Here is a 144,179-nt window from a genome sequence, read left to right on the forward strand (position 1 = left end):
CCTCAGTCATTGGCGTACATATTAAAACCAAAACCAATTAAGAAGCACGATAGGACTTAAGCAACGTACAAAAATGGTGATGCATATGAAACTGAGCACATTTACAGACAGCAAACATGAACACCTCATGTGACATAGGTCATTGAATATAGTATACGCTTATGAACAAATGTGCAGAAATGGATTAAGCCAAATGAAAAAATTAAGTAATACTGTCGACAAAAATATTAGATACTTTAGTGTATTGGTAATAAAACACTAACTAAGTGTAACGAAAATAAGACCTTAGAAATTTAAAAAGATACAAGACGTAACTAAAATACAAATGTAAAAATGATTAAACAAAACACTAGACTGCAATAATTTGCAGACAAAATATATAGCATGTAATTACAATGAAATGAACACCCGTAGCTGCATACAGGCGTTGATATGAGTCCACAGGGACTCTTGAAAATGTGTGCCCCGACCGGGGCTCCAACACGGGATCTCCTTCTTACATGGCAGACGCCCTATCCATCTCAGCCACCCACAGAGGATAGTGCGACTGCAGGGTCTTATCTCTGGCACGCCTCCCGTGAGATCCACATTCGCAGCTTATTGTCCCGCACTATATTCAGAGTGACCCTGCCTATTACACTCAATACTTGGGGCTTTACTGCCGATTCCCGTAAGAGTTCGGGCACTGTTTGTGCATCCGCACAGAGGAAGATGGTCAAATGGCCGGTGAGTCTTTATATGTGACGATGGTATCTGTTCTTCCCGGGTTCGATTCCCGGCGGGGTCAGGGATTTTCTCTGCTCGTGATGACTGGGTGTTGTGTGATGTCCTTAGGTTAGTTAAGTTTAGGTAGTTCTAAGTTCTAGGGGACTGATGACCATAGATGTTAAGTCCCATAGTGCTCAGATCCATTTGGTATTGGCAGTAAAGCCGCGAGTATTACGTATAATGGGCAGGGGCAGTATGAATATAGTGGGGGACAGTAAGTTGCGAATATGGGTCTCACGGGAGACGTGCAGTCACACTTATCATCTGTGTCCTCGATGACTCAGATGAACAGAGCGTCTGCAATGTAAGCATGAGATCCCGGTCGGGGCACACATTTTCAACTGTCCCCGTTGACTTACATCAACGCCTGTATTCAGCTAGGTGTTTTCATTTCATTGTAATTTCATTCTAACGAGCTGCATGGTCACCTCTGGTATCTGTTCTTTCAGACATAAATACAGCATGTGACCAGTGTGAAAAGAATTGTGGAACAGCAAGGCAACAAATAAAAAGGACAAAACTTGTAAATCCTTGCAGTGAGATCCAAAATATAGCTCACGATTACTTTGAAGAACTTATCATGCTTCGTTGTGAAACATGTCATACTTCGCTGTGAAACATTGTGGAACAGTACGAAAACAATTAACATGAACAAAAACCTGTAAAGCCTTGCAGTGAGGCCCAATATTAATCTTTAAAAGCTACACATCTGTATTTGAAAAGAGATGAACTATTTTTTTTTTTAGGTTTTGGTCACAGTTTACGGTATCGTGTGAGCGCCTCAGGACATCTGACGGGAAACATGTGGCGATGTCAACTGGAACACTCAGGACATCTCATCTTCTTTCGCAGGTATGAGTGTGGCAGCTCGGGTGTGCGGACAGTTGTATGGTCTGATAATAGTACAATAAGGAGGAGAAACACCAGATCTGATATCAGGCGGTTGACTGTCAACCAAGCCGATGACTGTGCATTACTTTGCGTGATTAGTAGTTGGAGACATTGCTAGGAGACGACACCGTGGGGAGAATTACTGGTAGCTCTTGTGGCGGACCGGACATCAATGAGGAGTTCTCTTGCGCGAATAAAGAACCTATCTTTGTTACGTGCTTCGGCGTTGTGCATCATGAGTAGCATGGATTGTGTTTCTCAGTTTGTGAGAAAAGGGATTCTTTTATGGTGTTGCATGTAACTTCAGTTGATTTACTGAAGCTGACGTTTGACGCCTGTTGTGGAGACTTTAGGAGTACTGGACGACTGCTGTTTGAATGTCCTGCCGACTGTTTCACGATTCCTTGATACACATGTCCATTCACCCTTTTTGGCAGCATGCAACGGTATAGAGTGGATCGTTCTCATTGTGTTAAGATGAGATACTCCTTGTGTAGGAAAATACCACAGAGCCTGCTACCAGTGCCAGGCTTGGGAGAGTGCTGTCTCTTTGGAAGCCGGCGGTCCACGCTCTGGTAAGAAACGGCGATCCTCCACTTGCCAGGCTGGATGCCTCGCCTGGCATCGTGATACCAACATTGTTCGTGTGTTCCAGTGCCTGTGCTGCCTTCGTCTATCTGTACTATCTTACACAAACAAATTAATCATGATTCCATTGACCTCTTAAGAAATCATCATATCAATAAACTTTACAAACAAGAGAATTAATCAAAATGACCTTTTTAATTAATGTATCATACTACTTCTTTCATAAAAAATGCAAATGAATCAAAAAATTAATCTTTACAGTCTCTGCGACATATTGTCGACTTTTGGGGAAGAAAAAATTGATTCTACGAGGAAGATCAATTTGATAACATAACAAAATATGCCATCATTTAGGGAGCTGACATAAATTCTTTACTGGATACTGTGAGTTAAAATGAACTTGAGAGTATTTACAAATAAAAAATATGAGCAACAAAATCCTTACGCATAAACAAAACGCATACAAAGAAGTGAAAGGAACAAAAGGGAAAACATCTGATAAAGACTCCTGCGCACATCCATCCACATGGTTATCTGTGTGACGTAGTATTTGTGTAATTAGTCGCCTGCAGTACTAGTATCGCATTGTTCATGTCCTTCAATCTAAGCTAACTGCGCCATTCCTGAAAGAAGTATGTAAAGAATGTCTACTGCTTATCTTAAAGTAAAAAAGCTATTGACAACAGTGCTCGCGAGCGTTACCTCTAAAAATGTACAAAAATACTTTAAATATTACTTCCTTGATGTATCCCAAACACGTCGCCTTATGGATATCCCTCAATTAATTCGCTAAGCTGGCTTCCTAGTTCGATTATTTACTATTCCGTTATCTTACTATGTCGTTGTGAGCAACACCTATCATCAATAACATACATTCATGTTCTCCTCTGCATCTGGAACAAAAACTAAAACAAGCGCGAAAGCGCACTTGCTTCATGTCTACAAAACTAACAACATTGAAGTGATACATGTGTGACACCTATAAACGCCCCTAAAAATGATTCGCACTAATGTAAAAGGAGAGTTGATATCCATCTCTATTGTCTTGTAGTTACTCCTTGTCCTGTTGCTTTGCTGGAATCTTTCTTACTATCGCTTAGAATTATCTACAATAATGTGGGAGTGCATATCGTCCTGTAGTGAAATTCTAAAACATAACTTTGAAGAAAACATTTTAACAAAAACGCTTAGTTGTGCTGTCAGAAATATTGTCATCGAACTAATAGTATACCTTATTGCTAGGTATTATGCTTAATGTTTGTTGCAGATAGTAATAATGGACTCTCAGCTTTTCTTCCTTGCAGTAGGATCAGACAGGCGAAGAACTAACACCAAATCCCGTAATGGGTCCCTGACTTTCTTAACGATTGCTGGCGGTCCCAACGCAATGCGACATTAACACATTAACGGCACATAACTCTCCTCCTCGCCAGTATCTCAATGATCCAGGCGTACTCTAACGCGGATCAAAATCCACCCTAACATCACGCCGTGGTCGGTATCTTCTTCAACGCGGAAAGACTAATAAAATCTTCTCTATACTTCATCTACGACAGTGGGCAATCTACTACATTCTTCCGCTATTAAACGACTTCATCGATTCATGCTAATCCAGTTTGACAGATCCATGTTCTATTTCCTTTCTACTTTCACGTTATTGTATAGGATGAAAGGTGTGTCGTGCTGCGAGATTTGTAAAAAATGGTTTAAATGGCTCTGAGCACTATGGGACTTAACATCTGTGGTCATCAGTCCCCTAGAGCTTAGAACTACTTAAACCTAACTAACCTAAGGACATCACACACATCCATGCACGAGGCTGGATTCGAACCTGCGACCGTAGCTGTCACGTGGTTCCAGACTGAAGCGCCTAGACCCGCACGGTCACAGTGGCCGGCGCGACATTTGTAGCGTGGGTGTATGACATGCGCGTTTCACCCCAAAATACTTACACTCTCATTCTTTAATATACGGAAACGCGCTCACCTGTGTCCCGTCTGAAATGTCTTCAATCTCTGTAATCAAAAATCCCACCACAATCATTCGCTAACTTAGCATGCAGAACATTTTAATTTATCCCCCATCCCCCTCCTACCCACATTTTGCTTTATGAAGATAGCTACATAAGCAGGCTATGAGACTATTATGAGGCAAATACACCAATATTACTCATTATGGTCAACAGAATTCACATTTAAAACTGAACCGAAAGAAAGACACCGTAAAATAAAGTACACATGAAGCCCTCCAAAATACGGGATGTTCAAAAAGTCTCCGCAATGCCATATGATTGTTGGCCGTGCGTGCCGTATGCCGCAGTTAATATACCGAAATGAAACTTAGTGAAATACAAGTTATTAATTTATTTAATTTTCATTATTAATTAAAAATATTCACATTAAATGTTGCAAGTGTCCCCTCGTTGTTGAATACACAATTCAATTCGTCTAATCATGTTTCCAAACACAAGCTGTAAAATTTCTTCTACAAACGAAGCAGAGAAAGAGGATATTGCCGTTTTCAGTTCATCGATGGGTTTTGGAGTTTTTATAGACAGTGGCTTTCGCAGCACCCCAGAAGAAAAAGTCCGGTGTTGTTAGTTCAGGCAATCGTGGAGGACAAAGTCCCTGTGAAATTATGCGATCACTAAAAGCATTAGCAACTAGTGACATTGAAACGCAAGCTGTATGAACGGTTGCACCATCTTGTTGAAAATAACCAGTCAGTATTTCACTTAACACAAGTTCTCCTATGAATGGGAACAGAATATCACTGCAGTATCGTTGTGCGCTTATTGTTTCGTTGAAAAATATGGAACCCACAATCCGACGTCTAGAAACTGCTATCCAAACTCCTATTTTCACAGAATGAAGTGGTTCCTCATGAATACACAATGGGTTTGCAGTACTTCACATGCGAGAATTTTGCGAGTTCATGTACCCGGATAAATGAAACCACGCCTCATCAGTGAGAAAAGTTTCATTAAGAAAATCCCTTAAATTTTGTTGAATGAAATTTTTGGACTATTGACAATCATTCACTTGCCATGATCGGTAATTTTCAGTTCTTGCACGACTGTCACTTTGTATGGAAAAAGTTCTAATTTATTTCTTACAGCTGTGTGGGCCGTTCCGAGACTAACATCGATATCATGCGTAAGTTTTCTTACTGACTTGTTAGCACTCATGGACATTTTATTGGAAATATCGAGTAGTTTATCCTCAGACAAAACTCTAGGACGCCCACTTCTCGGTGCATCTGTCACTGAGCCCGTACTTCGAAATTTGTTAGTTAAATCTCGCACAGTATCGCGATGTGGGAGTGTTGTCCCCGGGAAAACTGAATTAAATGTTTTACGAACTGAAACTGTGTATTTACCGCCGGCTTTGAACACTTGTTCGGCTAAAAACACACGTTGTTCAGTGGTTAGTATTTTAACAGTGACAAAAACGAAACAAACGAACAAAGTAACTAGAATTAAACGTTCACGTCAACAAGAAACGACATACACCAACGATACTACTGACGCTGGCTGAGATAAACGGAACAGTGGAATGTTGGGAGAGTCCACTTGAACCCAGGCAGGCAAACAATCACACGGCACGTGCGGCTAACATACATCCGGGACTGCTGAGTGACTTTTTGAACACCCCGTATTTCCCTACAAAACATACTTACTTTCTAGGCAGGCACAATGCACCATCTCCCTATACTATAATCACCATCTACGTACACTAAACTAACTCCTCCACCACCTTGCTGTCGCCTCCGCCATGTTCCTACCAGGACTCGTTTATCGGATGTGTACCCGTAATTGATTCCCACCAGTGTTGGTGTGTACCGTTTTGCGGCTGATTGAGCCGCGAGTCGGGTGCTCTCAGTTCCACAGTCATGGCACCTTGCCACTCTCGACTGCGATCCTCTATCATCCTCCACATGATTGCTCCTGCGACACGCTCTCCTATCGGCAATGTTGTAACGCCTGTGAGCGTGTGGTCTCCCGCTCGCTTCACTATCGTCCGCTACCGTAACTTCCGTTTCAGCTGCAAGATAGTGCTGTCACGCATCTCTTGCGGATGCAGTTTACTGAGTTGTAAGAATAGGTAATCGTCGAAGACGTCTCTCTCCGGCGAACTCTTAGTCTCGTTGAATGCCAGGAGCAGTTCACGATACACACCACTCAGTTTTCGTTGTGACACGTACGTGTTACAGGTTGGTCATTGACTTTGGTCGCCTCCTATCGTAACTTTAGCTTCAAGTGCAGACGGGATGCAGCACTCGATTGCCTGGCAGCAACCTCCGTACCTAACTCGTGCAATTCTTTCATTCGGAGAGTGCTGAGTTCCTCGGAACTTATGTCCGCCTGCCATTTGCAGTCCCTGTTGATATTTCCTTGTGACTCCGTAAGTTTCTCTTTGGTCAGAAACCGGTAGAGGGGCGTCCTCTCTGATCCTGTCTCTACATCCTGTTCCACCTCCTCGACTCTGTGTTCCAATTGGCCTACAATGGTACGTACTGCCGCTTTTACCACTTCAATTCCTTGTACTGCTTCTCCGGTTCTGTCTTCCTGGTCATCCCGAACCGCTCTATTTCAGTAACTTCCCGTTCTACTTGCTGGAATTCTTGTTCCGATACTTTCGACGTTCTTTCTTCTTGCCCATCTGATTACGTTGAGACCTATTTATTGATTACATCCGGTTTTCCTGGGTTTCCTGACGTTCCTTTCTGTCTTTAGTATCCTGGTCTACCTTTTACTCTATCGCCTTCGTAGAAGCTTGCGATTTCGCCTCTGTCCTCATGCCAAATACCTCCCGTGATTTTTCGAGCTTGCTATTCGTTCCTTGTCTCGTTCCAACTGTAACAGATTCTTCTCTTCACCGTCGGCCATGATTTTCCGTAGCATGCTCATTATGTCCTCGCCTCCACATGCTGCTCCCATCACTGGTGAAATCATAACAGCTGGCTGAGTGAATTGTGTTTCCGTGCCCTTGGTGTTTTCTGCGCTGTTGCCTATCTCGTCACCATCAAAAATCAGTGCGCATGCCGGGTCCTTACTTGTACATAGTAGTGTATCTTCCACATTACTAGTATCTACCCCTCGAAATTACTCCCCGCTATCCGCATGATCCAACACCGTCACGGGTTCCATGTTGCCTATTTGTCACGTCTGACTTCCTGATCTCAGTTCCTAAGAGAATCGATGCACCTGCCTATTCCTATGATGTCCAATGCGCATAAATACTAAAGGAGGTGCCTTGCCCATTAAAAGGGATCGGGAATGGCAGGACCTCACCTTTCACCACATAACGTGGATTTTGCTCACAACTACACTATCAGTGTGACTTTCCCTTATCCAGAAGGGTAGATTGGGGATGAATTTCATACAGATAACCACGTACAAGAATCGTCGGTGCATCAAAAAGGGTTAGTGACTAGCGCAATGATCGTCTATATGACTGCCTAAAAGGCCACCACGATCAAACAAAAACTACTCACTGAATTTACAATTAATTTTACCTTCTCAAGAAGAGCATTTAGAACAGGGCCTCGCAATGCTAGTATTTCTTTGATATCTCCGTAAATGGGACCAATACTTTTCATTGAAAGCCGTATTAAAAGCACAACAATGTATTATAAATTGAAATTACACTTGTAGAATCGAAGTATCATTATTGAGTATACCTATTTTGTAACATATGGATGTTAGTACAAGATTGGGCGCGGGGGAGGGGGGGTGATATGGCCTAAATTCAGCAGTCAGTGGACAAGGAAAGGTGGGAGCTGACCAGTCTAATAATTAATAAAAGCCAGGAGACGGGATCCAATATATAATAGGTAAATATATTGAAAATGCAAGGTATGAACAACTTGTGGGTGCACGTTATTAAAGCGGCCTCCCGTTCGTAAACTAATGAAATTCATACAACTCAATCCGAAATACACAGACTTACGAATACGAATGACAAGAAACGAGAGCCATACTACTTCTTGTTCAATTTAGACACCGTGTGCAGTACTACTCGCCACGTGTTCACACTTGGGTGACAAAGCCGGCCGCTGTGGCCGAGCAGTTCTAGGCGCTTCAATCCGGAGCCGAGCTGCTGATAAGGTCGCAGGTTCAAATCCTGCCTCGGGAAGGTATGTATGTGATGTCCTTAGATTAGTTAAGTAGTTCTAAGTCTAGAGAAATGATGACCTCAGATGTTAAGTCCCATAGTGCTTAGAGCCATTTGATTTGGACGACAAAGAAGGGAAAACGTAACACACAAAATGCCGTTATGAAATGTTGGCTAATATCACGGAGTATTGGAAAAGGAAAGACATTCGCTGAAGGCGATGTGGTTACAAGGGGGGTTGAATTATACCGAACGTGGTGACTGAGAGTCCCACCTATATTTTGCGTACTGCAACGGGCCAGGCTCTGACGCCAAGTCCAAAAACAAAATTGCAAAATGAGGAAGGAATTAAAGCAATGAGGCGCAAACCGTCCCTAAACTGAAGATCACCTGACACTTTAATATGTATTCGCGACTCATTCCACGGATGAACCTAACTATTCTAATTTCTGTAGGATTAAAAGGTTGAGTTTCTGTTGAATTCCAGTTTGTAACCGTCTTCTTCTGAACCTTCCAACCGACTCTCCGTGACTGTTAACCGCTTACCACTTTTTCTCCAGCAGAGATGGACCTTATGGGGGTGGAAAATGGCGCACTTTTCGCTGGCCAATCAGGGGGCACGGATCTGCCACCAAACCAACTGCCGTTCAAGCAGACCTTCCTGAATTGGCGGAATGACACATGATGGGATAAAATTTAGTCATGAAGTCGTCAGGGAGGCGTCTTTACAGAGTCAAACGTGCAGGAGAAACTGAGCTTTAAGCTCAGGACTACGTTGGCTTTTGCAAGTCGTTCAAACTACCGGCCCATGCTTCCAACCTCAAAGGTAGGCGCGAGAAAAGAAAAGCCAGCATGGCTAGCTGATGGAGACAGCTGAATATGGAAATAAAATAAATGTACCTTGCGCCAATCCTCTCTCCAGTTTCATTATGCTGTCGATACTGAAAAATCAGCAGTATATCAGATATGCTGTTGCGGTAGTAATGATAATAATATGACTACAATATCGTAAGTAGTAAACAGATGAAAGCAGTGCAAGGTAGATGCACGTCTTTCAATACTCACACCATTTATTACTGACAAAATAGAAATAATGGCAGAAGCAAAATATGGACAGCGGCATGAGATGCTAGAAAAAAATTACACGATTATGCAAGGAGCAGCACCGTTAACTAATATAAAATATAATAACAAACACATTCATTAAGATTTATGTGCTCTTGTTCGTAACTCACTTGAGTATTAGATTCAAATATTTATTTAGCTGAGTATGAGGAAAAAGCTGTGACTGTGGATTAAAAGAAAACAAGTGCGCGTCGTCTACGTTGACGGGAAAGGAATGGCACGGAAACCAGGCGTGCTGTAAATGCACCTATTGGTTATCAGGTGCTTCGTGAGTATGCAGGTTAGACTGATTCTGAATCTGTCATACCAGATCATGTAAAAATAATAGATTACCTCCTTGAAGGTAATAGGCTACTTGAAAAATCAACTGTTGTGCACATCGGATAAACTCCTGACATTATCAGGGGCGTTGCCTGTTGCTTGTTGTTGGAGGACCTGGGCATTTCATTTCAATAATTTAATGTGATGGTTGCTGAGCGATAGAGTTTGATATGGAAAAACTATATTTATTAAAACAGTGTGGAAAAACTGCTCATGTCGCATAAACGTCGAGGCTATAAAATCGAGGTTATAAGACAATTTGAGAACTAATTTACATAATTTTAAATAGAACAAAGATAATAAAAACAAATTGTGTGGGTCGCCAGCAGCATACTGCTGGCCATTTACGGCTGACTTAGCGCCCAGACCCATGGAGGACACGAATTATGCTTTCAGCTCTGATTACAAAACTTCAAAATAACACAATAGAGGTACGAGCCTGAACGGAACACACAACAGATTAATGAATAAAAATGGAGATGAGGAAGAAAACATTATAAGCGGGTGAGCTCCACTGAAAAAAACCATACGTGAATGGAAGGAAGAAGTTACGAAGATTAACAAATAGAAACCACGAATGAAATCCTCTTCTCTCAGTTTACTGCGATTTCTGACGTCGAGAGTATGCATGGCCAATGCGATCTTATCTTGACTGCCACAAAGGTGGTTGCTGGCAATTCGGGGTACGCTGAACTGCACCCGCTGTTAACTGTTGCTGTGCTGAACCACTGTGATGTGGTTGTGAATCGCGGATCTCGTCATCCTTCCGATTACTTGCCGCGGAGCCCGTAGGTTCAGAGTGGAACTTCGAAGCCTTGTCAGAGGCACGAAGTCAAGAAAAACACACCCGAGCTCAGAGTCCACAGTGGCCCCACTAAGTAAAAGTCCGAATCCGAATAGGTATACTAATCCAAGAACGACTAAAGATGCCTCTTTCAGTTATTGGTAGCCTTCCTTTAGTCCTCGGAAAGAGAACATGCACAATACTCCTTAGCCAATCACAGAAGGGGCCACTGTGCTCTTCCAGTCAGAGATCTGTAAGTCCGTTCCTTAGATCGCACCATAAAGTTGAAGATTTAATGAGAACCAGGAAATGGTAAATGAGTATCACCTCAAATTTGAAATTTTCCCGGCGAATAAATTGTTCAAATAGAGAACCTACGAGAAGATCCGGAAGTAGTGGTGTTGAAAGCTGATAAAGGTAATTCTACCGCTTTGTTACCTCGTGGGTTGTATTTAGAGAAGATGTATAGTCTACTGAGTGATACCATGTACAGGAAGATTGATCACGACCCAACAGCACGTGTGCAACGGAAGACGTGTGCACTTTTAAACTCTTCGTCGTTAGCTCCAGAGACCATCAAGCGGTTAAGACCACATGGCAGCGTACCACCGAGACTGTATGGTCTCCCTAAAGTGCATAAAGAAGGTCTGCCTTTACGACCTATAGTGAGTAATATTGATGCACCCACGTATGATTTAGCCAAACATCTAGCTTCCTTGCTGAGACCATTTGTGCAAATGTTCACATCATATTTGGAACTCTGCTGATTTTATCGATAGACTGGGGTCTCTCCACTTAAGTAGTTCGGATTTTCTAGTGAGTTTTGATGTAGTTTCCATTTTCACAAAAGTACCTCTTGGGGATTCCTTGTTTCTAATTGGTCAACAGTTTGAATCGGACATCTCTGCTTTGTTTCGACATGCTCTTTCCTCAACTTATTTTATGTTTAACCAGGAATTTTTTTAACAGTCTGACGGTGTCGCCATGGGCAACCCTCTGTTCCCTCTGGTGGCTAACCTTTTCATGGAGGATTTTGAAGAGAGAGCACTTGAATCAGCGGTTTGTAAACCAACTGTTTTCTGGAGGTACGTCGATGATACTTTCATAGTTTGGCCCCACGGAGAAGAAAAGTTAATGGAGTTTTTTCATCATCTTAACTCCATCCATCAGAATATTCGATTTACCATGGAACTAGAGAATGATGGTGTCCTTCCATTCTTGGATGTTCTGGTTAAACGGAAGAGTGACGGCTCGTTAGGACAATCTGTTTACCGTAAGCCGACTCACACTGATTTGTACCTGCATTCCTCCAGTTGCCATCACCCATCCCAAACCATGAGTGTACTTAAAACCCTTGTGCACAGGGCACACACGGTGTCGGATGCAGAAAATTTGCCTAAGGAACTTGCACATTTAAGAACAGTGTTCAGAGACAATGGTTACTCGACCCGGCAAATTAACAGGGCCTTCGCAACTAGAGCCAGGAACCGGGAAGTGGATAAAGAAGAGAGTGCGCCAGCCAAGTCTCTAGCGTTTCTTCCCTTCGTTGGTAACATCTCTTTTAAAATAGCAAGGATTCTAAATACTTTTCATGTGAAAGTTGTTCTTCGTCCGCCTTCTAATATTTCAGATTTGCTGGGTTCGGTGAAGGATGATCTGTTGCTGCGGAAGGCGGGAATTTACAAAATACCGTGTCAATGTGGTATGGCCTATATAGGACAGACTACACGTACTGTGGAAGAGCGTTGTACAGAACTCAACGTTGCACCCGTATACTGCAACCCAGTAAATCTGAAATTGCGGAACATTGTATTTCTAACGGACATTCAATGGAGTACGACAAAACTTCGATTTTGGCTACAGAAACAACTTCTTGGGACTCCATTATTAAAGAATCCCTTGAAATACGCAGTGCTGGAAATTTATTGAACCGGGACAGTGGTTACCAACTGAATAATGCATGGAATCCCGTAATCACAGAAATTTTCTCGAGACGAAGACGCCAGAAGACATCGATACCTGCGGCGAGCGACAATACCGACGGCACCTGAGTTTCGCAGTTCCACCAGCGAGGGCGCTGTTGCTGGGCGGTGTGGTTCTTCTGTCTTCGCGACTGCAACGCATGCGCGGCAGTACTATCAGCGCACTATATAAGACGGAACGGAGAACGTCTTCGTCAGTCTTCGTTCGGCTCACCTGAAGATGGCTGGCAGTTGTCCAGCCGAAATATGGCGCGAAGAAGTTTACGATGACCGGCTGCAAGCCCGAAATCTATTTGAACAGTATCACCTCATTTCCACGGAGAGACTTCTATGTTGGAGATCCTGGATAACTTCATTATGCTCCAAACAGCGATCCCACGGGAAGGGGAATGTTTGTAAATTTACACACGCATGAGTGTCTATTTATTTTCCTTGAGGAAATATGTCTGTAGACCACACGGCAGAATAATAGCAAGTGGAATATTGAAGACTCCACCCAAAGGATACTAACAAGCAGAGTTCTCACCCCTTCCGCCAGTGGTTTCCTCTTCTGCTGTAGAGGACAAAAGTCTTCTATTCCGCCCCTCACGGTGGGGAGGCTTAGTCTTGAGAATAAACGCTGAAGGGCCCCCCTGCTTGTGCACTCTCCTGGGTCAGAGCTGCCTTGTGAGCGACCATCAGCTCTTCCAGAGCGTGTGAAATATCCTCCTGTTTTCGCCCGATGGAAAAGACCTCATGTATTTCAACGGAGAAAAACGTCAGAAGAGTGAAATTTTCTTTTACGCACAGGCAGGTGGGTAACTGCCCCTAACCACTCATGTAATCAGTGCGCAATATCTGTGAAATGTCGACGAGAAAAACTGAATGGGAACGTAAGTGAAACAAGGGAGTCTCGTATGCAAATTCTGTATGCCTACAGGAGACAAAGTGAGGAGAAAAGCATTTAACTGACCCCCGCCTCACACAGTGTCTGCCACTTTGAACTGGAATATGGATCTATCTAGTCACAGGACGAAGTTAGTTACTGCTACAGCTAGGTCTGTAATTCGCTTTGTCTCCGACATACCTCTGATCCTTTTACTGTGTTTCACTTCCGGATATTATGCGAACAACTTTTTCCTTGTCTTCAGTTCTGCAAAATGTAAACTTGCTTCGTGTAATAATTGTTCTAACGAAGCTATGTGTGAATCACATTTTTATGTGGTTGGCATCAAATAATTTTCTTGTACACTGTTGCGTTATGAAGACTCTCTGTACATTACTATGTTATTGGTAGCCTGCCAACAACTATATTTGTTGTGGCGTGAGTTTTATATTAATTGAAATGATTCAAATGGCTCTGAGCACTATGGGGCTTAACATCTGAGGTCATCAGTCCCCCAGAACTCACAACTACTTAAACCTAACTCACCTAAGGACGTCACACACATCCATGCCCGAGGCAGGATTCTAACCTGCGACCATAGCGGTCGCGCGATTCCAGACTGAAGCGCCTAGGACCGCTCGGCCACACCGCACGGCCTGATATTAACTAGGTTAATGATTCTGTTAATCAGAGTTGTATCTGGTTGTGATAATGCCTTTTTAGTGGTATTTTGGTGCTGTTTTCTGATTCTGTTGAGGTTTTTGCTTTGGTTCTTCAGTTTTTCTTGTATTACTTCTAGGACGGGTGCCTTTACTCCGTTAGTTGTATCCTCAAAGTGAACTGATATTTGGATTTTATTGGCCAATTCTGATGAGCTACGTAACGCTCAGTGTCAAGCAATCTTTCGTTTTTAGCATATATGTTCTGAATTCATCGTTTTAGCCATATTATCCTTTTACTTTTTTTGCAGCAGATGTAGTGCATTTTGACACAGATGATTATAGTCTGGTTCAAATGATTCAAATGGCTGTAATCACTACGCGACTTAACATCTGAGTTCATCAGTCCCCTACAACTTAGAGCTACTTAAACCTAACTAACCTAAGGAAATCACACACATCCATGCCTGACCCAAGATTCGAACCTGCGACCGTAGCAGCAGCGCAATTCCGAACTGAAGCGCCTAGAACCGCTCGGCCACACGGCCGGCATTTTAGTCTGGAATGACATAATGAGCTAGTCAGTTATTATTAAGCTGTATGTTAAGGGATACCAACCCACTCATGTAAAAACAAAAAGAAAACAAAAACGAAACGGTCATGATACTCAATGCCAGCCTCGGAAACAGGACAGAATTTACTGGAACAAACACTGGCAAAGCTACAAGGATTTCTCGTTTGGATCATTGAATATTAGAAGCCTGTATCGTCCTGGAACTACCCAAATACTAGCAAACGAAGTAAGAAAATACACAGTGCAACTGGTAACTGTCCAAGAAGTAAGATGGCAGGGAACAGGTGCACTGAAAATAGCAATGTATGGAGACTGCGGTCAGTGCCATGAAGTTGGAACCGGTTTCTACATTCATAAATCAATATATGACACAGTAAGGGAGATCAAACATGTTAATAACCGTATATCATACATAACTATTCAGACGCAGGGTTAGACAATACATTTCTAAATGCACATGCACCCACACTAGATAAGGATGACAACACGAAAGAAGAATTCTGCAGCCATCTGGAACAAACGTACAACTTATTAAGGAGGCACAATGTGAAAATAGTGTTAAGAGATTTTTATGCCAAAGTAGGAAAGAAGGATATCTACAAGCCAACCATTGCAAATTTTAGCTTACACGAGGAAATTTCAGAGAATGGGGTTTGACTTATAAACTTCGCAATGGCAAATGGCCTCACGATAAGCAGCACGAAATTTCAACATAAAAGCATTCATTTAGGAACATGGATATCATCGGATGGAAAGGTAGTCAACCAAATAGATAATGTAGCTATCCAGAACGATTCCAAAACAGCATTAAAGATGTCAGAACCTTTAGGGGAGCGGATTGTGACACAGACCATATGTTAATAATGTCAAAAATGAATGTGAAACTGGCCGGCCGCAGTGGCCGTGCGGTTCTGGGCGCTACAGTCTGGAGCCGAGCGACCGCTACGGTCGCAGGTTCGAATCCTGCCTCGGGCATGGATGTGTGTGATGTCCTTAGGTTGTTGTTGTTGTTGTGATCTTCAGTCCTGAGACTGGTTTGATGCAGCTCTCCATGCTACTCTATCTTGTGCAAGCTTCTTCATCCCCCAGTACCTACTGCAACCCACATCCTTCTGAATCTGCTTAGTGTAGTCATCTGTTGGTCTCCCTCTACAATTTTTACCCTCCACGCTGCCCTCTAATACTAAATTGGTGATCCCTTGGTGCCTCAGAACATGTCCTACCAACCGATCCCTTCTTGTTGTCAAGTTGTTCCACAAACTTCTCTTCTCTCCAAACCTATTCAATACTTCCTCATTAGTTATGTGATCTATCCATCTAATCTTCAGCATTCTTCTGTAGCACCACATTTCGAAAGCTTCTATTCTCTTCTTGTCCAAACTAGTTATCGGCTACACTCCATACAAATACTTTCAGAAATGACTTCCTGACGCTTAAATATATACTTAGGTTAGTCAGGTTTAATTAGTTCTAAGTTCTAGGGGACTGATGACCTCAGAAGTTAAGTCGTATTGTGCTCAGAGCCATTTTTGAAAGTGAAACTTGAAAGGAAAGTAAATAGAAATACAGTAGAAATTAAAAGATATAACATATGAAACCTGCCGAAAATAGATCATCATCATCATTTAAGACTGATTATGCCTTTCAGCGTTCAGTCTGGAGCATAGCCCCCTTAAAAAATTCCTCTATGATCCCCTATTCAGTGCTAACATTGGTGCCTCTTCTGGTGTTAAACCTATTACTTCAAAATCTTTCTTAACCGAAACCTGGTAAATTCTCCTTGGTCTGCCCCGACTCCACCTACCCTCTACCGCTGAACCCATGAATCTCTTGGGTAAACTTGCTTCTCCCATGCGTGTAACATGACCCGACCATCTAAGCCTGTTCGCCCTGACTGCTTCATCTATAGAGTTCATTCCCAGTTTTTCTTTGATTTCCTCATTGTGGACACCCTCCTGCCATTGTTCCCATCTACTAGTAGCTGCAATCATCCTAGCTACTTTCATATCCGTAACCTCAACCTTGTTGATAAGGTAACCTGAATCCACCCAGCTTTGGCTCCCATACAACAAAGTTGGTCGAAAGATTGAACGGTGCACAGATAACTTAGTCTTTGTACTGACTTCCTTTTTGCAGAAGAGAGTAGATCGTAGCTGAGCGCTCGCTCAATTAGCTTTGCTACATCTCGCTTCCAGTTCTTTCACTATGTTGCCATCCTGTGAGAATCTGCATCCTAAGTACTTGAAACTGTCCACCTGTTCTAACTTTGTTCCTCATATTTGACACTCAATCCGTTTATATTTCTTTCCCACTGACATTACTTTCGTTTTGGAGATGCTAATCTTCATACCATAGTCAAAAAAAGTGGTTCAAATGGCTCTGAGCACTATGGGACTTAACATCTGAGGTCATCAGTCCCCTAGAATTTAGAACTACACAAACCTAACTAACCTAAGGACATCACACACACCCATGCCCGAGGTAGGATTCGAACCTGCGACTGTAGCAGTCACGCGGTTCCGGACTGAACCGCCTAGAACCGCACGATCACCGCAGCCGGCATAGCATAGTCTTTACATTTCTGATCTAGCTCTGAAATATTACTTTGCAAACTTTCAATCGAATCTGCCATCACAACTAAGTCATCCGCATATGCAAGACTGCTTATTTTGTGTTCACATATCTTGATCTCACCCAGCCAGTCTATTGTTTTCAACACATGATCCATAAATAATATGAACAACAGTGGAGACAGGTTGCAGCCTTGTCTTACCACTGAAACTACTCTGAACCATGAACTCAATTTACCGTCAACTCTAACTGCTGCCTAACTATCCATGTAAAGACCTTTAATTGCTTGCAAAAGTTTACCTCCTATTCCATAATCTCGTAGAACAGACAATAACTTCCTCCTAGGAACCCGGTCTTATGCCTTTTCTAGATCTATAAAGCATAGATACAGTTCCCTGTTCCACTCATAACACTTCTCCATTATTTGCCGTAAGCTAAAGATCTGGTCTTGACAACCTCTATGAGGCCTAAACCCACACTGATTTTCATCCAATTGTTCCTCAACTAATACTCGCACTTTCCTTTCAACAACGCCTGAGAAGATTTTACCCACAACGCTGATTAAAGAGATACCTCTGTAGTTGTTACAGTCTTTTCTGTTTCCATGTTTAAAGATTGGTGCGATTACTGCTTTTGTCGAGTCTCATGAAAGTAGATATAAAAGAAAATTTTACAAAATAAATTAAAAGCAACCTAACAAATCTGACTAATGTACGAACACAGGATGTCGAAAACAGATGGAGACACCTGAAGGGCTGTATTCAAGAAGCAGCTTCCAAAATCATAGGTGAAATAAAACGACCTAATAAAATTTGGTTTAACACAAAGTGTCAAGAGAAAGTGCCAGAAAGAAGAAATGCGACGAATGCATGTATTAAAGAAAGAGACAATATGACACTGAAGGAAAGATACTATAAACTCTGCAAGGAACTCTAAGACAAGAAAAAAAGAATACTATAACAATATGATCAGAGAAGCAGGGGATGATTTCCAACATCACATAACAAGGCAGATGTATCAAAATATAAGAAAATCCTTTGGTAAATTCAATAAAAGGGAACAGTTTATAAAGGATCAGTATGGGAAAATATTGACCAACAAAAGGGACATACAAACAGATCGAAGACATACTTTTCACAACTTCTCAACTGCAATGACCAACTCTCTTACTTTAAATTCGAAGAACCCGATACAATTGATACAGCTGATACAGTTACTACCCCATCACTAAATGAAATACAGCAATCAATAAGGAAATTAAAAAATAGCAAGGCTTGTGTCGAGGACAAGATATACTCTGAGTTATTAAAGAATGGAGGCCCACAACTGGAATTAGAAATACAGGCGTTAATAGAAACAATTTGGGTGGCGGAAATCATTCCTGCAGATTGGAAAACTGCAATTGTGTGCCCCATATTTAAGACGAATGAACAACTAGTTTGTGGTAACTAAAGAGGAATTGCCTTATTGGATGCCACCTACAAAATCTTATCAAACTGCCTATTAAACAGGCTGATACCAATAACAGTAGAACTGATTGTGGGCTACCGATGGGGTTTCCGCAGAAACAGATCCACATTAGATCATTTATTCACCCTAAGACAAGTAACTGAGAAGGTGTGGGAATTCATTGTAGATGTCCACATATTATTCGTAGATTTTAAAAAGGCATATGATAGCATACACCGACAGACACTCCTAAATATAATGAAGGAATTTAAAAAAAAAAAACATCAAAAGTAATCAGATTAGTTAAGATGTGTATTGATTAAACTTTATGTCGCATAAAGACACCGGTAGGAGAAACTGAATATTTTAAGGTGTTCTCTGGACTGAGACAAAGGGATGCCATCTCACCTATTTTATTTAACCTGGTCCTCGATAAGATTGATAGAGAATTTTCTAAAACCAATCCACAAGGGATCCAGCTACAGGACGTGAACATTAGAAGACTTGCCTATGCAGATGATGTAGCACTAATATGTAGATCCAAAAGAGAATTAATCAGAATGATACACAATTACTACAAAATTCCTGAGCAAACAGGATTACATGTTAATAAAGAAAAGACAGAATACCTATCCGTAAGTACGAAAACTAGAAAAGATACACCTCTGACTGTACATGGACTCAATTTCAAGACTGGTGACCACATCAAGTACCTAGGCCGTATTTTTAATAATACCAACCGAACAGATATAGAAATAAATGCCCGTTTATCAACAGCAAACAAGACACATTTTAGTTTCATCAAAATTCTAAGAAAAATATCACTTACATCCGCTTATATCAAACGACCATTATACCTGTGACGTTATATGGATGTGAAACATTAATATTTAGAAAGAAAGATGAAGAAAAACCGTTAATATAGGAAAGAAAGGTACTAAGGAAAATTTTTGGACCTGTATACGACGAAAATGAGATGGAATGGAGAGTAAGAAGAAATGAAGAATTAAGAGGACTGTACAAACACTGTAACATCGTCGAAGTGCTCAAGAGGAGAAGGTTGAATTGGGCACGCCATATATAAGAATGACAGAGAATAGACTACTTAGAATGGCATTCGGCAGAACAATAGAAGGAACGAGAAGAAGATGGAGACCCAGAATCAGATGGCGGGATAACATTCGGGAGGACACAATGAGGATGACCAGCAGCAGCAACTGGACAAGCAGCGCTTTGGACAGGCAGAAGTGGAAGAGGCTCATAGAGCAGGCGTATGGTCGATAAGGCCCTTGCCACATGTAAATTAAAGTAAGTATGTTGATGAGGGTTTTCTGAAGTTTCTTATGGCTTCACTGTATTTATAACAGAGTTTCTGGGGAATGCCTGCCTAAACAACTAATTGCTCATGATTTGATTTTGAACCTCTGGTGCTAATAGGGTTTGCAGACAAAATTACTTGATTTCATTTCCGCCTGTAATGAAAGCAACTGTGGTATTTCTTATTCAGTTTTGTTAACAGTAGACGTTTGAAGTATAACTGTTCTAACTAAACTGTTTTGCTGCGCGCCGAGCGAGAAGTTCCGTTGCGTAAACGCACGGCGCTATCGGCTGACAGCGTGACGTCACGAGCTATGCCACGTCAGCAGGAAGTGGAGAGCTGTCGAGGCGCGGCTCATCGATATGCGAGTCGACGACGGCGGCGTCGCACCTGCGAGCCGGCTGCGACGGGCGGGTGGCTGCCTATCTACAAGTCTAACGCCGGCTCTAATCTCTGACCGCCTTGGAAACCCCCTACCAGGAAGGGCTGTTCTCGTCCTGGAGACCTACGGCGTGTAAGCGGCAGCCAAGGCGCCTCAAAGTCCGCCAACTTCCGCACCGGCTGCTTCCAATAACACGGCGGCACCCAAGTGATGCAGCCCGTACATATTGCTCTACGTTCCGAAAGAGGAGCTCTGTGTCTTATGAGATATTTGGACATGTCCCTCACATATCTATATATATTTTTTCCATTCTCATTTATTTACCGGTATTAAACGATCGATATCTAGCTCGAAATCGAGGGGCCGACACCCCAAATAGACATCAACCTAAAAAATAGAAAATAGAAAAAGATCTTTGTTTTAATCCTATCATTTGACTCCATCATAAGGCTAAAAGATGTAGCTCACTTCGATGCGCTTATTTGGCTAGAAAGATTACCGTCAAACCTCCTTGCCTAGGGACGCCAGATGAAAGTTGATGTCGTCGAGCCCTGAATGAAAATTGCGCAACGGATAACTGGAGAGGGGAGCTTGAGAGCGCTACCTAGAAAGCGTGCCCTTTCCGTACGATTCTAGGCAAGGGGCTGGAGGGCTCATACACTGGTGTGGATCCGTGCATTCTATATCTTTGATTTTAAATGAATTCCTTTAACTTGACTCCTATGTGATTTTTAGGGTTTGTTAAAGATTTATGAGAATTGATTACCTATTTATTTCAAACATTATCACTTAACTTTACAGCGATTGCACCAATTGTACCAGTTTACAGATATTAAAATTTACAACTTATAGCTCGGGTATATTATATACTAATCTCCACGCACATTTCTACGGGAAAGACAGAATTGCGTTCGCCAAATGTATACCACCAAAGTCTCACAATGTTTTACTTGAGACATCTACTATGTGAGGAGGATAATTGGCAAACTGGTGACCACACACATTAACACAGGGGGGTGAAATTTCCGGAATTAAACGAGAACTATCATTTCCTTCCACAATCCGAAGCTGGATACAAAAGAATTAGTGCAAATATTCAAATACCTCTCTTCTACGCGTGAACATCGAGGCAAAGGTACTGAGAGCCTGCTCACTTACCCGTCTTCTGTAACACTCCCAGAATATCGCGGGTACCCAGAGGTCTTCCTGGTCCCCGGTGGAGGGGATGGTCGAACCACTTGGCCGTGACTAATCTCTCCACCCCAAATCTTGTGATACTGGAACGTCTTTGACTTTTGGCTGCCTGTGCTGTCCCTCTGATCCCCTACCCAGCAGTGAGGTTGGCACTACTATACTACAGAACTACTTCCCGACTAAGATTTGGCCACGGTTTATGGAAAAGTGTGAGGAGGATTAGGAAAGTTCAAGTGCAGATTCACATTCACGTACAAGAAATCCATAGTAAACGACACATATGAATACGCAATATGAAGCCTGATACACTTGTTTCCACCCCTCCACATGGGATCTGTTGCAACCGCGGCCGGCCACGTCGTGCAATAAAATTGGCGGCGGAGGAACCTCTGTTTGTATTCCCCAGTGCGAGCGAGCAGCGAAACCTGCTGCTTATGGAGCGGAAACGTCTGTACCATTTCAGGCTGACTCCTTTAAAGAAGAGCTAATGTGAGTTTTATAACATTAAACTTTCAAACCTTCCACTTCTTTACGTCGTACTAATATTTTCAGTAACACACAGTCAATCGCGTGGCAATTTATTTGCCAAAACGCCAACACTTTTAATGGAATGGTTAGCGAAATTTTAGCAGTTTGAAATGAGATCGGTTTTGCACGAATACGATGTCTTTCACACATTTCATTTCAAAGCAGAAACCATGAATAGAAAAATATGTTTTCGCAAAATCGAGATCTCTTTAAGAATGTCTTGTCACTCACCATCGGAAACGGCAGGGGAAACAGATCATTTTGTGAATAATTATTTTTTTATAAGCGGCCTACTGAGTTAAAACAAGTAGTCTGCTAAGGTAGATACTTCAAGTAAACCCTGATTTATTGATGCTCTGCATTGTTTTGTATATATAACCAATTTTGTGGCGCAATCTGAATATGAAAATAAGAAAAAGAAATAATCACAGTAGATTACTTTTACAATAAACCGCACAACTCATAACTCGTATAGCTGAAGTTCAAACAGTGTGAAATTCAGTCGTAGAATCATATCAAACTACAGGGTGTAGAAGTGGTTACCTTATAGTCAAACACAATCCAAACTGGTGTTTCCCTTGGCTTTTAATCACAATACCTCAATTTTAAAATGGTTAATTACTGTAAATACCTTACCAAAGCAGTTAAATAACAAAGCACATCATCTGCAAGCACTACTAAGGACTGCTGACGGCATTAATACAATGCTTTGTGCTAGTTATTTCGTGCAGATATGAACATACATACGCTGCAGAAAATCTGGAACAGCAATACTGCATTTACGGAACCAGCGTCGAAACCTATTTCAACATGATAATTATGAATGCAAGAGCACGGATTCGTCGCTATTAATATGTAATAACGGTGTACAAAAAGAAGTATTCCGTTTCTTGCATCACGGGCAGTCACTGACTATACAAAAGGAACTGCTAACAACAGGTGTGCAGAAGACAGCATCACACAAAGAATACAAGAACGAAAAGTTCTATGCTTGGAAAGCTGAAATGAACAACAGCAAATTTGAATGGATGCTCTTTATTGACTTCAAATCAATGAAACAATGAACAAAAGGCATCTGGCATTCATAATACACGCGATACATAAGTAAACAACTAGCAATCATAGAAGTATAAGTTTTCTGTGCATAACGGGTAGCAATGCATAATCAAAGTGCTGGAGTGAATGACAACTGTAGGCTTCCGGCCTTCAGAACCCCCCCCCCCCCCCCCCCCCACACACACACACACCATACCTCCAATCTGAAAAGTGAAATTATAGGCATGTTTTCTTGTACACCTGAATACAATAATATTATACTAAAGGTGGAAAACAAGGGTTAACGACATCAGTAGTTGAAGAAAAAGATTGTATGCTGCTGCCATATGTCAATGACAGATTGTTACCGAACAATATTCACACAAAAGAGAATCGTCGATGACTGGCGGGTTGTTCGTTTTGATTGTTTAATGCCCACGAATGAGCGCAATTTCTCCACCCTTATGAAAATCAAGACATAACTAAGAAATACATCTAGCTAGGCACGTCTGAATTGTCTCGCCATGTTGACAATTCACGGAGAAGAACGGATTGACATCCAAACTGTGGTAAGTGATATGGCGAAACAGAGAGACCGCCGTCCTCCTTTTGTGCTTTAAATTTCTAGTAAACTGTTTAATCTTTTGTTGCATTTACGTATATTAAAGTATCACACAAAAGAAGATTATATGCGCCGCGACGTATATTAACATGTGCCTATACTATAAAACTACGCAAGTAATGTAATCGGTGCAGAAATACGTTTTAGCACTGCCTCGTGAAACGTCCTTGTCGTTTAAAACTGTGTGCCGGACCGAGTCCTGAAATCAGGCCTTTGCCTTACGTGCACAAGTACTGTACCGACTAAGCTGCACAAGGACGACTCAGGACCTGTCCTCTCAGCTTTAGCTGCGCCAGTACCCCGTCTCCTACTTTCCAAATTTCACAGAACCTCTCCTAGAACATAACTGACCCTAACAATGCACCAACAAGTGCTAAGTAACTCTCATACCTTCCTCTTTCAAGCTGCAATTCTCACCATTGCTGCACTCGGTAGTGAAATGTTGAGGACACCTTGACATGCTGCAAACCGTAACACAACAGCTGTTCATCGCTGGAATAGCTCTTCGCTATTTCTGTGGCCATCATCCTCTGTTCTGAGTCCTCAGGTCAAATCCAAGTGTTCTTGTGATACGTGGTTACAAACGCTAAAGACTTATCCTAGTCACCTCTTGACAAGCGCGTGGAACTATCCTGCAGAATTAATGTATGTTTCATGGGCCCATTATCTTCTAACATTTTTAATATTTGTGCTAAAGTTTGACTGAAACCAAAGCCAAAGCTTGGCGGTTTCTACTTGCAAATTCACACCTACTGTTAGATGTAGATCGGGGAACTTGGATTTGAATTGCACTTTTGTAGAAGACGAAAGATACAGTAATTTCATATGCGTAAGTGTGTGGACTTCCTTGATTTTTTAAGTTGAATCTTCCTGGCAGATTAAAGCTGTGTGCCCGACCGAGACTCGAACTCGGGACCTTTGCCTTTCGCGGGCAAGTGCTCTACCATCTGACCTACCGAAGCACGACTCACGCCCGCTACTCACAGCTTTACTTCTGCCAGTATCTCGTCTCCTACCTTCCAAACTTTACAGAAGCTCTTCTGCGAAACTTGCAGAACTAGCACTCCTGAAAGAAAGGATACTGCGGAGACATAGCTTAGCCACAGCCTGGGGATTGTTTCCAGAATGAGATTTTCACTCTGCAGCACTCCGCTCCGCCGGCACGGTAGCTCAGCGTGTTCGGTCAGAGGGTTAGCTGCCCTCTGTAATAAAAAAACTGAGTTAAACTATCAACAACGAACTTAAAACGGATCTCTTACGACGTCCGCCCCGAGCAGATGCCACGAACAAAAGCGAACTTGCCCGCGAAAGGTTCCCTTGTAAGTAATAGTCATTTCTGTGATTTTTATAGCCGTGGAGCAAAACATCTTAGTATGTCAAAGAAAATGTTTGTGACAATATACACTGACGTGTAAAAACCGCAAGACCCAGAAAAAGTTGTGCGTCATAAACGAAAGTAGCGCCCCAATGAGGATTTATATCACGTTTGTTTCAAATAAACGCCGCAAAGGTCGCGAGCGTAAGTTGCCTTTGAAATTTGACGGTCAGATTTGATGTTAGTCAAGAACATAATTAAGATGACAAAGAAACTGTTATCAACACCTCACTGAGTTTGAATAGGGTCACGTAATAGGGCTACAGGATTTGGCTGGAATCTAGTCACCGATCGTGATGGCTAGCGGTGGTAGTCACCAGAACGTATGGTCGCAGAGAGTTCGGGATCCTGACGGCCACGTGGCCCTATTGAACTAAAGACCATCGTGTTCGGTGTATGGCTCTGGCGCATCGTACTGCATCTGCAGCAGTAATTTGAGCAGCATTTGGCACCACAGTGACATGACGAACAGTTACAAATCAGTTACGTCAAAGAGTGCTCTGAGGCACACGCCCTCTAACGTGCATTCCACCGACCAAAAACCACCGCCACTTGCAACTTCAGTGGTGTCAAAATAGAACTTATTAGAGGGCGGGGTGGACTACTATAGTGTTTTCTGATTAAAGCTGGTTCTTCGTCGGTGCCACTGATGGATGTGTGTTGGTTGAGATCCTGCAAGTCTCATTGTGTGCTAGAGACACTGGACCTACTTTATAGGAAGCACACTGTGCTCATGTGGGAGCGACCTAGATGCTTGTAAAACAATAAACTGGTAACCAAGATCGCAGGAATTCTTTTTATTCCATGATTACCGGTTTCGGCAAAACTAAAGACGCCATCATCGGATCAAGGGAGGACAGATAAAACAATGAAAGTGGGCTTGGATTCCACTTACATAACATGCATACATATAAATTTAGTTGCATACAGGTTACAATCTCAATACAATCTCAAGGCAAACAATGGTGATGTTAATATTTGCCTATAACACGGAGGCCTTAAAAAATTTTCGTAAGTAGCACATATGCGTCCAAGAGAGACGACATTATAAATGTTAAGTGTCTCCATCACATACAAGCACAAGCTGGGTACTATCGCAACTCCGGCTCTGTTCTTACACTACAGGATGCATCGCGAGATTGCGCTAGCAAAAGAGGCCTCAATGAATGTCACAGCTCGCATCATAACAGGCTCTGCCTGTGTGGTAACACTACGTCATTAGGGCTTGTACATAATTCTAGAGATTACTGCATCATGTAAACATATACAAAACTTATGAAAGATGGATACCTACACAACTGCACATCTGCCTGGTCACATATACGACACATCGAAAAGCAAATGCAGATCCCATAAAATATCTATGTATGATCGTATCTTGTTACGTATACTACTAGACAGATGTACATTTTTGTAATTCCGCAATTCTCATGAAATTTGCATTTGCTTTTCGATATATCATATTTGTGACCGGGCAGGTGTGCAATTGTGTAGGTCTGCAGCTTTCAGAAATTTTGTATATGTCTACGTGCTACAGTAATCTCTAGAATTATGGACAAGCCCTAATGACGTAGTGTTACCACACAGGCAGAGCCTGTTATGATGCGAGCTGTGACATTCATTGACGCCTCTTTTGTTAGCGCCATCTCGCGACGCATCCTGTAATGTAAGAACAGAGCCGGAGTTGCGGTAGTACCTAGCTTGCGCTTGTATGTGATGGAGACATTTAACATTTATAATGTCATCTCTCTTGGACGCATAAGTGCTACTTACGACTATTTTGTAAGGCCTCCGTGTTATAGGCAAATATTAACATCACCATTGTTTGCCTTGAGATTGTATTGAGATTGTAACCTGTATGCAACTAAATTTATATGTATGCATGTTACAAAGTGGAATCCAAGCCCACTTTCATAGTTTTTCCTGTCCTGCCTTGATCCGATGATGGCGGCTTTAGTTTTGTCAAAACCGGTAATAATGGAATAAAAAGAATTTCTGCGATCTTGGTTACCAGTTTATTGTTTTACAGTGGACCACACCTGGAGGTACAGTCTGAAGTGCCATTTCATATGACAGCAAGAGGACTCTTGTAGTTAAGCCTCGTTCCCTGACTAAATCTGTACGTCAATGTGGTGATTCGACCTCTTGTGCTGCTCTTCGTGAACTGCATTCCAGAGGGGTGTTTTCAAGATGACACTCACCCACATCTTGCTGTTGTAACCCAACATCCTCTACAGACAGTAGACACTTTGGTTTGGCCTGCTATGTTGCCAGATCTGTCTCCAGTCGAACACATGTGGAACATAAGAGGACGACAAACCCAGCTTTATACGCTCGCAGCATTAATCATCCCTATATTGACCGACCAAGTGGAAAAGGTTAGGAATCCCATCCCACAAACTAATATCTGACACCTGTACAACACAATGCATGCACTTTTGAGTGTTTACTTTCAACATTCTGGCGGATACACCAGTTATTAATGTGCCACCACTTTCAATTTGCAGTTGCTTACGTCGGACGCGTATTAATGAGATATTACAATGTTATTAATACAAATTTATTCCCGAAATTACATTACTCTTCATTGATTATCTTTTGGTGCTGAAATTTTTTCCGTTATTGTATTTCTTGTGGCTGATGCTAACAATCCCTTCGTCTGTTGTGCGTAAGTCGCAGTCAAGTACAAATCTAAATGTGATAATAAAGGTTAAAACACGACAAATTCCAGTCATACTTCGCTAGACAAGATAAGATACCTCTGTACTGACGATCGTTATAGCAGCTTGAAGTTTGAGACTAGCTTCCATTATTGGACTCAATCAGTTTAATTTGTTTGTAACTTCCATTAATGAATTGAAACAATTCGATTTGTCAGTATCATTAAGTACTGCAAGGAAAGATTGCTAGCGGATAGTGATAATGGTTGCTGATCCAGGTACTAGATGTGCTGGAAATAGAGCTAAAATGGTATTCCAGAATGTACTGTTTCTATACGGCAATGATAACGACAAAATGAGTGAGTTCAGACAGTTATTACTCTTTTATACCTGTCCGATCTGAATGCGGCTGGTACACTGCAGCTCTATGAACTCCGCCATACCACGTACATTGCTTATGGAATGCATACATGCATGCCTCAGCTGTGTTTGTTAAGGGTGATTCTCTCTCTCTCACACACACACACGTTCGCTTATTCAAGCGAGACCTCCGCATATTAATTTTCCAGTTAAATCGGTCTGACCACACAGCTGTTCACCAAATTTGGACGGAACGCGTTGTAATTTCCCCATTCAGCCCACGGCGTCAATTACGTCCGTTATCATGCAAAGCTGCCGTTGTTGTCTGCAGCCATTTTCGATACAGGAAATCATTTAAAAAGCACATGTTAAGCACAAATTTTACAGACAATTTCAAGCGTTTTGTGTACATTGTCCATAACAGCAGTATGCATCCAACGCTTCGTGACATAGTAAGCTTGTTGAAACAAAGTAATGAGAACAACAAGTGAAGCTTAAAATTAAGACAGTCTTTATTTCCCAAAAATATACCTGTATACGGGACACTGGTTGTTACTAAAGGCGTGGGAAAAAGTATCGTCTATTACGGCAGAACTTCGTATATATCTTTTGATTTGACTGTCTAAAGAGAGTGTTTGTGCCACCAATAAATTCCGCACGTAGCAATCAGGGAAAAATCACTGTTGCGCGACTTACTTTACATATTGTTTCACCTTTCAAAACTCCAATAGAAGTTTCGGGAAGCATCCTTTAACATCCAAAAGTCAAGTCAGACACACTATTGTTACTTTGCGGTTACATTAAGTACGAGCTGACACCAGCCAAATGGTACCTTACAACCAAATAGTGTACACTCTGCGAACACGAGGGAAAATTTTCATGCAGGTGCAGCGAATCTCTTCGAACCTGCTGGTCCTCTTCGGAATACCTGTATGCTATTCCAGTGTGTATAGAAACCGCTCAATCCATTTTTGTCATCATTATCATCAGCCTTTTGACCTCAGACATGCGTGCTTTACTGTCTTAAGGTATATGCTTCCTTGTTGTTCCTTTTTGTTTCCAGTCATTATACACTGATCTTCAGTTAGGTCCTTGTCTCTGAATTTTCTTGTCTTTGAATCCAGGAAAGAACTTCCTTGGTTTACCTGCTAAGCGCTAGATTTATTCTCCTGCTCACGTCATATGTTGAGCACTTGCTTCGTGGAAAGTAAGACGTACGGACACGAAATGCTGCGTTTATCCTATGCAAGATATTTCAAGTTTGATTGTAATGTAATAAACCACATGAGTATAGCACAAAATTTTTCACATTACACATAAAAATCCTTGTTTTGCAGGTGGTCAGTTTGCAAACTCATAAAAAATTTTTAATTTAAAGTGTAGAAAAATTAAATAGCTTTCTAAACTTCTTGCTACATCCAGTGTTTAAGAGATTATTCTTTTTCTTTTAGTCATCGGTCTCCTGACTCGTTTGAAGCTACCCGCCACGAATTCCTCTCCTCTGCCAAACTTTTCATCTCAATGTGGCACTTACAACATACGTCCTCAAATATTTGTTGAATGAATTACCAACTCTATCTTCTTCTACATTTTCTACCATCTGTAGCTCCCTTTGAAATCAAGAATGGTCTTCTCTGATGTCGTAACATGTGTCCTATGTTCCTGTCCCTACTTCTTGTCAGAGTTTCCCATCTACTCTTTCCTATCCGATTCCGCGGCAACCCTCCTCATTCCTTACCTCATCAGGCCACCTAATTTTCAACATTCTTCTCTAACATCACATCTCAAATGCTTGTATCCTGTTCCGGATTCCCACACTCCATGTTTTACTGTCATACAATGCTGTGCTCCAAATGTAGATTCTCATAAATTACTTTCTGAAAGTAAGGCATGTGTTTGATACTAGTCGACTTCTCTCAGCCATGAAGGCCCTTTTTGCCATTGTTAGTCTGCTTTTCATGTCCTTCTTGCTACGTACATCATGGGTTATTTTGCTGCATAGCTGGCAGTATTCCCAAACTTAATCTACTTCATGATTACCAATTACAATGTTAAGTTTCTCGCTTTTGTCATTTATGCTAATTCTCATAACTTTTGTCTTACGTTTTTCTTTGATTTATTCTCAGTCTGCATTCTGCTCTCATTAGACTGTTTATTCCACTAAACAGAGCCTGTAATATTTCTTCTCTTACACCGGGGACGGAAATGATATGCATTCTCCTGGGGGAAGAATTATACACGTGGGTGAGAAGCTGGTGTTGTCAGTTTGAGCGCACATTTGCTTCTGGTGGAAGTTTGTTCGGTTGGCTCTTCTATGCTGACTGCGCTGCTAAATGTTATTGTCCATTTCTTTGAGTGGTAGCAGCTCCTTGCATCTGCTTGCAATTGACTGTGTGGGCGCGAAAAGAGCAAATTTCTCCAAACTCAGGTGGTGAGTCACGCAGAGCGAATGATTCTGAATCCGTGGTGAGAAGTCATTGCGTACAGTCTGATTTTTAGAGGGTGTTCGGAAGTTTTGTTGAGTTGTAGCTTGCCTTGATTCGACACGGAAGTCCTCCATCCTGCACTGGCTGGTGCAACAGGGTCCAGTAGCCAGCATCGGTGACTTGCGGAGGCATAGTACGCAGACTGTTTGTATACGCTATTCGGGGAGGAAACGAGAGCGTGCCTTGTAGACACATTGCGTTGTCTGAAGCCGTAATCAGCGAGACAGCTCGGGTGAGATCTGCGTGCAGTGCGATGTTTCCAGGCAAGAATGAGAGGTAGGACGGTAAAATTTCAAGTTAAGCAACATGGGAGTTATATTAACAGCGATACTAGTTTGTGCGAGCTACAGAACTTACGCGTGTCGTTAATGATATTTGGTCTTTTCTCCATTCATTGTTTGAGTAACCATTTATTTTAACAGTTAGAGGTGACGGGGAATGTGTAGTTGAGCCATGAGAAAGAGAAATGTAGTTGATTCCTTAACAATGACCACCAAGATATCTTCTCCACAGTTATCAGATAAATGTAGGATATATTTTATTTGTTATGAACGCTGTGTCTTTTCAAGCGTTAGAGAGACCGAAACGGTTTATTGTTTTAAAGCATTTGTTGCTTCTGGCGATCCTGTGTTTCTTGTGTGTCTATGAATAATATTCAAGTCAAAATGGCTCCAAGTACTATGGGACTCAACATCTGAGGTCATCAGTCCACTGCACTTAGAACTACTTAAACCTAACTAACCTAAGGACATCACACACATCCATGCCCGATTCAGGATTCGAACCTGCGACCGTAGCAGCAGCGCGGTTCCGGACTGAAGCGCCTAGAACCGCTCGGCCACAGCGGCTGGCTGAATAATATTGCTGGATCTTTGATTTTCTTTTAGCAGACAGTGTGACAACTTTAATTGTATTAGAATACTCACCACCATAATAGTGGTTGTAGCAATTTCCTTTATAATTAAATGTCTTTCAAGTAGGGATTTAATAACGATTTCTCTTGAGCGGCAGTTTTGTAGCTGCTACGTTGATTGGGGCTCTCTGAAACACTAGGTCCAACATGTCAGGGGACAGTAAGAACTTTGCTTTGGCAGCCCAGAAGGGCCACACATCATCACATCAGCTGACTTCTCCATTCTTTTATGTGTTATTCTTGCCAGCAACATCGATGCTTGGGAGACGTACCTCGTACCGAAATTATTTTCGCAGCTAATTGTTTAAGGAATGACTCCTACTCACCAAGATGTTTGGAGTCAGTTAAGGCTTTCTTACCTTCGTAGTTTTTAGCAATCACAATCACTCTGCAACGAGATCAATATTTGCAACTCCAGGAGTATTTTTCTTTCTCTGTTATTTTATAACTTTGACTTTTAGTGTACTGCAGTGTTTTTCGAAAACCATAAAAATTACTCCAGACAAGTTAGCTTTTTCAAAACATAAAAAATTCCTCTAAGATACAACACGGTTATGCATCTAGGAAAAACTGCTATATTGAAATTCAAAAGAGGTGCAGTGGAGAAAATCTTGCCAAACTGCATTTAACTGTTTACCTATGACGTTATTATACTGCAACGCCCTAGTAATCAGTAACTGAAATAAATTGCCGCAGAAGTATCATCAAAACATTGTTACAAGTTAAGTACCTTTTGAAGTATAGGTAAGGAAAGTAACACAAATCCCCATCCAAGAAATTAAAGAAACTATGTGAATTTGTAAATATCACAATTGTAGAACACGTTCCACCGTTCCAAGATACGATACGGTGCACCGCCGATAAAGACTGGTCTAATTGTCCACTCGATATGACACTAGTTTAAAAAATATCAAGAATTTTACACACCATGAAGTTCTATAACTGAGGACTTAACAATATATTCCAAACTGCTTTACTAAATTATACAGCACTTTAAGGTATAAAATTAAATGTACCTACGAATGCTACGTGAAACACAACCTCATCTCTCTCAACAGGAAGAACAGCAGAAAATGCTGAAAGCGGCTTATGACTGTCACTGGTAAGCATTCTACACGTGATATTAAAATCGGTCAGTAAACTCAAGCACCGGTCAAGATACATCAAATGTTCCTACATACATTATCCTCGACGTACAATGCTCTCCCGTGCTCTAAGAGCGAGTACGTTTACGTTAGCAGAGGTATTGCACGCGTTGATGAGCGTCATTTTCTAGTTCTCCGATGATGAAAGCTGCAGTAAATCTCATTAACCAAGTGCGGTACTCGACAATGAATGTGCATATCGTATTCGACATTCACTGAGCATGGCGCACTGTATAACAAAATTGCTCTGATATTAGAGCATAATTTCACTGAGTAATTTGCCCACTAAGATAATTACACAAGTGTCTGTCAGAATATGTTCATGGAACGTAACAAAGTTGATCACTAACTCGCGTACGCTCGTTCCATCATCAACTAGCCTATCTCAGTCTTAACGTCTTTTATTCTATTTCGGAAGCTAATTGTTTCGACTTTTTTCTGCAATCTATTCACAGATATCAGTCGTCTATTCCCCATCAGAAGTACTTACACGTAATTTGTTTTTCATTTCAGTTATTTACGTTAACGGAAATACTGAGATACATCTTCAACATGGGCATAAACATATTTGGAAACATACCACAATACAGAGAAAACTGATCAGCGCTTTGGGGAGTATCTGACAACCGGAAAACATTCACAAAATCTAACATGCACGTATAACTACTGAACTACACTAAACCAAAGTAAAATAAACGTAATTGGTTAGTTGAAGTATGTGAGCAGTTAATACCTTTCAAATTATTAATCATCTATGTTCTGCATTGTCTTCAGGTTCAACAGTTTTGTGTCCTTTATTTTTGTGTTAGAGACAGTGAACCAGTCGGGTACTAATATGTAACGGTTAAAGGTAGACTGTCCGACTAAGAACGTCAGTCGTGTACGCAAGCATGAGTTGTGTCCGATTTTCTGTCATCGCTTATTTATTGTATTGTGTTTCAAACAGGTAACTCCGAATTCATTAGACTGTATATTCCCCATGAATGAAAATAATAACTAGTGATAAATTTGAACTTAAGCAATACTACGGAGTTTTAAAGATTTCCCATTCCATGACTTGGTGGTACAGCAACCAGTATGCGGCATGGATGTGTGTGATGTCGTTAGGTTAGTTAGGTTTAAGCAGTTCCAAAATCTAGGGGCTGATCACCTCAGCAGTTAAGTCCCATAGTGCTCAGACACCTTTGAACCATTTGAACCATGCAAGTGTTGCCAAAAAACAGTTGACAAAGGGATGTGGATTAGACTAGCATACTCTATACTTTCATTTGGCAACAGGTGCCAATTAAAATATAACCCCCTTTATATTTGCTCTTCCAGCCGCTATCGGTTAAATATAATTCTTGGACCACGTCCCGTTCTGTCCCTAACTACAATTAAATATTAAGATTAGAGTTGAACGTCCTGTCAACAGCGTGGTCATTAGAGACGGAGAACTTCAGAATACGAGTCCATTGTGCTGGCCACTGCGCCATTCCAGTACGTGCTTGGATACGTTCAGAAATAAACTAGAATGATAATGTTACGCTACTTCAGTGCTGGGCTGGTAGACTAACATCATCCCCGGGAACAGAAATGAATGGCTCTGGCGCCCCACAGACGGGCAGTATTTTTTGAATCGACGCTCCTCTGCTGCTCTCGTCTTCATTTCTCAGGGACCTGCTTCCGAAACACGAGGCGCCGCTTTTTCTGTTGTCTGTGCCGGTGGCGGTGTGCGCTCGGTGGCACCGGGCGCAGCGGTCCGTGCATTACAGACTGCCAGAATTGCTCACGTGAGACAGCACCATTCGTCCGCCGGCTAGACGTGACGCCCCCATTAGGGAGAAAAACGCGTGTTTTCCCCGTCCCTCCTCCCCTCCTCGCCCGTCGGTGTCCTTACAGCTTCCAGAAAGCACACAATGAGTGGACAAGCTTGCCCGCCACCTTATCTCTTGTATACAGCGAAGGACGGACAAAGATTCTGCAAGGCTAGCACGCGCAGAACACGAATCTTATGTCGAGCTTAGCTGCGTAACCTGCTGCAAACAGGTGTTTCACAGTGTCGATGTAGAAAAGATACAGTACCCGTACACTATGTTTCGAGACATTTTATTCCAGTACTGTAGAGATTTCAGAGCATTACGTCTCAAAAGTAGGAAAACCAAAATGTCCAGACTCTCTGTGACCAAAATGGTACTGGAACAGAGCATGACAGACTGTTGTTGTTGTGGTCTTCAGTCCAGAGACTGGTTTGATGCAGCTCTCCATGCTACTCTATCCTGTGCATGCTTCTTCATCTCCCAGTACCTACTGCAACCTACATCCTTCTGAATCTGATTAGTGTATTCATCTCTTGGTCCCCCTCTACGATTTTTGCCCTCCACACTGCCCTCCAATACTAAATTGGTGATCCCTTGATACCTCAGAACATGTCCTACCAACCGATCCCTTCTTCTGGTCAAGTTGGGCCACAAACGTCTCTTCTCTCCAACCCTACTCAATTCTTCCTCATTAGTTATGTGATCTACCCATCTAATCTTCAGCATTCTTCTGTAGCACCACATTTCGAAAGCTTCTATTCTCTTCTTGTCCAAACTATTTATCGTCCACGTTTCACTTCCATACATGGCTACACTCCATACAAATACTGTCAGAAATGACTTCCTGACACTTAAATCTATACTCGATGTTAACAAATTTCTCTTCTTGAGAAACACTTTCCTTGCCATTGCCAATCTACATTTTATATCCTCTCTACTTCGACCATCATCAGTTATTTTGCTCCCCAAATAGCAAAACTCCTTTACTACTTTAAGTGTCTCATTTCCTAATGTAATTCCCTGGGCATCATTCCATTATCTTCGTTTTGCTTTTGTTGATGTTCATGTTATATCCTCCTTTCAAGACACTGTCCATTCCATTCAACTGCTCTTCCAAGTCCTTTGCTGTCTCTGACAGAATTACAATGTCATCGACAAACCTCAAAGTTTTTATTTCTTCTCCATGGATTTTAATATCTACTCCGAATTTTTCTTTTGTTTCCTTTACCGCTTGCCCAATATACAGATTGAATAACATCGGGGAGAGGCTACAACCCTGTCTCACTCCCTTCCCAACCACTGCTTCCCTTTCATGTCCCTCGACTCTTATAACTGCCATCTGGTTTCTGTACAAATTGTAAATAGCCTTTCGCTCCCTGTATTTTACCCCTGCCACCTTCAGGATTTAAAAGAGAGTATTCCAGTCAACATTGTCAAAAGCTTTCTCTAAGTCTACAAATGCTAGGAACGTAGGTTTGCCTTTTCTTAAACTTTCCTCTAAGATAAGTCGTAAGGTCAGTATTGCCTCACATGTTCCTGTATTTCTATGGAATCCAAACTGATCTTCCCCGAGGTCGGCTTCTACTAGTTTTTCCATTCTTCTTCTACTGTACTTCTTTCACCCATTCCTGTCAATTGTTCCCTTATGGTCTCCCTGAAACTCTGTACAACCACTGGTTCTTTCAGTTTGTCCAGGTCCCATCTCCTTAAATTCCCACCTTCTTGCAGTTTCTTCAGTTTTAACCTACAGGTCATAAGCAATAGATTGTGGTCAGAATCCACATCTGCCCCAGGAAATGTCTTACAATTTAAAACATGGTTCCTAAATCTCTGTCTTACCATTACATAATCTATCTGATACCTTTTAGTATCTCCAGGGTTCTTCCATGTATACAACCTTCTTTCATGGTTCTTAAACCAAGGGTTAGCTATGACCATGACCGACTATAGGCCGAAATACTAAGTGTCTTTTTCCAAAGCTATTTCACAGGGGAAGCCTGCCCTGTAGTTCCTTCTTTAAATTGTCGCACTGATGACAAACCCTAGATCTCGAAATACATGACAGAGGGATAGAAAACAATTAAAATCCCTCAAAACAGAAAAGGCCGCCGGACCTGATGAGATACCAGTTCAAATTTACACAGAGTACGCGAAGGAACTTGCCACCCTTCTTGCCGCGGTGTAGTGTAGGTCTCTAGAAGACCGTACCGTTACAAAATTTTGGAAAAGGGCACAGGTCATCCTCGTTTTCAAAAAGAGACGTCGAACAGATGTGCAGAACTGTAGACCTATATCTCTAACGTCGATCAGTTGTAGAATTTTGGAACACGTACTATGTTCGAGTATAATGATTTTTCTGGGGACTAGAAATCGAATCTGTAGGAATCAGCTTTGGTTTCGAAAAAGGCGACCGTGTGAAACCCAGCTCGTGCTATTCGTCCACTAGACTCAGAGGGCATAGACACGTATTCCCAGGTAGATTCCGTGTTTCTAGATTTACGCAAGGCGTTTGATACAGTTCCCCACAGTCGTTTAATGAACAAAGTGAGAGAATATAGACTATCAGACCAATTGTGTTATGGGATAGAAGAGTTCCTAGATAACAGAACGCAGCATGTCATTGGCAATGGAGAGAAGTCTTCCGAAGTAAAAGTGATTTCAGGTGTGCCACAAGGGAGTGTCGTAGGACCGTTGCTACCACAATATATATAAATGACTTTGTGGATGACATCGGAAGTTCACTGAGGCTTTTTACGGATGATGCTGTAGCATTTCGAGAGGTTGTAACAATGGAAAATTGTACTGAAATGCAGGAGGATCTATAGCAAATTTACGCATGGTGCATGGAATGGCAATTGAATCTCAGTGTAGACAAGTGTAATGTACTGCAAATATACAGATAGAAATATCCTTTATCATTTAGCTACAATATTGCAGGTCAGCAACTGGAAGCAGTTAATTCCATAAATTATCTGGGAGTAGGCGTTAGGAGTGATTTAAAATTGAATGACCATATGAAATTAGTCGTCGGTTAAGCAGGTGCCAGACTGAGTTTCATTGCAAGAATCCGAAGGAAATGCAGTCCGAAAACAAAGGAAGTAGGTTACAGTACACTTGTTCGCCCACTGCTTGAATACTGCTCACCGATGTGGGATCCGTACCAGATAGGGTTGATAGAAGAGGTAGAGAAGATCCAACGGAGAGCAGAGCGCTTCGTTACAGGATCATTTAGTAATCGCGAAAGCGTTACGGAGATGATAGATACACTCCAGTGGAAGACTGTGCAATAGAGACGCTCAGTAGCTCGGTACGGGCTTTCGTTGACGTTTCGAGAACATATCTTCACCAAGGAGTCAAGCAGTATATTGCTCCCTTCTACGTATATCATATATTCTACGTAGATCATGTGGATAAAATCAGAGAGATTCTTTCCACGAACAATATGAGACTGTAATAGAAGGGAGAACCGATAGAGGTACTCAAGGTACCCTATGTCACACGCCGTAAGGTGGCTTGCGGAGTATGGATGTAAATGTAGATGTAGATGTAGAAGCCTGCAAAAAATACAAACTCCAGTGGACAGAGGCGGCGTTAAGTTTCGATACGTAATATAAGCGATGATGTAGATGCAGAGCGTGTCGCTAGGGGGCATGCATATAAAAATACACCAAAAATGTAAGGTAATGAAATTTCGGGAATACATTTATCGAGCTAACATGTGCGGGAGGGGGGGTGGGTGTTCGGGGAATGAGACCAGACAGCAAGGTCATTGGTCTCATCGGATTAGGGAAGGACAGGGAAGGAAGTCGGCCGTGTCCTTTCAAAGGAACCATCTCGGCATTTGCGTGGAGCGATTTAGGCAAATTACGGAAAACCTAAATCAGGATGGCCGGAGGCTAACATGATTACAGGTTTATGTAAGCGCGAAGTAAACTATTGCCAATGTGAAATGGTGAAACATTAATAGTCTGTGTAAAAGCCAGAGTGGTCAAATGCCTCTAAGCTCTATGGGACTTCGACTAAGGTCATCAGTCCCCTAGACTTAGAACTACTTAAACCTGACTAAACTAAGGGCATCAAACACATCCATTCCCGAGGCAGGATTCGAACCCGCTACCGCAGCAGCAGCGTGGTTCAGGACTGAAGCACATAGAACAGCTCGGTCACAGCAGTCGGCTAAATCCAGAGTGATGAATGAAAGTTTGCAACGTGCATGCATTGTGTTATACACATGTCGATGTCCGTTTGTGGGATGGAGTTCCACTCTGTTGCACTTGGTTGGTCAATAGGAATGGTTAATGGTGTTTGTGGATGACGCTGGAGTTGTCATCCGATGATTTCCCGTAAGTGTTCGATGGAGACAGAACTGGTGATCTAGCAGGCCAAGGCTCTCTGTACAGCATGTTCGGTTACAGTGGCGGCATGAGGATGAGCTTTGTCCTGTTGGAAAACAACTCCTGGAATGTTGTTCGTAAATGGCAGCACAGCAGGTGAAGCCCCCAAACTGACGTCCAAGTTTGCAGTCAGATGTTCGGGATAATGATAAAGGTGCTCCTACTGTCATACGAAATCGTACTGCAGCCCGTAGTTTCAGGTGTAGGTACTGTGTGGCTAGACGCAAACTGTTTGTCTGCAGGCCATCACTGGCAGCGATCCAAAACCAGGTTTCATCACAAAAAACAACAGAGTTCCACCTTTTTCTCCAATGAGCACTCTATTGACACTACTGTTGTCGCAAATGGTGGAGCCTAGAGATCAGTGGTATGCACGCTACAGGGCGTGTGGCTCGAATCTCTCCTTGAAGTGACCGATTTGTAACAGGTCGTTGTGTCACTGTGGTACTAAATGCTGCTCAAAGTGCTGTTGATGAAGCTGTACGATGCACCAGAGCCATGCACCGAAGACAGCGGTCCTCCCACGACGACGTAACCGTTCAGAGATCGGTCCTCTTGTGACCGTACATTCTCGCAACCACCGGTGTTAGCAGTAATGCACAGTGGCTACATTCCTAGCACGTGTTTCTGAAGTACGGCACAAGTAACCCCCAGCTTCTCTTAGCCCTATTACAGGACATCACTGAAGCTCAGTGAGGTGTTGTTACTGGCGTCTTTATCACCTTAAAGGCATTTTTGATTAACACCAACTCTCTATGTCCGATCTCAAAGGTAACCAACCCCCACGACCGTTACAGCGCGTATTTAAAGCAAATCAGATAATCATCCTCATAGTGGTGGTACTAGTGCTAAATCAGAGTAAATAGGCATCATCTTCAGAGGTAGAATTGGACCAACCAACTTTTGTTTATGTCCCTCAAACCCTTCTAGGTGTTGCGACTTTTTCCCGTACGCGTAATTTATTAAATGCCTCAGGGATTTGAGATGATGATTCCGCAAAAACCACGAGGTGGACAGAAAAATGACACACTTCAGTGGACAGAGACAGTCGCCAAGTTTCTAACAAAAATATGCATGCAGGTAGAGTCATCAGTGCTGTCGCATCAAATTTACATCAAGCTCGCAGGTAGGCATCTGAAGGAACAGGTTTCTAAACTGTGCGTGTAAAGACAATAACGGTAACACCGACCACCTTAAAAGGCAAACGATGCTAACGTTATACATGTGCGAGAAATTTTTGAGAAGTTGTGGCCGCGGGATAACCTCATGGAAACTGAAGAATCTTACTGGGATTCCAGGAGAGTAAAGCTAACAGTAAACAAGTGGGTCAGGGAACATACATCCTCCCAGCACAAATGCAAGTACTAAAATTACATATTAATGTCGGTCGTCAGCCTAACTAGGCATTCTTGTCTCAGGAAATATAATACAGCAGAAGGCAGTGCTAAGCCTAACCTTACATTCCTTGACTCATACACTAAACTCTTTCTTTACATCTGTTCATACTAAAATACAGTAATCAAATGTACTGCTAACTTGGAAGTCAAACAAATGGCCATTGAGATAGCAAACAGTAACATGTGCCTCTCAATAACATGTACCTTAATTGAGATAGATGCAGCAGCTTATAGAACCAGTCAAGCACATGAATCTAGTAGCAACACTAAACAGGGAAAAGCATTAAATGATTTTGATTTAAATCAGGGGTTCTGTTAATGGTCATACTCTATAATTTCATTGCTCGGTACACGGTCTCTATGCCTATGCATTAACCAACTTGCATTAGAATAGCTAACACAGTAAATATTTCTTTCTTAAACTCGGTTTGAAGCAATTAAACAGAATGCAAATCTAACTACACTGGTTCTGAGGGAACCTTTTCATTGCTTCATTATCTAAAGAGTCTAGTACATGACGGCCCTTAAACTTTCATAGTTTGAAGAACCATGCTAATTAACAAAACTACACCAGTAAGTATGAGAAACGGTAAGCATTCTTATGATGAATTTATTAATTAAATAAAGTAGAACGAACCATAACTTTTTAAATAACAAATTTGCATTGATAAGCAGTCTTTCAACCTACTCAAAATATAATTAGCTGTGCAAATGCCAACACATTAATTTCAAGTTCAACCACTTTCTCATGAAATGAACAATGATAAAACTTCTTAGTTCGGATCAAAGTGCATAAAAGCATCAATTAATAATCTTTTTTATTTCAAATTAACTTTACTATTTTCAGGCAGCTTTTCAAGTAAGGTAAATTTTTTTGGCAAATGACTGCAAATTGGTATAAAAATGCACTGGAAGTTGAGTATTTCACAAACTATAAAACTGATTTTCAAATACTATAACTCCACACAATAGATAGCAATCATAACTATTTTTACAGCTGCCGAATAAGTCTTTCCATAATAAATTAGGACACTCGGAATTAAATTCACTAGGATAGGATTCCTGTCCAGTTTAGTGGCTTGGGATAATCATGGGTGCAAGTCAGAGGTTTTAATAACACCATCATTATTATTAAAATCATTCAAATATCATAAATATTTGGTCCATTTACGGAGTGTCATATATAAACAATTTAGAGGAAGGCTGGTGGTACCGGTGGTGCAATTTGCTGTGGCTGTTAACATGGACTCGATACAGTCATGACCGCACTATTGGCTGCGTGCTGTTACAGATATTCTTGGCGTCGGAATTATATTTTTGTAACGCCGTGAAACCATGCCATGATAATAGTATCACCAAATACAGCATCCGAGGCTCATAAATGCTGCTCTGACGCTCTTCTGTCCTCAAAATCTTCAAGAATATGAACCACAATGATCCGCTACTGCTAGTGAGACGTTAACTACAGCACTAATCAGCGCAGAATCTCTGCCAGTCACAAAAGACGAGTTACCACTTCTGCACCAACCACACCTTTTCCACTTCGCCAGACTATTTCCATAGTTGCCGGGCTTCCACATATCCTTTACATTTAACCGTAACCCCATGTTCCTTAACTGTGGACCATGTCATTTACAATACATTATATAACAATCATTCCAGTAGTTATTTAAATCCACAAGCATATTTGAAGCAACATTGCTAAAACGTTCAAATAACTAAAACACGTATACATATTCAAAGAATTTCCAAGATACTCTAGAGTGAAAATCTCATTCTGGAAACATCCCCCAGGCTGTGGCTAAGCCATGTCTCCGCAATAGCCTTTTTTTTGAGGAGTGTTAGTTCTGCAAGGTTCGCAGGAGAGCTTCTGTAGAGTTTGGAAGGTAGGAGACGGATACTGGCAGAAGTAAAGCTGGGGCTACCGGGCGTGAGTCGTGATTCGGTAGCTCAGATGGTAGAGCACTTGCCCGCGAAAGGCAAAGATCCTGAGCTCGAGTCTCGGTCGGGCACACAGTTTTAATCTGCCACGAAGTTTCAAGGCCGAAATTGTGTTATTTAACCCCCATATTCGCTGTAATTTTTTGCCAAATTGAGTTTTAGTTGTATACATAATTTGGTGTCTTTCTTGGACTAAGATGTCAATTTTGGTTAATTCAGTACATATCTTGCAGTAATTAGAGATTTTTTCCACATTCACTCATTATTTGCGAAAAGGTTTTGCGAAATTCATTTTTTGACATAATTAACTCTTTTTTTCTCCATTGATATTTATTTGACAGATTTATTGATATTTTTTGCCTAATTTGTTACTTTTTCCAAAAGTTGGTGTTGGTTTGGGGGGCGAAGTAAGTAATTTTTCCACATTCTGTGAATTTCTTGCCGAGTTTTGTAATTTTTTTGCCGTATTTGTATCCTTTTCCCTATTATGGTGTCATATTTTTGCTAAATTCGCTGCTATTATTTGTGAAATGACTATTATTTTCCAAATTCATTGTTTTTTGCCTGCTTTGGTACTATTTTTTCCAAATTAGGTATAATTTTTTGCCAAATTAAGGGTTGTTTTTGGAAACAATGGATTTTTTAAAAACTCAATACTATTTTTTACCAAATCTCGTGTTTTATTCTTTCTTTCCAGTTTTGATGCCATGTTCGTTAACACATCAAAGTTCGTTACCCTGGAAATCAACTGATGAGCCCATGGAGAAAACAATATGTACATTTCTCGGGAGAAGTGATTTAAACATTAACAACTAAAAAAATACATAAAACACTGCAATAAAGTGTATACAACATAATTATTCTGGCATATTTAATGGTTGTAGAGAAAATGCATTAGAAAAATGACAAAGCCTTTTGGTAACTCTACTACTTTGTTTCTTACCAGACCAAAATTTTATCACATTCCTTTTTAAAAAGTCCTGTTATTGGAAATATTATTTTTAAACTATCTAGTTTCTTAATAGTATGAACGAGATTCTGGTGTTATATGAACACAGCATAGTTCTTATTCTGTCTGGAGTTCAAATCACAGAATAATACAAGCACTCTTACTTTTGGATCAAGGATTTCACTCACATAAAAGAACAAAAATAATAACTTCATTTGCTTCTTTATTCTCTAAAAATTCAGTGTAAGTACAAAATTTGCGTCACTGCAGGACATTTGATGAGTGTTGAAACAGCAAATCGATAATTCCATGTAAAGCAATGAAGACCTTTTGGGTAACAGGAATTTCACTCATTGTATTATTTCCAGCGATTCTTACAAAGTATCGTATGGAGCATCCTCTGACGTTGAAATTGTCATGCGTAGGCCTTCTACGAGTTATGAATACCACCGAAATTAAGCTTGTTAAATAGGAAGATTTGTCACTCCAGTCAGCAACAAATCGATAAGCCGCCATCTTTCAAGGGATTTATTTGTTTGAAACAAGCAAATAAATAGCATTTGCAGTCACTGCCCACTCATAATACTTTGCTCTATGTGACGTATGACATGGATCGGAATTGATTTAAGGAAAATGAGTGGAAGGGTGACTCAACTTGATGTGTCATTTATCATTCATAAACAAAAAAATTTAATGAAATTTATCATTAGCCAACTAATAGTTACAAAGACTCTAGCCGAATACATACAAACAGTTGCGGTTTTGAAATTACAGTCACAATGCATAAGGACATTTTCATTGTACATAAAATTACAAATGCTACTCAAACAACATGTCAGCTCTGCAATACAACGGCGGCCGGATTACAAATGTTTCACTGATTAAATAAACCAGCGGCGCCAGTCTGTCCGTGCGATTAGCATCACAACTGTGGGCTAATCTCATTACAGGGCTTCAATTTAAGTTCCACAGACGTGAAATAAAAGACATTAAAATGCATACATCTTCACCGATTATTCCGCTCAGGTGTAGATAAGATACAGCCAACCTCGACAAACACTACTCACCTGTAAATACCGAGACAAGCAGAAATTCTTCACTGACTGGCCACTTGCCTATTACACATAAAACAGGTTAAGACCTTACATAAACTATCGGGCTCCTAAAACTCTATTAAAATGGTAATAACAATTAAGCCCCTTTTATAAAAATCAAGACACTCAGATCTCAGTTAGCCTAAAGGCTTTCATAATGCGACCACAAGTACCTTACATTAATAGAAACACTGAGAAAATTACTGAGTAGATTACGTCCTATTCCGGCGACACCCTCACCGCATCACGATACTAAAGGAATGACAGTAAACAACTCAGTATGTGGTTGGAAGTGGAGAACCGCAGAAGTGGGTGTGACCCTCCAACACCTAGACCTCGTGCGATGATGGGAAGGCCGGTTGAGGAAAAGCAAACTGCCTCCCTGCCGCGGATCAGCAGAACAGCAAGGTGTCAACCGCTGCTGATACAATCTGTCAATGTATGCCAAACAACTAACAGCACACATGTTTGACAGAAATTAACACAGATATACTGAAACTGCCAATTAAAGAATATTTTCAAGGAATCCAGTTATTAGAACTTCAGTACAGCAGAAATCCGCCGATACCCATTGCAAGTCTACCTTCCTAGCAATAACAAGAAACAATGTACAAAGTCAATTAAAAAGTATTACATAATAAGTTAATTAAGATTAAATTAGTAAAGATAAGAGCGCCGCAAACCACTGTCTCACCTCGAGCACTGGAGAAGAGTTTCACTAACGTCTGCCCTGTTATACCAAATGTTAGCCAACAAGTGACTTCGGTAAGATTCTTTTGTTTACCGCTCCTTTGCTCCTGCAGCTAGGAAAGCGACATTCGAGAAATTGAATGTCGTTTATGACGAATGTCGCCAAACTATTAGAATAGTGTTGCGGTTGTATATTAAAGAGTATCCAGATCGTCCCAAGCATTCACGATCTAGAATGAAATTTTCACTCTACAGCGGAGTGTGCGCTGATATGAAACTTCCTGGCAGATTAAAACTGTGTGCCGGACCGAGACTCGAACTCGGGACCTATGCCTTTCGCGGGCAAGTGCTCTAGCAACTTTTTTTACGTTGATGTGATGCTTTTTATATTTTTTATTTTATTTTTAAGAGCGTTCATTTACGAGGAGGTGGAGACAGGGCGGGCAGGGGTCGGAACCCGAGGCCTGGCTCCTATGTCTCCCCCTCCCGTCTCTGAATCATTCCCTCAAAGTAGCTTTTTGATTTATTTTTATTTTATTTTATTATTTTTATTATGTTTTTTCACCAGGAACAGGGTAAATGAACAAAAGATCTTTATTGGTACAAACTTAAATACAGCAGAAATGCCATCCTTCCGGCGAAAATAACGCTACATATTATACTGGTACAAGGCGAGCAATTTTTTAAATTATGAACTAGGTGTAGGGAAAAAAAAGAATAATAACACTGATGTAAGTTAAGAGGTGTGAAGAAATATACAGTGGAGTGAGGGAAAAACCAGTGTTTTCTAGTATAGTGCAAAACAGAAAGGAGGCGCGTGTCCATGCGCCTACTCCACTGTCGGTTAAAATGTAGAAAGTAGAGCGGGGGGTCGCAGATGTCAGCAGGGGGGAGGGGGGGGGGGGCGGGAGTGCTGTCGGCGTGTGGCACCAACCAATGAGCGGGGGTGACGTAAAGATCGCATGTAGGTAATTGGCGAAGAATGCGCGGTAGCGTGGTCGGTGTTCGACTTCACTGTGGGCGGTTTGTAGGTACTGCCAGAAATCAAGGCGTGATTTGTCGCCATCATTATACATGTAGGTGATCGTCCATCCCTTGACCCATACAATCACATGATTTTTGGTGGCGGGGAAATAAGTATTCTCAGGATGGATACAAGTCCATGGGTCAATCGAGTCCGGCGGAACGCGGAGGTAACAGGCAACGAACTGTCGGGCAAGTTTCCAGACATCACTGGTGGCAGCACAAGCCAGTTGATGGACATCGTCATCCACGAGGTGGCAAATAGAACAAAGTGGAGAGTCCGTTAGTCCGATGGCGTGAAGACGATGACTTGTAGCGAATTTTTCATTTGCGACTTGGTACCATGTGGCCAGGACGTTGGAGGGAAGAAAAGGCTGGTGGATGTGACGCCAAACCGTGGGGCACCGCGTGGATGGATGTCTCAGTTCGATATTGTTGCTGGATATGGAACGAAGGAGTGCGGTGTAAAACTCTTTAGGTCGAGGAGAACGCGTGGTCGGTATGTGCGTCTGAGCATAACTGAAGTCGACGATGAAATCAGAAATGTGCGTCAGATGGTGCTTGATGTGTCCGACTGGTACTGGTGGTGTTATGGTCGCGGGCACAAGAAGTTCCAGCAAGCTGCGCGTAAGGGAGGTGCCCCCGTGCCACTGCTTGTGCATGGTGGACATGTACAAGGACGCCGCGCAGAGTCGCGCATTGACAAGGCCGAGGCCCCCCTCGCGGGGGAAGGGTAAGCGTGTCGTAGCGCTCCTTAAAGAGCGTACCGGCCGTAAGGAAGTATCAGAAGGCAGCCTGGACGCTGCGTCCAGTAGTTGATGGCAGCGGGAGGTCCTGTGCAATGTGGATCATTCCGGACGCCACATGTTGATTAGGTATTGGACACGTTGTAAAGAATTGAGTCGTCGGAGAAGATTTTGTCGCACCGTTGTGCAGATAGTTTGGAGTGCACGACAAAAGTTGATGGCAGCGGAGCGGCGCACGGTGGAGGTGAAAATGATACCAAGGTATCGTAGTTTTTGTACACACGGGAGAGGTGCTAAGTCGTCGTGTGAGAGGCCGCATCCAATGGGCATCGCCGCGGATTTAGCCACATTCATGTTACTGCCCGCTGCAGTGCCGTACGTTGATATCAAGTCAAGTACCGTGTGTGTTTCACTCCGTGAGCGGATCAAGAGGAGGAGGTCGTCCGCATACGCACGACATCGAAAACTGTGCTGTCGTAGAGTGAGGCCAGAAAGGTGGCTTGTCAGACTCCCGATGAGTGGCTCCAGGCTTATGGCATAGAGTAGGGTCGAAAGTAGGCAGCCTTGCCGTACGGAACGCCGGATCGCCACTGGTCCCGCCACACGGCCATTAACCTGAATCAGCGATTAGGCGGTGCCCTACAGGCGCCGCATCACGTCGATAAAGTCTGGTGGAAAACCCAGGCGGTTCCTCACTGAGAACAGGAAAAGACGCCTCACTTTGTCGAATGCGCTGTCAAAATCAATGGCTACCACTGCGGCGCGGAGTCTGCACGCCGCTGCCAGAGCAATTAAATAGCGACATTCTCCTGTGGCCGTTTGTATATCAACTGAGCCGCCCGGAGTTGTCTGTTCCGGGGATAAAATGCTGGGCAGGACCTTGCGGCATCGCGTTGCCAGTAGGAGTGTAAAAATTTTACAGTCAGCGTTAAGCAGAGTCAGGGGAAGGTAATGTGCAGTCGTCACACCTGGTGTCGGTTTGTGTATGGGTATAATAATTCCCGTGACGAAGGACGGTGGTGCGGCATCCCCATCATCAGCAGTTCATGAAACATCGTTGTCCACCGTGACGCCATTAGCGTCAAGAAAGCGCGATAAAATTCTATCGGCAATCATTCGACGCCAGGTGACTTATTCAGAGCACCTTTTTTGATTGCATCGTGGATTTCGTCACGCGTAATGGGCTCCATCAGCTCGACCTCTTCATCGCTGGTGAGGGTGCGAGTTACGTGTGGTAACACAGACTCCTCAGCGTGGTTGTTGGTAGTCTCCTCCTGGTACATTGTGCGGTAGTGTTCGACAAAGGCACTGACGATTTCGGCCTGGCTAGTGACGTGCTGGCCTTGACAAGTGGTGATCTCGGTGGTGAGTTGTTGTCGTCGATGTTTCCTATCGGAGGCGATATGATGCATGGTCGGATGTTCTTGTTCCGCCGAATCTTGACATCGGGTTCGCACCATAGCCCCCAGCAGTCTACGGTGTGTCAGCGTTACAATTTGAGCCTTAATCCTGCTGCGCTCCCTCTGGGTGTCAGGGGTGGGCGGTTGGGCGTCCAGGTCGCGGAGAACGGCGTAGAGATAGTCGGTGGTGTGCCGGCGCCACATAGCAACTTCTTTTCCATACTGAATCAAAGTACGCCTAATGGCAGGTTTGGCACATTCCAGCCACCATGTCAAGGTCGTGCAGTATCTCGGTAAGCGACGTTCACAGGTGGCCCATGTCTCGATCACACGTTGAAGACATTCGGGATCATGAAGATGGGAGGTGTTTAGCTTCCACGGTGCACGACTACTCCACACCGATTGCTTGGGGAAGAGAATGTTGCAGATGTAGGCACAGTGGTCCGAAAAGGCCAGGGGCCAAATTTCTGCACCTTGGACTGCAGGTGTGAGTTCCCTAGAGACGTAAATTCTATCAAGGCGGCTCGCGGAGTGACTCGTCTGGTAATGTCCAGGAGCGTCGCCGTGCTGAACTTCCCAAGTGTCGCGGAGCAACAGATCTCGGACGAGAAGACGCAGTTCTTGACAGGTGTTGTAGTGGGGCACTTGATCTTTATGGAGCAATACACAATTAAAATCACCCCCACGCAAGTAATGGTCGCAGCGTCCAAGAAACAAAGGAGCGATTTCTTCTGAGTAGAAGAGTGCCCTGTCGCGTCTGCGGGTGGAACCTGACGGAGCGTAAATGTTGATGATACGCGTCCCCATGACGGTGACGGCCATGCCTCTGGCAGATGGAAGGTATGAGATATCGGCCACTGGAATGCCTTCTTTGGCGTAGATAGCTACACCGCGTCCCAGGTGATCACCAGGAGAAGGATAAGTGTTATATCCCGCGACGTCTGGAAGTGTATGTAGTAGTCCGATGTCGACGTCCGATGCCCATATCATCTCTCGCAGCAGTTGAAGTTTCACTGGTGAGCTAATGGTGTTAGTGTTGATTGTCGCTATTTGGCAGGTTTGGAGCCGTACCCTGCCGTGGAGTGGAAGTCCACCTGCGGAGGATGAAGAGGGGCGAGGCAACGGCGAGTCGTGACGTACGCCACCTGACGGCGTTATCAGCGGCGTAACGATGCTTCCGTTTGGGGTAACTCTGTCCTCAGAGTGTGGTTCGGGTCCTCATCGACGTTCTCACTCCACACCATTGAAGGCGTTGTCGTTGTGATGGTCGTACGTTCCACTTCGGTCGTAGGGGCGGAGGACGTCTCGGCGGCAGTCACAACGGTGGAGTCCCCTAGAACTTAGAACTTCCAGACTGAAGCTCGTAGAACCGCTCGGTCATATCGGCCAGCATGATGGATGTTACCTCCCATTCCTCACATGTAATAACAAACCCGTTAAGAGAAAATGTGTAAATCATTTGAACCGTTCTTCGGGAGATGCAAAATGTTAACCAGACTCACCAAACTTCAAGCTTATGTACTTTTATCTGTGGCAAAAATTAAAAGACTATGTATGTTATTAAATACCATAGATTCCCGGAAGCATGAAACGCCTTAGGACAAGCGCATGTGCCGCCGTTAACTGCAAATGAAATTCGGAGTGCTGTTTCGCTTCTCCGGAATAACTTTATAGCTTTTAGCATCGCTCAAGATTAACATTTTGAGAACTGCCCGTGCCTGCCTTGAGAATAAACAGCCGGCCGCAGTGGTCTAGCGGTTCTAGGCGCTCAGTCCGGAGCCGCGCGGCCGCTACGGTCCCAGGTTTGAATCCTGCCTCGGGCATGGATATGTGTGATGTCCTTAGGTTAGTAAGGTTTAAGTAGTTCTAAGTTCTAGGGGACTGATGACCACAGATGTTAAGTCTCATAGTGCTCAGAACCATTTGAGCCATTTGAACAATAAACACACGAACCGTCAATGAGTTACGTGTTTGCTCACATTTGGTATAACAGAGCAGATGTTTGTGGAACCCCTTCTCCTGATGGCTGGATATTGTTTTGCTGCCCTGTTGTGTTGATACTATCTTATCAAATCCAGTGCATGTTATTTTGATGACGTTCTTATGGAAGCTTCTTTATGAAGCCATGGAAAAAGTATACACCACGCCCCACATCTCCACATCCAGTGACGCCCATGGCCTGTGGATGACACGGCGGCCGGTCGGTACTGTTGGGCCTTCATGGCCTGTTCGGGAGGAGGAGGTGATTTAGTTGGGTTGGCCTGTTTTATCGGTGTCGGCCTGTATCTGTAAGAGTAGTGGACCCGTAATTTAACTCTGTGAGACACCTTTTGTGATTTCTCTCAAATCACCTTCCCAACACTTTTCGAATTATTCAGCAATTTCTGCACTCTGTTTGTTAAACACATATCACACGAGATGTGTGTAAAACCATCAATTCCACCGAACATAAGTTTTTCTAAGAGCGTAAAGTGGTCTACAAAATTAAATACCCTGGAACGATGACAAAAAATACCGACTGATCATCTCATTTCTGCTACTGCTCCCCTCTTCGTCTTTCTCCAGTTTACTCTTAAACTATAACACAGGTGTGCGACACAAAATTGTTTCAAATTTAATAAGTAATTTTTATAGTGTTTTCAACGGTGATTTGGAGAAAAATAGTGATAAAATTACATCAAGTACAGTTATTTCTCAACTGATTTTCTAGTTTTACATTTTTTCGATAGTTAAGCACTCTAGTGAGTTTGAATTTTGGTTTCTAGGATCTCCATAAACTGTTATTTAGCAGTTTTTATACTTGATATACGTAAAATAAAGAGTAATTAGGAGAAACGAGAAACAGGAAGTATTTTCATATCAGTGCCTTTCTGTCGAGCGGCCCATTCCCCCACCATCACCAGAGGATGTATGAACTCTTCAGATTGCTTCTGCTATATTAGTGGTAACTGTACCATTAAAAAGCAACAAAGAAACATTTCCAATTATGTTGAAAAATTATATTTCTCCTATTTTGGTATCAAGTTAAGCGATCAAAATAAGCCTTGGGCCCCACACGAAGTTTGTTCAGTGTATGTTGAATAACTGAGACAATGGTTTCAACGTAAAAAGCAGTTCCTAACATTTTGGAATACCAATGATTTCGAGGGAGCCCAAAATTCTTAGTAATGACTGATATTTTTGTTCTTGCAACGTACGAGGTTTCAATTTGAAAAATGAAAATGGTATTTCTTACCCTAACATTCATTCAGCCATTCTCCTGTTCCTCATAGACCTGAGGTACCAATACCCTCCCCTCCAGATTCTTTGGATGATGTAGATGATCACGAGCCATTGGCTCAGTAAGGTGATAGTGAAGAAGACAGACATTGCTGCGATCTTGGCACAACAGATCCCATTCCATTCTCACAATCTGAGCTCAACGATTTAGTTAGAGACCTAGGTCTTTCCAAAGAATCAGTAGAGGTTTTATCATCTATATTGAAAGATAAACATATGTTGGCTCTGGGTAGATCCTTTTAGTGTTATCGGTCGAGGGAAAAGAAGTTTGTATGTTTCTTCTCTCAAGAAGATGACCTGGTATTTTGCAGTCATGTTGCTGGACTTCCGGTACGTTTCAAAATAGAAAGAAAAGAGTGAGACTTTTTTTTTGATTCTTAAAAAAGAAACCTTAAATCATTACTTCTACACAATGGCAATAAGTGTGCTTCTGTACCAGTTGGACACTCGGTTCACATAAAATAATGTTACGAAAACCTTGAACTGGTTTTAAGCAAACTCTGCTATTCAGACCACAAACGGGCACTGTGTGGTGATTTAAAAGCGATTTCAATGCTGCTTCGTCGACAAAGTCGCTACACGAAGTTCCACTGCTTTCTCTGTGAGTGGTACAGTAGAGACACAAAGCAAAACCATGTAAAAAAACTTGTCCCTCGAGAAAAACCTTACAGGTAGGGGTTACAAATATTGGGAGGAAAAGCCTTGTAGATACCAGAATGGTGTTACTTCCACCACTTCGCATGAATTTAGGGCTGGTGAAACAATTTGTTAAGGAATTGCCAAAAGAAGAGCAGTGTTTCAGATATCTTTGTATTCAGTTTCATGGTTGAGTGTGCTCCCTACCGCCGTTGGATAAGCAGCTGCAGCAGCAAGTCGTATACCCCTAGCTTACTTATTTGTTGCATAGTTTAATTCTTAATTTCTTTGCGTGTTTTTGGTACTTGCATTGTTTAATTCATAAATTTCGGGCGTATTTTAGTATTTGAGAGTTGTAGCATCGCGCCTTAGTACCTGAATAGTGTAAATTCGCGTAATCGTCTGTCTTCTGTTTTTGTTTTGAAAGGCCAGTGTCGGTTGGTCACAGCCATTGTGCTCCCTGCCGCCGTTGGATAAGCAGCTGCAGCAGCAAGTCGTATAACCCTAGCTTACTTATTTGTTAGATATTTTAATTAATTTCTTTGCATGTTTTTGGGTACTTGCATTGTTTAATTCATATTTCGGGCGTATTATAGTATTTGACAGTTGTAGCATCGTGCTTTAGTGTTTACGTGGTAGATTCTTATTTAAATTGCGTGTGAGTTTCGTATAGGAGGTGCAATTTCGAGTGTAAGTTACTGTAATCGTAAATTCAGCAGATTGTAGCGCAGTCGTTAGGCATTTGTACGGGTTAGTTAATACATTCTTTGCGTGTTTCGCTTGCGTTATCTAGGCACGGACTCGTGTTTCAGTAACTGTTGTTCAACATCGATTAGAATGGACAGGGACTGCGATTGCTGTGTTCGGATGAGGGCTGACTTGACATCCCTTCGCTCGCAGCTGCAATCGGTGCTGAGGCTGTTGCCAATGGGCACCACTGTGGGGAGCCGGACTTGGGTATCACGGGGATGTCAACCTCGTCCCGTCTATCCCCAGATCGGTCTGCCGCTGTGGTTGCCCCGGTTGCTGCCCGCAGTGGAGCTGAGCCCTCGCCTGTGGTTGATTGGGAGGTCGTTCCAAGACGTGGCAGGCAGCGAAAGGTGTCCCCGGGGGCTGATCAGAAAGCCTCCCCGGTGCGTCTGACAAACCGGTTTCAGGCACTGTCTCTGGCTGAGCCAGATGCAGCTGCCTGCCCTGTTTCAGAGGATCATTCTCAGCCTTCAAGGTCCGGGCAATGGCAGAGGGTGTGCTTACTGGTAGTTGGGAGCTCCAATGTTAGGCGCGTAATGGGGCCCCTTGGGATACGGCGGCTAAAGAGTGGAAGAAATCCAGTGTGCACTCCGTGTGCATTCCGGGAGGAGTCATTCCAGATGTGGAAAGGGTCCTTCCGGATGCCATGAAGAGCACAGCGTGCAGCCAGCTGCAGGTGGTGGCACATGTCGGCACTAATGACGTGTGTCGCTTTGGATCTGAGGAAATTCTCTCTGGATTCCAGCGGCTATCTGATTTGGTGAAGGCTTCCGGTCTTGCTTACGAGATGAAGGCAGAGCTCACCATCTGCATCATCGTTGACAGAACCGATTGCGGACCTCTGGTGTAGAGCCGGGTGGAGGGTCTGAATCAGAGGCTCAGACGGTTTTGCGACCGTGTTGGCTGCAGATTCCTTGACTTGTGCCATAGGGTGGTGGCGTTTCGGATTCCGCTGAATAGGTCAGGAGTTCACTACACTCAGCTGGCGGCTACACGGGTAGCGGAGGCTGTGTGGCGTGGACGGGGCGGTTTTTTAGGTTAGAAGGCCTCGGGAAAGTACGGGGTGGGCTGCAATGTCAAAGGGTGCATGGCAATTACAGGACGTGCTTGGATCAAGGAACAGTCGGAATTATAGTTGTAAATTGTTGTAGTTCCGCTGGAAAAGTCCCTGAGCTTCAAGCGCTCATAGAAAGCACAGAAGCTGATATAGTTATAGGTACACAGAGCTGGCTAAAGCCTGAAATAAGTTCTGCAGAAATTTTTACGAAGTCTCCGACGGTGTTCAGGAGAGATAGATTAGGCAGAAGTGGTGGTGGAGTGTTTGTGTCTGTCAGTAGTGGTTTATCTTGTAGTGAAGTCGAAGTAGATACTCCGTGCGAATTGGTATGGGTGGAGGTTATACCTAACAGCCGAATTAAGTTAATAATTGGCTCATTCTACCGACCCCCACACTCCGATGATACAGTTGCGGAACACTTCAGAGAAAGCTTGAGTCTCGTAACAAATAAATACCCCACTCATACGGTTATAGTTGGTCGGGACTTCAACCTACCCTCGGTATGTTGGCAAAAATACTTGTTCAAAACCGGTGGTAGGCAGAAAACGTCTTCCGAGATTGTCCTAAATGCTTTCTCCGAAAATTATTTCGAGCAGTTAGTCCACGAACCCACGCGAATTATAAATGGTTGCGAAAACACACTTGACCTCTTAGCCACAAACAATCCAGAGCTGATAGAGAGCATCATGACTGATACAGGGATTAGTGATCACAAGGTCGTTGTAGCTATGTTCAATACAGTTTCTTCCAAATCCATCAGAAACAAACGCAAATTAATTTTATTTAAAAAAGCGGATAAAGTGTCACTAGAAGCCTTCCTAAAAGACAATTTCCATTCCTTCCGAACTGACTATGCGAATGTAGACAAGATGGGGCTCAAATTCAAAGATATAGTAGCAACAGCAATTGAGAGATTCACACCTCATAAATTGGTAAGAGATGGAATTGATCCCCCGTGGTACACAAAAAAGGTCCGAACGCTGTTGCAGAGGCAACGGAAAAAGCATGCGAAGTTCAGAAGAACGCGAAATCCCGAAGATGGGCTAAAATTTACAGACGCGGGAAATTTGGCACGTACATCGATGCGAGATGCCTTTAATAGGTTCCACAACGAAACATTGTCTCGAAATTTGGTAGAAAATCCGAAGAAATTCTGGTCGTATGTAAAGTACACAAGCGGCAAGACGCCGTCAATGCCTTCGCTGCGCAGTGCCGATGGTACTGTTACCGATTACTGTGCCGCTAAAGCGGAGTTATTGAACGCAGTTTTCCGAAATTCCTTCACCAGGGAAGACGAATGGAATATTCCAAAATTTGAAACACGAACATCTGCTAGCATGAGTTTCTTAGAAGTAGATAACTTAGGGGTTGCGAAGCAACTCAAATCGCTTGATACGGGCAAGTCTTCAGGTCCAGATTGTATACCGATTAGGTTCCTTTCAGGTTACGCTGATAGTATAGCTCCCTACTTAGCACTCATATAAAACCGCTCGCTCACCGATAGATCTGTACCTACAGACTGGAAAATTGCGCAGGTCGCACCAGTGTTCAAGAAGAGTAGTAGGAGTAATCCATTTAACTACGGACCTATATCATTGACGTCGGTTTGCAGTAGGGTTTCGGAGCATATACTGTATTCAAACATTATGAATCACCTCGAAGGGAACGATCTATTGACACGTAATCAGCATGGCTTCAGAAAACATCGCTCTTGTGCAACGCAGCTAGCTCTTTATTCGGACGAAGTAATGGCCGCTATCGACAGGGGACCTCAAGTTGATTCCGTATTTCTAGATTTCCGGAAAGCTTTTGACACTGTTCCTCACATGCGACTTCTAATCAAGCTGCGGACCTATGGGGTATCGTCTCAGTTGTGCGCTGGATTCGTGATTTCCCGTCAGGAAGGTCGCAGTTCGTAGTAATAGACGGCAAATCATCGAGTAAAACTGAAGTGATATCAGGTGTTCCCCAGGGAAGCGTCCTGGGACCTCTGCTGTTCCTGATCTATATAAATGATCTGGGTGACAATCTCAGCAGTTCTCTTAGATTGTTCGCAGATGATGCTGTAATGTACAGTCTAGTAAGGTCATCCGAAGACCAGTATCAGTCGCAAAGCGATTTAGAAAAGATTGCTGTATGGTGTGTCAGGTTGCAGTTCACGCTAAATAACGAAAAGTGTGTGATGATCCACATGAGTTCCAAAAGAAATCCGTTGGAATTCGATTACTCGATAAATAGTACAATTCTCAAGGCTGTCAATTCAACTAAGTACCTGGGTGTTAAAATTACGAACAACTTCAGTTGGAAGGACCACATAGATAATATTGTCGGGAAGGCGAGCCAAAGGTTGCGTTTCATTGGCTGGACACTTAGAAGATGCAACAAGTCCACTAAAGAGACAGCTTACACTACACTCGTTCGTCCTCTCTTAGAATATTGCTGCGCAGTGTGGGATCCTTACCAGGTGTGATTGACAGAGGACATCGAAAGGGTGAAAAAAAGGGCAGCTCGTTTTGTATTATCATGTTATAGGCGAGAGAGTGTGGCAGATATGATACACGAGTTGTGATGGAAGTCATTACAGCAAAGACGTTTTTCGTCGCGGCGAGACCTTTTTACGAAATTTCAGTCACCAACTTTCTCTTGCGAATGCGAAAATATTTTGTTGAGCCCAACCTACATAGGTAGGATGATCATCAAACTAAAAAAGAGAAACCAGAGCTCGAACAGAACGGTTTAGGTGTTCGTTTTTCCCGCTCGCTGTTCGGGAGTGGAATAGTAGAGAGATAGTATGATTGTGGTTCGATGAACCCTCTGCCAAGCACTTAAATGTGAATTGCAGAGTAGTCATGTAGATGTAGATGTTATCCGCATCAAAGCTAAATGAAGGACTCTTTGTCGGTCTACACATTAGAAAACTAATGACAGATCCTAATTTTGTGGAAAAAATGGAAACAAAAGGAAAGGCAGTATGGAGATATTTTAAACCAGTTGTGAGCGGATTCCTAGGAACCAAAGGGGATCCATACTACAAGATAATCGTCGCAGACGTGCTCGACAACTTTAAGAAGCTGGGGTGTAACTTGAGAATCGAAGTTCATTTTGGTGATGTAAGTGAAGAGCAGGGCGAAATATTCCACCAAGACATCAAAGAAATGGAAAGAAAATATCAAGGAAGATTGAATGTCAACAAGATAGCGGACTACTGCTGGATGACAAAAGGAGATGATCCTCAACGAATCCTCAGCCGGAAAAACAATAAAAGAAACTTCGACAGAAAGCGAAATCATTATTATAATAACTTATGAGCTTAAAGAGAAATGGAAGTGTACTGGACAGGTAGGTTATAACATCATTTATAAGTAAAATAAAAGTTTATAACGTTGAAAAAAATTGATAAATTGCTTAAATTCTGTTAGCATACGCCAAAATATACCGTTTTGTACGAAACCTGACGTGATGGAAAAAAATTGATTGCAAATTTGGAAATCAGAGCTGAAAAGTACAAACAAGTCAGTTATCAAATTTCAAACAACATTCGAAAATGATTTTTTTTTTTTTTTGCAGACCTGTGTAATCTTTGCTCATTACGTTGTTCACTCTACTGAACATGTACTGGAAAGTGTGATAAATTTTCCCGAAGATACCAACATAATCAGCAAAACTTTTAACAGAAATTCTCTCCTCACAAAACTCTAATGCTACTGGTGAGCTTTCTTTTCTGTCATTGCTTCTTGTAAGTGTGGACTGAACTACAGGAAATAAACACTAAATCCTTGTCTTATACCCTTTCTAATCTGAGCACTTCGAGTGTGGATTCAACTTTAATTTTTCGTCCTTGAGGATTGTATTTATCTTACATTTTTCCGCAATGAAAGAAACATTTGAAAGCTTTTGGCTCTCTAGCGGAATGTACATAAAACCTGACATCACAAATGGGGCGAGGGGATAAAAAAACAGTAAGGGGAAAAAACTGAAAAGCTGGCAACGATGTGTTCCGAGTCTCAATAAATGAACATGTAAATGTTCGTTTATTTGAAATCGGGTATCTCTGTAGGTTATTGACCGATTGCTTTGAAACTTTGACACAACGTTGCGTTCTAATACGGACGTGTCTTTAGGTAGCTAAATATTTAACATATGATGTTTGTGTGTATGTAACTTTTTGAGATTTTTATAACAACGTTTCACTATTATTAAATTTACATAGATTTACATATTACATATTTAAAAATAGGCAAATAAAAAAACGAGTGCGTAAGACTGGAACTTTAAGTCGAAATTTCACAGGAATCGCTCGAAAAATTTCGGAGATCTGCGATTAGGAACATCTGCATTTTCTATATAAGTACTTCAAAACCTCAAAAGTTCTTCTCGGATTGCTTTGAAATTTTGCAACAACGTTGCAATCGAATACTCATGTGTTTTAATATACCTAATGGAACGCCATCTGGTATATATGTAATGTGTATGTAATTTCTGAATGTTCAGGAACGATTGCCTTGGAATTTCGACTCAATGTTCCGTTGGTGGCTTTTTTATCTATGTACTTTTGAAATACATGTAATCCACAAATTTATATAAACTTAATAATAGGGCAACTTTATACAATATACACTAATGAATCTTTGTTAGCAACCACGAAAGTTGTATTTATGTCTTATTGCTTTGTGAATAGAATACTACTACAAAAACTGAGTTTGAAATAATAATAAACAAGGCTGACGGTCAGAGAGAGGGATGGGAAGAAATGAGCAAAGAAAACTGGAAGGAAGAGATGGTCAAAGAGAGAGAGAGAGAGAGAGAGGGCAGAAGGAGCCGGAGAGAGCTAGGAATAGATGGATATATATAACGGATCTTTTACGTTGGGATACAATTTTTTTGTTAGATGGTTTCGTTAAATAGCTGAATAAATTGTAATTAGGAATAATTTAATTAAGCAGAGTAGAAGAGATAAAGTCAAAGAGATGTTCATTGGGTGGACATTATGGTAATGTAACGTCATTGCATTGTTAGGTTGTTAAAACAAGTCGTCTGTGTTCCGTTCTGCTGTTCGGTCGTGCACGTATCTGAAAGGAATTTATTCGGGGAATAGAATAAACTTTCCCATAATAGTTACGATTCTTAGTTCCGACAAAAGGGGTTAACGTCAGTGTTAATTTGAATTGTGGGCGACAGGATTAGTTTTGACAGATACCATAAAACGGACGCAATGAAAGTTGTTCGCATATCATCCTTGAACGCGACTTTTTATTTAATTAACGATTGCGGTCTCATTCAAAGCTATTATCTCATGATTAGGATCAATCCATCTTTCCTCCTAGATAGTGATCATTCATTAACATTTACGTCAAAAGAAAAAGGATTATTAATAAAAGTGATGTTAAATGACAATTACGTGTTTTTCTGAAATGACATTGATATATAATTTGTGTTAAATACTGAACTGAGACAGGAAGTAAATTGAAATTAGTGAACACTTTATACTGAGACTATACAAGCAGAAGCGCTTAAGATTTCTCTTCTCTAAAATGGGAAAATAGGTACCAACTTTAATTCAATAGTCGACATTATGTATTTCAAAGACATTAGCATTTCATACTTATTTTGGCGACAAAGGAACGTTGACTCTCTGTACGATTAATAAAATTAATTCTAAAAACATAAATAAAAACGCCGAACTCCGCTTTAACACACAGTGTTGCGTGTCGTCATCGGGCAATAAATGCTCAACCCTGGAGACTTCTGTGGTGAAATTAGAAGTCGGGTATATAAAACAAACTTAAAAATCCATTCAAGCTACAGTGGAGACGGCACAACACGACGTGGGCAGTTATACATAGAAAGGATGCGGGAATGATGGACTGAGACGGAGTAGAGAGAGGGAGCAGGAGTATATGGAAAGAGAGGGGGAGAGGAGAAGATGGAAAGAGAGGAAAAGAGTTATGAACAGAGAGACGGCAAGAAGGAGGAGATGGACAAATTATGGGGTTGGTGGAGATGGACCGAGATATGAGAGAGCTGGAGATAAGGACGTTTATATAATTCCTATACACATTAGTAACGTGTATTTCCGTATGTTACAGAAAAGTGTCACCATGTACAGCTAGTATCACAATAAAAATGACTGGTATAAGGGTCAGTTTTCGGAAGAGGACATTTGCCATTGAGAAGGGGATGACTGGCTGAATTTTCCACCTCGCCTGCCTTGCAATGCGGCAGCAAATAGCAGCCGTTTACCAGAGCTGGCTGGCCACTGTACGCGTCATTAGGTGCCACTTGGGTGGGCGTGGCCGCTCCGTGCGAGGCCTGGCCCGAGCCCTGGCGGAGATCACCGCTGCCGGCCTTCCTAGGCACGTCGCAGCACTCTGTCCGCGCGTGGTGTCAGCCCTTTTCTACTAGTGTAATGTTTTATTCATCAGGCCGCGCGCTCCTGCAATCCAACGGCGCTCACTCAGTAGGCCGCCCGGTGACGCCCACCATTTGCAGCGCCCGAGGAGGGCGGGCTGCCGGCTGCAGCGCTACGTGAGGTGCCTGGTGGCGCGGCAGCGCGTGTGGCGCAGGGAAGCCGACACGGCAGGCGCTCACATTCGCTAACACCCTGTAACCGTTCGTCTATGTCGACCCTCCGTAGGCTTGTTCCACCGCCTCCGTTAAGTGATAAAGCTAGTAGGAGTTAAAGAGAAACTGATGACTGACAAGATGAAGTCACTAGTGGGAAATAAATCGTTCGTAAATTTGTGCTATAAATGTTCTTGAAAGATGCGCCACCACTCGCTATGTAAGGCGCGCATGAAATGTTAGTAACAGGCAATATCGACGTATACGGTGATAGCGAGGCACAACTGGAAAGGCTACAAGAATCATCGCGACCCTGTTGCTGCTACCGAAGAAATAATAAAATAGTTATAATTCACCAGTCTTCGTTTTGTGTAATTTGCTGACTGACGTAATACTCTTATATTGATTTGACCATAGTCGTGGGATAGCGATATGCTCATACTGACGTCGATAGTCTCGCTTACACAAGGTGTAAAAGGGCAATACGCTGACGGAGCTATTATTTGTGATCACGTGATTCATGTGAAAGCGTTTCCGACGAGGTTCTGACCCCACCACGGGAATTAAAAGACTTTGGATGCGGAGTGGTAGTTGGAGCTAAACGCATGGGACATTCTATTTCGGAAGTCGTTAGGGAATTCAATATTCCGAAGCCCACAGTGTCAATAGTGTGCTGAGAATACAAAATTTCAGGCATTATCTCTCTCTATGGACTACACAGTGGCTGACGGCCACGCATAACGACTGAGAGCACTGGCGTTTGAGTCTAGTACTCGGTGACAACAGACAAGCAACACTGCGTGTAGGAACCATAAATCAGTGTAAGACGTACAACGAACGTACCCGTTACTATATGTTCGGTTTTTACGGATAATAATGCGCGACCGCATCGAACAGCGCAGTTGGTGGAGCTCTTAGAACGAGAGAATATTCACCAAATGACCAGGGATTCCCGTTATTCCGGCTTAAATCCCATCGGCCAAAAGTGGGATGCATAGGGGAGACATATTGCAAAATGTCCACATGCACCAATTGCCATCCAGTAGGTGTCACCCGCGCTGGTGGGGCAATGGAACGCATTACCACAACAATTTCTTACCAAACTTGTGGTCAGCGAGGGAACACGTTGCAGAACATGTATTGCCCTACTTGTTGATCACTCACCACGCAACACCTCCTGCCTCTAGTAATGTTCAGAGGACTGTCGTAAATCGCGGTGACTAGAGTGTATCCATTGCCTTTCAATAAAATTTAAATTTCTTTTCGTACTATTGTGCATTTGTTTCACCTACATTGTGAACTATACTGTAGTAGTTCGTTGTATGTATGGTCCAAGAGTCTAAGTGCTACTTTCATTCGGAGTGGCACTTCACGTGAAATTTACCTTCGTCCTTAAGTGACGCAAACCAGTGGATTTTAAAGAAAACGATAACTGAATATTTGAAATTAGGTTTGAAACACGTGGCTCATTGCACAAAATATTATTGAAGAATGTATCTGAATTGCATTCTTTCTTGTCAGGAGGTAATTCTTGGATAGTAAGGAAATGTGAAACTGATTGGTAAAGAATACCCAGTGCAACTTTTCATTGATTAGAAAAGTATTTACGAGAACAGAGCGGCATAATTATGGCTTAGAAATCATAAATACTCTATCATCTTTGAACTTCAGATATTGTGTGGAAGCTACCATTCAAGTTTGCAGTCAGATGTAGACTCAGGCCGAAAGCATGGACAATTTCAATTAAATATACGTTGGACCCTGTTGCCGATAGTTTCACATGAATCGGAGACGAATAGCTCTTTGAGCGCTCAGGAACGAGCTTATGGTAACTGATAAGCGGAAATATAGTTTTAAATTTTTTCTGCATACAGAAAGAGGAGAGACGCTCAAATCCGTGGCTTTTAACAAGAGATCGACAACAACATAAGACCCCAAATACGGACGATAATATGGAGGAAAACGGACAAGTGCGATTACTCACGCTGTGAGAGCTTCGTACGAATTTGGTTATGGATATAGATAGTTCATCTATAGGTTTTAATGAGTGAGTTTTCGAGTGTAAAAATATGTGACATGAAATGAACTGTGAAATATGCTTATGGCTAGGGCCTCCCATCGAGTAGACCAGTCGTCTTATACAAGTCTTTTCAGCTGACGCTACTTCGGCGAGTTGGGTGTGAACGAGAATGAAACGATGATGAACACATCCCAACACCCAGTCCCCGAGAGTAGAAAATCTCCTACTCCACCGGGAATTGATCCCGGGCCCCTCACATGACATTCTCATCACTCAGCTATGAAGGCGGGCGGTATGTGTGATAAACAGCCACGTCGTTTTATTACACAGAAGATTAACCTTTTACACCACCAAGGGACCACAGATCTCAGTCTTCTACATACATTTCAGTATGATTCCTCTACCCGTTCCTGAAAAAAATTGGCGTCAACAGATGAACGAACTGGTGGACAGGAAAGTGATGCTATAAGTGTTCAGTTTTTGCCGATTGATGTACGGAAGACAAAAACATGAAAGAGGGAAAACTGTTAAATTTTGATCAAAATAGACAGACGGAAATTAAGAATGTTATAGGGGGACCGTGGGCGCAACTGTCACCCTAAAGTTTGTGAAATGTCTTAGCTAAGCTGCAATCGATCGAGCAACTTATATACCCCAGGCTGTATAACTGGACTAGCCTCCAGCCTGCCTGATTCCTGCCATACTCCTTGAACAAAAGTAAAGCACCTAAATTGAGAATAATCCGAAACACAACTAATTTGCTACTAGGCCTGACTGGGATGGGTAAATAAATTGAGGAAACCGGTTTTAACTCTGAGAAAGTGTATTCACACAGAAAACGTACTTACATACAGCACAAATTATCTCTTGAGAGATATGTATGAATCAAGTTTTATGATTATAGAGTACTTTAAGACGAAATTCAATATTGCAAAGAAGAAGAACTAAGAAATTCAATATTGCAGAGGACAAGAACTGAAGAGATGAAAAAAATCACAGTTTTCACATAAATAGTCATTTTGCTCCTCGAAAATAGCAGCAAACTCTTCGTAGGCATACACTGCATATCCGGGGCACTTGATCTCAACCTCCACATCACTCTTGCCGCGCTAGATCTGTTATTGAAATGATAAGAGAGATCAACCCCCCTTCCGACCATCTCAAATGCTGCACATCACAGATCCCTTTCACGCCGAAATATCTTCTTCCATCTACAGGATATTGCCATTGACTCTTTTTGGGCTTAGAAGGAAAAAAAGTAGCATGTACAGTTTCCTTCAAAGCACTCTCCTAAATATCATTCTTTGAGTACTATAGGTAGTTGCAGCATGTCACATGAATCCCATGACTGTCTCCTACATGGCAGAATGTGTACACCATCGCTGTACTGTTTAGTAATCTTAAATAAGTATTGCTGCTAATTACTATATTTGCTACTTATTACTCAAGTAATTATTATATATTATTATTCATTAATTAGGATAGTTACATTCAATAACTGTTTACGTAAATTGCAGTAAAACGGGAAGGAAGTTGATTTAGTCCAGGACGGCTATTTTTGCAAAGCGGTGTTTGTATTAGTCACTAGCTGCCATTGTGCCCACCTAGACACCATTCCACAAAAGTTATTAGTTTTCAGCGTGTGAGTTTGTCGATCAGTAATAACTTTTCAAGACTATTATACTAGAAAACCCTAACTTTTCATAAAAATCTGCATTAATTACTTGAAGTTAGAACTTAGCAAAGACATATTAAACGTTAGTATGAGAAAACGCGATATCATGGATCTTACAGATGACTAACTGTGTGGATTTTGAGTGACACTTTTATGAATTTACTGTACAAGAGCAGCACTGTAAACAACTCACAAATTCAAATGGCCGTTATGTCTGCACTACGCATAACGTCGCTCTCTCCCTCCCACTAAAGACCTGTACAACACTTATCGAAATTGGCAGAGGTTTCGATACTGAAACGTCCCCTTAGAAAAATTAATGAAATGACTCTGCTGATAAACCTCTTACATTATTTGCTTTTCAAACAGCTGAGCAAAACTTAACGTACTCAGACATTACTCTCTTTACCTATTCTGATCAAGCAGCTGAGCAAAACCGAACGTACTGAGACATTACTCTCTTTACATATCCTGATCAACACTAAACTGAAACACAATATTTTTAGCGCAGCGCAATCTGACTTTCAATAATCCCTACAATAGAATGGCCCTGACTAACCATAACCTATACTTTTCATGAATCAATTACCTCACAAAAATCTTCGTTACTCGAACTACTGCAATACAGCGAGAGCCACTACTGCCAGCTAAATAAAAGATTCTAACTACTGAAGGGACTAACTACTGAAAGGCATAGTTAGCAAATGGAAGATTTTGATAAAGAACAGACAATGTATTTACCTTAATAGTGTTCAAAAGTCATTATATATATCATGGCATCCAGTCTTACAAATTTATTGTCTCTAATGGACACACGTCGAGACCATCCGCTCTCAAAACGCCGCCATCTCTCTCCCCACATCCACCACTGCTGGCGGCTCACCTCCAACTGCGCAACGCTGTGCGCTGTTAACAGCCAACTGCCCAACGCTACAATAGCGACAATTGCAACATTGCCGACCAGCCTCAGACTGCACACAGCACAGCCAGTGATTTTCATACAGAGCGCTACGTGGATTTTACTAACATCAAAACCAAAGAGCCTACATACAATACATAGCGTGTGTTAACGAAATTCGGCGAAGTATTCTAGATAGGAGAGGATCGAGATACACGTACGTGACTGCCATTAGTTCTCTGATAACATGCGCTGTTACAGACTGGAGACCTGCAACCTCAGCGCATCTATGCAACCTTAAGGTCATTCGGAACAAGTTTCTGTGAATCATAGACGATGCTTCACGATGTAAATACAAGCACACTGTACATGCGCATTGAATTCCGCCTGTAGACCAAAACTCCACACGCGACGGTGTATGAACTCGAGGCATTCAAATAACCCCTTCATTCTAAACGTCAAAACCTACGATCACGACCATGGGTGGTAGCTTAACAGACAAAAGACAGTTTCAAACAGAGAATACTAATCATCTGTGGATAGTTAAAACTTAAGAACACCCACAAGGCTCTGTGTCACAGCAAGTCTGGCTGGCTCTTGCAGCAGCAATTAAAACAGCCGAACAACCAGCAGCCACAGGGAAGCTGACAACACAAGATTTAAATTCAGAAAAGAAAAGTATGTTTACTTTCATATACATAGTCATTATTATTATTATTATTACTATTATTATTATTATTATTATTATTACTATTACTATTATTATTATTGATTGATTGTTATAATTATTTTTTATTGTTATAATTATCATTGTACTACTGTTATAATATCTATTTTTTTCTTTAACATCAATACTGCATAATAGGCTATATGTCCTTAATGTTAAGTAGAAACTGTAACTCGTTCAACCTGAGTATGCCTGGTTAGGTGTAAGAGAGGGCCTGAAGGCCCTAATCTTGCCAGGTGAAATAAATGCATAAATAAATAAATCACCGAATTACCGTACTCGCTGCACGCCGACGATGTCATCTGCACCAACCGCAGAGCACTCCATCCTGAAACATGCCAAAGTCGACAGAAAAGTGGGCAATTTAATTACAAATGTGCTGAAAGGTAATCCATTTTTTTATGTGAAAACTCTTGTAGCTTTTTGAGCAAAACAAACGTTATTAACATTATACGTCTTTATCCTTCAAGTCAACAAATTTATTCTCAACACAGCCACTCTGGCGAAGGACACATAGCGCCCAACGAGAGGAGAACTAGTTTATATCGTCGCTGTAGAATGTTTGTTGAAGAAGACAGATTCTCATCTCAGCTTGCACTGCCTCGTCACCATGCAAGTGAAGTCCTGGTAGGTGTTCTTTAAGTTTTGGAAATCAGGTGGAGTCAAATCTGCATGGAGGGCCATCAATGACAGTGAACCGAGGCGTCGGACTGTTGCAGATGTCGCAGCGATCGTGTGGGGTCTGGCATTTTAATGATGAAGGAGAGGCTGAACCTCGAGTGGGCGAACTCTCCGAATTCGAAACTCGATTGCAGACGCTGTTTGTCACGCGCTGACATAGTTACGTTACACACTACCACGTTACACGCCACGGATACGGAGCCCACTTGTGGCAAAGCGTTGCAACTTGCGTCAGCGAAAGGGGAAAGTCGACCGAGTAGTATGCATCGCATGTAACACTTCAACCCGATACTGAGAAAAGAATAAAAACTTCCGATGCATTATTTTTCACCACGCTCGCGTACAGTCAAATTGGCCGCTCTTGAGCCGACCCTGGCATGTTACAGAGTCGAGATCGCTGCTGTTGGGTCGGCGGTAACCGGCGATAACGGTCTCTTCCCTGCTAATAAAAGTCCTTGCACCCTTGCATGAACTTTCATAGCTGCCGTGTAAACCCGTCGACAACCCCACCATCCATCCACATTGTCGTAATGGTTTCTCTTCTACGGCTTGCAGTCGCACTTTTCCCCCCTGTCCTAAACCGCTATCCTCTCAAATTTTCTGGGTGCGATATTTCAGAAGAGACCATATTAACGGCCAGTCGCACCGAGACATGTAGACAACATCTTACGTCTTCCTCCTGTGATTTTCTGATGCTCTCACAGTAAAGCCATCTCATTTCACTTGTACCTATAAGAGTCGCAGTGTCCACCCTGTCGAAATACCAGTGGTGTTCGAGGGTCGCCAGCTACATTCCAGAAACTATCTAATCTTTCGGTACGTCGAGACAAGCTCAGCTAACAGTTGTCAAGATTGTTTAACATCGGATACATTGCTGACGACATTAACATTACGCTTCACCAGAAATGAATAAAACCCAGGTTAGGCCTCGTCTGCAGCGATATGGGGACTGAACCGTCTCTCTATGCGCCAATTAAGGTTGTATGGATGTCGAAATGCTCACAGCTAAGGATATATTTATAATGGCATCTGTGCTTATCGGGAACGAAGTTCGAACATAATACTAGAAGAGATGCAGAGGTAACGTGCTGACCATATTTAGGGTTCTTTTTTTTGTAATTGTGTATAATGTAAAAAGGGATTCCTTCCCAGAGTATAACCCCACCAAAGAAGATCACATAACATAACGTAGCGATACCTTATGATCTTTGTCATGAAGACACGATTATAGAATCAATATACAAAAAAAAAGGCGAGAAACCTCGGAGTAGGTGAAAAATGTTGCAACAACATCGATTCCTGCGTCTGCTTTTCAGTAACAACCTCTAAAATTATCTCATTGAATATTACAATCGTGGTTCCAATGGGGCCAAAAACCTTCCTTAATATTAAAAAAATTAATTCATTCCCCGGAGAATAGTTTCGACCCTTCATACCTGTGTCAAGTACTACTGGCATTTAGGTGGTGTCCTAGGAAGAATGGTCAATAATCAAAGATACGACAGGAATGATCATTCGGAAAAAAAACAGTCTAGTGAACCAGGGCTCTAAAATGCATACCTTAAGACCTATGAGCACTTTTTCATCTTCGCTAATGTGAAACACATCTCACCTACTGAACAAGTGATCCTAGTTCTCGAAGATGCATTTCAGAGTCCATGTTTACTAGAAAAATTTTTCTTGTATTGGTCCATAGTGCCTCCTCCCCAAATATGAAAGGCATGGAGCTTGCACTGGAAGAGAGTTGTTTCACAGTATCGAAGATGCATATGTGGTCCTGGCTGTTAGGTTACGCATTTCACTAGCCTTTCTTGCTTCGAAAGATCGTTCCAGACATATTTTTCGAATACGACCATCCCTCGAGTAAAACCCTGTACAAAGCGACACGAACAATTCTGGAATGGTCACATTTTCCTACAGCATACGTAAGCATAGACACACTTACATACACACGTATACTGATGATTAAGTACATCAAAATTAAGTTCTACGTTATTAGTTTTGATGATTGTGAACCGCCTATGTTATGAACTAGTTACAAATGATGTAAATAAGAGGTTCAAAAATGGTTCAAATGGCTCTGAGCACTATGGGACTTAACTTCTGAGGTCATCAGTCCCCTAGAACTTAGAACTACTTAAACCTAACTAACCTAAGGAGATCACATACATCCATGGCCGAGGCATGGTTCGAACCTGTGACCGTAGCGGTCGCGCGATTCCAGACTGTAGCGCCTAGAACCGCTCGGCCACCGCGGCCGGCAAATAAGAGGCGATTTCACAGTTTCAATTACATATTCCTAGCGGTAGTTTATTTTCACGATTCAAAAAAAAAGGCCTTGCATGCATCTCATTTTCGATTTAATATCTTTCTTCTACCTAGTTTCCTTGTACTGCTAAGCCGTTGTTGTTGCTTACATGATACTGTATATATTTTACTTCGAATATATTTTACTTCTATGAGCGACAGCAAAGGAAAAGCAAGTACTTTTAAATGAGATGGGTAGTGACGTGAAAAATGAAATAAGTTGAACATCAATGAACATAAAGGAAAGGTAATGGGACGTAGTTTAATTGAATCAGTATGTTGGGAAAGGGTCACGACCACTTTTTTCACATTATGTTTACTGGAATGGCTGCCCTTTATGTTTGTAGACGTAGTATGGCGTAAAAAGGGGTGATGTTCCATCAACACAAGTGCTCTTTTATGGGAATAGTGTTGGAGAGGGGGGCCACTCCCAGAGACGATCCGTTTCGCAGTTTGAGTCTCTGATACGTTCACCGTCTCAGAAGCAGAATTTAAGCGTCATTAACATAGAAACGGAAGATATTCTCTACTTCAAGACGTGGTGGTTTCACCACTACGAAAGTGGTGTTACATCAGTGTGCTCTCGTAGTAGCAAAACCAAAATGAAACTTCAGATATATGCGTACAGCCACTTCAGTTTTCTCAGCAATTCTCCAGGAACTACTGAAACCAGTAGATTCATTTATTGACTCACAGCTTCCTAGTTTCCAGTGTTCAAAGGAGCATACAAGGCATATTTTACAAATAAACAAGTGCACTGGTGTCCAAAATTAAAGCTACAAACCGGTATTTTCCCGCCCTGTTGCGCCTCGGCACGTTATTTTTTTACCGCCGTGCCAGTGTCCAGCAATGTTCATTGTCTAGCAAAAAGCTGTAATAGAAAATCCTAGACCACTACTGTCTATTGCACGTCGCAACATGCATAGAATTGTCCGGTAACCGGGATGTGGCTAGCTACTGAAATAAAATTTTTAACTTGGCAATGTAAATCTTTAGGTGTATTTTTACGATAAAGATCACAGATAATACTGCCAAGTCCGTACTAAGTGGCAACAGAATGTAAAGCTCACACACCACAATCACACAAGTAGCCAGTTTATAAAATTTACGCCAGTTACCGAAGTTAACAGAGTTCGCAGGACCGTTTACTTATGAAAATGCTCGCTCAAATGTTGTGCACTCTGCTCTATACGTAATACCTGTTCCAGTCTTAGATCGCACAACACGCCACGCCGTTTTAACTAACCGTCAAAAGCAATAATTTTGATATTCCGTCCGAAATTCCACACGACTTCCACTATACCGTTCACTTAAATACACTTTCTACTACTTCGCGAACTCGTAATTAGCATTTTCCCGCGATTTTACAGTACTTTCGTCGGAGCTACTTTCAATGAGATGTTACTAGTTCGAACCCTCAGCCCCGACCCCCCTAGATCACACCAAAGACTTTGTTCTTAGAATAGACTGGCGCGAGCCTGCATTTTTCTGGTTGGCTGATATCACAAACAGCTAATCAGGTTGCAGTATTATCCCGCGCTAACCCGCGCTTTACTTCAATGACCAATCATAGTAAAACATTTCTTTCTATGGCAATTGCTAAATAAATAAATTTAGAAAAGTATCAAATAAAAAATTACTCCTTCTGAAATTACCGATTTATTAGTACCATAAACTGACTGCACATTTAATTATTGTAAATCCCCTATATAGTTTAACTGGTACTTCGTGAATAAACAAAACAATTTTCACTTATTTCTGTTCTTCTTCACTCCTACAACACTCTCACGTCCATTCCAAGCAGCGACGAGGTACTGGGGAAATTATGATTCTGCTGGCGGAGATTCTACTGGCGGAGACGCAACTGCCAGCTGCTCGCCAGACGAGGGTAGCTATACCTCGGTGATGGATGACTACCAGATAGTTATTGGTCTAGCGATGTGGGCTCAGACTGGCTGAAGGAACTGGTGCGGCGAATGCAAAAAAAAGGTCTGTAGATGTGGCGACTTCTACTACCCTTGCGCGCGCCTTCTGGACTAGCCTGCTTCCTGCAGGTCAGACGAAGCTCGGCTGATTTCGGCCAGTGTGCATGCGGAGCTGGAGTGACCGTTGCTACGTTGCTGGTTCGCGGCCTTGCAGGAGACGCCGGACACACGCCACATAACCGACGAGCAGAATCCGTTTCCTAAGCAAAGAACTTCAAGCATGCTGTACGTCCTCTAACTGTTCATTTGCACTTCATAATACATATATATATATATATATATATATATATATATATATATATATATATATATATGATCTTTTTTATGTTAGGAAATACAATTTTGACCATCTTTTATTCTGAATCTCGTACCAAGGTAAGCAAAGAGGGGGATGTTATTTGGTAGTCAATATCCTCTTTGTACAACACAAACTGTACACTTGTACTAACAGGGTTCTTTATTTACCAGAACAGAATGCTTCTTATCTTTCAGCAAGTGGTTGTGGTACAAACTCTTCCATAATAGTCCAAATTAGTCTCACTGTTGGTGACCGTCATAATCACTAGGCTCTCGTAGTCGGTGACGTGTAACTGACAGACGCCAACTAGAATGAGGACTCAGCTAGTACGAGAGCTGACTACGACCGCGACTGACTCTGTCTGTGACTGGGCTAACAGTTTGTGACTGACTCCGCTCTCTGGTCCGCGTCGGCGATCTAAATGCTGGCAACCGAGAGATCATTAGCGGCGTGTTGTTTGCGAGTCCGTCTTTGGCCTCTCTCCTGGTAGGTGCGCTTGATTCAGCGCCTATTATCGATATTCTTGCAACTTCTTTGCCCACCGGTGTGCTGGCGACAGCTCAACCCAGCACATCTGTCATGATTTGAAATTACAACTTTGGCTGGTTTTTTGGTGTACTTTTTTGATAATAGTATCTACCAATGGACAGTGAAGGATGCCAAGATAAAGACAATGAAAACATCCTCACCATTATCTGCTCTGCTGCATTTTGATTGTGGTGGTATTTTGTGTAACCTGCATGCTCATAATACACTTAAATATGAATAATGCAAACTGCATAACACAATTATTCCACTACAGAAAGAGCACTAATATCATCATTCTTATCAATAGTTTCAAAAAATGGTTATCTCCGGAATACTCAAACTCGATTAGAGACGTTGATTACTAAATATATTGTAACGATGAATATTATTTCACCCCGGGGTCAATTATTTCATAAGAGCTCCACAACATCATTTTCACACTCATAGTACGTACAGTGAGTCACTTTTTGTGTCACTTGGGGAATTTACTTCCTATAACATGATTCATTTACGAAATCACCGATTCAATTAAACTAGACGGTGCTTAGGAAATTAGATTAGAAAATAAGCCACTAAAGGTAGTAGGTGAACATAGCTATCCTACTAGTAAAGTAACTGATGATAGCAGAGACGGAGAGGATAAAAATGCAGACTCGCTAGAGCAACAAAAAATCTCTGAATAAAGGTATTTGTTAACGTTTAGTATCAACTTAAATATTAGGGAGTCCTTTTTCACGGTATGTGGGCGACTTTTAGCCTTTTGAGAAAATGCAATGTAGTTGATAAGCACTTCAGACAAGAAGAGAACAGAAGCTTTTGACATGTGATGTTACAGAAGGCTGCTGAAAATTAGATGGATAGATAAGTACAAGGAATCAGAAAGTAGTGAATCGAACAGGAGAAAAAAGAAATTTTCACAGCTCAACTATAAGAACGTGCCAGTAGACTGAACACTCTTGAGGCATCAAGGTACCGGCAATTTGGTGATGGAAGAAAGAAAAAAATGTTCAAATGTATGTGAAATCTTATGGGACTTAACTGCTAAGGTCATCAGTCCCTAAGCTTACACACTACTTAACCTAAATTATGGTAAGGACGAGTACACACACCTATGGCCGAGGGAGGAGTCGAACCTCCGCCGGGACTAGCCGCACAGTCCATGGCTGCAGCGTCCTAGACCGCTCGGCTAATCCCACGCGGCTAATGGAGGAAAGCTTGTCAATAAGAATTGTAGAGTGAGGTGTAGGGATGAATACAGTAAAGAAGTTCAGATGGATAAAGATTCAAATAGTCATTCGAAAATGAAGAGTAGATGAGCGTGGAGAGCCGCATTAAACATGTTCGGACTGAAGACCACAACAACGGTACCAATTGTAAACATCGCCTGAAAGCGAACTATCACTGATGCTAGGTTGATTGACCCCACACCAGTTTCCCGAGCATAATAACCTTAGTACGTTGTGATGATTGCTGGTGGAGTTTTATTGGAACCTATCAGTGAGCATATCTCTGTCACGAAATGGAGAATACGATACATTAAATTCATGACACGAGGCAGTGGAATAACATTCATAACTTTCTATTTAATGTATTTCTGATAATACAACTTAGTATAATATTTTTCAGTACCAGACGCAAAAAATGAAATTAACGTAACATTTATTTTTCGGAGAACTTTATTAATTTTGCGGTCAAATTTAGTTAGAAATTATAATTATAGTTGAAATTATTACTGTCATGCAATAACTTATTCCGTATAATAAAATGACAGTTTTTGCGAAAGATGTCGTCTTACAAAAACAATACCACTTACAGTTGTAGAATTTTAATGGGGCACATCTTAACGTGTGCATCTAAAGAGGAAACAATAAAAACCTAAGTGACAGTTCATACTGTCCTGATCCACCGGGCTAGTTCATGATATGACGGTCATAAAAGCCTAGTGCTGATAATTACTAAAACATCACGTTCCTTTTTTTCATTAAATCTATTAAACTAGGACGGAAGAAGGAACCACGCTTTTCTGGTAAAACGGAATTAGCAGCCAAATGCAGGCAGTCACTGTAAAAAAAAAAGAAGAGGCCAATAGTTCGTCTCAAACACCATAAAAACGGGGACGAAAGTGCAACGAAAATAAAATATGACAATGGAATAAAGGGACCCAGGACATTATCCCGCATCAAACGAAGAGTTTGAATCCTAACATTTTTATTTACTTTTGTTCTAGCTTCGTTCCGTTTTAACGGTAGGTGAGGTACTCTCAATTTGCCCTGTTTTTAAATGACTTTCTGCGACTGACGGGTAACGTTGTTTTACCAGCAAAGCTTGGATCGTATGTTGGTATTTTTAACAACTAAAAGTAACGTGGGTAGTTTTTTTTATAATTGTCCGTAAAGGTTTTTAAAATTGTAATGACAACCTGGTTCCGCTAGACCACATGAATTGTCACTTAAGTTTTTATTGTTTCCTCCTTGTATGTCCACTGGAAGATGGGGCTGTAGACCATGAAACCGGTCGTGTCCCATTTAAGAATATTAGGCACCTTCTGGCAAGATGTACTACCACAGGTGCTGATGCGCGGAACCCAGAGACGTTTGTAATGTAAACGAATTGTTTAATTAAGTATGGAATTCCATGGAAGTAAAATAACGATTTGTAATAAGATGGTGAACTGTGAGTTAGTGACCGTTAGGAAGCTGTCATGCAGTAGCAGATGGTCTGTTTCGGTTCAAGCACTAGGTGTTATGAATGTGGTGAAAAAAGTTATTAGGGAGGGTAGTTATAGAGTTATGTTCAAATGACACAACAGAAATCAGCTGTGCTCAGATTTTAAGAGCAAACCCATTCTCTATCAACTGCTCCGTTATTGTTTTAGCGAGCCATTTTTCTAAAGAGTCATATTTTTGGCTGCTCCCAACTAGAATTGATATTCTTAGAAAATACGCATAAGAGTAATAATTTGTTTTTATAATTTCCAGAGAGAGTTTCGTAATAATTTCCCAGATGATGTGTCACTGAACGCATTGAACATCCACAGACGATTCATGGCCATGGTACGACATTACATTTGGAAATTCTCGTCCAAGCCATTCCGAGGCGACACAGGTGTACAGGTCAAGGCGAAACACATATCTAGGTCACAGGATTTTACACTTTGGGATTTTTTCTTTCGGTGTCTAAGGATATGCCTGTGAGATAGAAAGATGACCTGACTGTATCGGTCAAGTGTAGGGCAGAAACGTTTGACCGTACCCCGGGTATATTTGAACGAGTTTGAATTACGTCACAATACCGAAGAAATCACCAGCGTAAAAGTATTTTTTTTCTTTTTAAGATTCCGTACCTCGATCAGTAAAAGCGGAACCCTTATTGAATCGCATTGTTGTTCGACAGTTTTGCCTGCCTGTCTGTCTGTCTGACCGATTGTTTAGAACCCTTTCTCTCAGGAACAGGTAAGCGTATGAAAGTGACTATGTCCCATACCAACTTCTACGAACCCCCAGCAGTATAAAGCATATAAGCCTCTTAGTTAGTGCAATCAAAAGATACGGCAAGTTATGTCAGATATTTTTGTGCAGCAACCTCACTCGTCAAAGTCTAAAGGGTATTTACTTTTGACCTAGAATCGTGAAGTTCTGCACGAAGCAAGATTTAAGAGTAATAGTTAAGGAAAGAATTCGGTAATTATTAATTTTCAATTATATCACACGAAAAAATAAGTTTTTGTCATTTTTTTATTCGTCTGTTTCTCCGTCTGTTCAGAAAAATTTTACTCAGGCACGCATAGGGGTATCGAGTTGAGATTTATGTCACATACTAATGTCTATTGGCCCTCGGCGGTGTAAATAGTTCAAGGCTCTAAGTCAATGTAATTTAATGATGTGGACATTATGTCACATGTTTTGATACTCGCAAATTCATACATCAATACCTATACAGTACTCCCGCTGACATAACCATGAAATTTGGCAAGAAGTAACGTTTCACCATATAAGTAAAGAAAAAAATGAGGAATTTCTTAAATTGTAATTATATCACGTAGACTTTGTATTCTTGCTAATATATCTTCATTGATCTCATCATCATCAAAAACATAAGGAAAATTATTACTGCATGCAAACATTAAAAGTGAACTGAACTCACGTCTTAGTAAGGAAATAAAAATATTTTATTAAATCTACTGTCTCTGCACATATAAACTGAAACCCGTGCTCGCTTGTTTTTGTATGATCAGACTAGTCTCAGGGGCTACTGTAGATATTGTGATAGCTTCTTGGAATTCCCGAAACCGGTATCTAGCCAGTATCGGTATCAATAAAAGGCAAAAATCGTCGAGAATCGTGATTCCCGGGATGCGTGAACTGCCCACATGAGTAATTAAGTTTGTACGGAACCCTCAGTCCACGACTCCTACTCGAACTTCAACAATTTTTGTTTCTTACTTTTCATCTTTTTCTTTTACCACTCTTCTGGCAAGTTTGATCCAGGCTACAATGAATCCCTCCCCTGTGCCAACTTATTCACCTCTGAGTAAGACTTGCACCCAAAATCCACAATTATTTGTTTCAAACTTTCGATTGTCTTACAGGTTTTACCCTCTAATGCTCCCTTTAAGTATCATGAAGGTTATTGCTCAACGTTTTAATACAAATCCTATTACCCTGCCCCCGTTCCTCTCCTTGTCAATTACTAGGAATTCCTCCTTTCTTTCTAACCAGTCCACATTATTTCAAACAAAGTTCTCCATTAACACAATTCGAACGCTTCTGTTCTCTTCTCCTCTGGAATTTCCACTGCCCCCCGTCGGAGTTTCGAGTCCTCCCTGTGGCATGTGTGTGTGTGTGTGTGTGTGTGTGTGTGTGTGTGTGTGTGTGTGTATGTGTGTTGTCCTTAACGTAAGTTAGCTTAAGTACTGCGTAAGCTTAGGGACCGATGACCTCAGCAGTTTGGTCCTATAAGAACTTACCACAAAAAGGAAAAAAAAGGAATTTCCCCAGTTTAAGATCCACTTTTAGACAACACTGTGCTCCAAACGTACATTCTCAGAAATCTCTTCATAAAAATAAGCCATTTAACGAGAAATTCCCTCTTTACTGTGCTAATCTGCTTCTTGTGTCTTCCTTACTTCTTCCGTCATATGTCATTTTCTTTCCAAGACAGCAGAATTGATTCACTTCCTTTACTTCAAGACCACAGATTTAATGATACGTTTGTCGCTCAACTCACTTTCCCTAGTCCTCATTACTTTCGTCTGACTTCGGTTTACTCCTTATTATGCGCTCAATGGACTGTTCATTCCATTCAGCACATCCTGTTACTCTACTTCTGTTTCACTGAGGATAGTGAAGTCATAATCGTATCTTATCACCGATATCCTTTCACCATGAATTTTAATATGTGACTGTAGGCTTTCCCGGCGTAAACTGTTGATGAAGGTTTCTCGTGTACTGTGCCGAGCATCTGGCTTCGGGGAAAGCGTTATGAAGGGATCCATAGAAATGAGGAGTCATGACAATCTGGTCAATAGAGATGAGGAATACCAACTCAGCGCAGCATGGAACCTTGCGATAGGGGCATTCCGTCGGGAGCGCGTCCGTCAACGTCCTCCGCCGCGGACGCAGACAAAATGCTTACACCGAGAACCGAATGCGGCCGCCGGGGGCGACCGCCATATCCACGACCGCTTCCACGCCGCTGGTCCACCGCAGCCACCCGAGGTCTAGTGCCGGGGGGTAACCGCACTTATAAATAGCCCGCCCTCCGCGAATCTCGACACTTCGCCAGAATATGAATACAATGACACTTCCCGAAATGTCGCGAGATATAAACGCTTCCAACCTGCTAGAGATCCGAGAAACCTTCATCAACATGAATTTTAATACCTATGGCGAAATTTTCTTTTATTTCACTCTTTACCTCTTAGAGTAATAGAACGAACAGTAGGGGCAAGATATTTGATCTTGTCTTACAACTTCTCTAATCCAATCTCTATGTTCTTTTTCTTCCCACTTCGTTCTTATACCTGTTTTGTACTAACCGCTTTCCCTGTAGCTTACATGTATTTTTTCCGAGAATTTCGAACAACTTGCACCATTTTATATTGTCAAACTCTCTTTCTGGCTTGACAGCTTCTACGAGAATGTGTTGAATTTTCTATAGTTATGCTTCAATTATCACTCGCAAAGTCAGAACTGTATCTTTAGTGCTTTTACTTTTCCTTAAGCCAAACTGAGCGTTATGTGGCACATCTTCAATCGCATTTACCATATTTTGTCTATTACTCCTATCATCAGCTTGGATGCATGAGAAGTTACGCAGATTATGCGGTAGTTCTCGCACTTATTTGCCCTTGCTGTATTCGGGATGGTGCTTATTGTATTGTTATAAATGTCTGACTGCAAGTCGCTTAACACATAGTTCCTATAGAACAAAACAGTTTGAACAGTCATTTTGTTGTATAAAGCCCAATCATCTGAGAAATTGCGAACGGATATTATCTGCGTCTTCCGTCTTATTTCACTGTAGTCCTCCAAAGCTCTGTAGAATACACCTTTTCTCATATCTTTCCCATTTCTTCTGTAACCACGTTCCTCTACGACGTACAAATTTTCAGTGTACCGTTTCCTTCTATTCATTACCTCCTCCACTTTTAGTAATGAGAATTCTCTTGCTTTTTTTGATGTTGACGCTTTTGCTTCTAATTTCAATTCACTGTTTAGAATATCCTACTTGCGTCAGTCTTTCACACAACCATTTCCTGTTAGGTTTCTTCGCAACGGTTGTTACTAAATAGCAGCCTTTTGCCATTGACTTCCCTCCTAAACGTCCTATTTGTTTCATTCCTAAATGACTTATACTGCAGTATTCCGGTCTCTTTCTGAACATTTTTGTGCTTACTTCGTCCATCTACATCTACGTCTATCTTCAACGATCTTTCTTTTCTTGTGTTACTGTAGGTTTCTTTGCAGTTATCATTCTAATATCTGTACTCACCTGCCCAACAACTGTGACTGCCCTTTTTTAGAGATCTCCAGTTCAATTTTAAGAGAACTGCCGATGCCGTTCTGGAAGTGAGTGTAAAGAAAGTACAAACACTTATTATACGCTGCCTGTAACACAGGGCTATGCCAGGCACCGCTGATGTCACCAGACGTCCGCAGAACCGCTGAAAGGGGACCAGAATGAAGATCAACTAATGTTTTAAGCATTGGAAAAAAACAAAAGGGACCTGCTGAAGGACTCAACAGCTAAACACATACGCAGTCCGCTCACATTAATGACACAGCCACCTCTATTCGATGTCAGCGTGTGATAACCACCAAAGACGGCAGGTGGCAGCATCAGCAGTGGAGGATGTACAAAGCGTGTCGAGGATGCATATGTTTTAGGGGGGGGGGGGGGGGTTGGGAGAAGCGGTAAACAGCGCAGTCGTCGCAGTGCATAAGCGGAGCGATTTATCTGACGCCGAAATAAGCATGATAGTAGCCTTTCGGGCCAAGGATAGAACCGTTTCCGAAATGGCTATGTTTGTGAACCCTTCACATGATGCCGTGGTTAAAGTATACCGTGTATGACAAGATGGCGTTATTCAAAAGCGGCGCCGAGGCATCTGTGGTTCACCACAGGCCATACATGACAGAGGTCAAAGAGGCTGCGGAGTTTTCTATGGGCGAATAAATGTGTAACTGTTGAGCAGCCTGCCAAATGAACCAAGAGGCTACCAACAGTGTCTCCTCAACGACCGTTCAGCGAACGTTGCTGCGTATGGGCCTCCTCACCAGCCTCCTAGTTCATTCACCTGTGATGACTGCTGTTTTTCAGCACCATAATTCTCCCTCCTCCGGCCTGGACCCTACCGACACTTGTTGCAGAGTGTTTACTTTCCAAGTCGTACACGCCATAAGCCGTCTGTCGGCAGGAGCACGAAATGTGTTTCATCTGAAACAGCCACTTGGCGCCACACGGTTGGAATTGCTTGGGTAACCTCATCATTCTGGAAGGCACCTCGGGTCAACACATGTATGCATCTATCCTTGTGAACTCTGTCCATCCTTACATGCAGTTTGTTTTTCCTCGACACGACGAAGGCGGGAATTTGCACGTCACCGCAGCAGTTGGACGTCCACCGTGTGGCGCCAAGTGGCTGTTTCAGATGATACACATTTCGTGCTCCTTCGGACAGATGGCTTATGGCGTGTACGACTTGGAAAGCAAACACTCTGCAACAAGTGTCGGTAGGGTCCAGGTAGGAGGAGGGAGAATTATGGTGCTGGAAAATATTTTTTGGGAATTGCTTGGGTAACCTCATCATTCTGGATGGCACCTCGGGTCAACACATGTATGCGCCTATCCTTGTGAACTCTGTCCATCCTTACATGCAGTTGGTTTTTTCTCGACACGGTGCCATCTACGAGCAGGAAAAGGCAATGTGTCACATCACTCACTGTGTACGACCGTTGTTCGTAGGGCACCAGGATGACCACCAGACTTCCCGTGTGTGAGCCCAGTCGAGAATCTGAGGGGCTATATTGATTGCTCTATTCGGGCCTTCAAGCGAGAAACATAGAGCAGCTGGCCAGGCGCTCTAAAGTCGACCTGGCTCCACATTCCTGTCGATACCTTCCAGAACCTCACTGACTCTCTTCCTGCAGTTATTGCAGCATTCCACGATGCAAAAGATGGTTATTCAGATTTTGACAGAAGGTCACATTAATTTGATTAGACAGTGGATATCGTTGTTCGGTGATGTTAGTGATACGCTTCCATGTGCAGAAGTGAGAGGAAGAGTGATGCTACGTCTTATTACACCAATAAAAGGAATGCAAATTTTGGCTAAGCACAACACTTCTTCAAATTGCGAGAGAACGGTTACATGAGACAACAAAAATGTGCTTCTGGAGTAATATTAATATCCAAACGCATGGCTAAGAAAGACAATTTAGAAGCAACCACAAATCAAGAGAACCAATCGATTACGGAAATAAATATAAGCGAAGTGTTTAGAGAGAATCACAAAATACAAACTGTTCTACAGCATTAACTTATCCACAAACAGGTTCAACGAGGAAAAGGAAATTTTGACAGCAACAATGCTTTTCTTTTGAAATTTATATTTAATAACAACGTGACACACAATTTTCTCGAGTTTTCAATCGCAGTCGATGCACTGACCAACTGAGACAGCTGTCTACAATGAACGGTACGCTGTGCATAGTTGAAGCTACTTTTACGATCCTTGGAATAATCAAGTTACCAATAATGCACGAGCAACAAAAATGTTCCATTATTTTACGCAAATGTAGCAGATCTATCAAACCACTCTCTTAGTTCAGTCATAAATATTGAGATGCCTGAATAACTTCCGCACTGTTCGTGACTTTTAAATTTATTACTTCTTTGCTACTAACTCCATTCCTAACACAGTTTACAGACAGTATCCACATATCCCACTGAATGTATCTACATAAATATATCATTGTACTACAGATATCTTCAAGAGAAATGACTACATAATCACTGAGAATCTTGAAGAAATAGGGCATTATGCATGAAGTTTTATTACATGTATTATTTGCCGCCAACACAGTCCTATAGTTGAGTCAACTTTATGAAATTCCCGACATCTAGCAGCGCTTTTGATAGATTTCAACTGTGAAGCGCATACGTCTGAGAGGAAAACAATAGCCGTTAATGGGGACATGAAGAAGCGTTGCCTTAGACACATTTACAAAATCGTATTGGGGAGACGCGAAGCAGCTGTTGCTAGCATACAGAAACCGTTTGATAATTTCAAAGGTGTTTTCAGAAACACATCGTAATGAAATCTTTTCGATATTTCAGTACAAACAGAGTTCATATATTGTTTTCGTTTCTCATAGAAAACTGCGCAATGAATAGCTGGACAATGATGGATTTCTCAGTTCACACGTCCACTCGGTCACCCATACGTAAACAGACACAATTATAAAATGACAATAATGATCAATATTTAATTAAGATGAATCAGTTGTGCTTCGACTCTTGCAAAACCATTGCAAATTGATGCAATTAATACAAATTTTCCTACATCAAGTTATGAATCCCAGACTTGCCACAATTTTATATAAAAATAATTGTTTAACCTGTGAGTTAATAATTGTAACTAGACAGAAATCACTGACATATGCCTATAGAGAGATTGGTGGCTACGGATACTATGTCTACAAGATGTCACCAACCACATGGCTACCGACAAGCCAACAACAATGGTAGGCAATAAATAACAAATATCTACAGGCACATCGTCATAGCATACTTCACTCAACACATCCATATCAAATTTCAACTTCTAATTCACACATTTTTCTACGTTACTTATATACTGGCGCAAAATATTCGACTGCGAGAAATATTCATGTTGTGCTGCGGTGCATGTAAGAGAACGTATCAAGTTGTTAACTTCTGGATAATTATCATTGTTTTCATTTACTTTGCCATTGAGTACGAAGCATAGGATTTGGTTGCAGTGAAGTCATCCTGACAACAGCACGATAACAAATAAACAGACTTAATTAGCGGACCAACATAGTTACTAAAAGCTGTGCTCAAAAAAGAGAATAATATTTAAATGCCTGCAACACAATGAAACAGAATACAGTGAAAAATGACTTAAATCCACTTTGCCCAGCAGGCAGAATTGAGCAGTCGTCATAGTAATAGCAATATATGGCCCTTGACTACAGACAAGACCAGACGACAAATGCAGTTTATAGTTTCTTCAGTTAACCACCGACACTAAGACAACTCTCAGACTAAATTAACATTCCTTTCAAAATACGCAGCTAAACATTGCTCTACAGCTACACCCTTCAAGAAATAGTTACTACGACAAGCAATTATCAACTGTGTACTAGACTACCTACACATACACCGAGGTGACATAAATCATGGGTTAGTGATGTGCACATATACAGGTGGCGGCAGTTACGCGTACACAAGATATAAAAGGGCATTGCTTTGGCAGAGCTGTCATTTGTACTCAGCTGATTTATGTGAAAAGGTTTCCGACGTCATTATGGCTGCACGACGGGAATTCACAGACTTTGAACGCAATAGATGCGTGGGGCATACCATTTCTGAAATCTTGGGGAATTCAACATTTCAAGATACGCAGTGTCAAGAGTGTATCGAGAATACCAAACTTCAGGCATTACGTCTCACCACAGCGACGAAGTGGCCGACGGCCTTCACTTAACGATTTGAGAGTAACGGCGCTGGCGTATACTTGTAAGTGTTAACAGACAAGCAGTATTGCGTGAAATAACCACAGAAATCAATCTGGGACATACGACAAACGTATCCGTTGGAATAGTGCAGCAACAATGTCATTAATGGTTTATGGGAGTAGACGATCGAAACGATTGCAGACGATCGAAACGATTGCTTTTACTAATGACGTCGACCACAGCGCCTCTCCTAAGCCCGTGGCCACACCTGTTTGACGCTAGGCAACTGGAGAACCATTACCGTGGTCAGATGAGTCCTGAATTAACTTAGTAAGAGCTGATGGTGGGGTTCGAGTGCGGCGCAAACCCCACGAAGCCATTGACCCAAGTTGCAAACAAGGCACTGTTCAAGCTGACGCTGTGCTTGTGCTTACATGGAATAGGTTGGGCCTCTGGTAAAACTGAACCAATGATTGACTGTAAATGATTATGTTCGGCTACCTGGAGACCTTTTGGAGCCACTCATGGATTTCAAGTTCTCATGACAATGGGGCAAGCCACAAACCCACAACTGCTCGCAATTGGTTTGAAGAATATTCTGGTCTCTTTGAGCGAATGATTTGGCCAACCAGATTCCATGGCATGGATCCCATCGAACATTTGTGGAACATAATCAAGCCGAGCGTAGTGGTCACGCAGTTTGAGGCACCATGTCGCAGGCTATGCGGCCCCTCCCGCCAGAGGTTCGAGTTCTCCCTCGGGCATGGGTGCGTGTGGTGTTCTTAGCATAACATAGCTTGATTATTGTGTAGGTCTAGGGACCGATGGCCTCAGCAGTTTTGTACCTTAAACTAATCAAGAGACCAGGTCGTGCACAAAATCCTGCACTGCAACACTTTCGTGATTGTGGACGGCTCAATATTTCCGCAGGGGCTTCTAACGACATGTTGAGTCCATGAGACGTCGAGCTGTGGAACTACGCCGTGGAAAAGAAGGTCCGACACAGTATTGTGAGGTATCCCATGACTTTGTCACCTCAGCGTATATCTCAATACAACTTCTGACACGTAGAGTAAATAAATGAACTGCTCTCACAGAACAAAGTAACAAGGTAACCTTCTCTGGACAAAAGGCATACACCAAACCAGCCACCTTCCTTACAATTAAACACAGTAATAAGTGACGCTCACGGCATGTTCCTATCAAAATCAAAATGGCTCAATACATTCACAAGTTCCGCGTGACATCACACAACAACCATAACACTCCACACTATTAACGAACGCACATGGTTCAACGATTGTACTCTGCAGTGTACACTACACTGCATCACTCAAATACACTCCTGGAAATGGAAAAAAGAACACATTGACACCGATGTGTCAGGCCCACCATACTTGCTCCGGACACTGCGAGAGGGCTGTACAAGCAATGATCACACGCACGACACAGCGGACACACCAGGAACCGCGGTGTTGGCCGTCGAATGGCAGCATTTGTGCACCGCCGCCGTCAGTATCAGCCAGTTTGCCGTGGCATACGGAGCTCAATCGCAGTCTTTAACACTGGTAGCATGCAGCGACAGCGTGGACGTGAACCGTATGTGCAGTTGACGGACTTTGAGCGAGGGTGTATAGTGGGCATGCGGGAGGCCGGGTGGACGTACCGCCGAATTGCTCAACACGTGGGGCGTGAGGTCTCCACAGTACATCGATGTTGTCGCCAGTGGTCGGCGTAAGGTGCACGTACCCGTCGACCTGGGACCGGACCGCAGCGACGCACGGATGCACGCCAAGACCGTAGGATCATACGCAGTGCCGTAGGGGACCGCACCGTCACTTCCCAGCAAATTAGGGACACTGTTGCTCCTGGGGTATCAGCGAGGACCATTCGCAACCGTCTCCATGAAGCTGGGCTACGGTCCCCCACACCGTTAGGCCGTCTTCCACTCACGCCCCAACATCGTGCAGCCCGCCTCCAGTGGTGTCGCGACAGGCGTGAATGGAGGGACAAATGGAGACGTGTCGTCTTCAGCGATGAGAGTCACTTCTGCCTTGGTGCCAATGATGGTCGAATGCGTGTTTGGCGCCGTGCAGGTGAGCGCCACAATCAGGACTGCATACGACCGAGGCACACAGGGCCAACACCCGGCATCATGGTGTGGGGAGCGATCTCCTACACTGGCCGTACACCTCTGGTGATCGTCGAGGGGACACTGAATAGTGCACGGTACATCCAAACCGTCATCGAACCCATCGTTCCACCATTCCTAGACTGGCAAGGGAACTTGCTGTTCCAACAGGACAATGCACGTCCGCATGTATCCCGTGCCACCCAACGTGCTCTAGAAGGTGTAAGTCAACTACCTGGCCAGCAAGATCTCCGGATCTGTCCCCCATTTAGCATGTTTGGGACTGGATGAAGCGTCGTCTCATGCGGTCTGCAAGTCCAGCACGAACGCTGGTCCAACTGAGGCGCCAGGTGGAAATGGCATGGCAAGCCGTTCCACAGGACTACATCCAGCATCTCTACGATCGTCTCCATGGGAGAATAGCAGCCTGCATTGCTGCGAAAGGTGGATATACACTGTACTAGTGCCGACATTGTGCATGCTCTGTTGCCTGTGTCTATGTGCATGTGGATCTGTCAATGTGATCATGTGATGTATCTGACCCCAGGAATGTGACAATAAAGTTTCCCCTTCCTGGGACAATGAATTCACGGTGTTCTTATTTCTATTTCCAGGAGTGTACTAGGCTGCAACCACGGCTCATACTGTACGCAGTGCTCCCCTTGCAGCGCACAAGACCTCTTTTTCACTTATGGTCTGTCCTCCGCTTCCACTGCAGCAACGGCGCTGGCCTCCAGCCAAGATGTCAGTGGCCTACACTGGACTGGTAAGTTGCTCTGTCTACCGTCCGCACTTGCTAATAAAAGTAAGTTTAAGTTCACACACATACGCTCAAACACCCATACATAAACACATGAATTTATAAAATTACAGAAATATTAGGTGGAATCGAATGTGCTTCATCTCACGCAAAGTCAATAAGTGTTGATGCAATAAGTAGAAATTTTCCAGTCTGACGTTACGTGTGTCTGACGTTGTAAACATACATAAATATACTGCTCAAATTAAAGTGAAACTTTACAGCGAGGTTCAGTAGTGAAAATGTGTATAAAGGCAGGTTTCCTACGAAAGTTGTACACAATGTTTGAAGCAAACATGTATAGAATGTATTATGAAAGTAGTAAATATATGTAAGACATAAACAATGAAGACTGAATTACGTAGTTTCTTTCATAACACGAGTAACAAAATAAGGCGTTTGTAATTATTAAATGGTAATTAGTACAAAGGTACCGACTTTCCTGTTTAGTTATTGCATCGTTTGTATTTCGTGAAACCTTTCGTTCTTCCTAATTAAGACCAAAATCCTCTTCGGTATTGATTCTGTTATGGCCCGCACCTCTTGACAGTGAGACTGTCAGCCACTGTCCTCGTATCACTCTTTCAGCAGCTCATATACGGCCTCAAATTGCCTACCAATGCGATAAACGCTCTTTGCAACGTTCAGCTTAGGTGTTTCACGGGGTCCAAATCAAGGCTACTTGCAGGCCAGGACAAGACTTCGTTGTATTTATCTCCAAAGCACATTTTTTTTCTATGCCGAAACCGGCACAATTGCATTATGTTATTGAAACATCAGGCTTTCGTTCTCTAGGTCCTCATCCGTTCTGGTCCATTCTGTCTCTAGCATCACAGTCTAGAGATTAGAGTTCATTCTACTGTTCACCCAAGCAATGCGTGGTTTACCTTCAGTGCAGAATGCTGTCCAAATCAGAACGCTTCCTCCGTCAAAATTTCTCCTCTTTCTTACGTGCTGCTCATCTCTCCGAGCATGTCATTAATATTTGTATTCCATTCGAACCATTTAAATGAATGTCCTCGTCACTGAAGACCACTTCATCTCATTCTCGAGTCCATATGTTTTGTATCAAGTGCCAGCCTAGCCTCTTTATGTTTGGGTGTTAGATCACATTTCTACAATCATTTCTTGAGTGCAAGACGTTTTCGTTTGACAAAATTTGTCTTATACGTCCGGCAGTTATCGACAACTGTAAATCATCAACAAGCTGAGAAGAATAACAGTTTGTGGCGCTCGCTTTGAACGAAGGTAACCTCCAATAATTTTCAACTTTGCCCATAGTGTCCGTTCTGTCCACATCGTGGGCCCAGTCTGACTAAATTATCGATCTCTACACTTGAACAGTTCATCTTCTTGGCAGTTTGGCGATTAGAGAGTCGCATTTCCTCTTGCTTATTAGACAGTCTCAGTTCCTCGTGCATAGCGGTTTTTGCTTTTTATCATGTGATACTCTTTGCCGGGTTGTGTTGTCACAGTCGTGGTTCAATTATACAGCGTCCACTGTTGCTCATGGCATCTGTTACCCATCTGCAGTAAAGATATATACGCACACATTAACAGTACACAGAGCCGACTACCTTGATACCGAGGCCCACCCTCTACCGCCTGAATCGTGTTTGTCTTGTTACATACTATACTATTGCCATCAAATGCGATGCCATTCGGCTGCATTCATCAGTAAATTGGATCTCATTATCCAATACAGTATGCGTAACTGTTCCAATCGGCAATGTTAAGTTTTCTACAGACATTCATGTATTTATACTGATTTCCACTACTACAATTGTAACAATGACACTGCAAAGTCGACATTTATTTCAATACCCTGTATAATTATAGAGCCGTATGCAAGTGACTCTGCTGTTAGGTTGTTCCATTTAGAACCAATGAAGTCCTTTACCTTGCACTTCTGATACTACCCTTTCTCTGCTTGCTGCGTAGAAGATCTCCTGATGATATCTTCACCGATGATCTGTGCTATGTGTCAATGTGGTGGTGTGTCGCCTCATAAGTTCATTAATTGAAATTGTTTAATCAACTCAAACTAATGTTTCCTCAAACCATATTGGTGCAAAATCTCCGTTAAAACATAGTTGCTAATAAATCTTTCTAATAACTTCTTACTCCCTGCTTCTTTAATTGCAGTTAACTTCCCATTCCATAACATCTGAATGCAATACCTTCCTCGAACGCGACTAACCACAAATGAACTTCTTCAGTTTCCGACTTCCAGCTGTATACTTCGACTCTCCTCTCCACAAACTTCACTATTCATCCAACTATCGCAAAAATAAATACAACTTCCATTCTGCAGAATACAATTCGTTACTCTGCTAGCAAACCTCCATGTCCTCTCAGTATATTTTTCCATTTCAAGTTCCTGCCGTCAGCTGCCTTTTCCTTTTCAATTAAATTATTAAGATGAAACTTGACCCTAACGGAGCACAGCAATTTTTGCTTACATAGAATTGTACTTTTACATACTCTGAAGGGCCAAAGAAACTGGTATAGGTATGCGTGTTGAAATATGGGGGTATATAAATTGATAGAATACGGCGTTGCTGTCGGCAACGCCTACATAAGACAAAAAGTGTCTGGCGCAGTTGGTATATCGGTCACTTCTACTTCAATGGCAGGTTATCAAGATTTAAGTGAGTTTGAACGTGGTGTTATGGTCGGCACACGAGTGACATGACACAGCGTCTCCGAGGTAGCGATGAAATGGAGGTTTTCTCGTACGACCATTTCACGAGTGTACCGTTAATATCAGCAGTCAGGTAAAACATCAAATCTCTAATCGCAGCTGTCGTAAAGAGATCCTTGAAGAATGGGACCAGCGACGACTAAAGAGAATCATTTAGCGTGACAGAAGTACAACCATTCCGCAAATTGCTGCAGATTTCAATGCTGGGCCATCAACAAGTGTCAGCGTGCGAACCATCCAACGAAACGTCATTATATGGGCTTTCAAAGTCGCAGGTGCACTCGTGTATCCTTGATGAGTGCGATACACAAGGCTTTACGCCACGCCTGGGCCCCTTCAACACCAACATTAGACTGTTGATGATTAGAACATGTTGCCTGGTCGGACGAGTCTCGTTTCAAAACGTGTACGGGTACGGAGAGAACCTCATGAGTCCATGGACCCTGCATGTCAGCAGGGGACTCTTCAAGCTGGTGGAGGCTCTGTTATGGTGTGGGGTCTGCGTAGGTGGAGTGATATGAGACTCCTGATACGTCTAGATACGACTCTGACAGGTGAACGTACGTAAGTATCCTGTATGATCATTTATATCCATTCGTGTACATTATGCATTCCGACGGATTGGGCAACTCCAGAAGGACAATGTGACACCCCACACCTCCAGAATTGCTACAGAGTGGCTCCAGGAACACCCTTCTGGGTTTAAACACTTCCGCCGGCCACCGAGCTCCCCAGACATGAACATTATTGAGTGTATCTTAGATGCCTATCAACGTACGTTTCAGAAGTGGTCTCCACTCCGTCGTACTTTTACGAATTTATTGACAGCCTTGTAGGATTCATGGTGTCCGTTCTGCGCAGCACTACTTCAGACATTAGTCGAGACTGTGCCACGTCCTGTTGCGGCACTTCTGTGTGCTCACGGTTCCCCTACACGATATTAGTCAGGTGTAACAGTTTCTTTGGCTCTTCATCGTATAATACAACGAGTAACTAGGAAGGAAATCGAGTGGGAAGATGTTGGAGGATCCGTCCTGTTATTCGGCGGAACTAGTTTAAAGATACTATAAGGATTGCTGGGTGAAATTTTAACCCCGGTTTCACGAATACGAGACCAATCTCAAAACTACTCCTTCAGCATAGATTAAGTGACACTTGCATCAGCACACCCACAGATGGAGTAAGGATGTTGGAATTTATTACTTATTTTCTTACTTTAAAATTCATCGTCAACCGCTGGACTGGACTCAGCAGCCACAGAGTAATGATGTGGTGAAGAGAGTTGTGTGAGTGCACCCACATGATTTATTTCACTCTGTGCTGAGAACTGATGGCTCTGAGCACTATGGGACCCAACATCTTTGGTCATAAGTCCCCTAGAACTTAGAACTACTTAAACCTAACTAACCTAAGGACATCACACACATCCATGCCCGAGGCAGGATTCGAACCAGCGGCCGTAGCAGTCGCGCAGTTCCAGACTGCGCGCATAGAACCGCGAGACCACCGCGGCCGGCTGGGCTATTAAGTGGTCAGCGAATGTGCTATGGGAGCTTTAGTAAAACCCAGCCACAGCCTATACAGAAAACTGATTATTGAGGAAAACGTCCACATACAGAAGGCAACAGCAGAAAAAAACAGGTCGTAAATGAATACACTACTCTCTGCAAGGGCAGACATTTGTCTAGTCGATGCCACGTCGTGTTGCGGCATTTCTGCGTGCTCGCGGAGGTTCTACACGATATTAGGCCGATGTACCAGTTTATTTGGCTCTTCAGTGTATATAAATTTATTAAAATAATCAACAAATACTCCAAAGGAGAAGAGATACAACTACTATGAACATGTTATTCCATGGATTCTTACGCTTCTGTGCATGAGCTATCTTTCCTTTGTCATTCGCTTATCTTATCGGCTTGTATTCGGACCTAAGAGCACGTTCTTGTGCTAAGCTCATCTTGCTGTACCAGCAGATAATGTAAGTTGTACTTAAAACCCGAAAAAATATAATGGTTCTTTTGTGAAAAGAATTTGTGTATGTGGTTAACCTATCGTAAATATGATACCTTTATTGTCTTAAGTAGATATGGGCCTTAAAAAAGAATTTTCATTGTTGGGTGCAATCTTAGAAAAATCTTTAACATTTTTCTTTTCGCTCATCTACGAGACGTGCCGCCGCTTAGGACAATTAACTTTATTTTAGATTCCACGAGACCGGAGGCAGCTACTAATAATTTAACAATTTTACTTACAGATTTTCTTTATATCAGGAGCTAACATCCCAGGCAGTAAAGGTTTGGCCACAGGATTCCAGTTCCATTATAGGATTTCATTTGTAGATGCTACTCTTGTTATCTTATATTGGGGAATCGAGAAGAAACCATGGAATTAAGTTACGCACTACAGCAGTGTACACCGAACAGACTCGGCAAATATTCTCTGGTGCAATAAGCACACGAGTTCTCACCAGCCTAGTGATGGATAAATCAGAAGAGGACAATTAATTATCGATGATTACATAACTACCCTGAGAACTGAGCTAGTTTACTGAGTGCTTATACACGTCGGTCTAAATTAAACAACACATTACACTGTTAATAATATTCCTACATTAGTTATTCTCTTTTATGCTGAACTTGCATTAATGTGTGTTTCTTTTTTATATAAGTCACGGCTCCTATTTTATTTTATTGCATTACAATGGTACGTTCTCGTACTTTGTATGATACATTTAAACATGAGACCGTCTCTTTCGTTACAAAGTCGCTGTAAATTTTCTTCTAGGGCAAACAGAAATTCTCGCTGAAGTCTCCTACTTTTTCCCGGAAAAATAAGCGTACAAGACAAATAAAACAGAAAGCGTTGGTAATATAAACGAGTAAGCAGTTGCACTAAACGACGTGAACAGTTTTAAACTTAAGTTATTGCTCCACCGGGAAATTAGGAACCGACGTCTTTCTCTCGTATGAGGTAATAGAAGCTCACTTCTAGGAGCAATTAACTCTTAATCCATTTATAAGCTGAGTTTCTGCAGAAACAAGGTAAAGATGTCGAATATCTGAAAGAACTATCTTTCCACGGTTGTGGTTAGTTCCGTCTGTTGTGTATCAATTCACCAACACTGGCTTACTAAATTATGGCAATAGCGAAGTTGATGAGGATGCATTATGCAGTATGTCTGGGAAAATTTTTATGAATATTCGTTGAAAGACGTGTGCAAAGTAGGTGAGTCATACTGGTTTACGGACAAAGCTAGTAGGAAATGGAGTGCAATTAAGAGCAAGCGAATTTGTTTTTAAGAACGAAGTACACAGCATTGGCCACATTACCTGACGCATACAGATGATGGACATAAATATGGAAACACTGCGGCAAATGTGCGCTTCAACATAAATGCAGATGCTAGCCGGCCACGGTGGCTACGGGGTTCTAGGCACTGCAGTCCGGAACCGCGGGACTTCTGCGGTCGCAGGCTCGAATCCTGCCTCAGGCATGGATGTGTGTGATGCCCTTAGGTTAGTTAGGTTTAAGTAGTTCCAAGTTCTAGAGGACTGATGACCTAAGACGTTAAGTCCCATAGTGGTCAGAGCCATTTGAACCATTATTTTGCAGTTGCTAGCCAGGTATGCGGGTTCAGCTGTTGTATTTAACCACGATAGGCACCTCTGCAAAGCCCTCAGCACGTCGCGAATGTAATCAGAACGGCGTTCTGTGTAGTCGTGAGTGAATTATGTCGGAGCTAAGTGGATTCGAACGTGGGCAAATTGTTGGTGCTTGTATGGTGGGTGTTTCCTTAACCAAGTTAGCAAATGTTTTTGAAGTTTCAGAAGGTCACGCATCTAAAATTTGTACCTTATACGAGGAAAGCGGAAAAACATCATCCAGTAAGCTACAACGTGGACGAAAACGCGGGTTTATTGAAGGTGACGCACGATAATTGAAGATGATAGTGACGAAAAATAAGATGGACGACAACTGCGAAAGTCTCTGCGAAAACAACTGTCGGGCTCATGAGACCTGTCAACACCAAAACAACAGGACACAACCTCCATAAGCAGGGAACTGCTGAGAGAGATGTCATTCGAAAACATCTTGTCAGTGATGCACATGGTCATAACAGGAAAACGTGGTGGCGAAGCCATAAAACATTGACTATGGAGCAATGGAAGAATGTCGTTCAATCCGACGAGTCTTCTTTCACAATGTTTACGTTTGAAAAATGTAAGATGGTGGTCCTTCAGTGATGATCAGGGCAGCCATATCGTGGTACATCACGGACCCCATGGATACTCTGCAAGTTGCATTAACTGTCAATATTATGTGACCAGTTTGGCTGGCCGGATCCGTCACTTGTTACAGCGTTTGTTCCCCAATAGTAACGCTGTGTTTCTAGAAGACAGAGCCTCTGTTCACACAGTTCGAATCGTCCAAAACTGCTTTTGAGCACGAGGTTGAATTATCGCATCTCCGCGGTCCAACATTTTCAGCAGATTTCACGAGTATTGGACCATATGTGACCAATACTACGGGATCAAAAGTATCCGGACACCTTCAGAAACATACGGTTTTCATATTCGGTGCATTGTGATGCCACCTATTGCCATCTGCTCCAAATCAGCGACCTCAGTATTCATGAGACATCATGAGAAAACAGAATGGGGAGCTCCGCATAGCTCAAGGACTCCGAACGTGGTCAGGTGATAGTGTGTCACTTGTGTCATACTTCTGTACGCAAGATTTCCACACTCCTAAATATCCCTAGGTCCACTTTTTCCGATGTCTTAGTAAAGCGGAAACATGAAGGGACACGTACAGCACAAAATCGTACAGGCCGACCTCGTCTGTTCAACGACAGAGCCCGCCGACAGTTGAAGAGGATGGTAATGTGTATTAGGCGCACAACTATCCAGACCCTCACACAGGAATTCCAAACGGCATCAGGATCAATTGCAAGAACTATGACAGTTTGGCGGGAGGTGAGAAAACTTAGATACGGCATCAAGATCCATTGCAAGAACTATGACAGTTTGGCGGGAGGTGAGAAAACTTAGATGTCATGTTCGAGCAACTGCTCGTAAGCCACACATGACGCCGGTAAACACCAAACGACGCCTCGCCTGGCGTAAGGACCGTAAACATTGGGCGATTGAACAGTGGAAAAACATCGTATAGAATGATGAATCACGGTACAAAATGTAGCGATCCGAGGGCAGGATGTGGGTATATCGAATGCCCGGCGAACGTCGTCTGCCAGCGTGTGTATTGCCAAGAGCAAAATTAGAATGCGGTGGTGATACGATATGGCCATGTTTTTCATGGAGGGGCTTGCATCCCTTATTGCTTTGCGTGGCACTGTCACAGCACAGGCCTACACTGATGTTTTAAGCACTTTCTTGCTCCCTGCTGTTGAAGAGCAATTCGGGGATGGCGATTGAGGTCTTTCAACACGATCGAGCAACTGTTCATAATGCACGGCCTGTAGCGGAGTGGTTACACGACAGTAACGTCCATGTAATGGACTGCTCTGCACAGAGTCCTGACCTGAATCATATAGAACACCTTTGGGATGTTTTGGAACGCCTACTTCGAGCGAGACCTCACTGCCTGATGTCCATACCTCTCGTAAGTGCAGCACTCCGTGAAGAATTGGCTGCCATTCCCCACGCAACCTTCCAGCACCTGACTGAACATATGCTGCTTTTATCAAAGCTATGGCTGGGGAAATACCATATTGAATTCCAGCATTACCGATGGAGAGTGCCATGAACTTGTAAGTCATTTTCAGCCATGTGTCCGGATACTTTTTACCACATAGGGCACTTCAGAGTGAAGCGTGGGTGATAGCCCTCCACCTCCATCAGCATTACCTGAACTTCCACTTTGAGGGGAGATTGGTGTAAGATTTCGGCGAGAAGCAAACGAGACCTTTACTTATCCATTCCCATACGACTGAAAGCAGTCTTGATTGAGAACTACTTTGCTGCAGAGCATTAGGCATGGTGGTGTTTCAATACTTTTGTCCAACCCCTGGATATTTCAAATGTTTGAAACTAGTTGGATGATGACGTGACAATAACAACGGCTTGGGATGTAGCGTCAGCAACACAGCCAAATAAGAATATCTACGTCTACATTCGTAAGCCATCTGTCTGTTCCATCCTTTCATGTTCCAATCGCCAATGGTTCTTGGGAAAAATCATTAGCTCTACCGGCTACGTGATCCCTTGACGAAACGTGCCGCTCTTCATAAGATTTTCTCTCTATCTTATATTAATTCATCACTGAAAGGGTCGTACATGGTAAGTGTCCGAGACTGACGAACAACAGTCACGAATCTATGGAAGAGGTGTTTTTTAAGCTTCGAAGCCTGGCATCTGCTTTCCACTGCAACTTGCTTTATTTGATATTTCTACTTCATGTCGCGCCTAGACGTTAGGTACTATTTCTAGTTACCTGTAGCCAATAGTGTAATCCTACGCCTATGGCTTTGCCGCAGTGGTAACACCGGTCCCCGTCAGATCATCGAAGTTGAGCACTGTCGGGCTGGGCTACCACTTGGATGGGTGACCATCCGTTCTGCCGAGTGGTGTTGGCAAGCGGGGTGCACTCAGCCCTTGTGAGGCAAGCTGATGAGCTACTTGATTGAGAAGGACTGGCTCCGGTCTCGGAAACTGACTTACGGTCGGAAAACGGGTGTACTGAGCACATGCAGCTCCGTATCCGCATCCAGTCACGGCTGTGGTCAGAGGATGACACGGCGGCCGTCGGTACCTTTGGGCCTTCATGGCCTGTCCGGGAGGAGATCAGTTTTTAGTGTAATCTTACAGTACTGGACTTCTCTAGCTATTTATGCCCAAAACCCTACACGTATATTCTGGTTCAACTGCTAGTACCTGTACCAGTCACAGCTTCTTCTCAGGTATTCTTGCAGTTCGACACAACTCTCCGGCGTGACTACGTCTTGAAGACAACTGCATCATCTGCGAAGAAGCACACAGAGATTTCGACATAAATCATTACGTCGTCTATAAGTTTTCTAAACCGTTAAGGTTCGGGGGTCACTCAAAATGAAATGCAAACTATTTTTGTAAAAATACAGTTTTCATAGTGCATGTGTGAAAGTTTTACAGTGTGTAGATACATCCTTCCCGCTTGTTTTCAAATTTAGTTCAACCTGTTCCCGTGAGTGGCGCCGTCACAGCAGGTCTTCGAGATGGCTGCTACACTTGAAGTTCGACAAGAGCAACGTGCTGTCATAGAATTTCTGAGCTGTGAAAACGAGACAGTGGGAAACATCCACAAGAGGTCGATCGCAGTACAGTTAGCCAGTGGGCAAGCAGTCTACGCGATGAAAGCGGGCACGGCAGTATTGAGGATTGTCTTTGCAGCGGCACACGCTCCAGACAACGTGCAGAGAGTTAAGGAATTAGTGACTGCTGTCAGACGCATCACAGGGAAATGATTGTCGCGCTACGTTGGGATAGGGGAAGGAAGTGTTAGCAGAGTACTGAAAGTGATGGCGTTGAAAAAGGTTCGTGCCAGGCGGGTTCCCAAGATGTTGCCAGTGACTCACAAAGAAAGAAAACAAAAAAAAAAACGGTATGCAGCGAACTTTTGGAACAGTATGAGAATGGTGGAGGTGAATTTCTTGGAAGAATTGTGACAGGTGACGAAACATGGCTCCATAATTTCCACCAGAAACGAAGAGGCAGTCAACGGAGTGGCATCATGCAAATTCACCCAAGGAAAAAAAATTCAAAACCACAATTTCTGCTGGAAAAGTTATGGCTACAGTGTTTTTCTATTCCGAAGGACTCTTGCTTGGGGACATCACGCCAAGTGAAACCACCATAAATTCTGATGCATACGTGTCGACGCTGAATAAACTTCAAGCTCGACTGAGTCGTGTTCGACCACATCGGCAAAAGGAGGATATTTTGCTGTTGCACGACAATGCACGGCCACATGTCAGTCAAAAAACCATGGAAGCGATCACAAAACTCGGATGGACAACACTGAAACACCCGACTTACTGTCCTGACCTGGCTACATGGGACTGCCATCTCTTTGGGAAACTGAAAGCCTCTCTTCGTGGAACAAGGTTTGAAGACGATGACTCCTTTGTGCACGCTGCCAAACAGTGGCTCCAGCAGGTTGGTACAGAATTTTACCGTGTATACAGGCGCTGGTTCCAAGATGGAGTAAAGCAGTTAAGAGGAATGGAAATTATGTGGAGAAATGAAAATATTGTTCCTAAAAGATGTATCTATACACTGTAAGACTTTCAACCATATAGGTAAAATGGATTTTAAAAAATTAGTGTGCATTTCATTTGAAGTGACCCTCGTAGTATTTAACTTCCTTGAGGTACTCCTGAAATTATTATAACATTGGTATATTTCCTTCCATTACCGCTAGAATCGCAAGGTGCGAATTCCGAAATATAAATAACAACATGAGCTAAAAATATACCCATCATATTTCTGAATCATCTCAGTTAAAATACAGGGACTGGATTAATATTTCTTGATTATTACAAAGTACTGTTAATTTTTTATAATACAACAAAGCCAATAACAATTTATAATGTCAATGTATTTTCTTATATCGTTTTTGTAATCTGTGAAAATGCGAGATTGTTCTTAACTTTTCTATTCCGTTAGCATTTTTATAATAACATTAGGAAAGGTGGCCGAACATATCACAAAATATTGGAAACGTCATTGAAATCAACAGGTACTATTTAGTACAGTATTACATATAATGTATATATTTGTACAGAAATCTAAAGCAAAAAAATACGAATAAAAGTAATTCATCACATGAAATGATATAAAAGTTTTAGAAATTAATAACTAAATTCTACTAAATTTTTTAAATATATAAAAGGTTTCCCTGCCGCTGGTGGCCGAGCGGTTCCAAGAGCTTCAGTCTGGAACCGCGCGACCGCTGGGGTCGCAGGTTCGAATCCTGCCTCGGGCATGGATGTGTGTGGAGGCCTTAGGTTAGTTAGGTTGAAGTAGTTCTAGGTTCTAGGGGACTGATGACCTCAGAAGTTTAGTCCCATAGTGCTCAAAGCCATTTGGACCATTTTTATATTAAAAGTTTTACATTCAAGCTGTTATTGGCTCTTTGAAAACTATTTTTTTTTATTGTCTTTGTACACTGGTTTTCAACAGACATATTATTCAAAGCCCGTACATTCACTGATGTGGCAAAAGTCAGAGGATACCTCCTAATACTTTGTCCAACCTCCTTTTGTCCGGCGTGGCATAGACTCAAAAAGTCGTTGGAAGTGACCCGCAGATGTGCGTGTGTGTGTGTGTGAAATTTTATGGGACTTAACTGCTAAGGTCATCAGTCCCTAAGCTTACACACTACTTAACCTAAATTATCCTAAGGACAAACACACACACCCGTGCCCGAGGGAGGGCACGAACCTCTTCCGGGACTAGCCACACAGTCCATGACGCAGCGCCCGAGACCGCTAGGCTAATCCCGCGCGGCGCCCCGCAATTATTTTGTACCATGGTGCACCTGTAGCCGTTGACAGCTGCTAAAGTGTTGCTGATGCAAAGTTTTGTGCACGCAATGACCTCTACAATATGTCCCATTAATGTCCCCTGGGTTCATATCGGCTGTTCGAATTGTCCATAATATTCTTCAAACCAGTTGTGAACTATTATGGCCCAGTGACGTGGTGTATTATCATCCATAAAAATTCCATCGTTCTTCGGGAACATGAAGTTCATCAGTAGCTGCGAATGGTCTCCACGTAGTGGAATGTAATAAACTCCGGTTAATTGCCGGTTCACTTGGACCTATGGACCCATTCCATGTAAACACAATCCAAAGCAACACATTGCCGCCATCGGTTTGGACAGTGCCTTGTTGAAAAACTGGGTTATCTTTTCCTGGACTCTGCACCACACATGAGTCCTACCAGCAGCTATAACCATTTAAAACTGGGACTCAGCTGACCAGACCCCGGTTTTCCAGGATGTAGCGTCCAAATTTTATGTCCATAAGCACAGGAGAGGTGCTGCAGGCGATGTCGTGCTGTTGGCAAAGGCACTCGCGTCGGTCGTCCGCTGCCATAGCCCATTAACGCCAAATTGAGCCTCACAGACCTAACGGATGCGTTCCACGTACGTCCCACAGTTATTTCTGCCGTTGTTTCCTGCAGTGTTACTTGTAAGTTAGTTCTGATAACTTTTCGTAAACACGGATGCTCTCGTTTGTTAAGTGAAGACCGTCAACCGCTGTGTTGTCCGTAGTGAGACTGAATGGCTGACACTTCATGTTCTGGGCACAGTCTTCACACTGAGCATCTCGGTGTACTGAATTCCCAGACGATTTCCGAAACTGAACATCTCATGCGTCTGAGCCATGCTGCATCTATAGCTGCCCCTATTGCGAAAGTTGAGGACGAACTGACCTCTCGATTATGTCGCATAGACGTTCTACGGGATTCATGTAGGACGATCTGTCTAAAATTTTCTTCAAACAAATCGCGAAAAACTGTGGCCCCGAGACACGGTGCATTGCCTTATACAAAAATTCCGGCGTGGTTTCTGAACACGAAGGGCACGAACGACTGGATATTACAAGCAACCCGGATATCTCTTCTGCCTGTAACAATATATTCCACATCGACACTATTTAACACACCTTATTTTTATGATATATTACGATTCCTGTTTTCTCTCTTTTTGTGGCTGACTGAGAAAGAGAAAGAAAGGGTGAGACTGGTAAGTATACATGCATATGCGTCATTTTATTGCTATCATAGTACAAATGTCTAAAGGGTGACTGGAGGAAACATGAGAATTCAGTATAGTTCAGATGTTTGATATGAGTAATGAGATGCATCTTCCTCTAATAGCCTTTCCAGTTTTTCGTAAAGGGAGGAGTATTCAGAGATGAAATGTTTGGTCAGTACTTATCAGTTTGCATTTTGTATAGGCACGTGCATTACTTCAGTAACAGGAGATTCATATTGTTATCAAGAACGACAAAATTACTACTTACAGAGCGGTAGAACATAATTATATTATGTGTACATTACATTTACTGCTAGTTTCTATCTTCATTCTAGTGTAAGTTACACTCAGATCATGTCGGATGAACCGATTTTAAATATATTGCGTAACTATCTCATCAAGAAATGCAAGGAGCTTACGTGTAAGTAAATACTGTGATAAGCGTCAAAAACCTCATTTAGAGATAATCAACTAAATGTGTATAGCAATTACAGAAAAGCAGTCTTAAAGTTTTGGATCGCAACATAAACACAAATACTGTAAGGGTTTCAAGTCTTAGATTTGTTTCTGTCCTACGTCGGTAGATTTAAGAACAAAATTATACAAAATCTGAGAACATGAAACGCTCTGTATGCGATAAGAGTAACATGAAATACAAGTGCCTTCATATCCATTTTCACTTATCGTAAAACCACTTATTCTCCTCTTTTACAAATGGGATCATTTTAGCTAATCCCTTCCAACATAGGTTCACAGTGTAGTGTTTCCAGCTGCACCTGCTGAATATCGGATGCAGTTCCGAACAACAGCAAGCTCCTCTTCAAGATCATCAATTGCATCGAGAATTGACGGAACCTGCTGTACCCCTGGGCGTTCAGCAGTCAGTCCGATCTACCATACTTTTTGAAATATGAGCGTTGGTTAAATTCATATTTTTTTAACTGATGGTTTAAAGTCATAAGAATCTCTTTCTTATGTAACAGTCATTATGATTGGTATTGTGCCCATAGATTCAATGCAGAGGCTAACTAAATATTTTGCAACTTCACATACCGTTAGCGTCAGTCGTTTCTCAACGCGAGCCAAATCATGAGCGCAAGTCATAGAAGAGTGTCCGTTCACCAGAAACTCTTGTTCTACTTACGTAATCATTTTCTGTTATATAATTACGTGATTCCATGCCAATAAATAACTATAACCTCAAGATAAGAATGATGATTTTTGTCGATACGAAATTCGTTTAAGTACTAAATTAAACACATTATATTGGTTTATGATAATCATGGTCTACCTAGTGCTTGGGAACCCCTTTAGCTGCGACCACAATACCGTCTTTTCGAGTGTATCCCTTTCCTTTGCTGCGTAGTTTCTTCCTCTCACTTTGAGCACTAAATTCACTTCTCTTCCTCCACTTGGTGCAGTTTTCCTCTCCATGTTGCAATGGTGTGCAATATTTCACGTAATAATTACTTCAGCAGTGTCCTACTGTTGTAAACAAATCACAGAGATACTTCAGCTGTCAACAATTGAAGCAAGTGCGTGCCAAGACACTAATGGAGAGTTGGGGCATGATTCATTATCTGAACATCGATACCGGACTTAGTCACCAGTGCTATCTGCAGAGAGATGCAAACACCGTTTCGCCCTATTCTGTCGCTTCTGTCGGAATATGTGTTATAATCCTTGGCATTTACAGCGGAATTTCACTAATAAGTAAATTTTTTTTTCCTTTTTCGATGTTTGAACTTTTACTTACTTACATCCCACAATTTTTAAAACTCGTAATGGATTATTTAGAACTGTCCGTACAATATCTGCAACTGCCGTAAAGATGAAACATGCACATCACTTTTTTTCTCCACACGAAAATCCATTAAGATCTCTTCTGACACGACCAAGCAATTTCGGCTTACCAAGTGTTTTGAAATAAGAAAGACGTGGGTCCAACACTGCACATCAGAAACGAAATAACAATGAAAGTAGTGTACAGAGCCTAGACATCATCGACAAAACAAGTTACCGTGGATGATGTCTGCCGCAAGTGCTTGTGTATTTTGGAATGCAGAAGAGATTTCCGATATTGACTACCTGCCAAAATGTAAAAAATTGTTGCGAGCACTAAGCATATCTTGTGAGCTCGCCGGATGAAAAAACTAGTTAGAAGCCTGGATTTTCTGAGAATAAAATCGTGTTTTGGCATGAAAATGCAATGACCGATAAAGACTTTTAGGTGCCGAGAATGGAGGACGCTTTGAAGAACAAATGTTGGAACATCCAGTCCATTAATAATCTTTCATTTCTACCCAGTCTGGATGACAAATTTGTGTCTAATGATAATGTTTTAGCAGCAGTGAACTGGTATTCTTTCGCCATCAGAGAAAGGGAGGACAACTGGCATTGAGCTTAAAGGGGCTACACCGAAAAATATTTGCATTTATTTTATGTAGGAAACACAAGAAGTCACTTTCTAAATTAGGATTCTTAAAATAGGAAGGATGAGTTACTTTTTCAACCGTAAATTATATTTATCTCTCCTTCGGCCTACAGTAGATACATTTATCAATTATGAAGATTAGCATCATTCGTAATAAACAGCAATCCAGCGTCTTTTTCCACTAAAATACATTTTCCTAGTTGGGTGTGCCGAAGGACAGCAGTAAGCGGCGAACGTTTCTTATGGTCTAGAATATTCTCTAATGAGAATATTTTAAGTTTTATTTAAGCCGTTTAATCTTCTGCTTAAATCAGAGGTGTTTCCGAAGTAATCCATCTTGATTTGAAATGGCTCAGTGATACAGTTGTTAGAAGTACACAGCACACAGGAAATATTTCTCAGCTAAGTTTCTAATCTGTTGTAATTGGCGTCTTGTCGGTCCTGTTATTGTGGCTCGACTGCATAACAATGGTATGAAAAAGTTTTATTTCAAAGTTTGTTGGCATATTAGAACTATATGACATACCAGAACTCGAACCTTTTCGCTTGGGATGCTCTTACCGACTGAGCTCTCCCTGCAGGATACATATCTCGCGTTGCTGCCCTGCTCCTACCTGGACTTCTCTCCTGCATTCCAAACTTCGCAGCGCAGCTCCCACGAGAGGCCAGATCCCTGGTTCGAATTGTGAACCGGCAGACAGTTTTAGCTTAGCAGAAAGTTTTAGAAACAGAGCTCACTCCACTGCGAAGCGAAACGTTAATTCAGAGAACAGTTCCGCAGGCTCTGACAATGCCACTATCCATGATAACCTTTAACCTTCCTTCCAACATTGCTGCTCTCTCTAGGAGAACTTCATTGATGTTTAGTAATGGCAGAGGTAAAGCTGTGAGGGCAGTTCGTGAGTTGTGTGTATAGAAATCTGCCACTAAGGGCAATGCTTGCAAAAGGCAAGGTCTGTGGTTCTAGTCCTGCTAAGTAACACAGTTTTAATTGGCCAACAAATTAGAGAACAAAATTTTTTAGTACCATTGTTATGCAGTCTACCTGCAATAACAGGATCGACAAGACGCTAATTACTCCATCTTAGAAATTCTGCTAAGGAATGGTTACTGTGTAGTGTATAGTTTTATGTATTATGCCACTGAGCCGTATAAAAATAAAGACGGATTAATTTGGATATAGTTTAAAATAGTTTGAAAATTTTTTCTCTGTTGCTGAGCCACAGTCATAAAATATTTTTTGACTGAATAAACGGCCATTTGACTCTGTATTACTGTGTTTGTTTTTTGTCCTATCTAGATTTCGGCTTTTGTACTATCATCAAGTACAATGCTAAAAGATATTAGACCATTAACATGTCATATATGTTTAGACTAAGTCAATAATGCATAATCCTAGCATGTAACCTATGCACTTAATCACATGAAGATGATTCACATTCGAGGATTCTCACGACTCCTGAAACAGCACACAATCTCTTATCTGTATTACAATGCTGCAAGGCCACACTGGGACAAGCAAATCCCCTTCTGCTAGCAATTGTACCAATGGGCTTATTTAGAGTGATGTTCAGGCTCGGGATTTTAGGCTCAGGATTGCGCAGGTGTTGGCTCAGTTAGACATTTAATTTATTGAATATAGGTCTGCTTATCTCACTAGGGGTAAGATAGATACTGCCTACAGGAAAATTAAAGAGACCTTTGGAGAGAAGAGAACCACGTGTATGAATATCAAGAACTCAGATGGCAGCCCAGTTCTAAGCAAAGAAGGGAAGGCAGAAAGGTGGAAGGAGTATATAGAAGGTTTATACAAGGGCGATGTACTTGAGGACAATATTATGGAAATAGAAGAGGATGTAGATGAAGACGAAATGGGAGATACGATACTGCGTGAAGAGTTTGACAGAGCACTGAAAGACCTGAGTCGAAACAAGGCCCCCGGAGTAGACAACATTCCATTAGAACTACTGACGGCCCTGGGAGAGCCAGTCATGACAAAACTCTACCAGCTGGTGAGCAAGATGTATGAGACAAGCGAAATACCCTCAGACTTCAAGAAGAATATAATAATCCCAATCCCAAAGAAAGCAGGTGCTGACAGATGTGAAAATTACCGAAATATCAGTTTAATAAGCCACGGCTGCAAAATACTAACGCGAATTCTTTACAGACGAATGGAAAAACTGGTAGATGCAGACCTCGGGGAGGATCAGTTTGGATTCCGTCGAAATGTTGGAACACGTGAGGCAATACTGACCTTACGACTTATCTTAGAAGAAAGATTAAGAAAAGGCAAACCTACGTTTCTAGCATTTGTAGACTTAGAGAAAGCTTTTGACAATGTTGACTGGAATACTCTTTTTCAAATTCTAAAGGTGGCAGGGGTAAAATACAGGGAGCGAAAGGCTATTTATAATTTGTACAGAAACCAGATGGCAGTAATAAGAGTCGAGGGGCATGAAAGGGAAGCAGTGGTTGGGAAAGGAGTGAGACAGGGTTGTAGCCTCTCCCCGATGTTATTCAATGTGTATATTGAGCAAGCAGTAAAGGAAACAAAAGAAAAATTTGGAGTAGGTATTAAAATTCATGGAGACGAAGTAAAAACTTTGAGGTTCGCCGATGACATTGTAATTCTGTCAGAGACGGCAAAGGACTTGGAAGAGCAGTTGAACGAAATGGACAGTGTCTTGAAAGGAGGATATAAGATGAAAATTAACAAAAGCAAAACGAGGATAATGGAATGTAGTCAAATTAAATCGGGTGATGCTGAGGGAATTAGATTAGGAAATGAGACACTTAAAGTAGTAAAGGAGTTTTGCTATTTAGGAAGTAAAATAACTGATGATGGTCGAAGTAGAGAGGATATAAAATGTAGACTGGCAATGGCAAGGAAAGCGTTTCTGAAGAAGAGAAATTTGTTAACATCGAATATAGATTTATGTATCAGGAAGTCGTTTCTGAAAGTATTTGTTTGGAGTGTAGCCATGTATGGAAGTGAAACATGGACGATAACTAGTTTGGACAAGAAGAGAATAGAAGCTTTCGAAATGTGGTGCTACAGAAGAATACTGAAGATAAGGTGGATAGATCACGTAACTAATGAGGAGGTATTGAATAGGACTGGGGAGAAGAGAAGTTTGTGGCACAACTTGACTAGAAGAAGGGATCGGTTGGTAGGACATGTTTTGAGGCATCAAGGGATCACAAATTTAGCATTGGAGGGCAGCGTGGAGGGTAAAAATCGTAGAGGGAGACCGAGAGATGAGTACACTAAGCAGATTCAGAAGGATGTAGGTTGCAGTAGGTACTGGGAGATGAAGCAGCTTGCACAGGATAGAGTAGCATGGAGAGCTGCATCAAACCAGTCTCAGGACTGAAGACAACAACAACAACAGGTCTTCTTGCAAGGGAATAATAGGGAGGAAACAGAACTTAATCTGCAGTCCAACATAGCGCTACAAAGCAAGTCACAAACAAGAAATGAATAATGCAAAAGAGTTAGGTGAAACAGAATAATACTGGAGCAATAATAACCACCAATAAAATACATGACCAGTGGCCAAAACCAGAAAAGAAAATATAGTGACACTTGGCTGGACCTTTGGGCTCCTTCTCTTGTCCCTAATTCATCTCAGTTATGGACGATTTACTGATTAGGGCACTCGTATCACATTAAGGAGGCACACAGACACTTGTTCAATCAACAGGGAGGAGGATTGATATTGATGAGGCTCGGTGTTCGTTGCAATAGAGTTTCGCATACTGTATTTCGAGATGTACGCAATGTCATGGAACTCTGTATCATATCATCATTCGTGTCGTTAGTGAGCACAGAGGAATGAAGATGACGTAGGGGAATGAAGACAGATCCGCTTATTGTACGACCCTTTGGTTAATAATTGTGGCTGAACTGTTATGCTATGGGAAGCCTAAGGCAGGGTCGTGTGAGGGGGACTTTGATTACCATATTTACATACTGTCGTACATGCTATGGGGCGCCTGAGGCAGGGTCGTGCATGCCGTGTGAAAGGGACTTTGATTACCACATTTGCGCACTGTCGTGGAGCCGAGCAACCGATATAGTTGGGATCAGTGAAGTGAAATGAAAAGAAGGCAAGGATTTCTCGGCAAATGAATGAAGTGCAACAGATGACACGGATGTCAGAAGCATCTAACCACACATAACATACGACAGAAAAGGAGAGCACGAGATGGTATCAGCATTTACTTAACATAATTAACAGAAAGAGCGTCTCTGCTTTAGTTATAGCATGTTGTAAAACATTCGACTGCGAGATGTATTGAGGCTTCATTTGGCGCACGTAAAAGACCATTTGCTTTTGTTATTAACTTAGGGAACAATTGTCAGTCAGAGGATTTACTTTGCTGTGGAATGATGGTTGAGCTGATGGTTCTTCACGCATGGGCTCAGCTTAACAGCTGATATTATTATACTTCAGATGGCACCCATGGTACAGGGCCAACGACTTTCGAATAGTAATGAAAACGTTCTCGATCACGGATCCGAACTCCGCCACCAATTAAGATTTCAGTAATAATGACCACTGGCGGCAGAAGACTTTCGGCCTTTGAAGTCACCAGTTTCTGTTAACAGCCTTGTCAATGAAGGCTGAGGAATGGACAAAAACTCAGGGCACTCTCTTGCCCTTGGGGTGGCAAACTGCTCCTAAAGGAGGAATCAGCAATGATCTACGGTGTGTGATGATGATTCCTCCACTCGTGAGAGATTCCGGAATACACGCCATTCGAATCTTCAGTAGGGGATTTCCAAGGGGGACGTGACCATGAAAAAAGGACTGAACAGGCAACGGAAGGAATAACGTTCTACGTGTCAGGGCGTGGAATGAAAGACACTTGAACGTGTTAGCGAAGCCAGAAACTTTGAAACCGAAAATGCAAAGGCTCAATCTACGTTGATATAGTTGGGATCAGTGAAGTGAAATGGAAAGAAGGCAAGGATTTCTGGGCAAAGGAATATATGGTAATTAACTGCAGCAGAAAATGGTATTACGGTAGTAGACTTCGTTATGAACGGGGGGGGGGGGGGGGGGGTTGGGCAGAGAATGTGTTACTGCGAATAGTTCAATGATAGGATTGTTGTAATCAGAATCAACCAACACTACGTAAGTTCAGGAATATATACCGACATCGCAAGCTGAAGAGGAAGAGAGAGAGGAAGTATATGAGCATATTAACGGCTACTGCACTACGTAAATCGAGATGAAAATCTAATGGTCATGGGCGACTGGAATGCGCTTGCAGGAGAAGGAGTAGAAGAAAGGGTTATGGGAGACTGTAGGCTTGCTGCTAGGAATTAGAGACTGAGTTCGGTAATCAGTTTCAGCAAGTAATAGCGAATACTCTGTTCAAGAATCACAAGAGGAAGAGGTATACTTGGAAAAGACCGGAAGATACGGGACGATTTCAGTTAAATTACACCATAGTGAGACAGAGATTCGAAATCAGATACGGAATTTTAAGATGTACACAGGAGCAGATATAGACTCTGAACACAATGCAGTAGTGATGACGAGTATTAGTGATGAAGAGTAGGCTGAAATCAATCAGCAAAGAAATGGGTCACGGAAGTGGTAAGGAATGAAGACGTAAGCTTGAAGTTCTCTAAGGCCATAGATACGGCAACAAAGAATAATCCAGCACGCAGTACAGTTCAAGAGGAATGAAAATTTGTAAAACAGGGCCTTTACAAAAGTTGGAAATAAACCATGGTGCAAAGAAGGTAACAGCGAAGAAACCATGGGTAACAGAACTAATACTTCGTGTGATCGATGAGAGAAGGAAGTACAAAAATGTCCAGGGAAATTAAGAAATACAGAAATACAAATCGCAAATGAAATAAAAAGAATGTCAAGGTGAATTGGCTGCATGCGTAATGTGAAGTAATCGAAAAAGAAATGTGTTTCGGAACGACTGACTTAGCATGTAGGAAAGTCAAAAGAACCTTTGGTGAAATTAAAACCAAGCTTAGTAACGTTAAGAATACAACGGGAATTTCACTGTTACATGCAGAGAAGAGAGCGAATAAGTGGAAAGACTACATTAAAGGCCTGTATGAGGTGAAAGATTTGTCTAATGCGGTAGCAGATCCAGAAGTCGATTTGGAAACAGGGGACCCAGTATCAGAATCAGAATTTAAAAGAGCTTTTGACGACTTAAGATAACATAAGACTGTATGGACTCATAACATCTCATCAGGTTTTTTTAAAAAAATCATTGGAGAACAGCGCAACAAAACGGCTACGCGAAGAATGTATGAATCTGGCGTTTTCAATTTTGACTTTTGGAGGTGTGTCATCTACACAATTTCGAAGACTGCAAGAGCTGACAAGTGAGAGATTTATCGTACAATCAGCTTAACAACTCATGCTTCCTAGATGCTGTCAACAATGATATACAGAAGAATGGAAAAATTGAAGGACGTGTTAGATGACAATCAGTTTGGGTTAGGAAAGATAAGGGATCAGAGACGCAATTCTGACGTTGCGTTTGGTAATGGAAGCAAGGCACATTTATAGGACTTGTCGATCCCCAAAAATCATTCGACTGTATCAAACGGCTAGAGATGTTCGAAACTCTGATGAAAATAGGGGAGTATGCTGTAGAGGGAGACGGATTATTTACAGCATGTACATGAGCCAGGAAGGAATAACAAGAGTGGAATACCGAGAACAAAGTGCTCGGATTGAAAAGGTTGTAAAATAGGAATGTAGCCTTTCGACCCTAATGTTAAATCCATACAGCGAAGAATCACTGATGGAAATAAAAGGATGGTTCAGGACTGGAATTAAAATTCATGCTGAAAGGATATCAGAGTTACATTTCTCTGATGACATTGCTACTTTCATTGTAAGCGAAGTAGAATTACAAGATCCGGTGAGTGGAATAAACAATCTAATGAACACAGAATATTGGCTGAGAGTACATCGAACTAACTCTAAAGTAATGAGAAACAGAAGAAATGAGGACAGCGAGAAACTTAACCCCAGGATTGGTCGTCACGAAGTAGATGCTGTTAAGGAATCTATTACCTAGGCAGCGAAACAAACTACTACGGAAGGAGGAAGGAGGATATCAAATTCAATCACTGGTATAAAGGGCATTCCTGGCCAAGAGAAGTCTAGTGGCGTTAGACATATGCTTTAATTTGAGGAAAAAATTGGTATAGGAGAGAGAGTCGTGGAGGGCCGTATTAAACCAGTCAAACGACTGATGACTCAAGAAAAAAAAAATCGTCTTGGCAAGAGACCGATAACTAGCAAACAGAGCTTACTTAGCAGAACAACAATGTTCTATAAAATTAGGCTGAAATATGACAACAATAATTAAAATGCCAGCAAGTAAATGAAAGAAAATTAAATAAAGCGATATTCATGTCCACTTTTCCCTGACAGACGGCACTGGCAAATCACCATAACAACAAAAGTACATGGACCTTGGCCACAGACGGAAACACCCAATAAATGGAGCTTTATAGGTTCTGAAATTAACCACAGGAGTCTACGCCAACTCTCGGACTTAATTAAGATCACCCACATAGCACGCAACTGAATATCGTTTTACAGCTACTCCCATCTGAAATAATTACTACGACACTCTACTTTCAAATATGTGCAAATTCTAAATATGCTCTGCGGAACAATAAAACATATAGATGAAATGCTCTCAGAGACCAAACTAACACGGTAACTTTTTTGCACAAATGGCATAAACCAAATAAGCCACCTCCTTTACAATAGAACATACAAATCAGTTACTCTTACGGCGTGTACCTATCAAAATCGAAATGGCTCCCGCCTTTAGAGGACACATGTACACGCCCCGTGTGCCAAGAAACAACAGCCATAACAAGTCAAACATTAAGCATAGACCATACATGTGTAATATCGCTTATTAACTAAAGCACTCAGTGAACCGCTCGTATTCGGCACTGTCCACTATACTGTATCACTTATAAACTAAAATAGAAGGTAATCACATGCAAAATGAAAATGAACATGAACAGTTACAACGGCAAGAACCTTGTTTTTTATGACGTTACCGGTCTCTGTCTGTTTCAGACCATCTCCAGACCTCGCACCGTGTTGGTAGATGGCGGCAGCGAGCGTAGCATGAGCTATAAATCGGCGAACGCCAGGTGAGCAGTTAGCATTCGTGCAGTTATAGCTCATGCTCCGTTCTGACTTGTTGTAAATCTATTAAAAATTGTTACGAACAATATGTGAGTTAATTATTGTAACTGAAGTGAAACCATACTGTGAGACAGTTGTAACAAAGTTGCTTCTACCCATAGTGGTATGAAATCTGAAGATGGCCTAAAACAGACCGAAAGTGATAACCTCACAAAAAAGAGTTTTTTTTTGACGATGTGACGGTTCATGTTAATTTTTAAGCAATAAAAATACCTCTGTTCTCAAAAAAAAATTCTAAGAAATTACGTATGTAGTGCCCCTCCTGAAATGCACAAAATCTGTTTTTATCCACAGGGGTGTCCGCCGCTCCGAATGCAGAAACGGTGCTGCTCTCCAGCAAGATGCTGTAGATTCCTCTTGATACTTATGACTGACTTTCACTCTCAGACCTGCTCCATCTCGGCCCCGAAGATGGTCACGGCAATCACTCGCTCAAGCAGACCCGCTCCCTCGCGGCGCTTGGTGAGGGGTCGCTCCGCATAACCCTCGGACCTTGAGCAAGAGAAAGGTGCAGTTCGACATTACACGAACGAACTGAAATACTGTCGGCGATCTACACCAAACTGTTACGTCGGTATGTCTCAGCTTCACATTTGCAAATAAAAACGAACCTGAGTTCACACACATAGGCTAAAACACCCATACATAAACAGAAGCTGTTATAAAATTACGAAAATAATTAGTATATTACTAGCTAAAATAAATTGCAGTTCAATGCAAAGCCACTGAATTTGGATGCTATTAGCACAAGTTTTCCTACGTGAAGTTATGTACGTCTGACTTGTTGTAAATCTATTAAAAAGTGTTTCGAACAATATGTGTGTTAATTTTTGTAACTGAAGTGAAACCACAGTGTGAGACAGCTGTAACAAAGTTGCTACCGGTGTGTACATAGTCATATATGAGTTGTTTTACACGACTGAAACATGAATGCAATTTTTTTTACTTCCAGTGATTGTCTATGTTTTGCTCTAACTCTTAAATATTCTTCACTACTGTTAACTGATCACTGTTGTACGAGTTTAAATCTCGAAAAGTGTTTAATTAATTGAGCTGAAAATAATGTTTATACAGGATGTTGAAAAAGGTGTCTAATGTTTTGACAGGTGGCACTACCCATCAAAACAAGAAAAAATGGTCCAGCAATCATGGGCTCTAAAATGCGTACCTTTAGAACTATGTGCACTTCAGCCCCGCCATTGTGAAACATCTCTTCTATTGAAAGTGCTCCTAGCCTGCAACTTATGTAGTTTATTCGCCATATTTACGGGAACTTTTTTCTTGTTACAGTCTACAAAGTATGAAAAGTAGAAAGATTCCAAATCAAGAGATGTGTGTAGCAGTATCGAAGATGAACCATTGATCACTACTCTTACTGCATGCATTTTAGAACCAATGTTTACTACACTTTTTTGTTTTGTTTTGATGTTTACTACCACCTTTCAAAATAATTTGACATTCATTTTAATACCACGTATAACTGTAGTGTCTTACTCTAGTGGCTTATCTGTTACTACCTGTGGAAACCAATGAAGTTTCTTTCCTGGCACTGCTGAACCTACTCTTATTTTTGGATGCCTATCCCGCTGGAGATTAGTACCTCCTGTCAGTTTGGTGATAGTCGTAAATTCATTAACTGAAAGTGTTTAATTAACTCAAACTGTGGTTTTCTCGTACCGCCTGGCTACTAAAACTCCGTTAAAACATAATTGCTGATGAGTCCCATGGGCTGTATGCTTATCGTCGAAGAATCTTTTCATTTCCTGACGTTTCGTCCGGAGCTGTGCAGGACATCTTCGGAGGATCTCCTGGCGACGCTGAGTCTTTCCTATTCGCAGCGTCGCCTGGAGGACCGCAGAAGATGTCCTGCACAGCTCCGGGCAAAACGTCAGAACCGGAAAGCTTCTTCGACCACGGCCATACAACCCAGAAGACTCATCAGTAACTATGACATCCGGTCGTGTAAGCCTTCATTGTACGATCCGTAAAACCACGTACAGTTTACTGAAATGGGATATACCAGATTAATTCACAAACACACAGTGTTATAATCACAACAACGAACGCCCACACAGTAATTTATATACGTGACGTGCAGTCAATTTATTTAAGGTTTTCACTTTTAGATAATCGTATACTTCGACACCATAATAAACTAACATAATGGTCAGACCATTCCCAGTTCACTTCTCAAAACGATAGACATAGGTAAAAAGTCAGTATGTTTTATATCACCCACAGTCGCTATAGTTCACTGACTCTCATCTCTGTCTAAACACAATACCTTTACGTTCACGCACAGTATTTGCAGCTGTGCTGTATTCCTTGGATTCCTCGACGAAATCTGCATAATTGTAGTTCTTTCGAGATAAAAAGTCAATATCTTTTATATCACCCACTGTCGCTATAGTTCACTGACTCTCATCTTCACGGTCTAAACACAATACCTTTACGTTCACGCACAGTATTTGCAGGTGTGCTGTATTCCTTGGCTTCTTCGACGAAATCTGTTTAATTGCAGTTCTCTCGATGTACTGAATCCTCCGCACTTCTGTCGACTACTATCTCACTCCTCTTGATAAATCTCCGGTGTTCAATATACTGTCTTCTTTCTTCCACATTCTCCTTAGTCAGGCTCTGTTCTCTGATGAAAACTTCAAAACTTGAAACTTGAAGTTTCTTCCTAAAATTTTATGGTTAATTACAACGATGAGGCCGTGACATGTCTCTCAAAGCTTCTTCATTAGACTTCTGCTGAGCTTCAGAGAAGCGATTTGCTTCTACAAATCGTCACTTCTTCTGCCTCTAATGTACTGGTCACTGCCTCTTTCCTTAATTTCAGTTAACTTTTCATTCCATAATTTTCGAACGCGAAAAGTCCCACGAACAGGCTCACGACAGATAATTCGTACTTCCTCCTCCCTTCTACTTTTAGCTGTATACTTTGAGTCTTTCTGCACACACTTTTCCATTCATCAAATCACCACAGGAATACAACATCCATTCTGTAGAATACAGGTAATTACTCCTCTAAAAAACCTCTATACTTTTCTACTTCCTGTTGTCAACTGTCTCTTTCTTCTGGATAAAATTACGAAGATAAAACTTTGCGCTACTGGGCCACAGCAATTTCTGATTACAAATAAAATTACTCAGATTTTCACATTTCATCGTATATATAATGCAGTAAGTAACCAGGATGGAAGTCAGCAGGGCACTGTTGACGGCTTTTGATGCTATTCTAGTGGAGCAGGCTACGTGCCACCACCGGTTTTCGTCCTTTCCCTATCCTCGTTATCATAAATGCTAACATACACACTACACACATATACATTACATTCACCTATGCTCAGCACATACACTGAAGATAATTGCCATGCACTGCAAGGAAAGGGGCTATCGTGCCCGTAAAAAGAAATCCTTTCTGATCTGGCGGCTGAGTCTATCACTCACGATCTCCTAAGCAAAAATGACGCATAAATCGTGCTTTCCCTGTCCATGTGATTGGTTCCAGCTTGCTTTGTCACAGCTGATCTTGCTATTTAGTAGATACTGTGTGTTATTGTAGATATTTGACCAGTGCATCACAATAAATGGGTTTCTCGACTACCAGAACTATCGTGAGGATTGTAGGGCGCTCTTCTCGCCTCTGGATTGATATGTCTAAAACAAATACTAAAAAATTACTTTGAGTATAACATTTCATATAAAGACACACACACACACACACACACACACATATATATATATATATATATATATTTGCTCTCGTGTCTTCACTATACATGGTACATGTTCGTATACTCCATATGATATGTATTACTCGGAACCGTCTCTTTCGTTCCAGAACCGATGTAAATTTTCTCCTAGGTCAAACAGGAAACCGTGCTTAAGTTCTCTTCTTTTTTCCGGAAAACTAAACGTACAGAGTAAATAAAACAAAAAGCGTGGGTAGTATAAACAAGTAAGCCCTGTACTAGAGGACGTGAACAGTTTTAAGCTTAAGTTATTGCTCCGCAGGGAAATTAGGAACCGACTTCTTTCTCTCGTATGAAGTAACAGAAGCTTATTTCTGGAAGCAGTCAACTCTTAATTCAATTGTATGGTGAGCTTCTACAAAAACAGAGTAAAGATGTCGAATATCTGACACAACTGTGTCTACACAAGTGTGTTTAGTACCGTCTGCTGTGTACCAATTCACCATCTCAGGCTTTATACATTATGGCAATAGAGAAGTTAATGAACGTACGAGGATTGTTTCTAAGTAAGGGCCGTTCGCGCGTAAAGTGCCGTGGTTCGCGCGGACGCCGCAACAAGCCACTGGGCCACTTGCCGGCATCCTTCCCGTTCACACTGATGCAAGTTGCAGCTCTGTAGCTGACGTGTATGCGTCGCTGTGCTACTTTATGATGTTTACGATTATTGAATCGCCCGCCGCGTGTGAGATACGGTCACTGATACGTTTTTTGACCGCGAGAAGCCTATCAGCTGCAGAAATTAATCGTCAGTTAACAGAAGTTTATGGCTTCAATGCAATGAGTGAAGGTAACGTGCGTCAATGGGTTAGAGAGTTTAAAAATGGCCGTCAAAACGTCCATGACGAAGAACGCTCAGGCCGGCCCTCTGTGATCACTGATGATTTGGTGGCTGCAGTCGAAACAAAGATTCGTGAGGACAGAAGATTCACAACTTCCACTCTTTCTTTGGAATTTCTACAAGTTTCAAGATCGGTTTTGTACAAAATTGTGTCTGAAAACCTAAACTTTAAGAAACTGTGTTCTCGGTGGGTACCCAGACTCCTCACAGAGGAAAACAAAGGGAAGAGATTTGCCACTTCATTGGACTTTTTGATTCGTTACGGGGAAGAAGGGGATGACATGTTGAGTCAAATTGTCACTAGAGATGAAACATGGGTATCCCATATCACTCCCGAAAGCAAGAGACAATCGATGGAATGTCGACACACAACCTCACCCGTCATGGTCAAAGCCTAAAAGACGCTGTCAAAGCGCAAGATTATGGCAACTGTGTTCTGGGACTGGCGCGGTGTTTTGCTAGTGAACTTTATGCTACGAGAAACGACAATCAACTCAGATGCCTACTGTGCAACTCTAAAGAAGCTCCGCAGAGCAATTCAAAACAAAAGGCGCGGCATGCTGACAAAAGAAGTTTTGCTCCTGCACGATAATGCTTGGCCTTACACCTCTCAAAAGACTCGGGATTTGATTGATTCTTTTGGCTGGGAAGTTTTGGACTATGCACCATACAGACCCAACCTTGCTCTTAGCGATTTTCACCTTTTCCGGTACCTGAAACACCATCTTGGCGAGCAGCGCTTCAATGCCGACGATGAAGTGAAAGCGGCCATGAACTCTTGGCTGTCGGAGCAGGCGGCGGAATTCTTTGAAGAGGGAATTAAAAATGTAGTGGTACGGTATGACAAGTGCTTATATAAACAAGGCAACTATGTAGAAAAATAGGTAAAAGTGTGTAGAATCAGAAAATAAAAGTTTTTTTACAAAAGTGTTGGTATCTTTTTTAAAAGTAAAAACGGTCCATAGTTAAAAAACAACCCTCGTAAATTGAGCAGTTATTTACGGAAAAGAGTTTATGAATATTCGTTTGAAAGAAGTCCACAACGTAGGTCAGTAATACTGGTTTACGGACAAGGCCAAGAACGAGCTAGCGAATTTGATTCTAAGAATACAGCACACAGCGCGCACCACATTAGCTACAACATGTAAATGGTGGACATGAATATGGAAACACTGCGACAAATGTATTCTTGAACATAAATGGAGATGCCAGCCAAGCCTGCACGTTCTGCTGTTTTACTTGACGACGACCGGCACTTGGAGATTTCCTCAACACATTTCAAGTGTAATCAGAACGGTGTTCTGTATAGCCGTGAGTACATTATGCCAGAGATAAGTGTGTTTGGACATGGGCAAATTGTTGTTACTCGTACGGTGAGTGTTTGGTGTTTCAGGAGGCACCACATCTAATGTTTATACCGCGTAAAGGGAAAGCGGAGAAACATCATCTGCTAAGTCACAACACTGACGAAAACAGGTGTTGAGTGATCGTGAGGGACACATCATTGAAGATGTTAGTGACGAAAAATAGAAAGGTGACAGTTGCAGAACCAAATGTCACACTCGTGAAGCGTTGAGCACCAAAACAACATGAACGGAGCACCAAAAGGAGAAAACAGCAGGGAGAGCTGGAACATTAAAACCACCCCTCAGTGACGCAAACGTCCGTAACAGGGAAACGTGGAATCGAAGCCATAAAGCCGTGACTCTGGAGCAGTGAAAGCGATGAGTCTTGTTTCACACTATCCCCTACATCCTAGCAAGTTAACGTTCCGAAATTAAAAGATGGCGGTCTTCGATGACCGTGGTATGCCGTGTGCCATAAGGTTCCTCTGCGAGGTCGCTTTTGTGCCAAGGTTTATGTGACCATTTTGGCTGATAGAGTCTATCATTTGGCACAATATTTGTTCCCAAATGATGAGCTCAAATCGTCCATGACTGAACGTGAGGACGAATTATCGCTCTCCTCGGTCCACCATTGTCACCAGATCTCAATACTGTTGATCCATCTGTGATTTAACTTGGAGTGAAGCGTATGTGAATACCATCCACCTACCTCATTGTTACCTGAACTTTTACTATTTTGCTGGGAGATTAGTATATGATTTCTCTGAAAACCAAGCATGGCCTCAATCTAACGACTCCGTGACGACTGTAACCTGTTTTGAATGCCATCGGTGGTTTTGCCACAGGTAAAGTGCTGTTCTTGTTGCGTCTCCATTCTTTTGCCCCCCGCCATATATATTTAATGTATAACATCTCCTAAAATGTTTGAAACTAGTTAGAAGATCATGACGTGAAAATAATAACGGCTTCAGATGCTGCCTCATCTACACAATCATGTATGAATATCTACATCTACATCGTAACTCCACAAGCCACTTGACAGAGGGTGGATGAGGGTAAAAAAAAATACCGCTATCTATTCCCCATTCCCTGTTAAATTTGTGAATGGGTCTGTATTAGCTCTAATTTGTTGGGTATCCCCTCTGTGTTCATTTTGCTAGACGTATAAGGGAGGAAGTAACACTACAATCAACTGTTCCCAGTACGTACTAAATCGGCAAATCAGCCATAAACCTCTCCGTCATGCACAACTTGTCTATTGTACGAACCTGCATTGTCCGCTCTTGATTGTATCTTCTCTCTCTTGTATTAATTTATCGTTGTACGAGAGGTACTTGGTAAGGGTTCGAGACTGATGAAAATTAGTCAGGGATCGGTTGAAGTGCCATTTTCGAAGACATTGTTTTTCCTGAATGAATTATATTTCCTTAGGATTCTTCCTAAAAATCTCAGCCAGGCATCTCCATTTGCTACAGTTGGTTTTATTTGATCATTCTACTTTATGTCACTCCGAGATATCGTACGGTAGTTACTATTTCTAGTGATTTGTCGCCAATGGTGTAATAAAATTTTGCTCGATTTCTTTGGTTATTCACTCGCATTGTCTTATACTTATGCACGTTCAGGGTTAACTGCCAGTCCCTGCGGCAATCAGAGAATATCAGCACGACTTTTTGCAATTCGCCACAGTCTTTTGGTGTGAATATCTTCTTACAGACAACCTCATCATCTGCAAAAAGGCACAAAGGGCTTTCGACATTATTCACTGGACCATTAATATCTACTCTAAACGTAAGAGAAGTATATCACTTCCTTGAATTACTCCAGAAATTACTGTAACATTGGTCGATTTTGCTCCGTTAAGACCGATGTACTGAGATCTGTCTGCAAAGAAGTATCAAAACTTGCCACTAATGTCGTCCGCTGCTCGTTAAACTCGTATATTCCTGGAAGCCTGTAACTACGGCACATTGGGCCTCACGCCCGAACAGAGGGTGCTCTGTTTGAGTAATCCATATTGATTTTTGGAATAAAGATTTTGTGTCTAAACGTCGTAATACACAATGAAATGAAACAAGGCGCTACTGCGTCGTCAGCAAGCGTTTCTGAATCGGTAAGAACACCTGTAAATGACTCTCATTCCCATTGACTGCATGGCACTACGGTACTGTAAACATCTTAACATAGCACTTGAGACACGACATACAGCGATCTGAAAACGGCCAGAGCATAGGACACGAATAAATACATTGTCATGTGACTCCCTGAGGAATGAAATAAAATAAAAATCATTTTCCTGCATCCGTCCTTAATATCAAGTCGGTTTCGCAGCAGTGCGTTTGTTCTACTAAACTAATTATAAACGGTAGATTCTCAATTGGAATGACTGACGACTGCAAGAAAAAACACATCGTCTGATTTCTGCGGAAATGGCTCATCCCTTGCGATGACAAGAATTGCTGCACACTACTATTTGTGAGAGTGTAAAACTCCTTCTTTTGAGAAGATTGTTCTCATTCTTGCAGATTGTACTTCAGCGTCGCCACAGCATACGGTACGAAACTGTGCTCTGCGCGGTGTTGCAGCACGCGAAACGCTGGATTCGTAGTACCTTGCGGTGCTGCTCAAATCGTCTTATACCCATCGTTATTTGACTTTATGTGGTTACTTGTACAAGACATGGGCAAATTTATTTCCCGTGATTAGACAGCAGCCAGAAGGACATTCCATAAAAATTTGGAGTAGGGACCAACATTAATATTGTAATTCTTGTAAGCTGGTTACCTGCCTGGTCATGCATACGTTGTGACAGATGGGTTATAGCGAAAAACATATCGTCAGCAACATCTCTCTAAATCGATGTTAGGTGATGAAGTGATCTCCCTTTTAGAACTACACACGTAGTTTCGATTAATCTAGCATAATTTCTCTAAAGAGGGTAACCCAGTCGATCGTTTGAAAATGGAGCTATGACCAACGTAACGGCTTGTATCTTCATAAAAGACTTAATAGTTCATGTGTACTCTTCGACAATTTCGAGAATTCTTCACCAGTCCTTCGATACGTATTGACAAAATGTAAAGAAAAACGAAGGAAACACATGTAATAATCAACAGCCTAGTCAATTTTCTGTATAAAAGATCATTAACTTAGTAATACAAGATTCATAAGCGATACTATATCTCACATACTGTGTTTGGACTCGGGCATTAAAGAAACTTCTATAAGCATTCCAAAATTGTGTCGGACGATTCGAAAAGAGTTTAGAGAGTTACTTTCGTAATATAAACAACAAACATCCAAAGTAAGGGTTCGGAAGGAAGAACGAAGAGCAATAAACTATAGTTCTGAACACGTGGCCAGCATGGGACAAAGTAAAAGACGGGAAAGGTGTCCGAGTAGTACTCGAGGAGTGGGAAACAAAGTGCAGTACATCCTTCCACAGCAAGCTGGACGTTTCTCGCTCTGATGCCAGGTTGGCGTAGACATGATTGATATTTTTGTTTACAGTTTTCGGCTACTGTTGTTTGATTAAGTAAATAACTTTCAGTTTGCTCTGCGGAAAATGTTTCCTTATGTTGCTTTACTGCATTGCGTCTTTTTTCGTTCAAGTGAATAATCTGGAGTACTGTACCAACATAAACTTATTGGTTTTGGTCACTCCCCAGTTTGAAAATTAATCAAAATTTATAGAGGTTTTACTAGGCAGTCATTATACCTTATTTCAACAGTTAACCGGCTTCATAATTTAAGCGTTATAGTTGTTCTCATTAAAATAAGGACGCCTAATACACGCAACTACAAATTAGAATATTGAGAAAATAAACTCCACAATACATTAGTGTCTCTTGTTAAAGGTCCATGAGGTGACTGTGGTCATAAAATTTCATATCAACGATTCACTATGAGAAAACTGAAGAAGATGGGGCACAACAAATATTGAATTCGACCAAATGTTAAGAAAAACTGGAGGACTACGCCGTCATAAATATCGTCATAGGCAACTGACATTTACACTTCGTTGACACATGATGAACCCTTGGTTTTACAATGGTATTTTGCAATGAGTCTCCTTGCTTCACGCAGTATTCTGTTAATACTGCGCGTTTGCAAAATAATCGTTTTATTAAACCGCTAACCTGCAACCAGTTGCTAGTTGCAGGTTGTCTATCTAACAGCTTTCAGGAGCAGGAAACTTGTATTTTCCGTATTTCGCATTACTGGTGACCGAATTAAAAAAAATCGAATTGCGGTAGTAATCTACTCATTAAGAGATATAACCTTGTGTTAAATGTTTAACACAATAAGGTAAGTATTACAGTCAGGAACTGTGTTTTTCTTCAGGCTGTGGAACTCTTGTCCGCAAATACTCGAAATATATTCTTCCAATATTTGAGAAACAAAGCATTTGGTGACATACAACGAACTTATCACACAATTTCTAACCTTTATGAAACTTTTAGTCGTTGACACTCTCCTCAAAACGATGAAAGGAAAAACGTTTAACGATTACTGCATTGTTGGCGTTCGTGTAGTCAAAATTCAACATTATGCATGACGTTTTAATTCATTGATTTTTTTTACTACTGACAATATTTCCAGAAGCGTCTACATATATCACTAAATGCTCCTGTAAAATTTCGTCATTGCACGACGTATTGTTCAGGACATATGACGCCATAAATATTAAGTGGGGAAGTAACTTCTTCTGAAAATGGAACCCAAATTACCCGGACTATGTTCATCCACTATTTTCTTAATGAAAGCACTTAGTGACGTGCAACAAATTTTAAATATAATTTTAACCATTCTTTACTTTTCACACGTACATTCTAACAGTCAAGTATTCGACTCATTAACAATCTTTGGAAGTAATCAGTCTTTTGGAGGTTACACATGGGAGTTCGACTCTTTGAAGAACCTTAGGGCTTAACGGTTTAGTCTATTTGACAATTTTATTTTCTGCGTGACTGAAGAAAGACTCATGGGGTTTCAGCTCTTCAGCAATTAGTTTTAGTATTCGCTGTGTGTCAGAGATGATGTTTATCGCAAAGTGAGTTAAAGAGTACGTTGCCCTTAGAGTTAACTGAGAAGTGCGACAACTCCTTACATCGTGTCTTTAGTTAATAAGAAATAAAAGTGCTTCTATTGTGAAATTCGATAGGGATCGGACGTAAATAAAATAACTCTCTCACCCGATTGGATGGGAAATAGTCGTACATGAATGAATTATCACGTTTATTATGATATGGTCGTTGCTTTAATCTGCTCTGAGACATTAACAAGAGAATTAACCAGGAAGAAGATTCCTGGAAAAAGCAATTTTCCCAGATCACTTAATTCTCTACGAAATTATACTTAACTCGTGGTTCGGAGAAAACTTTGGTTCCCTGTGCGCCAAGTCTGCAGCTCGTTGCCTAGCGGCTACCGTTGCTGCCTCTATACCACCGGGTCCCGTGTTCGATTCTCGGCCGGGTTGGGGATTTTCCCTGCCCGGGGACTGGGTGTATGAATTGTCCTCCTCATTTCATCATGATCATCAGTTGCTAGACTGAACTATGAAAAAAATTTGGACTGTGTCAAAATTGGGACTTTGTACGGACGATAATTACCGTGCAGTTGAGCGCTCCACAAATCCAACATCATCGTCATCGCGGTGAGCCAAAACAGAGCCTGCGCTTCGAGCCCGATACCACCGTTGCTAACCATTCACCACAAAATTTATCGTGCAGTGTACAGCGTGCAATTTGTGTCCAGTAGTAAACTCAGTACATTCATATGAAGTCTTGAGCTTTAAATTTATATCAGGAAGCTAACAATGGGATATCACGATAAGCACCAAATGTATTTCCATAAATCTTATATCCACTATCAAAGCAAAAGGCTTATGACAATGCACAAAGTCTACACTGGTTATACTGCATAGTAGATTAATTACAATCTCTACATCGAAACTAAAAGTCTCCTTTGGTATTAATTGTAAGTTGCCGGTTCATGTGGTTGCCGATATGCGTCTCCCTGACACAGCCGCCTCGATCTGCGTCCAGTGAGACGAAGAGAACACGACATTAAAACCGTGTTCTCCGTTTCAAAAGGGGTAACTGCGTTTCAGCAGATGCTACTAAGTTACAACTTTAGGCATGATTTCAGTCGCTATCATGTCACTGCACGTGCCACAGCTCATAGTAGTCGGCAACAGTAGCAGCATTTTCAATGTTTAAGTACGTTTACGTAAGTTTTGTATGTAAACCACACAAATCTACTCGTTATTCCTGCGGTGAGTTAACTATTCCACGTCTGTCTGTCCGTCTGTCTACCGTGTTTTACCATGAGGTTCAGTGTTTCAAACCAAAACAAAAATTTGTTCAAATGGCTCTAAGCACTATGGGAAATAACATCTGAGGTCGTCAGTCCCCTATACTTAGAACTACTTAAACCTAACCTAAGCACATCGCACACATCCATGCCCGAGGCAGTAGCAGGAGCGCGGTATCGGGCTGAAGCGCCTAGAACCGCTTGGCCATAGTAGCCGGCCAACCAAAACACGCTTGATATCCTGCAAGCCTTTCGTGATGGTGACAAGCAAGAACGTGTAGAGCTTTCTGAATTTCTGGTCTAAGGATGAAAGATAACAACTTCTATAATTTTTAAGAACATTTCTGGCGGAGAACAGCGGCCTGACGAAAAATACTTTAAAAGTGAACACAAACAGTATCGACCGCAAGAAAATATTTTATTTATGGTAAGCAGTTTTGGGCAGTTTTTGACCGTCTTCACACCTTCATACCATGATCGTCTGAGGATGGTCAAAAACTGACCAGCCGGCCGCGGTGGTCTCGCGGTTCTAGGCGCGCAGTCCGGAACCGTGGGATGGCTACGGTCTCAGGTTCGAATCCTGCCTCGGGCATGGATGTGTGTGATGTCCTTAGATTAGTTAGGTTTAAGTAGTTCTAAGTTCTAGGGGACTAATGACCACAGCAGTTGAGTCCCATAGTGCTCAGAGCCATTTGAACCATTTTGAAAAACTGGCCAAAAACGGTTATGGCGAAATAAATGATTTTTCTGTGGAGACAGTTCGTGTTTATAACGAACACTGTTTATGTTTAGTGATCAGTGAAAAGCCTACGTGCGATGTAAGATGAAAAGTGATCACCAAAGGGTAAGAATATTGGGAACACAGCAGCCACATACCTCGGTCGAACACAAGAGAGAGTATCGAGAGCTTCAAGTGTTTTGGGCTGCTTCCAGTGAAAAATACTAAGATCTGTTCTTTTTTTGAGTAGAAAGCGCTTACAGGAAAGAGCATGTTGTAGATTAGGATTTAAGCACAATTGTAGGAATTTGCGGAAAATTTAATTTTTCAACAGATCAGAAAACCAGGACAGTGGCATCTTAAAGTGAAAGCATTTCTGAACATGAGCTCCCTCTATAATATATCTGCAGTATTTTCACCTGATTTCAAAATATGTTTTTTTTTTTGGGGCTTATGGAAGACTTCGTCTATATGCTTTCCCCCTACAACTCTGGTTGTACTGCGATGCTGCATAGTTACAGCAGCAAGTACGAAAACATCACACATGCCCGTATGAAATGAGTCAGATTGTCGCTTTTCATATTTGTATGCGCCCGTTGGGGAGCATGTTGAATACTTGTGAAAGATACATGAGATCTTTGAGGTCAGACGAACTGGTGGAAATAGCGCAAAGCTGTCTGCGAATGTCTCTTACGCAAACAAAATATAGTTTTACTGCGCAGGAGTTTTTATATATATTTGCTTGTCTGCATATCTTTTAATCACTTCATGTCCCAATTTATTGTATGCAATACTTTCTATGTTTATTTAGTATTGAGAACACACTACCAAAGTTTTATCCTTTATATTGTTTACATTCATGTATTTTTCTGGTATGTTTATATGTAATGTATGATCAATAAAATAGACTCCGTAAATAATGTAATGCGACGGCCCAGTTAGACAGAATAATAACATCTTCAGAATGTTGCTACAGCAGGTGACAAGATATTTTATATCAACAACATAACGTCTCTGAAATCGTTTGTTGATTCAAGCGGTACCGTACAATTTTACTGAAACTGTATTTTAGGATTCCTGTAAGAATTCCGGGTTTCGAATGTTGAAACCAGTTAAATTCATCACCAAATAGTTTCTTACAATGAAGTGGGGGTCTGTAACAACAAAAGATCATAAAAAATATAATAGGTTTTATGGAGGACTTACTCACGTGGCTGATTCCAAATATAGTGCCAAATTAGCTAGAGAATCTATGACGTAACATTGAAAGTCAGTTGAAGGACTGTTTTGAGCGTCACGTTCACTCAACTGATGTTAGAACAGCAAAGGAACACGTTTCACAAAATACGACTGTAACCTAAACGTAACAACTTAATTAATATTAACAAAATATTTATCACAATATGAAACGAACCAGTTGTGGAATCATCACCAAATTTCCTTTATGGAAAGACATTACACACACAATCTAACGCTAGTTTTAAATTTTGCAAAAATTAAATTTCTTTTATTCAGAATGCGTTGTGTAAGAAATAATCGACACAAATAAGGTTGCTACCAAATTTGTATGTACTACGATCAATTTAATATAGGAAGGTAGCACTCCTTTATGATAAAAATAATATAAATTAAAGTAGCACTAGGCATTGGGCAGTTACTTCAACTATGAAGCACATATGCATACTTCGTTTCTGTGACCACAAGTTTCTTAAACTAGTTCAGAGAGGCATCTTTTGAGTGGTGCCAGAAGGCATTTCTGATTGATTTCATGTTGAGATATGTCGTTAGACGCTCAATACTATTTGAGAATGCCTACAGAAAATTAGGTTGGCAACAGTGAAGAAAAGATGGCCAAGAACTCTTGTTATTATGAACTCCGTGATTTGCGTTTATCAATAAACATCATACCATGAATGGATGTTTTGATATATTACCTGTTGCGTGAAACACAGCGCCCTAGCATAGGTGAACCTGGTACCAAAATTCTGGAACTGACCGTAGCCCAGTTTAATTAAATCATAACTGAATGTTGATGAAATCCTAAAGTTGGATTTTTTGCGCCGAATAGAGACTCTGAATTTAATTGTTTATTGATCTCGAGTTTAGAAAACATGACCGGTTGCCATAGCGGTCGACAGTTATCTTTATGGCCCACTACAAGACAGAGAGATCATCTTAATGATCCAGCACAAGATAAAGAGATTACTGCAGTCAGAGAACTGACTCGCAACACCGGATCAGCCTGAAGGTATAGCTATACAGGTACACCAAATCTGTGGCCTTTGAAGTGACAACAAACCTAGTGAAACGCAGGAAATAATAGATTCCATATCACACTGGAGTTTAACACCGATACCTTTCTTGTTACCTTAAAAAAATGACATTAATCCAAACAGAAAACAGATTCACATACGAACAGTAAATTGCAATTTTTGTGTAATACTGGATCTAAACCAATGGAGTATTAACTAAATCTAGTAAATTATTTCAGCTTCACCAAGTCATAACATGGAAAAGCATTAGCACAATTTACCTAAACTGTAAAATTTTTTAGTGAAACGATTCTTAAATTAAATAAGTTAACTGAGCACTCGCAGGGACTTACTCGCTTCAGACAACGTATAAATTGTGCACTTTGTGATGGATAGCAGAATATTATCAGACCGTACAATTCTTTCGAATAACTTTATAGCTGCTTCAGTTAGAAGCATCACCGATAATTGTTCGGCCTGTGACAATGCAATTCAAATGGTTCAAAAGCCTGTGAGCACTATGGGACTTAACCTCTGAGGTCACCAGTCCCCTAGAACGTAGAACGACTTAAACCTAACTAACCTAAGGACATCACACACACCCATGCGCGAGACTGGATTCGAACCTGTAGCGGTCGCGCGGTTCCAGACTGTAGCACCTAGAACCGCTAGGTAATTCCGGCCGCAATGCAATCCATATCGACATTATTTAATGTACCTTGATTCATAACAATATTGATGTTCTCTTTTTGCTGTGGATAACTGAGAAGGAGTATTAATGAAGTGTCACATTTTGTTCCTTTGATAGAGTGATTATCTAAAGAGTAACTAGACAAAAGACTGAGATTTAAGTATAGTTCAAGTGTTTGATTTGCTGAATACAATTTGTGAGAGGAGACTTGTGTCCAAGATCACTTGTGCATTAATGCTGCAACTATGACATTGTGGTTATATTAGAGAAATGGCGATTTTTTCTGATACCCCTTCCAGTTATTGGTGAAAGGAACAGAGACAAAAGTCTGGTCACTGTCTACCAGTACGTATTTCTACAGTTGTAAAAGCAAGGGCATTATCTCGGCAAAACAAAATGCTGGTTGTTATATTTTCATTCTAGTAGATGACATAATCTACTGCAGTCGGATGAACCGATTTCAAATATCCTGTGTAACGTTCTCATCCGAAATAACGGGAACACAATTTTAAAGGCTAAACGGTTTACCATAAGTAGTCTTGGGCCTCTTTTTCGTTTGTTCGTTTATTTTACTTTAGATCCATACACTAGGAGTGCTGCTGCACTGAAAAAATAGGACACACATATCATATTTGTTCTCCACAGAGAAATCCATTAAGGTGCTTTCCAAAACGCCATGGATTATATTTTGCCATTAGTACCTCGGTTAGATGTTGGAAATGACGCTAGGGGGTACTTAATCGGCATCAAGGTCTTATTGGGTACTATTTGCATCTTTTTCTGTAATATTTGTGCTTTTAAAGTACGGCAGAAACGAAATAACAATATGAGAGAGAGAGAGAGACAGAGAGAGAGAGAGAGAGAGAGAGAGAGAGAGAGAGCGAGAGAGAGAGAGAAAGTTGCGAGTACTAAACACATTGACACTGTGCTGCGTCTGTCGCTCCCCAAGTTTCCATCCTCTACTATCCTGTCAGTCCTCTTCTTGCTTGGTCCTGTCCTGCATCGGACTCTTCACTTCATCATTCCAGTGCAAACGGAATCTTCCTCTTTTTCAGTGTCGTGGTGTGTCGTGGAGGTCTCCAACGGCATATTTTAGAGGGCTCTCTTTTGTCTAGCGTTCTTCTGAGATGTCCACACCACATTTGCCGTTTACTTTCAGTTGTCCTACAATATCTTTTGTGACTCCCACCTGTTCTCGCAGCACTTCATTTCTTATTTAACTTCACAACTTTAGCTCTAAAACTCCATCTTCAGTGACTTTAATTTCTTCTCATTGACCCAGGAGATGTCCATTATCCATAACGAGATCCTCTCCGATACCTCCGACAACCAAGTATTCAGTGTTTGTAAAGTTAATTTTCTTGCCCCACTGCCCATATTCTTCTTCAAGCTTTATTAAAATATAAGTCACATCATCCCTTTCCTCGGTGAAAATGACCTGATCATCGGGGAAATATAGAGAGAACAGGATACTATCACCTACTTTCATTCACATGTTTTTCTACTTCCGTTCCTAATTTTTCAGTGCTTCGTTCAAAAATATTTTAAAGAGGATAGGCGCTGAACAGCATCCTTGACTCAGCCCTTGGATTTGAATTTCGTGAGAATGGAAACGTCTTTTGCCATGAAAATGAAATGACACACCATGTCTCTTAAGTACTAAGGAAGGAAAACATTTTGATGGGCAAACGTAGTGACATATAGTCAATTCATGATCTCTGGTTTCCACTTACCGTGGGCTACATGATGGTCTCTAATGACGAGTCCTGATACGTGATACACTTTTAATCAGCCAGAAATTCTCATAACCAAATATTTTGCTAGCGTTGTAGTGTAGACGTACCAAAATAACAAGACCGACAAGAGTGCTACTTACATCATCTTAGGAATTCTTCTCAGAATTATTCACTGTAAAATGCAAAGATCCATGCTTCACGCCACTGAGCTGTATCGAATAAGGACAGATTAATTTGGAAAGAGTTCAGCTGCAATTGCTGGGAAGTGCAGAAACAGCGCACACTCCGCTGCAGAGTGAAAGCTTCATTATCGCTTTCTGCAGTAGCTCGTAACCATCAATCGCAGTGTGTACTCATATTCAATACTAGATGCCTCCGTTAATCAGAACCCATAATTCGAGTAGACTATTTAGAGACAATCTGAGTATGATATGCCAGTAGGAGCGTCACGTATTGCCACTGGACCACGTCCTGCAGTGCTATTGCTTGGACACTCGTGAGTGATCACGTGTTTAATCAGGAAACAGGGCTTAATGCGGGTAAACTATCACAGCTAGTGACTAATGGGACAGCAAAGAGCATTGTCGGTGGGCTTTGGTTCCCAACGTTTCATTTAATAGATGAGAATGTTTTCCGATGTGCAGGCAAGAAGTGTCAATCAATTTTTTGTATAATTTTAGCCACCTAGTTACGCAAACCAAAAAAAGATTAAAATTTATAACGTTTTGCAGGCTTATATGTAACAAAAAGGCAGTTTTGGCCACTAGGACTACTGGTATCTTGAAGGCTGATGTTTCTCCGTAGGACGAACTTTTGTGCTTTTCTAGATTGGTATTCGCCTTGTAAAAGTACTCTCTTCAATCCCTTCCGCACAATATATGTCGGCACGGTTACCAACAGTTTTGTTACTTGATAAAGTAATTTAATAGAATGTTTATTAATTGAGGGTTCCTAATTCATGTGCAAATTCACACACATACCATAAGCTGCATGTAACACGTACCTAGATTTGAGAAGTACCGTTTCAGTTACTTACTTGTTGCTCAGATACTGTCACAGAGCTAACGGACAGTATAAATTTTTTTGTTGTCTTCAGCTTGCTGTCGATATCAGTATTTCATTCAAAGATTTCCCAGGTCCGAGTAGATCTCGCGCACTGTGTGTTCCGTACAAACTTTATGATTTGCGTAAATTGTTCATGCATTCCTGGAATCGAGATTCTCGACAGATGTTGTCTGTTATCGACATTGACACTTGCATGATATCGGTCCCAGAGATTCAAAGATTTTAGAGAATGTTTTAATTTGAATAATATAAATGTTACATAAAATCATGCTGGAGGCAGGTGACAATTATTATAATAATCAGCATTCAAGCTAACTGGGTCACAATGATAAAAGACAAACATCAAGAAAGGAATATATCTATCATCAGATACGCAGGATCGATTACGGGACGCAGATGTGGTATTTCATACACAACTTGAAACGACATATATACGCGCAGTAATCAGTTCTGGATATTTGATGGTGGGTAAATTACGAAACGTGTCATGTGAGCAATAAAGGCATTCGTTGACTTACGTTTGACTTTTACGATCGAGACACAGACAGCCGGAATGCAGAACTACTCATTGCTTTAATTTCAGCTTTCACGTCCGATAACGAATGGAAAAAGAAATATTTTTTCATGAGTTGGAATTATAAATTAACACCTTTTTAGAATTGTTTCCCTTGGCTGTACTTGCTTCTTGGCAAACTGCATGATGTGAGACCAACGGGAAGTAGACTATAGGTTCTGATGAGTGAGTATCAAAATATCTAACCTAAAAGGCCGTATCCTTTAGTTGCATTAACTTAGTACTCTGCCAGGGGCCTAAGACCTTAGTATTTGACATAAATTTCAAATTTGTGTGTGTGTACCCGTGCCTGACGAAATGGGGTCTTAAAGGACTGACAATCAGACAACTATTCAGGTAAGACATGAAATAGCTTTCTTTGTGTGGTTTAGTTACATATTTACAGTTCTCGGATTTTTTTCCCTCGGTTGTACTGTGAAACGTTCCATTTTACCAAATTTCTCGATTCTAGGACAGCGTGAAGTACCCTATAGATTTTGATGAGCTAGTTAGGTTGAATGAAAATGTGTGACATAAGTGGCTGTCTCGTTTGATTAGATCCACTTAGAAGCTTTAGTGTTTTACAGCACCAACGGACCACAGACCTCAGTATGTTCCAAAAATTTCAATGTGATACCTCTACCCTTTCTTGAGGAAAATGATTTTTAACAGTCGAACAGACAGACAGATAGACAAACTGACAACAAAGGGATCCTATAAGTGTTCCGTTTTCACTAACTAAGGCACCGGAGCCCTAAAAACAAAGGTAAAAGACGTTAAACTTATTTAGCCAACTTAAGAAAGAACTAGCTGCGACTTAGACGCTGCATAAAAGCAATAAGCCTGGCAGTTGCAATTGCAGAAGAATTATAAAATGTATTGATCCCCCACCGCATCTCAAAACGCCATAGGAAGGTAGCCCTCCAGCTTACAGGTCGTCAGTTTACATCTACTGTAACCCACAGAATAGTTAAAGAATCTATTATAAATCATCTAGTAAGCACCACATCAGGAAGCTAAATGAATAATGACGAACATAATCCACGAAGGAACGAATCAAAGGCCATCAGATTAGTATTGATACTTACTGTGGGGCGATTGTGAACAAAAGACTACTTCTAATGATTAGGAAGTATTAGTTTTTCCTTACTCGGAGAGGTGCTGACTCCGCAACTGTGTGTTCAGTTAACGAAAAACTCCTGCAGTTGTTAATGAGAACTATGTTGAATCCACGACAAGTTTCATCTTCGCCTCAGGTCATTTTCTACTGGAACAGAAACTGCTATATGTAATGCATAATAAGATGAATATATAAATGATTTACAAAATAGGACATAAAAGAAAATCTCAGATATCTACTGTACATCTACAAAAATAATATTTACAGTTTGCTGTAGAGAAATAAAGTACAGTGATATAAAGCAGAGTAAAGGTTAGTTGTTTTTAAAAAACAACGTACTCAATGGTATGATGGGGAAAATGGGCGTGTCATGGTTAAAAAAAAAGCAGTGCGAATCGACATATTAAAATATTAGAATTGTAGCGTAAGATTTGTGCGGAGTGGGGTTCGAGCGGAGGGTGTGCTCAGGGCATGTAATTAACAGAATCAAAATACACTACTGGCCATTAAAATAGCTACACCATGAAGATGACGGTTACAGACGCGAAATTTAACCGACAGGAAAAAGATGCTGTGATATGCAAATGATTAGCTTTTCAGAGCATTCACACAAGGCTGGCGCCGGTGATGACACTTACAACGTGCTGACATGAGGGAAGTTTCCAACCGATTTCTCATACACACACAGCAGTTGATAGGCGTTGCCTGGTTGAAACGTTTTTATGATGCCTCGTGTAAGGAGGAGAAAGGCGTACCATCACATTTCCGACTTTAATAAAGGTTGGATGGTAGTCTATCGCGATTGCGGTTTATCGTATTGCTACACTGCTGCTCGCGTTTGTCGATATCCAATGAATGTTAGCAGAATATGGAATCGGTGGGTTCTGGAGGGTAATACGGAACGCCGTGCTGGATCCCAACGGCCTCGTATCACTAGCAGTCAAGATGACAGGCATCGTATCTACACGGCTCTAATGGATCGTGCAGCCACGTCTAGATCCCTGAGTCAACAGATGGGAACGTTTGCAAGGCAACAACGATCTGCACGAACAGTTCAACTACGTTTGCAGCAGCATGGACTATCAGCTCGGAGACCAAGGCTACGGTTACAATTGACGTTGCATCACAGACAGGAGCGCCTGCGATGGTGTACTCGACGACGAACATGGGTGCACGAATGGCAAAACGTCATTTTTTCGTATGAATCCAGGTTCTGTTGACAGCATCAGGATGGTCGCATCCGTGTTTGTCGACATCGCGGTGAAAGCCCATTGGAAGCGTGTATTCGGCATCACCATACTGGCGTATCACCCGGCCTGATGGGATGTGGTGCCAATGGTTACACGTCTCGGTCACCTCTTGTTCGCATTGACGGCACTTTGAACAGTGGACGTTAAGTTTCAGATGTGTTACGACCCGTAGCTCTACCCTTCATTCGATCCCGGCGAAAGCCTACATTTCAGCAGGATAATGTACGACCGCATGTTGCAGGTCCTGGATACAGAAAATATTCGACTGCTGCCCTGGCCAACACATTCTCCAGATCTCTCACCAACTGAAAACGTCTGGTCAATGGTGGCCGAGCAACTGGATGGTTGCAATACACCAGTCACTACTCTTGATGAACTGTGGTATCGTGATGAAGCTTAATGGACAGCTGTACCTGTACACGCCATCCTAGCTATGTTTGACCCAATGCCCACGCGTATCAAGGCCGTTATTACCGCCTGAGGTGGTTGTTCTGGGCTCTGATTTCTCAGGATCTATGCTCCCATATTGCTTGAAAATGTAATCACATGCCAGTTCTAGTATAACATATTTGTCCAATGAATACCCGTTTATCATCTGCATTTCGTCTTGGTGTGGCAATTTTAATGGCCAGTAGCGAGCTCTCCCTATTAGGTAACACATTTACATGTCCCACATATCATCACACTGCAGCCGTATCATGTGGCACTATACCACGGACCTTACCTAGTTACCGATACATTCAGCGCACTGCTTGTACTAAGCACTGTATACTATTTTGGATAACTTATCCATGTCACAGCGCCACTGTGACACAGCAACAGGTATGATCCTCTGGTCGCTGGCCAGATACGCATGCCACTTGACACGGCACAGCATGGTGTAGCTTATGGAGAGTTTTATTCTGACATGTTACATGTTTCACTTCGCATGCTGGACCAATAAAATGCTACCATTAAGTTACTAGCTTCAATTAAAGTTTAGCACCGCTGCTGTGGACATGGCGTCCTAGATAAAATTGAGTAACTTTTTACTTATTCATTAAATCTAAAATATTATTGTCAGCCTTTTATTAGTGAGGTATGAAATTTGAAACTTCTAACAGGTCAGAATTAAGCAATTATTAAAGGCAAAGGATACTGAAACGTCCCCTTAAAACAATTGTACATGACTGTGCTTAGACTGACACACAATATTTTTAGCGCAACGCAATCTGACTTCCAAAAATCCCTACGAAAGAATGGCCCTGACTAACATTAACCTATACGTTTCACAAATCACTTTCCTCACAAAAATCTTCGTTACTCAAGCTACTGCAATACAGCGAGCACCACTACTGCCAGCTAAATAAAATATTCAAACTACTGAAGGCACTAACTACTGATAGGCATAGTTAGCAAATGAAAGATTTAAATACAGAACAGACAATGTATTTACCTTAATATTCATAATATATCAATCAGTTCGTGACACCAATTCTTACAAATTTCAAAACTCCGCCATCTCTCTCCCCACGTCCACCACTGCTGGAGGCTCACCTCCAACTGCGCAACGCTACGCGCTGTTAGCATCCAGCTGCCGCTGCCCGACACTACAATGGCGAGTATTACAACAATGCCAACCAGCCACAGACTGCACACGGCACAGCCAGTGATTTTCATACAGAGCGCTATGTAGCGGCGGCGTTACCAATAAAAAAAAATTAAACAGCCTACTTACATAGCCCCCATGCTCCCCACAAAAAAATTTACAAGTTGTTTTGGGCAGTGGCCAATACAGATTTGAAATTTATTTTCATAATTACAATAACAAAGAAATGAAATGCACACACTTATCGATACAATGTTGGTCAAAAGCTAAAATTTTCTCACAGTCCATATAGACAGTCCTGATCATTCATCACAGTAAAATAGTAGTGTTTTTCTCAAAGACTGAGCAATAAAAGAAAATGCACACGGAAGTAGTGGATTTCTATGCAGTCTTGAAGAAGTAGTGTTGTCCTTCCAACGAAAGACAGTGCTGACTCTTGACATGCAGACAGGTAATGGGCCACAACAGAGTCAGTCGACGTTGAAGACTATCGGTAGGTAGGTCATCACAGAGCAGACCCACTGTAGTCCTGGTAGAGATTAAATATTCATAATATATAAATCAGTTCGTGACACCAATTCTTACAAATTTCAAAACTCCGCCATCTCTCTCCCCACGTCCACCACTGCTGGCGACTCATCTCCAACTGCGCAACGCTACGCGCTGTTAGCATCCAGCTGCCGCTCTCCGACACTACAATGGCGAGTATTACAACAATGCCAACCAGCCACAGACTGCACACGGCACAGCCAGTGATTTTCATACAGAGCGCTATGTAGCGGCGGCGTTACCAATAAAAAAAATTAAACAGCCTACTTACATATACTAATACTTATAATACACTAAATAGTGCGGTTTTTAGAATCATGACACGCCTATTTTTCAAATAACATCAGTGCTCACATTAAGTTTTAGAATCATCTGACTTTTATATTATTTTTTCATATGACATTTTTTATTTATTTATTTAACCTGCTTACTTATAGCACCAGGTAATCTGTATTCCTTCTGAACGTAACACTGTAAGTAACTAACCTTGTTTATCATCTTCCATCATGTACAATGTTTCGATATCCAGCTTATTATGCTTTAAATATGTCAGTTTCAGATACGCTTGAAATTGGTCGTGAGATTGGTAATATTCGTATGAGCAACTGGAGCAGCTTGCCATTTTTTCTTCGTCGGAAAATAAAATAATGCAAAATAATCACCTAATACAAAATAATCACCAGTTCAATGGTGGAACAAATGTGTAAATCTTTCATATGGAGGAATTCAAATCTTTATCGAAAAGTACATTCTTTCGTTTGCGTTTGCAAGAAACTCACTTAAAATTATCCGACGTTCCTCTGCTAAAGGTTTACAGATTTCGGGCGTTATGTAGGGAGGAAGCTGATGACATGGACCGGTTGGTGAGGGACTCATATCACTCCTTCTCTAGGTGCCATCTTTCAAACTGTCACCGTTATCATTTATGAAATAGCGCAATTAAGTCGTCCCTGCAGTATTACCTTACCGAGAAATTTACTCGTTAGTTTCTCAATGGCATATGGCACAACTCACCCATCATATCTTCAGAAATGTTATACAAACTTAGTAGGGAAGAGAACATGATTACGTCACTATCATGGCGCCATTCTCAACCGTCGATCTCTAGTTTACACGTTGCCTTCGGTACTACACACTAGGAAACCAATTGACTGTTAACATTTAGATGTCATCCGGGAATAGGTGCATCCCATTACGAACACGATTCATCAAACCACTAATACACACAATCCAAAGTCTTCACTTAAAACCGAGCGAGGCGGCAAGTGGTTGGCACGCTGGACTCGCATTCGGGAGGACGACGGTACAAATTCACGTCCGGCCATCCTGATTTAGATGTTCCATGATATCCCTAAATCGCTACAGGGAAATACCGGGATGGTTCGTTTGAAAGGACACAGCCGACTTTCTTCCCCATCCGTCCCTAATCTCATGTGACGCATGACCTCGTTGTTTGTCCCCCCACCCCCCCCGCCCCTCCCCCTTTAGGTGAATCCACCAACCTCCACCTGAAGTGCCACTATAACTTGTGTATCAATAGCACATAAGTAGATGGTTGCTGTACATAAGATGGTGAATGGTTGGAGATATGTGAAACAAGTGTAGCTATGGGCGATGCAGTGTTGCAATATGACATGATGAGTGGTTAAAGAAATTTCTTTTGTGTAAATCGTTATGGTTTAATCGGTTTGAGGCAATGTGTAACATATCTCAAATTTCTGTCTATCAATAAAGATGTTATGCTTAGTTAAAAAACATTTTTGGTGAGTTGGCTGTAGGTGAACAGGCTTTAGGTGACCCCCATTTTTGTCACTTTTTGATTGAGTAATTGTTAAATGGAAAGGATTGAGTGTATTATTTCGACGTGACGTAAGATCCTACATTCAGCCACTTGTAATGCGAAAAAAGTCAGATCAGTACTCTTCCGAAGTTTGTAGTACATTAATAGCTATCTTAGGGTTTTGATTTTTTTTCTGTCATCATACTTTGGTATAGAACAAAGAAATTCTCCATGTATTTCATTCCTAACTTGAGGGATTATTGGGTATCAAGTGGTGGTCTGGATGGTGCTTCCCGTTTGGACTCTCTGTCTCTCTGTCTCTCTCTCTCTCTCTCTATCTATCTATCTGCCTTTTTTATTTCTTTTTAAGGGGTGCCTCAGCTGATGCTCCACTAATCCTAACACAACTGACCTTGAGAATTAGCTCCCTTCTCCGATAAATAATGTACCGTCATGTTATATATTCACCTTGTAAGACTTGTGCTGCGTCTTTGCCTACATTTTATTACATTTTGTTGTTTTAACGTGCAGTACAGAAAGATTTTTGTCGCTGGAAGCTAGAAAAAAGGGATCATTGGGTAATTGGGCGTACCGAACCCGGTACACGCTAGTTTGCCTTAGAGCGTTAGAAGGCTGGTGTGAGAGGAAGCTGCATCGCGTGGGAACTTAGAGAGGCGACGGTTAGGAGCCACCTTTGCAAGATAAGAGATAAAAAAGTTCCCTACCAGTTGCGCTAGGAAAAATGAACGTCGATGTTATGTTCGGAAACCCACCGTGTTTTCTGTACCTGACGCACCTCTTTGGTGGAAAGTTTTACATTCAGGAACCCGTCGTGCAACGTATGACGGTAACATTACGCATTTGCCATGAAATTGCTGACAGTTTGAAAACGGAATTCCGCAAGTATTGTACTTGACATCTTCTATACCCCGCACACTCTTTAGACATATCATTGCTCTGCATGGATGCGCAATTAATGTACCGGACAATATTTTGAGCAAGTGCAACACCCTCTTTATCCAGTCCACTTGCAATCACCTGTGTGGGAAAAAAGCTGTTATAAAGCGGTTAATTTTAATATGATGTATTTAACCCTCAATTTTAGTTATAACCTGTCCCTTTGTTACAGGAGTGCCGCATTTCTTCGTGAGAGAAATGGCTGCAGTCATTACTAACTGTTAATTTTCAGAGGCTGATAAAGCATCGCATACGAAACAAAGTACCTGCAACTAGGATTTTTTGACTCCTAGGAATTGTTACAATAAAATCTTTCGGAAATGCTCAGATATTTGATTTATTTTACTTTGGCTTTATTTTCTTATTCCGCCCAGACCGCCTCCAAGGGAATATTACAGCAGCTTTGTTATCCCCGTAAAGTATAGCAATATCTTATTCAAATGAGCGGTACCTGTCGTTTTCTTATTAGGGTAGAACATTGGGCTGTTGTCTGTAGTTATGAACGTCGTTTAATGAGTAAGAACGCCTCCCAATTAGGACGCTACAAAGATTGAAGCAGAAAATCCGATTGGAAAACTTCAACAGTAAAGCTTGTCAAAGGGCACAAGCTTCCTTCTTTCGGTCGTTAAGTTACTTTCTCTGTATGTCGACTCCAAAAGTGTAATCCGAAGATAACAGCTCGCCATTACTCGGTCCTAACAGGCAATGTGGAGGTGGACTTCCTCCTGCCCTTACACACAGATGCCTCCATATTCCTTTGTTTCTTTGCTACCGTTCTTTTTGTTGTTCTGATTCGCCTGCCTCTTTCCCTCTTCCTCCATTCAGCTCGCCCATTCACAGTATTGCTTTTAACTTCCTCTAGGTCGCACCAGCTCATCTTGTTCTAACGCAGAAGGCCAACACACACACACAAACACACACACACGCACGCACATATGAGAGGACGTTTTCCAACACCCTCTTCTGATAGAAAATGCGCACTTTTCTAGGTTTACTTTGCTTGGAAGGCCCCGCCAGGACCGTCGATATGGAGGAACTAATTAACTCTCATTCTTCAATGCACTATTCGTAAAGTAGCGTGGATGCGCATACAGAGTTCAATGGACACCGTGCACATTATTATCCGAAATCTCCGTCGGAATGGGAATACAGGAGATGGCAGTAAAAATATGCAGACGTATCACAATGGTATGTTTCACTAAATGTGAACTATCAATCCTGGCTTCAAATAAAATTGTCGTGTTCTTAAAATCTCATTTTTAGACAATGGATCGCTTGCTCTAACCTGTCTTCCTTTCTCTACAGGTGTCAAGTTGAAATGAAAAAAAAAAAAGAAAGAAAGAAGCACTCTTCGCAAAAGATTGGTACTTTGTACATGGCACTTTGTTCTCGGATGAAAGCAATATTTAGATTGCTGCTTGTGAGCGTTTTTATATGTTTATCAAGTTTTCGTTTATCTTACAACTCTGCTTTATAGCAATCTTATGTTAAAGTCTACTAAATGTTACATGATCTCTGTATCTGAGAGTAAATTATTGTATTTTAATGGCTAACTGTTTTTCATTTCTGTTAAACATCTAAAAATTTTCTTAATCCCAGAGATGTGCATCCGCTGTTAACTGATAGTTCCTTCACAGAAGTTACTGAAAATCGTACAAGTCCGTGTGACTGTTAGTTACTTTTCCACTAACTTCCAGTATCTAATGAAATACATCATTAAATACTGTATAGTGTGTATGCCGGTTCCATAATTTCATTTCATTTCAATACTGTTACTATATTACCTACTTTCTTGTTCTATAGAAGAGGTACAACGAAACTATTTCTAATTTTTGGTTCATAAAATATCAATAAAACAAACTTGATAACCAGCAATAAATTATTTCCACCTTCGTTATTTCCGATACTGTCAATGCTGTTGTTCCAATTCGATACTGTTACAAATTGTAGAAGTGTTCGTCTGTTATAGAATTCATCGTTTTCCTGTCTTTACTGAACTACTCTGTACTTGTAGATAGTTTTCGCCTTAGATCAATCACAATCTCAGTCCCGTCTGCTAGTTATATGACATTCGCTACATACTTTATGTGGCTATATTGACAGTAGAATATAGTCTTCACCCTCTAAAGTAAGAACTGATGAATTTCATAGGATAATTTAACATATTGAAACTACAGCCACGTTGCGAACCGTGAAAACAACCTTTCAATATTTATTTCCTACCCAATTAAGTTTTAAAATTAAAGATAATTAATTAGTCTAAACAACATCCATTTATTGTTTATGGAGATACATTTTATTTAAAACAGTTTACATGTTTCTTTCAGTTACGTCGCACTAGGATATTGGTATCATTATCATTTGGAAAAAAAAATATTTTCTGACATACCAAAATAATATTCAATTCTTCACAGCGACGTCAAACACACACACACACACACACACACATATATATATATATATATATATATATATATATATATATATATATATATATATATCAGAAATATGCGGAGGGCTGCTGGTAGAAGCCATCACTTCCCACAGAAGCAGGTGTGCATATCAGTAAGCGATATGCGTTTGGCCTGGTTACGTACAATGAGCGAATTGAGTAGTTAGTACATCAAATGTGTCAACGTTTGATCAGTTTAATATGCTATGTTGATTTTGATTATAACTTGTTCCCATCATTGCCTTCTAAAGTTATCAGTAATTCTCAAAAATGATGTATTAACAAACAAAATTTCAGGAGGGCAGTATCCAGTCCCATGTTCCAAGGAATGTTAAGGCTTTCTTCGAAGATTGATGGCTGTAAATAACTTCTCGCCTGCAGGTCCTAGTACGAGTGGTGCTTCGTCCAGCAAATATGTAGGGACTGTAGATTACAGGCGTCCACTGTGCATTATCATTGGGCACACTAACAAACTGGTCGAAGAAAGGTTGTTGTTGTTGTTGTCTTCAGTCCTGACACTGGTTTGATGCAGCTCTCCATGCTACTCTATCCTGTGCAAGTCGCTTCATCTCCCACTACCTACTGCAACCTACATCCTTCTGAACCTGCTTAGTGTATTCATCTCTCGGTCTCCCTCTACGATTTTTACCCTCCACGCTGCCCTCCAATACTAAATTGTTGATTCCTTGGTGCCTCAGAATATATCCTACCAACCGATCCCTTCTTCTAGTCAAGTTGTGCCACAAACGTCTCCCCAATCCTATTCAATACCTCCTCATTAGTTACGTGATCTACCCACCTAATCTTCGGCATTCTTCTGTAGCACCACATTTCGAAAGCTTCTATTCCCTTTTTGTCCAAACTAGTTATCGTCCATGTTTCACTTCCATACATGGCTACACTCCAAACAAATACTTTCAGAAATGACTTCCTGATACATAAATCTATATTCGATGTTAACAAATTTCTCTACTTCAGAAACGCTCTCCTTGCCATTGCCAATCTACATTTTATATGCTCTCTACTTCGACCATCATCCGTTATTTTACTTCCTAAATAGCAAAACTCCTTTACTACTTTAAGTGTCTCATTTCCTAATCTAATTCCCTCAGCATCACACGATTTAAATTGACTACATTCCATTATCCTCGTTTTGCTTTTGTTGATGTTCATCTTATATCCTCTTTTCAAGACACTGTCCATTCCGTTCAACTGCTCTTCCAAGTCCTTTGCCTTCTCTGACAGAATTACAATGTCATCGGCGAACCTCAAAGTTTTTACTTCTTCTCCATGAATTTTAATACCTACTCGAAACTTCTCTTTTGTTTCCTTTACTGCTTGTTCAATATACAGATTGAATAACATCGGGGAGAGGCTCAACCCTGTCTCATTCTTTCCCAACCACTGCTTCCCTTTAATGCCCCCCATTCTAATAACTGCCATCTGGTTTCTGTACTAATTGTAAATAGCCTTTCGCTCCCTGTATTTTACCCCTGCCACCTTTAGAATTTGAAAGAGAGTATTCTGTCAACATTGTCAAAAGCTTTCTCTAAGTCTACAAATGCTAGAAACGTAGGTTTGCCTTTTCTTAATCTTTCTTCTAAGATAAGTCGTAAGGTCAGTATTGCCTCACGTGTTCCAACATTCCTACGGAATCCAAACTGATCCTCCCCGAGGTCCGCATCTACCAGTTCTTCCATTCGTCTGTGAAGAATTCGCGTTAGCATTTTGTAGCTGTGACTTATTAAACTAATAGTTCGGTAATTTTCACATCTGTCGGCACCTGCTTTCTTTGGGATTGGAATGATTATATTCTTCTTGAAGTCTGAGGGTATGTCACCTGTCTCATACATCTTGCTCACCAGCTGGTAGAGTTTTGTCATGACTGGCTCTCCCAAGGCCGTCAGTAGTTCTAATGGAATGTTGTCTACTCCGGGGGCCTTGTTTCGACTCAGGTCTTTCAGTGCTCTGTCAAACTCTTCACGCAATATCTTACCTCCCATTTCGTCTTCATCTACATCCTCTTCCATTTCCATAATATTGTCCTCAAGCACAAACCTTCTGTATACTCCTTCCATCTTTCTGCCTTCCCTTCTTTGCTTAGAACTGGGTTGCCATCTGAGCTCTTGATATTCATACACGTGGTTCTCTTCTCACCAAAGGTCCCTTTAATTTTCCTGTAGGCAGTATCTATCTTACCCCTAGTGAGATAAGCATACCGCTCAAAATAAGTTTGCAATACTATCGTCAAAAATAGTCTACGATACTAGAGATCTCATTGACCTAGGCATTTCATGTAGTATTTCGCCAGAGCCCATACAATGGACAGCGTTTACTACTGCATGCTTTCTGACCTTGATGTAATCTCACCGATCTCGCACCTGCAAACAAGGAGCTGCCCCGTATCAACAATAGCTTCGTTCAGTCTGTGTTCAGCGCTTTGACAGAGTCACGATAGTGACATTACTTTCAGCGGGTCATACACAGCAGGATGTTGTCAGTCAAAGACTTAGGTCTAAGGTGTCCTCATATGACGACGAGAGCAGGATAAGTCACTAGACCTGTTAGGTTTTGAAGAACAGCTAGACGACACCAGGAACGCCGATACGTTCAGGGATTCCATCCGTTTGCAGGTGGAACTGTAATGTTGTGGGCGGCAATAATGATGGGACGGCGTACCTCTCTAATTCGCTTCTATGACAATTTGTCTCGTCCGTGAAACCTCCACGAGGTAAGGCTCTACAGAAGTGAAGTCGGTGACAACTTCATCTTAGTCGTTATCAATGCAAGACCGCAACGTACCCTAGCAGCGTCTTGGTATCTTCAAAGATGCAACGCCAACAGAGTGCATTGGTCAGCACCGTCCCAAAGTTTCCCTACAATCCCCATGACCTCACTGATGCTGCCGCTGAGAACTGTGACCTTATCCCATAAGACCAACTTTATTGTCTCATTCAGAGAATGCCCCACAAAGTGGAAGAACTCGTCGGTCTCATCTCAGCGTAATTTTTGTAATTTTTTATAATGGGCTATCCTTTCCTTCTCTCCCATACTACATACAGACAAGGATACTATACTTTTCTTGTCTGTTAAGACAGTTCATCATTTTATAAGCGGTAGTTCGTATTCCATGTGAAACGTGCTCTACAGTGCTAATAAAGCATTGCCATGAATATACGAGTGCTTTCCGATTTTCTCATTATTTATTAGTTTTCATTTGTAGTGTTTTTTATATATATACTAACCGCGTCACGTTTCCCTGATTGCTATCAGCATCGTTTGAGTCCAAATAGTAACTCTGACTTTTCCTGTGTTTCCTGTTCTTCCTCAGAGTCTCATTAACTATGACTGAAACGGATATTGGTAAATTTTTCCATTCATGTTCCAACTCTCCTACCATTTCCAAATTTTCTAAAGTTTATATCATTCAAGTTAGGTGGAGATCTCTAATCTGCTATCTTCTAAAAGGTACATCTTAAAAACGACTTCTTACATTTGATCTTAATTCGTTTCTTCGTTTTTCTTACCATTTTGCAAGGATTTTAATATTATTGACACCAAAAAGAAGTTGTCTGATACAGTGTCCACTCCTTGATAAACGCTCGTATCTCTAACTTGCCCATTGATTAAAATGGTTAAAATGGCTCTGAGCATTATGTGACTTTTAACTTCTGAGGTCATCAGTCGCCTAGAACTTAGAACTAATTAAACCTAACTAACCTAAGGACATCACACATATCCATGCCCGAGGCAGGATTCCAACCTGCGACCGTAGCGGTCGCTCGGCTTCAGACTGTAGCGCCTAGAACCGCACAGCCACTCCGGCAAGCTTCCATTAATTCCACAGTTTTTATTATGTAATCGACAACATGCCTATATCCTCTCGACGAGCAGGTAACTCTGAGTACTTCATCCTAAAGAAGCTATTGATAGTTTTTAAATGAAAGGTACAAAATCTAGAAGCATTTTGCCACTTTCACAACATATGTTTCCTCCAGGTGTGCCTACTATTTTTGGAACTGGTATATATCCAATTCTAGTACAGAAACCTCCCATGAGTAAAACGAGATTCTTATTGTACCTGTTTAGTATCATCTGTAACTGTTTTTAAGGCCTGGAACTTGTCAGCTCCTCTTTCTTCTTGGGCATAAGCTGCTATTCTTCTCAGAAACCCTCTGGGATCTCAAGGAATGCTCTTGGATCTTTACTTCCTGCTAGTATAATACGTTAATTTGCGTACTCATAGTCCAGTATTTTGTCTTCTCATTTTCTATGTACGTAGATGCCAGCAGGTGTATTGGTTCTGAGTACCGGTTTCACTCCACTCAGTTGAAAGTGAGGCTATTGATGTGGCTGACGTCTCAGAACTATATCAGCTACAGATCGTAACTCACCTAGGTGAGTACTGTGCGGCATTTCCTCTCTACTCAGCATGGGTTTCGAATAAGACGGTCGTGTGAAACCCAGCTCGCACTATTCGTCCACTAGACTCAGAGGGCCATAGACATGGGTTCACAGGTAGATGCCGTGTTTTTTGACTTCCCCAAGGCGTTCGATACCATTCCCCACAGTTGTGTGATTGAATTGAAGAGTTCGTAGATAAAAGAAAGCAGTATGTCATTCTCAATGGAGAGAAGTCTTTCGAAGTAAGAGTGATTTCAGGTGTGCCGCAGGGGAGTGTCGTAGGACCGTTGCTATTCACAATATACATAAATGACCTTGTGGATGACATCTGAAGTTCAGTGAGGCTTTTTTCAGATGATGCTGTGGTGAATGAAGAGGTTGTAACAATGGAAAATTGTACTGAAATTCACGAGGATCTGCAGCGAATTGATGCATGGTGCAGTGAATGGCAATTGAATCTGAATTTAGACAAGTGTAATGTGCTACGAATACACAGAAAGATAAATCCCTTATCATTTAGCTACATAATAGCAGGTCAGCAACTGGAAGCAGTTAATTCCATTAATTATCTGGGAGTACGCATTAGGAGTGATTTAAAATGGAATGATCATATAAAGTTGATCGTCGGTAAAGCAGATGCCAGACTGAGATTCATTGGACGAATCCTAAGGAAATGCAATCTAAAAACAAAGGAAGTAGGTTACAGTACGCTTGTTCGGCCACTGTTTGAATACTGCTCAGCAGTGTGGGATCCGCACCAGATAGGGTTGATAGAAGAGATAGAGAAGATCCAACGGAGAGCAGCTCGCTTCGTTACAGGATCATTTAGTAATCGCGAAAGCGTTACGGAGATGACAGATAAACTCCAGTGGAAGACTCTGCAGGAGAGACGCTCAGTAGCTCGGTACGGGCTTTTGTTAATGTTTCGAGAACATACCTCCACCGAAGAGTCAAGCAGTATATTGCTCCCTCCTAGGTATATCTTGCGAAGAGAC

The sequence above is a fragment of the Schistocerca gregaria genome, chromosome 2 (assembly GCF_023897955.1).
Source record: "Schistocerca gregaria isolate iqSchGreg1 chromosome 2, iqSchGreg1.2, whole genome shotgun sequence".
Taxonomy (NCBI): domain Eukaryota; kingdom Metazoa; phylum Arthropoda; class Insecta; order Orthoptera; family Acrididae; genus Schistocerca; species Schistocerca gregaria.